Genomic DNA, 144,179 nt, shown 5'->3' with positions numbered 1-144,179 from the left:
TACTTAATTATATCTTAAAAAATAGTTTGGTTGGAGACCAGCTTAGGCTACATAGCAGACTGTGTTTTCAAAATAAACAGCTTCAAGCCCAGGTCCAGATGGATTTACCCCTGAATCCTGTAAGACATTTAAAGACAAACCAACACCAATACTCCTCAAACTTTTCTGTGAAATTGAAACAGGGAACAATTCCAAACTTATTCTGTGAAGCCAATATCACACTCATCCCCAAACCAGGTAAGGAACCAACATAAAAAGAGAGCTACACAAAGGACATAGCTAGCAAGATCAATAGAAAGCCCACGGATTGGGAGAAGATCTTTACTAGCCATACAACGGACAAGGGTCTTATATCTAAAATATACTTGGAACTCAAAAAATTAAATCCCCCAACAACAAATCCTCAAAGAAACAACTGCCCAATAAACAAGTGGGCGAAAGACTTAAAGAGAAACTTCGCTGAAGAAGAAAGGATGGCCAATAGACACATGAAGAAATGCTCAACCTCCCTAGCCATAAAAGAAATGCAAATCAAAACAACATTGAGATACCACCTCACCCCAGTTAGAATGGCAAAAATCAAGAACTCTAACAACAACAGATGCTGGAGGGGATGTGGACAGAAGGGAACCTTACTTCATTGTTGGTGAGAATGTAAACTTGTTCAACCACTTTGGAAAGCAGTATGGAGGTTCCTCAAAAGACTCCACATAGAACTCCACTATGACCCAGCAATCCCACTTTTGGGCATTTACCCAAATGTTTACAAACAAGACCACACTAAAGCTACCAGCACAACTATTGCAGCATTATTTACCATAGCTAAGATCTGGAACCAACCCAGATGCCCCCCAGTAGATGAATGGATCAAGAAAATGTGGTATATATACACAATGGAATTCTATGCCTCCATCAGAAAGAATGACATTGCCCCATTTGTTAGGAAATGGAAAGACTTGGAAAAAATTATATTAAGCGAAGTAAGCCAAGCCCAAAGAAACATAGGCCCCATGGTTTCCCTTATTTGCAATATCTAGTATATGTATGAGTCAAGTGGAAAAGGTCAGATAATGTGAAGTTAGGAAAATGAACCCTTAGATATGTATTTTAACGTTTCTTTCATGCATGTGTTTCTAACGCATTTATAAGATTATTTCTTTGTTGCTTTGTATGTCCCTCCCCCACAGTATAACCCCTGCTTTCACTATATTTGATGTCAATATAACTTGTGGAGGAGATGGGGAAAAACCAGTTGTTTAAGGATACAGGTGGACCTGTTGCAACAATGAGAAGTACAAGTTGTCATGTCCAAAACGAGCTTTACAACGTCGGTGGGGGGGAAGGGGGGAGAAGGATTGGGACGGGGGGGGGGGGGGGAGCTGGGAAGGGATGTGAAGGGTAAACAAAGGAGGAGGCTGCAATGCTTGGTAAGAAATGTACACATTATCCTGCCCATGTAATTGTAACCCCTCTGTACAGTATGTTCACAAATAAAATTTTTTAAAAAAAGAGCTACAGACCAATTTCTCTGATGAACACAGATGCAGAGTTCAATAAAATATTAGCAGTTGGGTGCCGATGGCTCACGCCTGTAATCCTAGCTACTCAGGAGGCTGAGATCTGAGAATCACGGTTCAAAGTCAGCCTGGGCAGGAAACTGTGAGACTCTTATCTCCAGTAAACCACTAGAAAACCAGAAGTGGTGCTGTTGCTCAAGTGGTAGAGCACTCACCTTGAGCTGAAGAGCACAGGGAAAGCACCCAGGCCCAGAGTTCAAGCCCCACGACTGACAAAAAAAAAAAACTTCGGAGAATCTAGAATAGATAAAGGCTATATATGATGCACCAACAGCCAACATCATACTGAACAGGGGAAACTAAAACTGCTTCCCCTAAAATCAGGAACCAGGCAAGGATGTCCACTCCTCTTCAATATAGTTCTAAAACTCCTAGTCAGAGCAGTAATGCAATATAAGGGCAAAAAGGATTCACATAGAGAAAGAAGAAAGCATACTATCCCTATTTGTAGATGACATGATCATATACATAAATGACCCAAAAATCTCCATCTCCAAGCTCCTAGAGCTGGTCAACCACTTTGGCAAAGTGCAGGATACAAAACCAACCCACAAAAATCAGTACCCTTCCTGTGTGCCAACAGTGTACAAGCAGAAAGGGAAAAACACGAAAACAACTCCATTTGTAATAGCCTCCAAAAAAATCTCGGAATTAACCTAACCAAAGATGTAAAAGATCTTTATAATAAAAACTGTAAAAATCTGAAGAAACCAAAGAGGATACTAGGAAATGGAAAGACCTTTCATGTTCATGGATAGATAGCATCAATATTGTGAAAATGACCATACTGCCAAAAATGATACACAGATTCAATGCAATCCCCTTCAAAATCCCCATGGCATTTTACAAAGAGAAGACAGCCCAAAAATTCATGTGGAACAACAAAAGACCTAGAATAGTCAAAGTAATTCTAGGCAAAGAAAAAAGTAATGTGAGAGGTATCACAATACAAGACCTCAAACTCCATCACAGAGTCATAATAAAAAAAAAAAAATTTTTTTTAGGGAGGGGTCCGGTCATGGGGCTTGAACTCTGGGCCTAGGCGCTGTCCCTCAGCTCTTCAGCTCAAGGCTAACGCTCTACCACTTGAGCCACAGCGCCACTTCCAGCTTTTTTCTTTTTGCTTATATGGTGCTGAGGAATCGAACCCAGAGCCTCAGGCATGCAAGGCTACTACTGAGCCACCTTCCCAGCCCCCTAAAAAAATTTTTTTTTAAAGCTTGAGAATGTGGCTTTGTGATAGAGTGCTTGCCTAACATGCATGAAGCCCTGAGTTCAATTCCTTGGTACCACATAAACAGAAAAAGCCAGAAGTGCTATGGCTCAAGTGGTAGAGTACTAACCTTGAGCAAAAGAAGCTCAGGAACAGTGGCCAGGCCCTGAGTTCAAGCCCCAGGACAGGCCAAAAAAAAAAAAAAAGCTTGGTATTGGTACAAAAATAGACCCAAAGATCAGTTAAATAGATTAGAAGACCCAGAAATAAAACCATACACTTACAGTTTACAGTTCCTGACATTTGATAAGGGAGCCAAAGACATACTGTTGGGGGGGGGTGGGGGGGTTGGGTAGGAGAGAACTAGCCTCTTCAATAATTGGTGCTGGAACAACCGGGCATCTATATGCAAAAATCTGAAAATGGATCCACGTTTGAGACCTCTCAGAAGAAGAGGTAAGAATGGCAAAGAAACATGAGGAAATCTCCTCATCCCTGCCCATAAACGAAATGCAAATCAAAACAACTGAAACTCCATCTCACCCCAGTAAGACTGGCCGAAATTGTGAATTTGAACAACAAATGTTGGCAGGGTTCTAGGGGAAAAGGAACCTTACTGCACTGATCATGGAAATGTAAACTAGTACAACCACTTTGGACAGCAGTCTGGAGGTTCCTCAAAAAAACTGAACATAGACTTTCCCTATGATCCATCCATATACAGATCAGTCCTGGGCATTGTTGACCCTGAACATCATGAGCCAGGATATGATAAGGACACCTGCACATCCATGCTCATTACCTCACTATTCACAACAACAGAAACAGCCCAGATGCTCCAGAGAAGATTAGTGGATCCAAAAATCAAGGTACCTATACACAGAGTAATTTTACACAGCCATTAGAATAAAATAATGTCATTATTAGGGAAATGGATGGAACTAGAACAAATCATATTAAATGAGGTAAGCCAAGCGCAGAGAGACAAATAACACATGTTCTCTCTGATATGCGGAAAGTAGATCTAGAATGCACTGGAATATGATAAATTATACAGGATTCTAAATACTTAACACAGTGAGACCAAAAGAAGATATTCTTAGTAGAGAAACACAAAGGTGTGCCTAAATGCCTCTTTTTTTTTTTTTTTGGTAAGTCATAGGGCTTGAACTATGGGCCTGCACACTGTCCCTCAGCTCTTCATCTCAAGGCAAGCCCTTTACTACCTGAGTCAGCACCACTTCCAGTTTTCTGGTGGTTATTGGAGATAAGAGTCTCACAGACTTTCCTGCCCAGTCTGGCTTTGAACAGTGATCCTCAGCCTGCTTAGTAGCTGGATTACAGGCGTGAGCCCCTGGTGCTTGGCTGCTTCATATTTATATAAAATAATACACATAACAACTCCAAGATATGGAAACAAGAGACTCCCCCTCCCTTTTTATTTTTTAGTTTTTATTCACAAATATAACTTCAGGAGGATGGGGGGGATAAAACTCGAGGGGAAAAGGGTTAAGTGCAGCAGTGAAACGCACTGAACGCTGATGAAAGCCAAGCATACAATTCATGGGTGGAGACGGGAGGGAGGGACTAGGAGAAAATGAGGGAACAGAACACAGTACAAAAGAAATGTACTTGTTACCTGCCTCGTGTTACTGTACTCCCTCTGTACATCACTTCTATAGTAACAATAAGATAAATTTTTAAACAGCTTCAAATTAGTTTGAATTCACCCTTTAGAAAGATAATGCACTATAAACAGGCTTTTTTTTCTGCTAGAATCTAACCTGAGCCACTTTGGGGGTTTCTTTTGTTGTTGTACTAGTTGGTTTTGGTAGTCCTGGAGGTTTTGAACTTAGAGCCTTGTGATTGCTATACTGGCATATTACCACTGAGCCATGCCACCAACCCTGTTTTTCAGTGGTTACATGAAGAATACCGTCTTGCGCCTTGCCTGGGAACGACTAAGCTGTGATCTAACTCACCTTCCATAGAGGTAGAGTCCCTCAGATTTTTCTGCCTGGGCTTCCAGTAGACTTTTCTGCTAGGATTACAAGCTTCTGAATCAGCTACTTATATTGCTTGGGATGACAGGTGTATACCACTACTCCCAGCTGTGGACCCTGGGCCTCTTTGCATGCTAAATATACATACTACCTCTAAGCTACCTCTAAGCTACATACTACCACAGTAAATTTTTTGTCCTTGAATTAAAGTGAATCAATAACTACAAGTACCTCCACATCTTTTTCTAGTATATATGTCACAAGTTTTCCTTTCCCATTTTATGGAGGGAAGGGGCTGGAAAGTGTCTCACTATATATATCCCAGACTAACCTTGAACTTTCAACCATTCTCAGTGCTAGGATTTCAGGCATGCACCACCATGCCTAGCAAGTTTTGCTTTTTATTGCATAGCAGGATCAGATCCATTAACTGTCATTTATCTTTTTCTTAATACCATGTATGATTATATATGTATTTTAGGGGTATAGGGAACTATGGTTTGAATTTAGAGCCTTGCATTAGCTAAACAAGTGCTCTACCCTAGTGCAGTACCAGCTTTTAGTTAACTTACATTTGTTTAGGGCATTTATAATTCAGTTCCTGCTGAGACAGAAAAATGTTCCATTGCTTGGTTTTTGTCAAACTAATAAGTATTTCAAACTGCTATTTTAGTGGTGAAGGCCGAGATACGATAGCATTTTCTAAATTAGTATCCTTTCTAAGTAGCCACTCTTGAAGGGGAAGTGTGTCCCCCTGTTTCACTGTGTATATTTTTCCTTAGTGATCTCATTCATTGCACCATTTCATTTATCACTTCTCTACCTGATTCCCAGATTCATCACCAAGCCCCGTCTCTGGTGTTACATTTCAGGTACTTCTCCGACATTTGCAGTTGGGACTCATGTGGACTGTGCATGTCGGGAGCTGAATAAAACCAGCTCCCTCTTCTAACACCCCTTTCTTTGCTCAGTGTACTATGAGCTGCCCACTCAAAACTCTGGTGTCATCATTGATTCCTTGAGCTCCCTGGGTCCCCAATCCAATCAGGCAGCAAACCTCATCCATTCTTCCTTAACAATGTCTCTTGCAGCTGCCCCCTTCCCATTTCTGCCACCATTCTGCTCATTTATACCTTATCAACTCACACAGGACCCTGCAACAGCCTAATTAATCTCACAGCCTCCTAATGGTTGCCACGCTTCCAGATTTTCCAATTCATCCTGCACATTCTCTTCAGATTTATCTTCCTGAAACACCTGTTTGATCAGTTCATTTCCCTGATAAATTCCTTAGCCTGACATTTAAAGCCCTCCACAATCTGGCCCCAGCCTGGCCTTCTGCACCCAAATCCCTGGCTCCAGCCAGTGAGCCCGCACTCCCTGAGAGCAGGGCTGCCTCCCACCCGTCTTCATCACTCTCTGGGGATACCCTCCCTTCGCATAGTTGGTCCAAACCCATCCCCACTCCCACCCCTGCTGTGAGACTCGCTGATTAAACCTTCTGTTTGGACTTGGTCCTGCCAGCTGGTGGGCATTCTGCCCCAGGACAATGAGACCTGTGCTCTTTGGGCACTCAGCAGCACAGTGAATAGATTTGGAAATCTATTCACTTTGAGTTTCTAACTGTGGTTCTATCCTGTCTTATCCTCACATAAGAACTGAATGTTCTATGCCAGGCTGTGGAGTGCTGCTGTTGAGGAATATTTGGTGCCAGGGAGAGGGGTCTGGGAAAGGGGTGCCTTCTTCTCCAAGTGCACCTTGGGCCAGCCAAGCCCACTGGCTTACTTTCTATGGTGAGTCCAGGCCTGAGGACACAGCCTTCCCAGGCCTGCACAGCTGCAGCAGACGCTGCTCGAAAAGTAAACCATCTGGGAAGATGAAGCAACTGACCCTGTCTGCTCTGGGGCCTTCCTATGGGAGCTGCAGGGAGACCACGTATTGTCCTGGATACAAGGATCGGTGTGAACACCCATGAGAGGCCAGTGCCTCAGCACTGGTCAGGACACGGCATTGAGCACAGCAGGCTATCTGGAGGCTTCCATGGGTAGGACCCGTGGGTATCTCCTCTGCCCACTTGGGATGCCCGGGCCTGCACTGCTTACATTAACGAATGACTGTTGCCTGGGCCACTGTGACACTGCCACAAGCCACTGTGTGTGTGTGTCAGGGCTTATCTGTAGGTCAGCAGGATTATGGGGCAGCAACTCTGAGCCACATCTCTCACAGGACCCCGACGCTCACTGTACTAACCTAGGTAGGATGTGACAGTGACAGATTCCACAGAGGGTGGGAAGGGTAAAAAGAGGCCTAACACTGCAGGATGGGGGTTCCGGATACACCACCAAGCCTAGCTGTGACCCAGGAGATCCTTCATAGCAGCTCCCATGCAAACAATTGCAATCACTGCTGTGAAACTGAAAGCTAGAAAAGTGAATCAATTCTGCCTCCAAATCAAGGTGAACACTTCAAAATCATTCTGCCTAGAAAAGCTACTAGTCTGCACCAGCTGACCGACCTCGGTCAGTCACTAGGTGGGGAGGGGCAGTCAGTTTTCCACATAGGATTTTTTTGAGACAGAGTTTCATTATATAGTCTAAAGTAGCCTCATAAATTCACAGTCCTCCCATTGCAGCCTCCCAAGTGCTGGAATTAGATTACATGGGATTTTGTTTTTACTTCTTTTTTTTTTTTTTTTTTCTGTAGGTCATAGGGCTAGAAGCCAGGATCTGGGTGCTGTCCCTGAGGTCTTTTGCTCAAGGCTAGCTATCACTCTACCACTTTGAGCCATAGCTCCACTTCCAGTTTTCTGATAGTTAATTGAAGATAAGCGTCTCATGGACTTTCCTGCCCAAGCTGGCACAATCCTCAGAACTTAGCCTCCTGAGTAGCTAGGAATTATAGACGTGAGGCAGTCCTGAGGCTTGAACTCTGGGCCTGGGCGCTGTCCCTGAGCTGCTTTTGCTCAAGGTGAGTGCTCTACCACTTGAAATGTAGCACCATTTCTGGCTTTTTTGAGTAGTTTATTGAAGGTAAGAGTTTCGTGGAGCTTCCTGCCTAGGCTGGCATTGAACCACAATCCTCAGATCTTAGCTTCCTGAGTAGTTAGGATTACAGGCATAAGCCACTGGTGCCCAGCTAGATTCTGATTTTCTTAGATTCTGATTTTGATGGAACTCAGAAGTATGACCTCTGGAGAGGATAGCCTTCATCTCAGCAATCTTTTTCTGGCATTTTCTTTGGCTTCCTTTATCAGCTTGAGCAAAAGGTTAACATATTCTGCCTCCTCTCATTTTCTTAGTGCATTGTTTATTGCAAACAACATGCCCGTGTTGGTGCTTTGATCCTGGATTTCTTCCTTTCTTTGTTCAAGGGCTTCCTGACAACATATTGGTAGATATCATCTTCTTTAGAAGGACTGAAAAGGTTGCTAGCTTTTTGGGGTCCCAGAGGATGAGGTACAGGAGTATCTGTCAGTCCAGAAAACTTCTCTCTCACCAAGTTGAAACACTTACATTGGCATCTACAATGCATTCTCTCTTCAGTTCTCCTTAGTCTATAGGAGAAATGCTTCTTAATAGCAGGTAAACTCCATTGGTCAAGTTCTTGTCTTAACTCCGTGGGTCAAGGACCCTCTGTTCCATGGGAAAATTTTATCTTTTCTGCCACAAGTCAGACCACACAACCCTTGGATTCTTCACCCAGAGCATCAGCAGCAATTTCTGTGGCCATGTGCTTCTGATAAAAAGAAAAGAGTAGAGAATTTCTGTTCATCATCCACTTCAATCAGTTCCTGACAGCCAGAATGTGGGAGGGAAATGCTCAGCTCATCTTTTTTTTTTTTTGTCTCTTCTTCTTCCTCTTCTTCTTCTTCTTTCTTTCCTCCTCCTCCTCCTCCTCCTCCTCCTCCTCCTCCTCCTCCTCCTCCTCCTCCTCCTCCTCCTCCTCCTCCTCCTCCTCCTCCTCCTCCTCCTCCTCCTCCTCCTCCTCCTCCTCCTCCTCCTCCTCCTCCTCCTCCTCCTCCTCCTCCTCCTCCTCCTCCTCCTCCTCCTCCTCCTCCTCCTCCTCCTCCTCCTCCTCCTCCTCCTCCTCCTCCTCCTCCTCCTCCTCCTCCTCCTCCTCCTCCTCCTCCTCCTCTTCTCCTGGGGCTTGAACTCAGAGCCTAGGCATTGTCCCTGAAGTTCTTTGGCTCAAAGCAAGCACTCCACTAAGCCACATTTTCAGCCTGCTCAGCTCATCTTCATGTAGCTACTTGCCCAGAAGCCACCATGAAAAGAGTTTCACAAGGGAGATCTGATTGCAAGATCCAGATATTCCTTCACACCTCAGCGGTAGTGGGGGCAACTGAAAGTGGTGCTTTTGGGGGCAGAAAATAGCCCCAAAGCCTTTCTCATGCCAGATTGGTATAAAGTAAAAAATGATCCTTTGGTTTTGAAAGGCAACTATCTCATTTTTTAAAAATTGTGTTTATTTTTTTAAATGAGCTCGAAGTAGTTGTACAAGGGGTTCCTATTCAACATGTCAGGTTATGAGTACAATGCATCTTGATCAATGTCACCACTGTCTTGGGTCATGCTGGAATACAGATGCTGGCCTTGACAGCTCATACCCCACTCCAGCCACCTAACCCAGCTGCCCTTCTGCTTCCCTGCTCAGACCTGCTATCATAGGTGAGGACAGCATGGCCCTTGTGTGCTGCAGGCTGCGATTTCTGGTATAGCAAGAAAACATGGCCTCTTTCCTTTCCCACCTCCAAACTAGAAGGAAAAAATAACAACCCTGAATCAGACTCTGCTTTCATGAATTGCATCCATAGGAGGAGAATCAGAAGGTGGTGATCTGCTCTGTTGGGGGCAAAACTTGTTTTTTCAAGAGCAGCAGCCAGGCGTGACTCTTCCTCAAACACATGGTGTGTAGACTGAAATCAGGCAGCTCTGTGATGGTTTTGGCCCAGAATACAGTCACCAGCTTACTGAGCTCCAGCTCCAAAGAAAGACTCCTTGTGTTTCTCACAGGAGGGGCAGTATTTGTGGGCAGCCGTGGCTGGAGAAGTCCTGCTAACTCATCAGAGACTTGGCAGAAGGAAGACTTGGGGCAGAAACCATCAAACTCCAAGCCTGGTAATTTAAGATGGAGTCACATGGCTTCTATCTCAGACTAGCTGGCCACCCTTAAATTCAGCACATGTTGCTGCCAGTTCAACGTTCTGCATGAGTTGAACTGCATGAATTCTTTAAACTCTTTTTCTTTTTAATGCTGTTTTGGAAATTGCTGGAACTAAGGACCTTAAAGTAGTGATTAGGCTTCCATTTAGGCCAAGTGGCTTGAATCAAACTTGGATGCAAATCTATATCCTACATTATGGTGTCTCTTAAATAAGACACTAGATAGCCACTGTGTGGCCAGAGAAATTGTTTCTAGTTAAGTTCTACTTTCCCCTCCCTTCACTTCTTCATGTGCTCATTCTCTCCCTCCCTGTCAGTACTCTTTGTTGGGGAGGGGTCTGCAAGTGTTGCTGGTGGGCCTCCCCAGTGGGTGCATGGTTGAGCACTGCTAGGATGGCCGCCCAGGAAAAAGGACTCGTTTCCAAATGCAGCTTCTATTAGACTATGTGTGGGTCCTTGAAGACTCAGAACAAGTACGAGAGGTGCTCAGTAAATGCTTGCTGAGTTCGTCGTAAGACTAAGTAAACAGAATTCACTAGAAAAGTCGCCCTTTTACTTTTCTTACACTGGAATGTGCAGGGAATATGGCTTCCATGTGAACCAAAAATGCTGTCTGATCCCTAGATTTGATTCCCCAGCACTCAAAAAAACAAAAGCAAGCCAGGTGCCAGTGGCTCAGACTTGTAATCCTAGCTACTCAGGAGACTGAGATCTGAGGATTGTGGTTCAAAGCCAGCCCGGGCAGGAAAGCCCATGGAGACTCTTATCTCCAATTAACCACTCAGAAAACCAGAAGTGGTGCTGTGATTCAAGTGCTAGAGTGCTATCCTTGAGCTGAAGAGCTGAGGGACAGCGCCCCGGCCCAGAGTTCAAGTCCCAGGCCCGGAAAAAAAAAAAAAAGCCATGTTTCCTCAAGGTACTGACTGCTTAGAAGTGGAGATGAGATGGGATGTGGAGAGACAAATGCTCCTGGACACAAGCTCCAAGCTCATGAGGCTGTAGGCACCTGCCACACTCCTCTACCACTGGTAGCTCTGCAAACTGAACAGCCCCGTAGGAATGCAGTAGGGGAATACATGTATGCCCAGTCAATCCAGTTTCATAATAACCTCAAAACAAGAAGAACCAGTCACTATTTCTCCCTGGACCAGGAATTCAGCCAGCTAGAAAGGGGATGTTGCCTCCCTGCTCTACAATACCTGGGGCTAGAAGACAAGCATTCTAAAGCTCATGTGTCCAGTGTCTGGCAGTGGATGCCAGCAATTGACAAAGGTCCTAAATGTAGATATCCACAAAGTACCCTCACCGGTCTCCTCATGTGGCTTGGGCTTCCTCACAGCATCAAGGCTGCATTCAAAGAGCAAGTATTGAGAGAGAAGCCTTGGAAGTTCCAAGTTATTTCTTCACTGCATTTTTTTTCCAGTCCTGGACCTTGAACTTAGGGCTTGGGTATTGTCCTTGATTTCCTTTTGCTCAGTGCTAGCCCTCTACCACTTGAGCCACTATGCCACTTTTGGTTTTTCTGTGACTAATTAGAGATAAGAATCTCACGGACTTTCCTGCCCGGATTGGCTTCAAACTGCAATCCTCAGATCTCAACCTCCTTTGTAGCTAGGATGACAGGTGTGAGCCGCCGGGGCCCAGTTTTCTTCACTGCATCTTCAATTAAAGCAGCTGCAAAAACTTGTCAGTTTTAAAGGAAGGGAACATAGACACCCCACAACTCAATGGAGGATTGTCCTACATCATATCATGCAAGTAGCATGGAACATATATAAATTGGTGTGGTCACCTTCATAAAATATAATCTGCCATAACATGCAATGCCAAAAATATTAATAGTCTTTGACTGACTGATACCAGGAAAATTTATTCTAGAAACACATTCAACAGAAAACTATATTTATGCCTAAAAGTGTTCATTGTGTGCATTTATTCATTAACTATCCAACAGATGTTGATTAAAGTATTCTGCTAGGTGCTAGAAATTTAAAGACTTGATTCCCTCCTTTCCCTCAAATAGTACCTAGTGTATAATAACTATGAACGAAGCCATTCTAATGGCCAGGCAAAGGCTGTGATAAATTACAGTACATCAAACTCCATGAGATACAACCTTGAAACGCCATGATGAGATGCTAATGGTCTTTTATTTTGACCTCTTTTTAAAACTCCCACAACTTTGAAAAGATTATGTAGAATAATGAGAGAAATGTTGGAGAGATGTGAAAACAAATCAAAGTTGTATGTCTACTGTGATTACAATTATGTAAAAATATGCATGCATATCGCCAAGGACTGAAAGAGAATATTCGAATGTGAGCTCAGTTGTGGAAGTAGAAATATGGATTGGGTGATTGCTTTTCTGCGTTCAACTTTTTTTTTTTGAAGCACTTTTCAATGTTATATTGCTTTCAGAATTAGAAGTTGAAGGAGTGGTGCAAATAAAATATGATTGGCAAAGGCAGAGAAAGCTGTCCTGAGTGAGAAGCTGGTGGGAGAGACTTCAGGGGGCGTGGTGGCTTTTGAACATCAGTGAGAAGAAGGTTATAGTCAGGGTCAAGATGGAAACATGTCTTTAGAAAACTGGAGCAGCCCAATGGAGCTTCCTCAGTGGCGAGACAGACTGGAAACAAAAGGAATGCCGAAGGTGCTGGCCTATAAGATATCATTCAGAAAGATCTTGACACTTGTTGAGCACAGAATTATCTGAAAGCAGTGCTTCTGGAAGATGACTATGACCGCAGCCCTGGAGATGGATAGATGGAGGCAGGGAGGCCCTTTGACCTCCAGCGGCATCAAAATGGATGGGAAGCATTTGTGGAAGAAGAGTAGTCACACTGAGGAACCCATGGCCCACAATTCAAGGTTTTAGTCTCCATGACTAGGACAATGGTGGTCAAATAACAAGGAAAACAGTGAGGAAGAGGAACTGGTGTGGCAATAGTCATGTGTAAAGGGTCCCACACACCCCTCCCAGAGGACCACACAGAGGCAGGCAGGCACAGGAGAAAGATTATTATAAGGCTTATTAGAGGAGCCATATTTCCCCCAAGAGGGAGCATATGACATCAGCACCATCGAGGCAGCAGGAGGGGTCCGAGGATCGGAAGTGAGGTAGATGGGAGCCCAGGTGGATCTGAGCAGAGAGAGGGAGGGGCCAGCTGTATGGTGGGAAGGCCAGGGATGGGAGGGGCTCAGGTCTGGGTGGAGCTGAGGACCAAAGGTGGGCATAATACTAACAATGTGGAGATATCCATGTGGAGATACTTACATGCATTGGGCTGACCATGTGGATGGGAGCACCCTTCTGAACTTTAGGTAACATCCTTCCTTTACACAGAACATCTTGAAGTCCCTCCCCCCGCTCCCGCTTTCAAAGGGAATTCTTGCCCCTCAGCTACTTTTGCATCCTCATTAAGATCTCTAGAGGAAGAGGAAGGGAGAGAGGGAGGAAGGTGCTGTTTATATTTATGACCTAACACATACAAAAATCGTCAATGTTCCCTAGTTGCTTCGCTTTCAGGGAAGTTGGTTTTTCTCCTTTTTTGCCGTCTTGTCATGACTCAGGAGAGCTTGGAGTAAGTAGTCTTGGAGATCAAACCGTTAGACAGTCTCATTTTGCAGATGGTTTAGAAGCCCAGAGGACCTGCAGCCCTTCATCCCTGCTGGGCAGTGCCACAGAGGCCTGTCAGGAGCCAGCCTGGCTGTGCGGCAGAGGGCGGCCATTTCCCCCTCTTCTTCCCTTTCATGGTGAGGCTGGCTCCAATCTAGGTTATGGGCCTTATGTGACACACCTGGGCACTCTCACTACTTACCTGGGTTAGACGGTTCTTCTAACTTCTAGTCACAGTAGCAATAAGAGGTGCTTTGTGCTTGCTTCCTTTAGGGGAATCATAGGAAGGCCCCATGGTAGCCTGAGAAGGGAAAAGCTTGATCACTGCCCTCTGATACTCACTGCCCACCAACACCTGGAGGGCCTGCCCTGTGGGCTGATGTGGCTGGAGAGGCTCCAGGCCTGCCAGACACAAGACTCCCTGGATGGCATCACATAGGGGGCACACAGTCCCCGTCCTGGAGGACGGGGCAGGCCGGATGTGGAGGTTGCACAGAGAGGCTGTGGCAAGGGTAGATGAATGTGCCAGGGGAAGGCGGTGAGGTGCCAGATGGGCATGCTGTCCTCCGGTGGCTGTACGAGAATCCAGGCGGAGGAGAGTGAGTGATCAGCAAGCAGCGAGTGAATCACGTATCCAGTCCCCTGGGCAGCTGCATGGTCCACAGGCCCTCCTGGGTGCGGCTCCACGCCAGGCTGCACAGCTGGTGCTGGCAAAGGGGCCAGGGCTCCTGTGGGGCCTCTGGAGGATGGGCTTGAATCCAGAGCCACCTGGTATCTCTGCCTCTGGGCTTCGCTTCCCCTCATGGCTTCTAAGCAGGTCTTGATTTTGAAGGCCATACTGTTCACGTGTCCCTGCCCCACCCCCAGTCCACCATCCCCCAGCAGACTGGGACTAATGGATACTGGAGAGCCATGAATTGGGGGGAGGGGTGGAAGGAGGGAAGCAGAAACAGCAAGCACTCAGGGTTCCCCTCAGTTTCTGGGACAGCTCTGTGGAAGAACAAAGCCTAGGCTCGGCCACTGTCTCATGGAGATTCTGATAGGGCAGAAACCAGGCGGCAGGGCAGGCCAGCCTCTCACTCTGAAGAGAGAAAGTTGGCTCTGTCTGGTAACTCAGTCTGAGGTGCTTGACTTGTGGTAGCACCAGCTGGTGAAGCCATGGTGGTCACTTATGTTTGCCCCTCTTCTGCCAGGGCAGCTGGGGTAGGGAGCAGGATTTTCAGGTGCTCAGGAAGCTGAAGATCACCCTTATTCTCTGCTGGCCCCCAGAGAGGGCAAGTCTTGCTCAGTCTCTGTCCTATAGCCTGCCTACTGTGGGAGGAACCTAACTGCCAACACCTTTCTGTCCTCTGCAGACACTGCGTCAGCCAGAAAATTTATTGAACTCTTCATCTGTCCAGGACCCTGGCTACTTTCCCCTTTGCTTGATCAGTTTCCTTCCCTGTGTCCATTTTTCTCCCTCTGCAAAATGAGATCAATAAATCTCCAGGTGGAAGTAAGAGGCCGGTTAGCAATTCTGGTGACACAACAATAGCCAAGGGCCTTTGCTACTCTGCACAGGGCCGCGGGCAGCAGGAGGCAGTTGCTCTCTAATGGCCAAAATGTGCAGAGTGAGCTACTGTCAGGACACCTGGCCTGCTCACTGCCTCACTGCGTGGGCAGCAAACTTGGCCTGTCCCAGTTCCTGTCACAGACTCATCCCTGGAGTGAATGGACTACCTGTGTATTGGGGGCAAACAGGTGTAGTGCATTGGGGTTAAGTATATTTGTGTGATACATGTGATGTGTGTGCTATAAGGTATAGAGGGCGCAGGTGGAATGGTATATAGAGTGGGCTGTGTGTCTGGTGGGGGTGGGTCTGGTGTCTGTGTGGTATATGTGTGGTTTGTAGGGAAATGGTATGGTGTGTGCAGTGTAGGGGGACAGTGTGGGTGTGGTGGGTGTGGTCAGTGGGGTTGTGTGGTGTGCAGGGGGATGGTATAGTGTAGAGGTGGGGGTGAATGTGGCTGTGGCGTGGGACCTGAGGCACGAGGTGTGTGCAGGTGTCTGTGTGGAGCGTCAAGCCGTGGGAATCTCCATCTATGTGACCGCTGGGTGACTGTAATGGGGAAAGGCCTCAGGTGCATTACATGGTATGTCTGGTAGCCTGAAGGGTGCAATTTGGGGGCTCACCTGGAATTTCTAAGCCAGCTGCTCTATGGTGGGATCTTATCACCTGATTTTTTTTACAGTGTCCCAACACAGAGGGCTTTTTGACATCAGGCTGTAGCCCTAACGATGCCAGCCGAATTCATAGGACGTCCTTACCACTTGTTGATTGGCACCTGCAAGCTGAGGCTCACAACGCCTGGCAGCAAACACCTCCCCATCACTGTTGTCCTTGCAAGGTGATGCCCTGAGCCTTCATTGCCACCTCCGATCACTCCCTGGCACTCTACCCTTCAAAGCTCATGACTGTGTACTCCGAAGTAGCCAGTGTTTGTTCTTAGGCCATTTTGCAGGCAGATGTTTCCCAACCACCTTATAACACCTCTGACAGTAGGTTCCTATTTGTTTTTGTTTCATTTTTGCTCTCTGGCCTCTAATATTTGTTTGTTTTGTTTTTGTTTCTTCTTGTTTTGGTGCTTAGGAATCATATTTAGAGCCTCCTGTGTGCTTTGCAAAATATTCTGCCACTGAGTTACACCCCTAGACTCAATTTGGGATTCTCAGCCCATGCTAAAACTGCTTGCTGAAAGAAAATGGTGGTACAAAACTGGAGGTGTGGTTCAAGTGGCAGAGCAACAGCCTGAGCTAAAAAGCCAACCAAGGGCACAAGGTCCTGAATTCAAACCCCAGTATCTCCTCTCCCTCTCCTTGCTGGAGGATGAGGATCAGATTCTTCTGTGTCCAGCCAGAGCAGAAGAGGAGATAGCTTAGGCCAGTGGCATGTGGCTGCTGTAGGCAGAGCACCCATCTTCCCATCTGCTAGGTTGGATGTTCAGAGGTTTCTGAGCCTCATCAGTGTCCAGCCCTTCCAGCTCCCACCCTGCTGCTTCCTCCTCTGGCTCCACAGAAACAAAAAACACCTTCTGCAGGGAGATGCCCTGGCACCACACCCACTATTAGTCGCCAAGCAGCAGCTACAGGGAAGGAGACAGCAGCTCTTGGGTAGAGCTAATAGTCTCAGGAACTTCTAGATCAAGAAGCTTGAGGGCCTTTAACCTCCTTCTACCTCCAGAGTCAAGTTTTCATTGAAGCCTTTAAAGTGCAAACACACTCTGCAGACAAGCACCTTGGGCAATGTGTCCCAGGGCACCTCACGGATGGTGTTACTATCCTTTCCCAATCATGACCTCATTACAAGAATTCCAAAAGGGCCATCTTGGGACTGTGGGTTTAACACAGTGGTAGAGCACTTGCCTAGCAAGTGCAAGGCCATGAGTCCAAACTCCAGCACCTCCAACTAAAAATCATTAAAGTTTAAAGTTTTTTTTAAAAGAAAAAAGCACATAGAAATGTAAGAACTTCACCATGACAAGAAGCCACCAGCTGGTCCTTACAGTGACCTGGCCACAGAGAATAGGAGGAAATGGAGGCACCATCTAGGCCAGCCATCCCTCCCAGTGAAAGGCCATAGCTTGGAAATACTTGAAGTTGGGGCTGGTAAGGTGGCTCAGTGGTAGAGTGTTTGCCTTGCATGTATGAGGCCCTGGGTTCAATTCCTCAGCACCACATGAGCCAGAGTAGCACTGTGGCTCAAATGGTAGAGGGCTTGCCTTGAGCTGAAGAGCTGAGGGCCAGTGCCCAAGCCCAGAGTTCAGGCTCCATGACCAACAAAAAACAAAAAGAAAACAAGAAATACTGGAAGTCAGCCAGGTGCTGGTGGCTCATGCCTATAATCCTAGCTACTCAAGAGGCTGAGATCTGAGGATCACAGTTTGAAGCCAGCCCAGGCAGGAAAGTTTGTGAGATTCTTTATATATATATATATATATATATATATATAATTTCTTGCATTTTATTTTATTTTTATTTTTTTGGGTCCGGTCATGGGGCCTGAACTCTGGGCCTGGGCACTGTCCCTCAGCTCTTCAGCTTGAGGCTAGCGCTCTACCACTTGAGCCACAGCACCACTTCTGGCTTTTTTCTTTTTGCTTATGTGGTGCTGAGGAATCGAACTCAGGGCCTCATGCTTGCAAGACAAGCGCTCTACCACTGAGCCACCTTCCCAGCCCGTTTGTGAAATTCTTATCTCCAATTAATAACAGAAAAAGCCAGAAGTGGAGCTGTGGTTTGAATAGTAGAGCTCTAGCCTTGAGCAAAAGGTGGTCAGGGGCAGTGCCTAGGCCCTGAGTTCAAGCCCCAGGACTTGCAAATAAATACGGGAAACCATGAAATCATTTTTGGATCAAGTTTACAAAACATTGTATCTAAAATATCATTGACTGCATCCACTGGTCCCACCTCAAGTCAGCTCCTCTGCTTCCTATTCCAGGCTTAGAATTCCAGTATGGCTTCAGGAAGGATGGAGGTTCAAGACCTCTCAGAAGGCTCTTGGTAAAGACACATAGGAGAGTCTAAAAGCAGAAGTCAATGATGTTGGTACACAAGATTGAAGTTCTTCCTCCTCTTTCCCAAAGCCAAAGTCCTCAACAACCACATCTAGCACTTACCTCTCCTCTGCCCAGATCTACATTGCTATGTGGAAAGAGGGAAAATTTGGAATATAAAGCTGTGAAGGAAAGATAGAGAAGAGGAAATGCCAGCGAGTACCTATCTAGAAAAGCTCTGGTAGTGAGAGATTGGCCTTCTCTTTCTCAAGGAGCCATGGAAAGAAAGCCAGAGTATCTATATCCACAGAAGGGGATCTCCCAACCCTCCTAAGCAATGGTAATAGACTAACCCTTCCCCATTGGTGTATTTCTTGGGGGCATGATGGAAATGAGCTCTGATCTCAGAAGTGCTGTGAGGAGGCAGCTTGGACTGTCATGGAAGAGGCAGTCTAGGGACAAACTCCCTACTGAAGGATATATTTGCAGTCTTAAGCCAGTTGGCTGGTTCCACTTTTACCTCACTTCCCTCCTCAGACTTGTCTTCACAGACTATGGCAGCCTGAAAAGATGGAAGATCCTCTGATTCTATTCCACCACCACTGCTGGACCAGTACCACAAGAAGGCATCCCCTGCAGGGCCTGGGATTCCCAGCCATCAGTGCCCTTTCGAAAGGAACTGACTGTTGCCCTCTCAGGGCGTACTTCAGACCATACAGGCTGGGAGGACAGTCTGAGGTGTGGAGAAATGGAGGCATGGAGGAGCCTTCTCCTTGAAGGTGAGATGGGACCCTGGGAAGGGCAAGGGCTCCCGGCGCCTGGGTGTGTGTAGGTGGCCAGAGCCACAGCTTCTCCCAGGCTGCTAATATGTGTTGCTCACTGACCACATGCCCTCAAGCCTGGCACTTTTCTGGTCGCCCTGCTTTTAATTCTTGTGCTGGAGACTCATAACCTCTTGAGAGTAGAGCAAGTTGGGGCCCAGAAAATCCCATTGTAACAGAACCTTATATTGTTCAAAACCAGAGAGCCTTTCCTGCAGAGGCCCAGGTCACTAAAACAGCCATCTAGGCCTGGGCACATGTATCAGAACCTTTTTGTCTGTCCTGTTCTACTCTGGGAAGGCTGTCCCCCAAGCAGAAGCTACCCCCTGGACACCCCGACCCCCATTGCTGCATGCTCAGACACGAACAGATCAATAACCGCAATAAAAAGTTTTAATTCTTCAAGAAAAAAATAGAAAAGACAGAGAATTTGTCATATTTTTATATTCTGCTCTAAGCCTATGTTAATCTTTTTTAATTGAAAAAGTACAGGTGTATAAAGAATACTATATCCTAGTCTTTTTTAAAAGTACAGGGGTGTAAAGAATACCATATCCAAGTCTTGACTTGGTCCCTACACTTTCACTTTCCTGGGGCTGCAGTAATAAAGTGCCACCAATTGGATGGTTAAAAATGATTCTCCTGGTTCTGAGGCTGGAAGCCCCAAAACAAAGTGCTGGTAGGGTTGGATCCTGGTTCTTTTCCTGTTTTGTTTTGTTGCCAATGCTGGGGCTTCAACTCTGAGCCTCTTGTTCTCAGTTCTTGCTGGGTTTTTTCACTCTAGGGTGGTATTCTACTACTTGAGCCATACCTCCATTCCTGGCTTTTTGCTGGTTCCTTGGAGATAGAGTCTCTCAGATTTGTCTGCCCCATTGGCTGCAAACACAGATTCTCACATCTCAGCCTCTTGAGCAGCTAGGATTACAGACATTACAAAACGCCTGACTGGTTCTTTGTGAGGGCTGTGAGTATACTCTGTTTCCTGGATCTCTCCTGGATTCTAGCAGCTTGCTGGCAGTCCAGTGTTCCCTGCTTTCACCGTTATGTGGTTCTCCCAGTATAGGTATGCATGTGAGTGTCCAAATTCTTACCCTCTACTCCTTTTTTAATTCCTGCAGTGCTGAGGATAATGCATATTAGGCATTATCCTTTTGGTTAAAGGATCCTTTTGGTTAAAGCGTTTCTATACAACAGTCCCAAAAGTCCACTCATTACAAGGACACTAGTCAGATTAGATTAGGGCTTACCCTAATAATCTCATTGTAATTTGATTAGCCCTGTACAGACCCTAGAGTTCCAGACAAAGTCAGATTCTGAAGTTTTTTAGAACTCAATGTATTTTTTTTATTTTACTTTTTAAATTTTTTGGTTTTTTGTTGTTGTTTATTTAGTACCAGGAATCGAATCCAGGGCCTCATGCATGTGAGGCAAGCACACTACCACTAAACCATATTCCAGCCCTCCCCCCCACCCCCCCCACCCCCCACCCCCGCCTTTTTGAGATGAGGAACTACATCTTTCCACACATAACAGCAGTTGGGGACACAGCCTGACCCTAAATCATGGCAGTTGACTCCACACTGTGAAGAGCATGTTTATAACTAGCCCAGTGGGCACTGACTGCATTGCATCTTGAGGCACTCAGGTAATTTCATAAACAGACTGAAGTTCACATCTGGATCTCCCATCATAGCAACCTGTCAGCATATATGCACAGCTTGCTTAAGACACATTCTTCAGGTGTCACAAGACAATTCAACATGTAGCTCAGCAGGCACAAACAAACCTGTAGCACTCACATCTCAAGGCTGTCCCTGAGATGTGGTACTCTGTGCAGTAGCTTTCTCTTATCTTGTCCACAGTGCACCCAAGCCAGCCTCTCCAGCGCCAGCCTCTCCACCACTGTAATTCCAGCATGAGTTCTCCCCAAATCTACTGCCCAAAAGATACTTACGCCTGACACAGCCATTTGTATTCCTTCTAGAAGCTCTTTATTGCATTGCTGACTTTAAGAAAGCTAATTAATTATTTTAGACTTCACTATTAAATTGACATCGTGATTAATCTGATAATCCTTTTTATGAAATTACCTTTGAAATGCTAACTTTTCATCTTTTGAAACTCAGTGTAAATTACTCTGAAGATTACACTGTACCAGCTTTTGGCTCTGTAAATCTTAATGGCAGGGTTTTTTTTTTTTTTTTTGGCCAAAAGCAATAAAAGCCATCCTGAATTTATCAGGTCGATCAGGAAAGAGGCAGGCAGGCAGGAAATTGAAGGTGACTCACACTGCAAGTGGGAGCTCTCAACTGATGGAAACGTTACAACCTGCTGCCACTGGTTAGATACAGCAGGGACATTAGTAATTTCATAAAGCAGAGGAGACTTGCAGAATAGGATGCACACTTAAAAGTTCTGTGTCTGGGAGAAGAGCCAGCATGGCTCTGAGAGGTGGTCTCTTCCCTTCCTCCCCTTCCCATTCCCCTGAGTCTGATCCACAGGGTAGGTTTTATCTGGCACACCCTACTCTGGCTTAGAGCTTAAAGAGCCTCCATTCCCACCAACCCTGTACAATCCACAAAGTACTTGGCATGGGCAAGAGGCAGGGAGCACACGTGAACTAGTGTTGCCCACCCTGCTATAGCCAAATGGGCAGAGCGGTCATTCCAACTATGATATAGTCAAGGTTGCCTAGAAGGGCTGACAGCCTGCCTAGAGCAATCAAGCCTGAAAGAAGTAGCACCAGCATCCTTTTGGTTAAAGCTACTTTCTTCCATTTTCTATTTAGTACTGTGACCAGAAGTCTCATGTCCCTTCGCAGAAGAAGATATTGTTTCACTTGTTTGCCAGAGAATAGGTGAAGAACACAGATTTACTGAACCTGGGGTACCCTCCATCCACACCCCCCTCACATACATTAATAGGTATCAGGGAGCTGGGCAGAGGAGGGGATACAATCTAAAAACAAAACATCAAGAAAAGCCTTATTGGCTATACCCCCAGACCCTGGCTTTGCCTCATTGTGATAATATTTGAATAAAGAACTGGGGTGAGGGGTGACAGATGAGCATCCTAGGTAGAGGGAACTACAAGGACCAAAGCCCCAAGAGGAGAAAAGGTTGACTGTTTGGGGAACTGCAGAGAGGCTGCCGAGCCTGGACCATAGTGAGCAAAGTGGCAGAAATAGGGAAGTTTAGGATCTAAGGGCCAGGGAAAGAGCTGAGAAAATGTGGCATTTCTGGGTGTTTGGCTAAAGGCAAAGCAACAGGTCCATCATCCGTTGTCCTGAAGTTGTCTCCCAAGCAGATCATGAGCATCCCAGACCTCTTGTGGAGAAGCCTGGTGGCTAGACTACTAGGCCATGGAAGCCCCACCCTAAATGATTGGCTGCCTGACCTTGGGAAAAGAAGTTAAAGGCAACATCTGTCCAGCTGCCTGCGGAGTCTCCACTGCGGCCTCTGGGCTGAAGCCGTCCAGGTTCACACAGCTTTCTTGAGGCAGAAAGCTTAGCCACCCCCTGTCCCTATTTCCTCTTAGCCCTGGCTACACAGGAAAGAGCTAGTGACAAGCCCCCCTCTCCCCACAGTCTTCTGAGGAACCTGCTAGGAAGCCTTGAGGCCAGGAGAAGTTTCTGCCTCCTCAGGTTGCTTTCCAGAGGGCAGGCAGCGCTGAAGCCCAGCTGGGCAGGTGACTGTTCTTGTCCTTCAGGAGGGGCTACACCTCTGTGAGCCACACCGCCCCTCAGACTCCCCCCTTCCAGCAGCCAGGATCCCACACTGGGGTGTCAGCCTCCAGTCAGGGCCTCTGGGGGGCACCCCCTTCCCAGCACACTCCAGCTAAGGGGAGAGGGGGGTTCTCTTCCAGACGGTGCCTAGACTTGGGCTTGGGTCTACTTCTCAGCTGCTCCTTGGCTTAGCTGCTATAGAAGGGTCTTCTGGAAAGGGCAGGCTCTGGGAGCTCAGGTATGTTTTCAGCTTCTTCAGTTCATGGTTACATGTGTGGTATGACTCCATCAACTGCCCCCCCTCCCACCCCCGGCCCTGCCTCAGTGTCCCCAGGCCCACTCCACTGTGGCTGCGGGCTCCTGTCCTCCCAGCTGGAGGCCTCAGCGGGTTACAGATGAACCCCGCTCTGCGAATACCGCTGGGGTCTCCCTGTTGCTTTTCCAGTGAGTCTTTTTCTTCCCCTTCAAGTCACACTCGCACATCCCGGAGAACCATATCGACCGCCCTGCGGGTTGCCATGGAAACAGAAGGTTCTTTCCTCCTCCCTCCTCTGTTTACCTTGGTTGGGCACTGCGGCAAAAAGCAGCCTGTGGGGGGGGGGGGAGGATGAAAGGGAGGATCGGCAGGAGAGCTAGTCCGCTCTAAACCAGATCATTCCGGTTCAGAGCGGCTCCCCCCCTCCCCAGGCCCCCAAGCATCTGCAGCGCACTGCGGAGCTTGAAGCTCCGAGCCCGCCTCTGCCTCAGGTCCAAGCGGGCCTCTCTGCGTCCCTTCCTGCCAAGAAGGCTCGGGACTGGGACAGACTTGGGGGTGCGGCTCTGAGACTGCATTGCTGCTGTGCTCTGCAGGTTGTTGTTACACTGGGGGCCCAGATCGGGGTAGGGGGAGACATGGATGACAGCCAGTCCTTGTTCTGGTGCCAAGAGTCCTCAGCCTGCCTGGATCCCTGCTACATTTCCAAAAAAGGTCCCAGCCTTGGTGGTGGCTCTGGAACTGAAAGCTTCCCACTGCTCCCATGGGAGAATCCCAACCGTTCACCCAGCCCTTCTGAGTCCCGCCCTGCCTCTCCTTTCCGCACCCCCTGGCTCCCATCCTGAGCCCATAGTGAGGCCAGAGTCAGTACCCGTGGCCATGGCTGAAGACGCACTGAAGTGCTGCCTTCCCACCACAGCCATCTTACACATCTTCTGCCCTTCACCATGTCCATGTCCCTTTTACTTGGCATATGGGGACAAGTGGTGCATATAACCTGAGAATCCTGGACTTTGACCTACGGTCTAAAAATCCAAGTTCACGAGCAGCCAGCCTCGCTATTCATCCACTGCGGATCACACCTAGGTGCACAGTGCAGGGAGGGGAAGGAGTGGCGGCTGACATCTTGAATGATGCCCTGAGTTTGGCTGCTTAGGGGGAAATTGAGGTGGTAAATAAAAGGCAGCAGTGTCTCTGTGCCTGGCTGGGCTCTCTTTCTTCAGAATTGTACAGTAAGCTGGTGGAGAAGATTTGGGGCACCTTCTTAGGGGTCATGACAGAGTGTCTACAGATCCAAAAGCCAAACAGCTTTAGCTGGGAGGGCCAAGAAAGATAAATTGGTCTTCTCTGAGAAGACAGATTGAATGACAGCTGTGTTTGCTTCTTTACAGATGCCATTCGCAGTACTGCACCTGGCCTGATGTGGGATCCTGACATAGCAAGTGGCCAGAGCCAGCTGTCCCTGGCCTTCCCTAGTACCAGAGCTGGGCTGGGGTGCTTACTGTCCTTCCCCACTGAGCAGGCTTTGCCCCTTCCTTCCCACTCAGATGCTGAGTTCCACTCCCCTCTTCCACATCTCTTTCTAGAATTGCACCAACAGGTGGTCATTAGCCATGTATGGCCATATTTCAATGAATTTAATCAAGTTCAAAACTTGGTTCTTCAGTCATGCTAGCCTCCACTGACATGCTCAATAGCCACAATATGGCTAGTGGCTGCCACCCTGGTAGTAGTAGACCTAGAGTATTAGTATATTTGTGGAAAGCTCTATTGGTCTAGGATGGCTAGACCTTTCATCAGAAGGTGCAACCATCCAAACTAAGCCACGGGAACCCATTTCCTAGGCTAAGATGGAGCTAACTGCTTGTCTAAAGATCCAGTCCAATGTAAACAGTCTATTTCAAAACTCCCCCGGTCTACACAAAGCCATAAGATGGACTCCTCGTGCAAGGTAGGGCAGGAGGGGAAGGGGTGTCACACCTCTTTAGTGCAATTGGTTGAGGGGTTAAAATATGTTGTAGAATCTTGTGATTGGTTCCTATCTCTGCAGTACTATAGAAGGCACTCATGATTGGACGGAGGCACACTGGGCCACCTGTGAAGGGCACATGCATGCCATTTCCTCCCTACCCCCCTGCCAAGGGTTTCACGAGTCAGTTATGAGTCGGTTCTTCCCCTCTCCCTCCCCCCACCTCCTCCATGTTGGAGCCATCCAGGCCACCATCTTCTACCTAGCCTGGGAGTCCTAACTTCCCGCACATAAGGTCTAAAAGTTACAAGAGTCTACTTTTTAGGGGAGGGCTCACTTCTTGTTCCTGGTAAGTTTTCTGCTTTAAGTAATACATGACTGGGTAAAATTTTTCAAATAGTTGTTACACTGTAACAACTATTTGATCTTGGAAGGTGTGGTGGGTCAAAGTAGCCAATGCAAACTCTGAAAATAAGAGGCTTCTGGGCAATTCTGAAGGAGCAATCTTACCAGACTCGGACTTAACAGGCTTGGGTAGACATTGCTATAAGAAGGGTCAGAGAGGGTAATGTACAAAGAGGGAAGCATGTGAAAGACTGAGGCCAATGGTAAAAATTGGGGTTTCATCCCCAAAGGACCCCTGCACAAGGCTCAGCCCCTTGGATTGTATCATTTTCCCTTCAAATTCCCTATCATTCCTCCAACCCTTTCAAAAAGCCTAGGCACACCCACACAAACCTGTCCAGCGGTGTTCTGGGGAATGTGTGGTGGGCAGTGAGAGGGTGTGTGGCCTGTCCTCCAGCTGCTCCCTTGCTGATGTCCTTATGGAATCAGGAGTTCCAGGTGGTGAGCAGACAAGAGCCGACAGTGGGGTTGTTGGGGGGTGGATGATAGATTGTACAGAGAAACGCTGAATGGGGCAGGGAGAGCTAAAGGTGGTAGAGGGAGGTGAACCAACGTACACACAAATTACTTTCACACAATCACGGTGGCGTGAGCCAAATAGATTTGGATGAGATTTATTGATCCGATTGTTTTAGAAAACCAACAGCAAAACACTGACAAGGTACATAAATACAGATTGGACATTTCAGGGGAAATTCACTATATTTCCTACTTGCTTGTAGGAAACCAGGGGAGGTGGAAAAGCTGTCCTGATCATATGGCATGCACACCAGACTGCAAAAAGACTTCCACACTATTTAACAAGACTGTGGCAAATAGCTTTTAAGTAAGGCAAGCATTGTGTATGGCCCCGGCGTACTCTGCAGGAAAAGCAAAGCCCAAGCCCACCCTCAGAGGCTGTGTTCCAGAGAGAGGCTTTCTTGCCTAATTCTTCCAATGACGAATCGGTGGCAGGCGCCTTTACAGGAAGATGCCTGTGTTCTCATGCAATAGACTTTGCACAGGAAGTGGCTTTACAGAGAGTCAGTGTGCCTCCTTTGCATTTCTCATGCTAAACTAGTAACACAGCAATAGTAATGCTTGGTGCAACTGGCCTTTCATCTGAAAACTGCCTTTGACTTATCCTGTACGCTTACTAAACAGGGCCTTTAAGAAGCTTCTTAAAGTTTTAAGAACTTAAAAACATAACAATTACACTAAAAAGATACCACTTTTGAAGCACAACTTAGAACTTCTATTTATAACACAAGACAAGGGTGGCTTTCCGCCAAAGCTCACGATCTTAGAAGGAAAATGCTGTTAGGGGCAGGATTTGAAGCAACACGTGGAGGTTCCAGAACTCTATCTACCGAGCCTACCATAGGCCCTGCCAATACTCCTAGAGTTCTAAGGTATTTGGGGGAACCGAAGCAATTTACACTAATGTCAATCAGGTCTTGAAACTTATGGTCGTAAGACCACAAACCCTCATCTACCCTGGAACTCAATGCCAGAAAAATAAAATTGAACTAAAAAAGAAGAAAATGGCTTTGTGCTACATCAGAATGTTGGCAGGTAGAGAATTCAGTAACCTGTGCCACTTTCTAAACATCTATAAGACCACATAAAAACAAACTGGTATTACAGGATTGAAAGACCAACACAGAGAAGATAGTCCAATCTTTCCTATATATGTCAGGCTATAGGGCTGGAGAAGGTAACTCCAAAGGAAACAAAGAAGCCAGGATGTATCAAGAACCAGAGAAATGTGTTCCACTGATGAGATTTCCCATGTCTGCCATATACCACTTTCTCTTCCCCAGGGGCTAAGCATTCTTTGGTGGTTCAGAAGAGACAGCCTAGAACTCAAGCAGGAGATCCTGCTGAAGATAAGATCTAGACTCAGGGTTTCTACCTGTGACTCCTCATCTCAGTGCTCAACAGCAGTCTGATTCCCCAACAGAGCTCATATGGCTGGCTTAGGTGTTGGCTGACTGCTAGCACCCCTGTGAATCACCTTTTCTAACTACTCAACCCATTGAAAAGGAGGTACTTGTGGGCAAGGGACAGGGAGGGAAAAGAAATACAAATGAAGGAACTGTTTGATAGGAAAGTTGAAACACTGATTATCTCTAGATTTAATTATCTGTGCTTTACTCTTACTATTCTGGGTAACCAAAGGTCACTCTGTGTACCTTTTTGCTTAGAAATGCTAATATGTTTATGATTATACTTTTAAATCTAACTATGTAGTGGACATAAATGGTATAGAGAAAAGTTTTACAGCAAACCACTGAGGTCTGAAGAAAGAAGATTCTATCAGTAGAAAGGGGTTTGACACCCCCTCCCCAAAACAATAGTTAAAATTTCAATGTATTCTGCATCAGTTTGTAGTTTTCCATGATGTGGAAATGCTTCATTAAGTAAAGAAAAACATCATTTTTTATCATTTAATTATTATAAGGTAGTACATTCCCAGATAAACTGATAGTACTAAATTTTAGGTTTTAATTCTCCACTTACAAGTGGACTCCCTTATTCCTGGGCAAGACATTCAAACAGGAGATAATACAAAGGTGACTGGGAATAAAAAAATCTCAACTCTAACAAACCCAAGGAACAATCTATGAACTGAACTGGAGTAAGGAAATATGTACTTGGAAACCCAGTTTCACCAGTATTTGGCATCTAATCACATCAGAAATTCTTGGCATAATTTTACTCTAATGTAATGAACTGGCTTCCTCAAGACAGATAAAAAAAAAAAGTTGTGTAGCTGCTTTCCAGCCACACTCTCTACATAATCAGTATATATCCATTTGTGTTTCTATATATTGCACTTCACTTTCCGAGACTGCAGGAAGATGGCTGGGAGTACCTGAAAGAGTCGGGCAGCAGACTTAACTGGCCCATCTCAGGTAACTGTGTCAGGAATTCCAGGTACTGGTTACAAATACACCAAATGCCCAATAACGCTTCTATAAAACCCAGTCATCTTCCTGCAGGTCTTCATACACACGGGCTCATTTGGCATCCGAGCATGTGCATATGAGTGGATCTCTAGCACTCAGAGCTGGTCACACACTACATTATTTTCACTAGTATTATAGCAAAAGAAGACACTTTAGACCAAAGACGTACTTTTAAGACACACAAGGTATTTGATGTCAGGCCTCCAATATCTATCTCAAAAAAGACTACCCTCAGAAGGCTTAAAAAGGATACTAGCAAGTGTGACCTGAATCAGACCCCCCTCTCTCCAGCTTTCTGGTGAAGCAGAACCAGAGACCTGTTTGTATCCCAAGGACCATGGAAATCTAAACACGAGGCCAAGCCTTCAGTCTTTGGTCCCCATAAAAACAACAAAAATCCTTTTCCCACCCTAGACAGGCTAACTTTAGTTTGGGGTCTAATTCCACTATATATCTAGAGAGCAGGCTGGAGTCACACACACTACAAAGCTCTGTTCTGAACTAAAGGAGCTGCTCTGACTTGTTCTGGAGAAAGGCCTCTAGGGAGCAAACCTGGCAGTGGGTGGTAAGAGGTTAAATGTCCTGTGGATTGGGAATGGTAGCAGGTGGGGGTTCCCCAGAGGAGCTGCTCCTTTTCCAGCCTCTCTCACTCCCCTCCCTCCCCAGAAAGGCTTAAAGTCATATATGACTGCTTAACACAAGACTGCATGGATGGGATACAGTAAGGCTGGAGGTCAGAAGTGTCTAGGGGCCATGGGGCCCTCTTCCCCAGAACTCAATGCTAGATGATAACTTTTTAGCCATAACAGAGAGATTATTTTAAATCCACATGTAAGCTAAAGAGATCCCTTCTGGGGTAAATAATAATAATAATGAATGACTTTAAAAGCTAGGTGAAAAAGAGGCACTTAAAGGAAAGATGTGTCCCAAATGTCCTGCTCTGAGGGGACTGCAGGAGGGTCAGCAAATACCCCCCTGCATGACTCCAGCACCTTGAGTACACTGATGGTGTCCAAATGCTCATCGCAAGTGACACACTCAACTCCTCTAGCAGCCTGATTGCAAAAGCAAGTAAAACTTCAGTCATTTGTCTTTTCAAAATTAACAAAATAAACCAGAGCTAAAATCTCCTATTAAAAAAAAAAGTGAATACACTCAGTTTCATTCCTTCCTCATGCTAGTCTTTAAGTGATACTTGGTTCTTCAACAAGGGATGACCTGTGGCTTTTCCCTCAAGACCTTTTATCCAATTACTAGATAATTACAGCACCATGCACATGAAAACAGACCAAAAAAACCACAAAAACCTAAAAAACAAAAACAGGCAACAAGCTAAGGGGAGAAATCTAGGACTGACTGCTTAAGAAAATGGCAGGAACGCAGTCTGGAGATGAGAAAGGAAGTAAGTGCTGAAGAGGAAATGGCCAGTGTGACAAATGAAAGCCTGTGGCCAAGCAGAGGCCAAGTTAACAAGTGACAGGAACAGGCTTTCTACCATCTTCTCCTGTCCCATGGCATCAACACCGCTTTTTCTCCATGAAGTCAATGAGACAGCAATAATCACAGAATTCCAAAACTGCCAAAAAAGAACTTTGATGATTTTTAAGTTCCTCCATTTGAAATATTCTTGGTGCCATAATTTCTAAGAACAACCACAAAGAGCAGGACCATGACATATGCATTAAGTCTTCTAACAAACTGATTCTAACTACTATTGGCACCATAAGAAAAGAAGTCACTAGTCAGGAGTTGCTAAGCTGCCTAACTTCCCCCTGAAGCCAAAGGATAGGGTTAGGTATCTAGGCTGCAAGATGTCAATCATGGCTGCCACTAATCAGACACATTTTGGAAATACCAATTAAATATCCAGGATTATGAATAATCTGCAAGATTCTTAAAGTCAGACTTTCTATCCTCCAAACTACTTGTTACTATTGCCAGATTTTTAAATTTTTAAGTTGTTTTCATTGATGAAGAATGGCTAACATGGTTAATACGTTCAGAATTCTCTTTTTTAAAACTTATTTATCTTATCTTGATTCCTTATATTAAGGTACTTCCAGACTTTCCCTCGACTCCATCAAGAAAGGGGAAGTAAGTATGTGGGTATGTGATGGGCAGGAGGGAGAACAAAGCAGAATGCACATGGGAAAGCAAGATGTCCATAAACTTAAAAACCAATTTATGGAAAGGCATCTGATGTATTTTCTGAATAAGGCCTTGATCAGGGTAACCAATCCTCTTTGTAGCACATTCTACACTGCCCATAAATAAAGGAGTCTCTTTAAATTAACATTTCCAGTACCAATGAACAGTCCAGAACTCCTCATTTCAAGCGCTCGATGAGTCCCTGTGTTAGTCCGAGGTGCAGAAGCTGTGTTCGGGAGAGATTTGCTAGGCTGGGGAAGGCGGCGAGCAGCCTCTCCCAGGCTAGTTCCAGCAGGCTAGGTACCACCAGCCAGATCTTAAACAGTGACCCAGTCCGTTTGTTTTCATGGATGTTCACCACTCCTCCATGAATGTACATGCAGCCAGCCTAGGGACAAATTCAAATGTGAGAGAAATAGACATACAGTTGAAGACTCAGCAAGGAAGAACAAAGCACAATAGACTGAATCAAGATGAGATGAAACAAAAAGAATTTCAGACTACAAGTGTGACTCAGTGTGTGGCTGAGCACTAACTACACAGCAGGCACAAGGTCCTGGATTCAATATCTAGCGCTGGAGGGGGGGGGGGGGGGGGGAAGAAAAAGAAAAAGAAAAAAATCCCACTGATCTCAACATAAGGCTTAAATAATGAACAAGTTTCTAAGGAAAGAAGCAAAGCTTTTGTTGTTTGTTTTGAAGCAGGTTTTTGTTATATTGCCCAGGATGGCCTCAAACTCATGAGCTTAGTTGATCTTTCCACCTCAAATCTCCCCAGTGCTGGAATTTTAGGCATGTAATATAATACTACATCTGGCTCTATAGATTTTGCTTTTGTGAATTATTTATTTCTATAATTTTCCAATTAATATGTTCAGACCACAGTTTATTGAACATGTCTGAAACCCAGAAACTGAAGCCACAGATAAGAGAATACACTGAACTTTAGAAACAGCCTTCTTTCTTACTGCCTTTCTACATTCTTTTGATGGTGGTGGTCATGGGGCCTGAACTAAGTAAGGGCCTCAGTGCTGTCTCTGAGCTTTTTTACTCAAGGCTAAAGCTGTACCACTAAGCCATAGCACCATTTCCTAGATTTTGTTTTGTTTTGTTTTGTTTTTAACTACAACATTTTTTTTTTCCCGATCATGGGGCTTGAACTCTGGGCCTGGGCTCTGTCCCTTAGCTCTTCAGCTCAAGGCAAGCACTCTACCACTTGAGCCACAGCACCACTTCCAGTTTTCTGGTGATTTATTGGAGATAAAAGTCTCACGGACTTTCCTGCCCAGGCTGGCTTTGAACCATGATCTTCAGATCTCAGTCTCCTGAGTAACTAGGACTATAGGCATTAGTCACTGGTGCCTGGCTTTAACTACAACTTCTGACTCTACTAAGTAACATTGAATTTAGATTACATTAAGTATCCAAAATGTGAAATACTTGGATTTCAAAGATGAGAATAAGGATCTGTAGTGCTTTTTTTTTTTTTTTTTGCCAGTCCTGAGACTTGAACTCAGGGCCTGGACATTGTCCCTGAGCTTCTTTTGCTCAAGCTAGTGCTCTACCACTTGAGCCAGTGCCACTTCCAGCTTTTTCTGTTTATGTGGTACTGAGGAATCAAACGCAGGGCTTCCTGCATGCAAGGCAAGCACTCTACCACTAAGCCACCTTCCCAGCCCCTGCTGTGGTATCTTTAATAATATTGCATTGGAGGGTAAATCTATCTGTCCTCCCAGGAAATGTGCTTGAATTGTCAGGGGCTAAAATGTCATATGTAATGTTTCTTTCACATTTGGATTACTCTTTAAAATGAGTGAGATGATATTTTCCTTCCCTCTTCTCAAAGGACTCATTTCAAAAGGAAAGTCTGAAAATACTTTTTTGGTTGTTAATACTGGGGATTAATTAAATTCAGGGCCTTATGCTTGCTAGGTAGCTGTACTAACACTTGAGTCATATACCCTAACCTACAAAACACATTCTTTTTTTTTTTTTTTTTTTTTTTGGGTCCGGTTGTGGGGCCTGAACTCTGGGCCTGGGCGCTGTCCCTCAGCTCTTCAGCTCAAGGCTAGTGCTCTACCACTTGAGCCACAGCGCCACTTCCGGCTTTTTTCTTTTTGCTTATATGGTGCTGAGGAATCGAACCCAGGGCCTCAGGCTTGCAAGGCAAGCGCTCTACCACTGAGCCACCTTCCCAGCCCACAAAACACATTCTTAATCTAAGGTTTGCCAATACCAGCATCCTTGTTTTTCTTGTTGTATATCTATAGTCTGCAACTACGGAAGGAAGACATGACAGTAAAAACTTACAGGTGTCACAGCTGCACAGTGGAAATAAACCGGTTCTGGCATGGTAGCAGGGAGTTTCACCCACTGAAAAGTCTGCAGATTCAACTTCCAGATGTCTCCCAGGATCACTTCTCCATTGTAGCCCCCACAGATAAATACGTCTGTCAAGAGAAGAAAAAACCTAGATCACACAAAGGATCTGGTGGTTTATTGGAGATAAGAGTCTCACGGACTGGGGGGTGGGGGGCAACAGCTAAGTGGACTTTCCTATAACAAAGAAGAACTCAGTTATGAGGTCTCTCAATAAAAATGGGACACTTCACTGGGACACAGCTTCTAAGGAGGCTTCATGATAGGATTCTCAAATTCAAGTACTTTTAGGTTCCTGGCACAGACAGTGAACAAGCAAAGAGCTTAGGGGAGGTCTGGGGAAAACAAAAAGGTATGCTCAAGCTCTAGACAGGCCAAGCGGCGATCTCTGCAAAGGGGTAGGCTCTGCAGCTCCCACCTTGTGACACCACGGAGGGATTAACGTGAACCACTGCTAGATCTTCCCATTTTTCCAGATAAGTTGAAAATCTTTATTTTTTTAATCAAACATTTTGCTTTTACATATTGATCAATAACTCCCCAAAATTCTTAACAAGCATAGGATCCAAACAGATCTCATCTACAGACCATCATTCTGCAAACTCTTCTTTTACCTAAGGGTCCTAGAAAAAGCACACTGCCTGTAGAGACAAATGTCTGCCTCTTGGACAAATTAGGAACACAAAAGAGGTTCTTCCTGGCTTTCTTCAAACAGAAGGAAACATTCTGAAGCTTCATCTGACCTGCATAGATCTTTGCGGGTAAACAACTTTCCCCAGAAGGAATGGAAACAACTTTCCCCAGAAAGAATGGTAGATATTATTTTTGGAAAATTAGTGAGTTGTAACTAATCAGTCAACTTAAACAAGGCTATGTGAACCTATGTGAAACTAAATGTCCAAACTAATGCTGAATTTGTGTGGTGCTTGTTCTAAAAGAAGCAAACAAATAAATGTCTAAATTAGGTCTAACTAAAGTTTAAGTCAATACTTAAACAAACTATAAAAACTTTCCTAGCTAGGATTCAAGGAAAACCTGAAAGCACAGTTCCATTCTCAGAAGGGCAAGGCCAGATAATGCCATTATGTACAAATCTTAACCAAAAAGCAATCCCTCTGTACTACAGATGGCAGAATAATCCTAGTTAAATCTGAACTAGTCTGCTAAAAAGATACAGGCTATCCAACTCATTAATACACTGCTACCTCGCAGAAAAAAAATTAAGGCAATATGTCAAACCATAAAAACTATAAAATAAGCTGTATGTTAAAAGACAGGAAGGTTATCCAGAGAAGAGACATTTATCACCATTAAAATAACTGCTGCTGCTTTCTGAAGCCATACAATCAAGTCCTTTGTTGTAACAGGGCCAAAGAATGAGCTCAGAGTTTGACATCAGATAGAGAAGAGAAAAAGCTTTATGAAAAGAAATTCAGATGGAATTCTTACAATTTTAATACAGTGTATACAGAAGTCTCTATTGTATCTGCAGTCACTTTATTAGTGTTACAAACCATAACCACAAGCATCCACCCAGATCAGCCACTGAAAGATCAGGTAGTACAATAAAAGCCAATTTATTGCCAATTGTTGAGCTCTCTTAAAACTGAGGGAGCCTAGACACAACAATAGCTTATATTATGAAAACTGCCAGGAGAGGCCTAACTTTTCAAATTTCCCTCTAAGTTTAAACTAAAAAATTAGATACTTCCCAAAGTTATGCACCTCTTTTGAGGAACTGTGATTAGGAAACCAGTCATTCTCAGCAGATACAACTACAGGAATGGAAATTGAAATGTTATTTAGAATACTTACCATTTTTTATTTGAACACAGCTGTGACATCTTCGAGCCGCAGGAAAACCTGTCAAGAACATAAACATAGAAATTCCATTATTCACAGAAAGACAAGGAACGACACTGACATGACATAATGAAAGCCATACTAGGGGTAACACAGAACAATGCCTTTGTTTCATTTAGTGAACATTGACTAGTCCTCCCAGTCAGCTTTATTGCAAAAGCCACATCAGAATCTCCTCACAGTAAAACAATGCTAAAGAGCCAGGAAAACAGGCTGGGAAGGTGGCTCAGTGGTAGAGTGCTTGCCTAGCACACATGAAGTCCTAGGTTCGATTCCTTAGTACCACATAAACAGAAAAAGCCAGAAGTGGTCTTGTGGCTCAAGTGGTAGAGCGCTAGCCTTGAGCAAAGCTCAGGGATAGTGCCCAGGCCCTGAGATCAAGCCCCAGGACTGGCCAAAAAAAAACAAAAAACAGGTAACAAACCCAGGTAGGGAATAGGGGTTACTAATGGGCCTTCTCAGGCCCGTGGGCCACAAACAGACAGCTGCTGATTTTCCTGCTTGTGCCACAGGATTCAGTATTCCATGTTAAAATTCTCCTTGCTCAATTGCTAAGAAAGAATAATAAATGAATTAAGGAACATGAGTAATTCTAATACTCAACTCAAAAAACATTTTCTTGTATCATTCAAGAAAATTACATTTTATCTCCCCAAACAAGTCAAAGTATAAAATATATTTGCAAAAGACAAATTCATCAATGTTTTTGATTTACCTATTTTTTCATGGGGCTTTGTTGCAATTTCCTCCCAGGCATTTGTCTCAAGGTTGTAAGCATGGATCTTGGGGGAAAAAAAAGAAACAAACACAGATAAGTAACTGTCATTTTCATTAGCCTGAAAATGGATTTTAAAAAATAGACTATAGTTTTTTAGAGTAATTTTAGAAAAACTGAGCAGAAGATGGAGCAATTTCACTTATAGGCGACTGGATTTTTAACAAACATATATTCAAACATATATTCTTGGTTGAAAGACCCTTCTTTTTTTGTGCTTTTCTCTGATCTTTCCTAATTCTAATGTAAACACTAAAGCAGGTAGTTGAAAATTAAGCACATATATGCTATCAATTTTTTTAATTCACAGAAAGAAACATCAAGGAAAAAGTTGGAATGAGAAGCAAAGCACAGGAGTATTGGTTTTCTTCTGTGTACTGCTAACATTTTCTACATGAACATGTATTATTTTGATAACAAGGAAAAAGCAAGTGTTGAGAAACGGGAATGTGGTTCTGATACAACTTCAAAAGACCATTAAGCTTCACGGGCAGACTTGGAGCTCTGTGGCCTGGGATTTCCCCTGGGATTCATAACCATGACATTTTAGAAATGCCACAGAGATAGATGAATGAAAGTCCTTCAGAGCTTAACTTTTTAAAGTTAAGTGATGTGCATACCTGAGCATACCTTTTTCCTTTCAGACACATCACTGACAAGGACAGGAATATGACATTCAGAGAATCTTAGTTCAAATCTAATTACTTGCTTCATTCAAACTACTACACATTCCTTCTAGTCACTTTCCTCATCTAGCAGAGGGGACACTTTTGTGTGTGTGTGTGTTCTGGTTCTGGGGCTTAACTCAAGGTCTGGGCACTATCCTTGAGCTCTTCTACTCCAAGGCAGGCTCTCTACCATTTGATCCACAACTCCACTTCCAGATTTTTGCTGGTTAATTGGAGATAAGAGTTTCATGGACTTTTCTGCCCAGAATAGCTTTGAACCACCAGCCTTGGCTTTCAGTCTTCTGAGTAGCAAAGATTATAGGAGTGAGCCACCAGCGCCCCCCACAATTTTCTTTTTATTTTTTATGGCAATGTATTTTAGGTTAGCCACCATTTAAAAAATGTTATTAATTGGTGTTATTCCAGTAACTAATGTTGACAATTTTTTATTAGCATTCCTTAGTTGTACAAACCAGTTTCATTGTAACATTTTCATACATGTATACAATGTAACCCAAAGGGGGAAATTTTGATAAAGTACTTTCAGCATGTGATAAATGCAACCGTCAACTGGAAAACCTATCAGGAGAACAAGGTTCCACCTTCTATCAGAAAGAACACGTGTTGATGACAAAGCTGATTCAAAGGCTTAAATACTTAAAGTACCAGAATTACCCTGCTCAATGTGGTACGTGTTTCTAATCTATCCTCCTCTCTCCTTCACTCTTTTTTTTCTTTAAATATACCTTGTTCAAGGAATAAGCTGTCCAGGAAGTACCACCTCCCAAGATGTAAATCCTCTGACCATCATGAGCAATTTCATGTCTGTATCTGAAAATATACAATAAAATATGTTTGTGTTTGGTTGTTTTTGTTGTTGTTGGTCGTGGGGCTTGAACTCTGGGCCTGAGTGCTGTCCCTCAGCTCTTCAGCTGAAGGCGAGCACTCTACCACTTGAGCCACAACACCACTTCTTACAATAAAATATATTTATAATTAAATGCAAAATTGTCTACCTAAGATTTAGCTATAAGATTGGATAATTTATAATAAATTATTAGATATAACCAGTGTTTAACACTAGTGGATTTGGTTAAATAAGTTACAAAATATACATAAAACTGACTGGTATACAATTAATAAAAATGCAGGCACAGGGCTGGAGGCATGGCTCAAGTGGTTCCCCTACCAAGAGCATGGTACTGAGTTCAAACCCCAGTCCCTTATATACACAAAAATAATCCAGGCACTGAGAATGGTTAATATATTGAGAATTTCCTTTCACAACAGTAATTGTAAAACAAAGAGCAGATAGGCTATAATCTCATTTAAACTTAAGAGATATACAAACATGCACAGAAAATGCCCGGAAGGATATACTGCAAAATGTTATTCTTGGTTATCCCTGAGTTTGGTTTTTCTTTTTCTTTTTTTTTTTTTTTGGGGGGGGGGGGCGGGGAGGGAGGTTGGTACCAATACTGGATCTTGAACTCAGGGCTTTGTGCACTCTACCACTTGAGCCACACCTCCATTTCCAAGATCTTATTCTTTTCTTTGTTTGCTTATTTGTATTTTCTAGATTTCCTATAATCTTTTATTTTTTTGTGATAACTGTATAAAGGAGAAGTTAAAAAAATGATTTACTCATACATAATTAGAAACCTTTAGACCGTGAGTTTTCTAATTAAGATACATATCTGGCACAAAACAATGCTACATAAAACTACAAACATAAGATGAAACACCAGTAATTGTTTTGGTAGCTAGATGCTGAAATTTTTTTTTCTTCTTGTTATATATAGCCCAAGCTGGCCTCTAACTTGTGATCCTTCCTGGATTATCAGCTCCCTGGCTGAAATAATTTATGTGTTCATAAAACGATTCAAAGATGGTAACAATATGAAAATGTTTTCAAAACTTAATTCTCTTTCCTTCTTTCCCTGAAAGTCCTAGTCCTGATAAATAAATGATATAAAACATCATTGTAGTAACAGCTCATTGTTCAAGTCCTCTCAGGGGCAATTCTGCAATAAGTAGTAGCTCACTAACTTACTACAAAAGATATATAGCAAAGGTGTTTCCTTAGCACCTACAGTTATTTTGCTAGAACACAACAGAAATTAGTAAGCAAAGTGAATAAAAACTAACTTTGGCTTCTAAACTGGAGGGTAAAAATTTTTAAGTTTTTCAGTAAGTTTAATTCTAAGAAAAAGCAACTATTACTAGGAAAGAAAAGTGAAAGATCCTAAGTTGCAGAAGGCAATTTGAAGCTGGGCACATGGTGTCCTGGTTTGAGGTCAGTCTGGGCAGATAAATTCATGAGAATCCTTTTTTTTTGGGGGGGGGGGGGCGGTTGTGGGGCCTGAACTCTGGGCCTGGACACTGTTCCTCAGCTCTTCAGCTCAAGGCTAGCACTCCTACCATTTGAGCCACAGCACCACTTCTGGCTTTTTTTTCTTTTTGCTTATGTGGTGCTGAGGAATCGAACCCAGCAGGGCCTCATGCATGCAAGGCAAGGGCTCTACCACTGAGCCACTTTCCCAGCCTCTGAGAATCCTCTTAACAAGCCAACCCCAGTAGGAAAGTCTGTAAGACTTTTTTTTTTTTTTTTTGGTCAGTCATAGGGCTTGAACTCTGGGCCTGGGCACTGTCCCTCAGCTCTTCAGCTCAAGGCGAGAGCTCTACCACTTCTGGTTTTCTGGTGGTTTATTGGTGATAAAGAGTCTCACAGCTTTTCATGCCTAGGCTGGCTTTGAACTGGGATCCTCAGATCTCAACCTCCTGAGTAGCTAGGATTACAGGCATGAGCCACCAGGCCCTGCTAGTGAGACTCTTATTTCCAATTAACACCAAAAAAAGCTGGAAGTGGAACTGTGGCTCAATCTAGCCTTGAGCTTTATAAAAAGTTCAGAGACAACACCTAGGCCCTGAGTTAAAGCCCCAGGACTAGCACAAAAAAAAATAATAAAAATTATAAGCAGAATAACATGAAAACTTCCCCCCAACCCCACCCCCACACAGTTCAGAGGAAAATACCATCTTCTCAGTAGATCTTTTCTTTACTACTGACCTGGGGCCTAACTCCCAACTAGCTCTTTTACCTAGCGCCCTTTGGTTTTCCTCATTACCACTATTCTGAAAGAGGCCAACTCTCAGCAAATATGCTTTAGATTCTAGCTCCTTACCTCTCCTCCGGCAGGTCACAAGACAGGTTGTTCGGTTTCAGTTGTGTCCACTCTCTGGTATTCAGATCTAACTTGTGCAGATCTGTGCTGTAAATGTAGCCAGTTGTCCCCCCAAAGACATAAAGGGAACCATTGATGATAGCCATGGCCTGAAGATAAAAAAGAATAACCTGTTAATAAGCTGTTGGTCACAGAATATAGACTTACCAGATTCCCCCAAATCATGTTTTATGAAACTTCTTTTTTCTATTTCCTTTTTTTTTTGGTACCTGTCCTGGGGGCTTGAACTCAGGGTCTGGGCACTGTGCCTGAGCTTTTGTGCTCAAGGCTAGTGCTCTACCATTTGGAGTCATAGCACCATTTCTACCTTTTTGGTAATTATTTGAATATAAGTTTCACAAATCTTCCTTCCTGGGCTGCCTCTGAACCACAATCCTTAGATCTCAACCTGAGTAGTTGGATTATATAGGTGTGAACCACCAATTGCTTCACTTTTTTTTTTTTTGTCAGTCTTAGGGCCTGTGCGCTGTCCCTCAGCTCTTCAGCTCAAGGCTAGTGCTCTATCACTCGAGCCATAGCACCACTTCTGGCTTTTTCTGCTTATGTGGTGCAGAAGAATCAAACCCAGGGCCTCATGTATCTATCTACCACTGAGACACCTTCCCAGCCCTTTTTTAAAAAAAAAAAAAACTCTAAAATATTAGTCTACAAGCTGAGAATGGTGTTTCACACCTATAATACCAGCACTCAGGAGGCTAAAAAAAATGGTGAATTTGAGACCTGTCACACAAAAACAAACAAACAATAAAATCAAGTGGTGTACTATCATAAACCTATAATCCTAACTACCAGGGAGGCCAAAGTGAAAGGATCACTTGGGGCCAAGAGGTAGAAAGCCAGCCCGATCAACATTACTAGACCTTGACTGTGAATAAAGAAACAAAGAATATCAAACCCTTAATCCACTAAATATTTTACATAATCTGAGGATTATTTTTAGAACTTGGTTATTACCCTTAGAAAGATAAAGAATTGTAAATTTTCTCTAGAAACACAAAGGGTTAGATCATAAACAAGAGCATTTCCATTCAAAGCTATTTCTTTGCCTAAGCAATCTAAGAAAGGAAAAAAAAAAAAGAAAAAAAAACCCTCTGAACTCTGAAGCAGCAGCAGTGATATGCAAATAAGTCACCAGAATCCTGTAAGCAGGAAATCCAGAGTTGGTGGTTTCATCAGACTCTCCAATGTAAATTTAGCTATTGTTATGGTCACTTCTTAGAATTTAAGTGCCTCCGGCGGTAGGATAAAGTGGTCTAGGAAATACCCTTTTCAAAATTAAAGCTCAGAGGTGCTTAGCAGTACCAGTGTCAAACAGTTGAGAAAGAAATCTACTTTTGGCTACTTTAAGCTTAGCTGTTACCCTCAAGAGTCTCTAATATAAGATGAGTAGCTAGCTCCCTTCTTTCTGGATTTAACTTTACAAACCTGAGGCTGAAGCACTGGAACCTAATTACCATATAATCTCAGACCCATGCATGTTTTTTACCCAAGTGCTGGGATCATCTACTACTTAGGTCAGCCAGCTCTTAATAGAATCCTGTCACTGTAAAAATGGCAGGACTAGGACTAAATTAGAACCTAGTCTCTCACTAGACATGGTTTACATGTGAGATTCTAATCTCAGGTTAGATCAGAAACAGTGGGAACAAGATGAAGGAAATGACAAGATCTACAAATTATAATTTCACACCAGAACTGGAAAATCCAATATTAATCATACTGAATTTATTCTCCATTTTTCTAAGAATGGTAGCACAATTGGCTCACACTGTACTCCTAGCTACTCAGGAGGCTGAGATATGAATCCAGCGAAGGAAGTAAAGTCAGTGACTCTTATCTTCAATTAATCACAGAAATAGCTGTAGATAGAACTGTGGTCAAGTGGTAGAGCACTAGACTTGAGCACAAAAGTTCAGGGGCAGCCAGGCACCCAGTGGCTCACACCTGTAATCCTAGCTACGCAGGAGGTTGAGATCTGAGGGTCATGGTTCAAAGCCAGCCCCAGGCAGAAAAGTCTGAGACTCTTATCTCCAATAAACCACCATAAGCGGTTCTGTGGCTCAAGTGGTAGAGCTCTGGCCTTGAGCTGAAGAGGGACAGCATACAGGCCCAGAGCCCCACGACCCAAAAAAAGTTAAGAGTTCAAGTCCCAGGATTCACACACACACACACACACACACACACACACACACATACACACACACACACACACAAAGATACACGGTGTATATATTTTTTTTTCTGAAGTCATTTCCAAACTATAAAAATATAAACAAATGCAAAACTGGCCACAGATTGGTACCTGTCCATATATACGACTGGGTTTCTTTCCCCGACAGCTGAGTAGAGCCCATCTCTTATATTTCACATTACAGACGTGTACATCATTGCCATTGCTCTCACCAAATGGGATGCCTGTACCACCAAACACTAACAGGTTGTTTCCATGCAGCACAACTGGGGGAAAAGAAGCACAAATTCAATTATGTACTGGCTATCTACAAAATGTTCCTCGGGGCTGGGAAGGTGGCTCAGTGGTAGAGCGCTTGCCTTGCATGCCTGAGGCCCTGGGTTCGATTCCTCAGCACCACATAAGCAAAAAGAAAAAAGCCGGAAGTGGCGCTGTGGCTCAAGTGGTAGAGTGCTAGCCTTGAGCTGAAGAGCTGAGGGACAGCGCCCAGGCCCAGAGTTCAGGCCCCACAACCAGACCCCAAAAAAAAACAAAACAAACAAACAAACAAAATGTTCCTGCATAAACCAGAATATCTGAAAAGCCCAGAAGTGTCTAATGTTCTCCAAAGCAGCCACTCACAGTTAACTACATAATTCTTCAGAAAAATGTGTTCACATTGTATGGGTTTTATCATATGAGGTATCATTAGGTACATAGAACATAGTATATATTTGTGGATAGAGCAGTGCCACAGCAGAAAGCAGAGTACAATGAGGCATCAGGATGACGAGATTAAAGGATCATTCTGTATTTGTCAGAAAACTGACTTCTACATTTTAAATTTATGTCATTTTAATCCACCACCAGATAGAAACACACCAATATCCTGTAGTAACACTGGTGTTCTTTATATCTTTTTTCTCTCTCAAATTAGTGCCTTTGTATTCATATTTTTTTAGTAGATTTTTGTTTTTTAACCAGTTCTTTAGGAAGTGGCGCTGTAGCTCAAGTGGTAGAGCGCTCACCTTGAGTTGAAGAGCTGAGGGACAACGCCCAGGCCCAGAGTTCAAGCCCCACGACCGACAAAAAAAAAACAAAAAAAAACTATATAGAGCACCAGTTCTTTAATTGATATAGTATAGTAATCAACAGCCTGTCTCTAGAACCAGTGTGGGTTCAATATGACCTCAGTAAATCTAGTTAACCTCCCTAACTGAACATTCACAACAACTCTACACAGTGGAATTATTACGTGTGTGTATGTGTGTGTGTGTGTGTGTGTGTGTGTGTGTGTGTGTGTGTGTGTGTTTGTGTGTGTGTTTCTGGGAACAAAACCCAGGGTCTTGGGCAGGCTAGGCAAGTACTCTGCCACTGAACTACACCCCTAGCCACCTTCTTCAGTTTTATAGATGATTAAAAAAAAGAGACGGGCCGGGCGCTGGTGGCTCACGCCTGTAATTCTAGCTACTCAGGAGGCTGAGATCTGAGGATCGCGGTTCAAAGCCAGCCCGGGCAGAAGAGACCGTGAAACTCCTATCTCCAATAAACCACCAGAAAATCGGAAGTGGCGCTGTAGCTCAAGTGGTAGAGTGCTCGCTTTGAGCTGAAGAGCTGAGAGACAGCGCCCAGGCCCAGAGTTCAAGCCCCACGACCGACAAAAAAAAAAAAAAGAGACGGGAAGTGATTTTAAAGGGTTCCCTAAAAAAATTCCTGCCAAGCTTGGATTCAATCCCAGGTAATAAGCTCCCAGAGCCTGTGCCCTTTTGTCATCACCCTAGGGCCTCTCCTAATCCTCTTCCACAAGTTCTTCACTTGTACAACGGCAATCATAGCATCATGTGGATTAAATAGACAATACGTATAACGTATTTCACTCAAGGGCTAGTCATTATCATTGTCATGACCCCATTTTTTGATCTTTAACTACAGTTTGTCTAGCATATAAACTAAAGTTTATATTAAAACCCTCCATTTTAGGGGCTGGGAAGGTGGCTCAGTGGTAGAGTGCTTGCCTTGCACGCATGAGGCCCTTGGTTCGATTCCTCAGCACCACATAAGCAGAAAAAAGCTGGAAGTGGCGCTGTGGCTCAAGAGCTGAGGGACAGTGCCCAGGCCCAGAGTTCAGGCCCCACGACTGGCAAAAAAATAAAAAATAAAAAAAATAAAACCCTCCATTTTATGTAAGTTAAAACTAAAAACTCATCTGGCAAGCCAACAGTAAGCAGACAGATTCAAATTCAAGACCTAAGTGATTCTGTATCACTATATTATATTATCACTGAAGTAAAATACCTATCTAATCATATGGTTTAATATGATTACAGCATTATATGTCACTAAGAAGAAACATGTAATATTGGATCTGACCTCTCAGGTAGTTCATAAAGTGGAAAGTCCAGGATTCCTTGAACTTACGTGACATAGACGCCAGCTCTCGGGGCATGTAGCCATCTGTGCCCATCTGATGCCAGACACCTGTTGCAAAATGATATCGCCAAAGCTCCCGGAAGAGAGGGTAGTCTTCATTATCTGGTCCTCCGGATTCATCATAGTCTGGGTTGTAACCTCCAAACACATAGAGGTTGGTATTATCTGCCACACAACGATGTCCACTGCGTGCAGGGGGAGGTCTATGGCCTAGAAAAGAAGAGGGCAGGTCTCCACAAGTGGCCCTGCATACTCTCAAACCACATTAATAACAACCATTTGAGCTTTAACAGGAAATCAAGGAGGATTCATAACATGGATTGCTTTTTATTTGCTTAGGATATCGCATGCACTCACACATACTACTTAAGATTATAAGAAACTAGTCCCATTTTTGTTTTACATGAATACTTTAAAATTTTAAGGACTGTGAAAAGATTTTTACCAAGGGAGCCAACATAGCATGACATAACCTCAAGAAAATGGCTAACAAATTGGAATTTTCAAGAAAAGGAAGAGGAGAGATTTAGTAATCCAAAAGCTAACAGGACAAGTTTTCTTATTTGTTTAGAGGAGAAAAAAAAATAGGCAAACCAAATTAAATGGTGAATATTAGAGAACTACATAAATATAATCACAAATGTGAATGAGTAATGTGTAAATAAAAACACACACAAAGTCTATAATTCTTCCACAATATGTAAGTGTACACTTAAAAAGCAAACTGGTTCTCCATGGGTCCTAGCAAAATTTTAAATTTAAATACCATTCCAAATATTTAGTAAGGAAGATCTTTATATTTATCTCTAAGAGCATGTATCATTCTACTAAAAGCATTAAGAAAAGCAATTTATGTAATTTAGATTTCAAAGCTTTGTAAAGTATCCTCCCCACCCAATCTGGTACTAGGAATTAAATCTAAGGTCTCACATGTGCTGAGCAGGCAAGCTGCCATTGAGCTAGATCCTAACCCCTTTCCGAAGCTTAAATGATATCAACTAGTTCATGAAAAATTATTTCATTATTTTAAAGTAAAAGAATAAAATAAAACCTTACATAACTTGTATTATCTTTATAATTTTTATTCTAGTCTGCACAAACCCTCATGTAGCTACAGAACCAACAGTCATCAATATACATGAGCTGGAGTAAGATGCTACTGTGGTTGCCTTGATACCCCAAGGACTGATCTACTTCCTCATTAGTACTGCATACTAGGATGATGTTAATATTTGTGACATTAGAAAGAGAAACATCTGTTCTACAAATAAACGTTCATGACCAAGCAAATAAGGTTTTATACTAAAATAAAAATCCCACTTTCTAGGATATGTTTTTAAAATAGAACTCAAAAGAAATTACACAAAGAATAGAGCAAATAAAAAATAAGCAACAATGAATCAATGAGTCATTCTGGTCCAGTTCTATGATCCTAAGAGTCTCTGATGGTTCCTCATTGCTCAAGGACAAGTTCTGCACCCAGTATTTCAAAGCCCTCCCGCTGACTTATCAATCACATTCACTACCGTCCATTCAGTCAGCCTCTCTGCTAGCAAGGCCTAGTCCTTCCTTTACACCCTCGCCTAGAGTTCCTACCCTCAGTTTCTAGTGGGAGAAATGCCTCCATGTTTAGACCATTCTCATTAATAAGGCTCTATGGCCCTTCTGGTTCAGTTACATACTACTCACTATTAGGATAGATGTACATAATCAGTAAAGATGATTGTTCTATAATTATGTAAATACAGGAATGAAGTATCAGGGAAACTTCTATCAGTGGGGCAAATTTACTACTGCACTGTGATTGACCTGAAATGAAGACTTCTGCCTCTTTCTATGACTCCAGAAACTCTGAAGAGCAATGTGGAAGAAGGAGCATGCACTAGGTTTAAATCTAAGTTCTCTGTAACTGCTACCTTGAGCAAGTCACTAGATTTCACTGGGTCTCAGTTTCCTCATCTGTACATGGGGATATTATTACTGTTTCTCACAGATTCACTACAACTATGTTAAACACATTCAATAGTTTATCTATTTTCCAGGAGACTGTAAGCTACTCGAGGGAAGAGGAATGATCTATACTCACCTTTCTATATATAACCAAGCCTAGAACACAGAAAACACTAGACAGGGTTGAAAATGAACTAATTTGTATTTCTCTACTTCATCAATTTGTTTTTCTTCTCTAAATAGATAATAAGCTCCTCAAGGGCAAAGACCATATATCACAACTATCCTGTACCATCCATAACACCTTAAACAGAGAAACAAAACAGGTCTAAAAGTTTTATTAACTTTAACCTTAGGTCAAAGTAAACAGTGACAGGGATAACCAAACATTGCTCTCTTCAGACTTTGATGTTATTATGTTTAAGAGTTGAAGGTGGATATAACTCAGTGGGAGACTGAGTTTGGTATGTGCAAGAGCCTGGGTTCAATCTCCAGCAATATGGGAAAGACAGAAAGAGAGGGAAGGAAGGAGGGAGGGAAATGGGCAGTAGGGATGAGAATGACCAAGGGTGAGATTCTGGATTATGAAATAATCTTTTTATTACTGTTATTATAAAGGTGATGTACAGAGGGGTTACAGTTATATAAGTCGGGTAATCAGTACATTTCTTTTTGGAACAGTGTTACCTCTTTCCTCATTTTCTCCCAGTTTTTCCTTCTCAACCTCCCTCCCCATGAAATGATCTTTTTAAGACACAAATGCTCATTAATTAATAAGATAAACCTACAGCAGGAGGATCACTAATTTGAGGCCAGTCTGGGCTATATATAGTAAAACCCAATTTCAAAAAAAAATCAAAACTTGGGGCTGGGAAGGTAGCTCAGCGGTAGAGTGCATGCCTTGCAAGCATGAGGCCCTGGGTTCGATTCCTCAGCACCACATAAACAGAAAAAGCCGGATGTGGCGGTGTGGCTCCAGTGGTAGAGTGCTAGCCTTGAGCTGAAGAGCTGAGGGACAAGCGCCCAGGCCGAGTTCAGGCCCCATGACTGGCAAAAAAAAAAAAAAAAATCAAAACAAAACATCAAAACAATAGGGAAACAAGCCAGGCTTAGTAACACATGCCAATCCCAACACCCAGGAAGCTGCATGACAGGAGTATCAAGAACCCAGCCTGAGCTATATAGTGAGATCCTATCTCAAATTAAAATAGAGTTGCTACCAGGTATGAACTCTAAAAAAAAAATCTCTATAGTGTTATTTGCTGCATTGCCTGGAGCCAGTATATTAATTTTAAGGCTATGTTAGAACAAATAAAAAGAAATGCAGTATGTTCTTAGATTTTCACTACAAGGCTCTATAGTAGGAAAAGTGCTCTAAGTTTTCCATCAACTATTTGTGTAGCAAAAACAACTGATTCACATAGGTACATACTGAGTCAATGAAAAGATAATTTAGTATAAAATTAATTCGCTTGTTCACTCATTAAGTAAAAAATATTACTGTTTGCCAGCCATGCACTATGTAGGAGCACCAGGTATGGAGTTACAACAAGACAATTACTATCTGTCCTCTGGAGCTTATATTCTACTTCCATCCTGTCAAACACAGTAGGCACTAGCCATAGATAGTTATTTGATACTTAAAATTTGGCTGGCCCAAACTGAGATGTGTCTAAACTGTAAAATAACAACTGGATTTAAAAATTTTAATAACCCAATAGAAATCTCAAATTACTACTTTTTAGATTATTTTAATATATCTATCAAATTACAGACATGATACTTTGTTGTAAAGTAATAAAATATCATTTATATAAATTTTATTTATACCTGTATTTATGTAAAACATGGATATAAATTCTTAAATATTAACTTTTGTTTTTTAACTTCTTTAATGTAGCTCCTAAAAAATTTTCAATTCTGTTGGGCACTGGTGGCTCATGCCTGTAAATGTAACTAGTCAAGAGGCTGAGATCTGAGGATTACAGTTCAAACCCAGCCCAGGCAGAAAAGTCCCCAAGAGACTCTTATCTCTAATTAACCACTCAAAAATCAAAAGTGGAGCTGTGGCTCAAAGTGTAGAGCACTAGCCTTAAGCAAAAGAACTCAGGGATAGCGTCCAGGTCCTGAGTTCAAGCCACATACTGACCAGAACAAAACAACACAAAAAACAACCTTTGAACTCAATGCTTCACACACTATTTTGATCAGACAGTGAGGGTCTAACCCAATTTCTAGCTAGTTAATAATCTCATGATCTACTCAAACTAAATGACTGGATAAAGAGAATCTGATTTTTGTTTGATAACTATTAAACAACCTAGTTGGGCAGCAGTGGCTCATATCTGTAATACTAGCTACTTAGGAGGCAGAGACTGGAGGATCATAGTTCAAGGCCAGCCTAGGCATTAAAGTTTGGAAGACTATCTCAATCAATGGCTGAGCCATGTGGTGGGGACAAGTGGGGAAAATTGGGAGAGAATGAAAGAAGGGGTGACACTATCCAAAAAGAAATATACTCATTACCTGACAGCAACCCTTCTATACATCACTTTTATAATAACAATAAACATTTTAAATGACCAAGTAAGTCCAAAGGGAGAAGCAGAATAGCTCAAGTTGTAATGCACCTGCTTAGCAAGCACAAGACTCTAAGTTCAAATGTGCCATCAAAACAAAAACATCAGCACAAAAATGGGTTGGAAGTGTGGCTCAGTGGTACAGCTTCTGGCAAGCAAAAGCACTGCCCCTCCCACACACACACACAAATATTCTCCCTTCTTTCTCTCTTCTCCCTCTCCCTCCCCTTATTTCCTTCTCTCCAGCCTGTCAGGAGTCTTACAGCTAGAAGTCAGTGGTAACTTTACTCCTCTTTCTCAGTCAGGAACTACAGATTTCTTTCTCATATTTATAGCCCAAGACTAATATATTAGGAACTCATTCCATTTTTAATAAATCATGGGAAATTGTCAGGGCAAAGGCTATAGAAACTAAGCATTAATTTTCATGATATAGAACATAGCACAGGCTCTCAACCTTGAAAAAATGAAATTGGGTTTCAGTTAAAGTAGCTCTCTGAATCCTTTCCCCAAATCTCCATGTACAAATCTCTTTCCTTATAATTACTTATGCTAACAAAATTGCCCACAGTATTGGTTTATCTAGTTCTGAACTCCCATTAGAAATTAGCAGTAAAAACAGAAAATTGAACCCATTAGAAGTAAACTTTTTTTATTAGCATCCATTAGCTGTACAAGGAGGACTTCATTGTGACATCTGCACACATGCACACAAAGTACTCCAATCAATCTCACTTACGACCTACCCCTTCCTAATACAATTTCAACAAGTTTCACTGCTCTATTTTCATACATGCCAACAATCTATTTCATCTATATTCATCCTCTTTCACCCTCAGTAGCTCATCCCCTTCATTAGTACCCCCTCAACAGAGCCTGTCTCTTTCCCCTTCTCTAACCTCCTATTAATCAACAGCTTTTATGGGATTCTTTATGATGTTTTCACCTATAATTGCAATGTATCTCAACCTGATTCATTAACTTTTTCCCTTCCCATTCTCCTAAGTAGCCCTTTAGTTAGACTCATGTTCTATGTTTAACCATGCATAAAATATGTATTCAGGAATATAGCCATGAATATGTATGTCTTTTAAGTCTAGCTTCTACATACAAGCTAAAATATTTTGTTCTTTGAGCTTGGTCTGTCTCACTCAATATGATATCCTCCAATTCCATCTACTTTACTGCAAATGATTTTATTTTCTTTCTAGCTACATAATACTCCGAGTGTGTGTGTGTGTGTGTGTGTGTAAATTTTTTTTTTCTTTCTGGCTACATAATACTCCAAGGGTGTGTGTGTGTGTGTGTGTGTGTGTGTGTGTGTGTGTGTGTGTAAATTTTTTTTTTATTTTCTTTCTGGCTACATAATACTCCAAGGTGTGTGTGTGTGTGTGTGTGTGTGTGTGTGTGTGTGTGTGTGTGTGTGTGTGTGTGTGTGTGTGTGTGTAAATTTTTTTTTATTTTCTTTCTGGCTACATAATACTCCAAGGGTGTGTGTGTGTGTGGTGTGTGTGTGTAATTTTTTTTTTTCTTTCTGGCTACATAATACTCCAAGGGGGTGTGTGTGGTGTGTGTGTGTGTGTGTGTGTGTGTAAATTTTTTTTTTGGTCAGTCGTGGGGCTTGAACTCTGGGCCTGGGCACTGTCCCTGGGCTCCTCAGCTCAAGGCAAGTGCTCTACCACTTGAGGCACAGCACCACTTGCAGTTTTCTGGTGGTTAACTGGAGATAAGAGTCTCAAGGATGGGCTGGGAAGGTGGCTCAGTGGTAGAGCGCTTGCCTTGCATGCTCAAGGCCCTGGGTTCGATTCCTCAGCACCACATAAGAAAAAAGCCGGAAGTGGCGCTGTGGCTCAAGTGGTAGAGCGTTAGCCTTGAGCTGAAGAGCTGAGGGACAGCGCCCAGGCCCAGAGTTCAGGCCCCACGACCGGACCCCCCCCTCCCCCAAAAAAAAGAGTCTCAAGGACTTTCCTGCCTGGGCTTGCTTTGAACTGTGATCCTCAGATCTCAGCCTCCTGAGTAGCTAGAATTACAGGCGTGAGCCACCGTTGCCCAGCTTGTGACATGTTCTTCATTCACTCCTCTGTGTTGGGTACCTCAGCTGACTTCATTGGCTGCATACTGTGAACAGTGTTGTAATAATAAACAAAGGAATGCAGGTACCTTTCTTTTATATTGATTTGCTCTCCTTAATATCCAGAAAGGTCCATATGGCTAGGAGATTATGTGCTTCTGATATCTGAGCCATTTTCTCTTTCAAGTTATAATACTTGCTCTTGATACCAAGCAGTAAGTAGGGAAATGGGTTTTAATTTCTATCCCAAAGACCAAAAGAAATTATCTGGGATAATGTGACAAATAATTAGACTCTTCTCAATGTTTTCATTATAAATAATATTGCTAAAAATTTATTCTACATATTCATATGTAAATGTATGAGTCTGAAAGACTTACTGAGTCAAAGGAACACACATTTAAAATGGATACAGATACAATAATGCTATAAAGCCACACTGTGCTCAAAAAAATCTGGGCCAGTTTTACTTCCAGATACGTATATGGAAGTGCCTATTTCTTCTTTCCCTCCTTTTCTTCTCTATGTCTCTTTTTCTTTCACTTTGTTTCCCAGAAACATGTATGGAAGTGCACCTCCCTACTTTTTCTTTTCTCTGGCTTTTTGGGATAGGCTCTCCATGTGTAACCCAGGTTGACCTTGAGCTAGCAATCTTTCAGCTTCAGCCTCCCAAGGGCTGGGATCTCAGGCATGAATCACCATGCCCTACTAACATGGCTCTTTTCTTCCTTCTCACTTTAATTTGTTCATTTGTGATCATCTGATGGGTACAAATTGGTGCCAGGTTAAACTACACTTCCCCAATTTTATGGATTCATGGGTCTATTGGCTCATTTGTATTTCTTTTATAATCTGCTTTATCATGACCTCACTTTTCACCTTACATACTTTCATATTAGCTGAATATTTTAGTAAATGGAGATTACATTTGTATATTTTAAAACAAAATAATTCTGAAAGGCCTTTAGCACTATTAATTTTAGTTATAGAAATATATGTATATGTACATATATATTCATATCCTTCCTTTATATTTTTTAGAAATCCTTTGACAATTACAGTAGCCTTAGTGATATCATTGTTTAGATGTAACTCTAAGTCTTACATACTGCTTCTTATACTCTACCTTTTTTTTTAGACTTGCCACTTACCTGGGAGTACCTCTTCAACTAAATTTCCCCAGAGGGATGTATGTTATAAACTTTTAGAGTTCTTTTTCTTTGACTCCCTTCTTAAACATTAGTGTGGCTGGGTACAGATCTTACACTCAAAATTATTTCTCCTCAGAAAACTGAAGCACTTACTTATCTTAAGGAACCCAGTGACAGCCTGCCCCTCAACCTTGAGTATTTCTATACAACTTGTGTTCTACATCTAGAATCATAAATAGTTCAGTAACATACATTCATATATAGCAGGAGCTAGACTATATTTTTTTCAGCAGTGGTTTCTCACCCAATATGATTCAAATTGTTTTTTTTGTTGTTGTTGTTGTTTTGGTTTTTTTTGGGTCCGGTTGTGGGGCCTGAACTCAGGGCCTGGGCGCTGTCCCTCAGCTCTTCAACTCAAGGCTAGCGCTCTACCACTTGAGCCACAGCACCACTTTTGGCTTTTTTTCTTTTTGCTTATGTGGTGCTGGGGAATCGAACCCAGGGCCTCAGGCATGCAAGGCAAGCGCTCTACCACTGAGCCACCTTCCCAGCCCCCTCAAATTGTTTTTGATCACCCTGAAAATTTTAACAATAGCAGCTAACATTACTTCAGCATTTGCTAAATGTAAAATACTCTCAAGTGTCTTGTGCACATTGTCTCTCTGAATGTTCATAATAATTCTATAAGGTACTATTACCACATCCTAATTTTACAAATAAGGAAACTGATTTTAAAAAGAAAAGAAGATCAAGCAACTTGGCCAAGATTACCCAACTGACAAATGGCAGAGCCTGGATTCAGACATCTCCCTTTTCTGTTTGTTGGGAGTTTTGTTTGGTAATACAACTGATTTATTTGTTGTCTTTTTGCCTGTTTTGTCATTTTTAGTGCTTTCTGAGAAGCAGTGAAAGTTAAATGAGTACTTCTAGTTCCTCACTTCATGATGGAAACCCACTGGTCTCAGAATACCACACTTTTTTTTTTTTTAAATAGGTCATGGGGCTTGACCTTGGGGCCTGGGCGCTATCCCTAAGCTCTTTTTGCTCAAGGCTAGCCCTCTACCACTTTGAGCCACAGCACCACTTCTGGTTTTCTGGTGGTTAATTGGAGATAAGAGTCTCACAGACTTTCTTACCCGGGCTGGCTTTGAACCACGATCCTCAGATCTCAGCCTTCTGAACAGCTACAGGCATGAGCCACCGGTGTCCGGCTCAAAACCACACTTTTAATTAGTAGAAATATCTTTTGAGAAGATACAGGTCCTAGTGAAGAAATCTAGCGACAAAAAAACAGGCCCTGTGAAACTGTTTTCAGTTATCAACAGTGGTAACATAAAGGACTCCCAAAACAAAAAGCTTCAAAGTGCTATTTCAAAAGTATAGATAAAGCCGGGCGCTGGTGGCTCACGTCTATAATCCTAGCTACTCAGGAGGCTGAGATCTGAGGATCGCGGTTCAAAGCCAGCCTGGGCAGGAGAGACCGTGAGACTCCTATCTCCAATAAACCACCAGAAAACCAGAAGTGGCGCTGTAGCTTAAGTGGTAGAGTGCTTGCCTTGAGCTGAAGAGCTGAGGGATAGCACCCAGGCCCAGAGTTCAAGCTCAAGCCCCACAACCAACAAAAAAAAAAGTATAGATAAGTTAACAGGAAAAAAAAAGAAAGAAAAATAAAGGGAAACACCAAACGAAACACTAAATAATAGCATTTTCACATTCTCTGTCAGAGTCACTAGAGAGAAGCTAAGAATGCCCTAAAATTTTAGACCCACGCTAGTCCAATAGCAGCCTTTTAATAATTCAATATAACACAAACACATGTAATGTTCCTACCACATGCACTGTGCTATGAAGTGAAAGGCACTATCCACTGTTCCTGCCCATGCGGAGCTCACAATCTAACAAGAAGCACAGACAAGAGAAAAAAGAAACATTGAATTCCACATGATAAGTGTTGATACAGGTAGGTACACAGAGGGTAATGCTCTCAGACCAGAGGGCACAAGCCTACCAAGGAAGTTTCCTTGGAAATAACTGCTAGGCTTAGTGTTAAAGAACCAAAGAGGTTTTTTCTGGAAATAACTGTTAGACTAAAGGTTAAATGATACCCTATTATTGCCTTGCAGATATTAAACCAAGTTTATTATCTAGTCTCTCTCTCTGTTCTCTCTCTCTGTCTCTGTCCTGTTTTCTCTCTCTGTTTTCTGTTCTCTCTCTCTCTCTCTCTCTCTCTCTCTGTGTGTCAGTTGTGGAGTTTGAACTATGGGCCTGGGTGCTGTCCCTGTGCTCCTCAGCTCAAGGCTACTGCTCTACCACTTGAGCCACAGCACCACGTCCAGTTTTCTGGTGGTTAACTAGAGGTAAGAGTCTCACAGATTTTCTTCCCCAGGCTTTGAACTACAATCCTCACATCTCAGCCTCCTGAGTAGCTAGGATTACAGACATGAGCCACTGGCACCCGGCTATTATCTAGTCTCTTAACACCTACCCATCTAACAGCTATGGTCCACACAGAAAACTGGAACACAATTTTTTTCTTCCCTCTCTATATTCAATTAGTAATCAAGTCTCCACTATTCAACATCCTTATATTTCAAACTCATGCTCTACTCTCTGAATCTACTATAGCTACCTTCATTTCAGGCTCCATCATCTTTCACCTTGGTATCTGTAACAATCTTGCAACCAGTCTTTCAATTAACTCTCTTCTCTAGCTTCAAAAGCAAATCTGATCATGAACACTCCCTTCAATGGTATCCTCTCCACCTGGCATCTCCAGCTTCTCAACTTCTCTTCCCCACTTGGCTTAACTTCCTATGGACTTCTAAGAGCACCATGCTGGGTTTGTTCACGTGCCTTTCCTAAAGGTACTTGGTCCCTGTGGTTTGAGATTCCAGCCCTCAACTTGTTAACCTCTAAGGTTATCTCTTACGGACAGTCATCCTGAGGTCTACTCCTCTCACTTTCCTCCCACCAAACTGAATTGGGAGCCTCTCCAGTGCGTCCCACACCCATTCTATCTCATCAGGATCCTTATCACAAAGAATTAGGCTCAAATATGCTGGAATTTTTTCTTTACCTGGACCTCTACAGCACAGTTCCTCGTCCGTATTTCAGGAAATACTGAGATAATGAAAGAATGAACAATGAACAAACCAAGATAGCCAAACCTAATAAAGTTGATGAGACAACCAAAGGAGATGATGGGGAGGACAGCACACAGGAGCAACACCCATTTTCATTGGGTGGGAAGAAAGAAGCTAGTGAAGGAAACAATGAACAACTAAAGAGGCAGAAGAAAACATCTAGGATCCTATACAGTACTTCATCCCAACAGTAGAGAAAATTTTAAGAAGGTATAGGTGGTCAATGGCTACATACATTCCAAACTGGCCAAAGGAGGTGAGAAGTAAGACGGGCATTAATTTGAAAAAGGTCTGTGGTGATCTCAACAATGCTACTGCTGACTGCAGTTGCACCACACTTTTCTCAGAATTGTCTATGACCAGCTTTCTTAGCCATTGTTTAAATTAGGGCTTATTAAGTAAGTAACCAATGGTATGAAACTTACCTGTGCAATCTTTTTTCCCCATGATTAGAAATTGAAAGATAAAGACTATACAAAAGAAAACAAAAACCCCACCTTCCAGATAAAACCACTTATTTCACTATTTCTTTGTTTTTTAAATGTTTATGGTTTGATATGATTATACTGTATTTTATAGCCTAATTATTTCTTAATTATGCTTATATTGAGTAAGAATAACTAATTATAAGTAAATTAACTAGTAAGTAATAAAGTTTAATTTATGCTTCCTTCAGACCAAGTTAACTTCTCATTATAAGTCAATAAATTAGCATTTTTAATTTATAAATTAGAATAAAAAATGGTATAGAATTAAGACATCCTGCTTGGCCACATGTGCACAATGGTTTTTCTGTCACATACTACCAAATTCCTCTCTTAATTTTTATCAATAACACTATTGATGCTATAAGTGGCACACTATCTTGTTTCTTGGTCTGCTTAGGCCTACTTTTAGTCTTTTCATTTTCTGGAGTTCGGCTCTAAAGAACTGGGCACTAGATATATAAATAACTATCACAGTTGCAGAATTTCCTAGGTTTTTGTATTAATCTCTTCAATTAAAATTAGATACATTAGCTTATAAATAATTTAATAAAGTTTAAGTTATAAAATTATATGCTTCACTGATGATTTGCTATTTTTAGAAAAGTAAACAGTTTTTAATCCTTTTCTGATATATGTATTTTTAATTCCAACATGGATTAAGTATTAATGGACAATATTAAAAGTAGAAGGAATCTGATCTTTCTATAAGGAAGAATCTGATCTTTCTAAAAAGAAAAAGATTTTTTTATTGTTGTTTTGATTTCTGGTGCCACTCCTGGGGCTTAACTTGGGGCCTGAACCTTGTCCCTTAGCTTTGTTGCTCAAAGCTAGTACTTTACCACTAAAGCCACTGCTCTACTTTGAGCTTTTTTTTTTTCTTTTTTAATTTGGTGGTTTGGAGATAAGGGTCTCATAAACTTTCTTGCCTAGGCTGGATTCAAATTGTAATCATCAAATACCAGCCTTCTGAATTAGTAGGATTACAAACTACCAAGCTACCAGCACCTGGCATTTTTATGTTTTTTGGTACATTTTGCCAAATTAGATCTGGAAAAGCTACATCAAAGCTCAATATTTGAGTTTTATTTTCCCTTACACTTGCCAACCCAGGGCTTTTTTTTTTTTTTTTTTTGCCAGTTCTGGGGCTTGAACTTAGGCTTGGGCACTGTCCCTGAGCTTCTTTTGCTCAAGGCTAGCACTCTAACACTTGAGCCACAGTGACACAGTCTTTTCTGTTTATGTGGTACTGAGGAATTGAACCCAGGACTTTATGCATGCTAGGCAAGCACTCTACCAGTAAGCCACATTTCCCAGCTCTGGGCATTCTTATTTTTGTTTTTTGTTAACCCAGTAGGTAAAGATTGCTTTTGATATAATTGTCACACAACATTAGTGTTTGACTCTCTTGGCATTTCTTCTTCATGAGTTAACTAGTCATATCCTTTTTAACTATTTTTCTAGTGGACATTTGCTTTTAGTCTATTGATTTATAAACACTCTTTATATATATATATATGGTACTGTATTAACCATTTGTAACAAATACCAGATTACTTTCCCTTTTAATGTATGGTTTGACACCTTGGGTTTTTATTTTATACTACTATACAGATAGTCTTTTATCTCTCCCTTATAATCATATCTGTAATACTATTTTTCCCACTCATAGTTTATAAACTACTCAAAGTTCTTTCTAATATATTTACAGTGAAATACCACTGATACTGGTGAGATGATTTATCTCTACCATTTAATAAACATTAAGAGATTCTAACTCCCCAAAATGTATCAGTACAATGCCAACAGTAAATACAAAACTTAGGTTTAAAACTAAATTCTAGACTTCCCTTATTCCAATTTCAGCTATTAAGACAAAGAACAACAAGAGTTTTGAGTTTAGAAAATTCATTCAAAATTCCCTTTACCCCATATGAAGCACAGATCTCTTGCTAGTTATCACCCACCTCTCAAAAACCTGTTAGGGATCCTTATGATGGGACAGGACTGAATGAAGCGCCTCCTAACTGGGTCCCATCGTATTTTCTTCTTACCTGTTACCACAATTATCAGCAATAAGTCAGACACATACAAACATAGCAAATAATACATAGTTACTGTATTATAAAGACAGAAAAACAGGAAACAAAACAATACTTGAGTACAGAAAGGAAGTGATGAAAAGTAGCATTTAACTCAGTTTTCAAAGTAAAAATTAAGTCAATATATAAGCAGTGGTGAAGGTTTTCAACTCTTATCCCCAAAGAATATGAATAACCATATAGACCTTTTCCCAGGATTCTGATTCAATAGTATATGTACTCAATAACCACCATTGCCATCTTGTGGCAAAACCACCAGGAGCTTTAGAAACTATTGGAAGCAATATTTAAGTCACCGAATATCCAAAAAGGAGCACTACCCAAAAGTAATTGGACATAACTGGCTCTTGGTCTCCTCAAGATTTGGTATCTTTCTTTTATTAGCTGTACAGCAATGGGCACCAGCCTATAAATATGAAATAAATTGAGCTTGTTATAAGTAAAATTATATAAGAACCAAACAAACATTCCTAGCTAGGCATTTTGATGGGTGAAGTGTTGGACATGCAATCTCTCTTTCGAGGAAACAAACCAGCTCCATAGGAACCCCCATCAGAACTTGGTTTTTTGTTTTTTGGGGGGGTCCAGTCGTGGGGCCTGAACTCTGGGCCTAGGTGCTGTCCCTCAGCTCTTCAGCTCAAGGCTAGCGCTCTACCACTTGAGCCACAGCACCACTTCCGGCATTTTTCTTTTTGCTTATGTGGTGCTGAGGAATCAAGCCCAGTGCCTCATGCATGCAAGGCAAGCGCTCTACCACTGAGCCACCTTCCCAGCCCTAGAACTTGTTTTTAATAGAAAAAAAAGCAAGGAATTTATGAAACAATTAAATAGGGTGATTTTTTTTTCTCTCTCCAAAGTTTTGATAATACCAAAGACAGCTCTTATTGATAATAAAATAATTAATGTTTTCTTTTATTCTTTTTTTTTTCTTTTTTTTTTGTTGTCGGTCATGAGGCTTGAACTCTGGGCCTAGGCGCTGTCCCTCAGCTCTTCAGCTCAAGGTTACCACTCTACCACTTGAGCCACAGTGCCACTTCTGATTTTCTGAGTGATTTATTGGGGATAAGAGTCTCACAGACTTTCCTGCCCGGGTTTGCTTTGAACTGTGATCCTCAGATCTCAGCCTCTTGCATACCTAGGATTACAGGCGTGAGCCACTGGCACCTGGCTGTTTTCATAGCATTTAAAGTTGATAATATGACATAATTATCATATAATTATCATAATATGTCCTGATAGACATATATGATGTCACAATTCTCTAAATACTCCTGAACTGATCTAGCACTAATCTTACTAATCACCTAATTTGCCTGAAGCCTTGTGCTAGAGCTTAGAGTTGGACGAGAAGGAAGTGACTGGCTCCTATCCATAAGAGCTTATGCTCTAATGAGCAAGGCAGATGTATAAACAAGTAATTACATTACAGTGAAATGACTGTTGGAACATGGGCTATAAAAACACTTTGAGGGGCTGGAAAGGTGGCTCAATGGTAGAGTCCTTGCCTTGCATGCATGCAGCCCTGGGTTCAACTCCTCAGCACTACCTAAGCAGAAAAAGCCAGAAGTGGTGTTGTGGCTCAAGTGGTAGAGCACTAGCCTACTACTGAGGGCCAGCGCCCAGGCCCAGAGTTCAGGCCCCACAACCGACCCAAAAAAAAAAAAAAAACACTGAAGAAGATTATTATATTTATAAGTGGGGACACTAAAGGAAAATTAAGTAATTGAAGGCCAGGGCCAAAAGTTAAACTTAGTCAAGGAATAAGGATCCTGTTTTCTGCCAAGGGCCAACTGGATATTCATATCATTCATTCAAGGGCCATAGAAAATGATCAATACAGGAAGGTGAGCCAACAGCAGCCAATAAGAAGCATATATGTCTGTCTTATCATGTACCAGAGGATTTCTCCAACCTTATTTAGTCTGTAGACCAAGAGGCTCCTTATGCCTGGATGCCTTCTTTCAGAAACCACACTTACCCTGTCTCAAGTTTCCTAGAAAATGACTGGTTCTTGTTTTGGGCAATTGGAAACATATTCAAATATTCATCAGCAAGACCTTGTTTGTCTACTAAAGAACTTTTACATTGGGATATACAAATTCTTTTTGTGTCTGGTGCCAGTCTGGGGCTTGAACTTAGGGCCTGGGTACTGTCCCTGAGCTGTTTTGCTCAAGGCTAGCACTACCACTTGAGCCATAGCTATACTTCCAGCTTTTTGGGTAATTAATTGGAGATAAGAGTCTCACTGACTTTTCCAGGCTAGTTTTGAAACATGATCCCCAGATCTCAACCTCCTGATTACAGGTATGAGCCATCAATGTCTGGTCACAAATTCTGCACAGTGAATTATGACATTACCTGAGCTTGTTTGCTTAATATCATGGAGAAAAGACACTTGTAGGTTAGAATTATTTTGCTTACAAAAAGGTTCATCTTTTAATCCTTTAAATATTTTAAGTTAGTAGATCCCAAATGTTGGTCTATTGTCCACTGCTAGGTTTAAGTAAAGATTACCAGACCTACACAAAACAAGAAAACTATAAACAAGGTAGTGAGTTTACCAAGAACAAAAATGTTCTCTTTAAAGACCTACCCTTTTCTCCACAGATTAGAACTTTTTTAGTGTTAAGAATTCTTCATTTTATGAAAAGATAATGTTAGAAAATGCTGTTAATTTTTTAATACCTTTCCTTAGAAAAACAGAACATTTGCAAGCCTATATGTCTGCCCTAAATATATGTATATATAGATCTAGATCTAATGTATAGTTATGTATAGATACATGTACAGATGTCTATATATCTAGACATATAGATCTAAATCTATATATACATATTTTTAAATATATGGATTTATGACATCCAAACTGCTGAAGAAACACTGCTCTCATGAATTAGTAAGATATGTGTTGATGACTCCTGAATATAGTATAAGGAAACCATATTGTCAAAAGATACATAGCATACATGTAAAAGAAACTTCCCTTACCCTCAGGCATATATTCTAATTTGGGAGACAAGACAGACACAGAAAAACAGTTAGATAGCAATACAAGACAGGATATAACAAGTGATTAGCTTAAAAAATTTGACATTTTTATGTATCAAAAGCATTAAAATGTACATACCCTTTGACCCAGCTATTCCACTTCTAGGAATCTATTCCTAAAGAAATGATCATAGATGTATGGAAAGATGGATGGACAAGGATACTAACTATGGTAGTAATATTTGTAATGGTAAAATAAATTAGGAACACTTCCAATGTCCAATGATAGGGAGACAGTTAAGTATGTTAAATAAACATACTTAAATATGTTCAGATCCTATAAAACTCTTAAAAGTATATTAACAGTGTTTATTAACATGACAAAATGGTTTACAATATCTTGTGAATGAACTAGTTACAAAATGATATTAAAGTATGATACAATTTTAGTAAAGAAAAATTTTATGTTCATGAGCATACAAGAAAAATACACATCAAATTTTAATTATGGTTAGTTATCTTTGGGTGGTTATTATGAATGATTGGTTTTTGTTTTTGTTTTTCCTTTTGTGTTGTTCTTTATATTCCAAGCTCTCTCATTGAGTAGGCATTACTTTTAGACTGGAAGAAAAACAATACCACATTAATTTTTTCTAAAGTATAATTTAAAAAATACTGGAAAGAAACATACCAAAATGTTAAAAGTGGTTATGACTGGTGTTGGAGTAATTACTCCTTCTATGTTAGCAAAAAATTGTATGTCATATTACTTTATGTGCCATATGAAATTTCAACTGTTTCAGAATAACAATGAGAGAATGACACTGGAAATTAGTGAACTAAGGATATACACAAAGCTCCTTTGGGGCTGGCTCAGTGATAGAGCTCTTGATCAACATGTACAAAGCCCTAGGTTTGATCTGCAGGGGAGAAGAGATCTTTTATGTTTTCTCAGATCTGTGTCAAACACCTTTGGCATGTTTCTCTCTCAGCAAATAACACCAGTATTACAGGCACAGATAGGCTAATGCTGACTCCACAGAGGTGACCTGAGGAAGTGGGGCACTGACTTCAGAACCCATGTGTTCTTCCTTTACCCAAAGAGGAGGAAACAAACAGAAAGCAGCAGCACAGTAGTGTAACAGTAACAAATAGAAACATATGCCTTTTTAATTTCACATAAATAAAATACATTCCTGCTCTGAACTTTTGGTTAAAGTTTATATATATATATATATATATATATATATATATATATATATACACACATATATACACACATATATATTTTTGGGGGTGGGGGTCAGTCATGGGCCTTGAACTTGAACTCTGGGCCTGGGTCCAGCTCAGCTCTTCAGCCCAAGGTGAGAGCTCTACAACATGAACTACAGCACCACTTCCGGTTTTCTGAGTGGTTTATTGGAGATAAGAGTTTCGCAGACTTTCCTGCCCGGGCTGGCTTTTGAACCATGATCCTCAGATCTCAGCCTCCTGAGTAGTTAGGATTACAGATATGAGCCACCAACACCTGGCCGAGTTTTTACATATATTTAAACTGCTGATTTTCATTAGTGATTGCTTCAAAGGCAATCTTTTTTTTTTGGAGGGGGGAGAGGGGTCAGTCTTGGGGCTTGAACTCTGGGCCTGGGTGCTGTCCCTTAGCTCTTCAGCTCAAGGCTAGCGCTCTACCACTTGGGCCACAGTGCTACTTTCAGTTTTCTGGTGGTTAATTGGAGATAAGAGTCTTACGGACTTTCCTGCCCGGGCTGGATTTGAACTGCGATCCTCAGATCTTAGCCTTTCTAAGGCAATCTTTAAAATGAAAAACATTGTTCTAATGATTTCACTCATTATTTGCTTTTATCTTTCTTCTTTTTCTGAAGTTTTTTCACCATAAAAATATATAACCATTCACTGAACCAAAACAAAAGCTGAGTAAACTCGCCTTCCCCAAAGTCTTGCAAATAATTCATTTTTTTAAAATTCATAATTGAAAGAAAACAAGAAATGTCCTTAGTAGATTAAAACTATGAGCAATCACTGAAAGAGGAAAAGTAATTAGAATTAGACTACAGGAAAAACTACACAGTTCTAAACAGCAGAATAAAAAAAGGATAGACCAAGTTTTGGTGGTGGCCTCGTTTACACTAAGGTAAAGTAAGCCCAGAGATGGAAGACAGCAGGAAGAATTGAAACCATTTACAAAATTTACAGCATGACTGCGTGGAGGGAGCACAGAAGTCACAGCAGATAGGACCCCTAACATCCCTTTTCCTTGTTTAGTCAAGTGGTATAGAATAGAGAGTTTTGCTACAATAGTAGTAAGAGTACAATGTAGTAAGAGGAATACTAACACTTAGACCATAGAAATTGATTAATACCCAGTGGGTATCAACACTCAGGCAGAATAAGGGACAGCTATACTACAGAGGACTAGCAACTGGTATACTTCATCTCACTATACAACTGTGACTTCTCATCCCTACACACAACCAGTGAGCCTAGTAACAAAAGCTAACTATATTTTACTTCCAAGTTCAGTCTGAACTCAGAAATTTCATAGTCCAGATCAGGTGTATACGTAGGTGTTGTTTTTTTTAAAGAATTTGTTTTCTGTGACACCAAGCTATGTTAGCATAGGATCAATTACATATCTGATTCAAATTAATTCAATCAATGGTTCGTTGATGAAAGCATATGGCAAGGAGCTACTCTGGGTAAAAAGGGAAACAACTCAAAGAAAAAGCATCATTCCACTCCAAAGATTATTTATAGTGTCATTTTCTTGTTAGTCATCACATGTCTCATTTCACTATCTAATCTTACAGACAATTCAATAATTGAATCTTAGATAAAAGTTTGGAGAAAATCTAGTGAGGTATAGTAAATATCAAAAAGATAAACATGAGATCAGGCTAGATACTCAATGAAGTCACTGAAGGACTCTGAGCTAGGAAATAGTACAACCACTGTCACACTTTAGGAAAACTATCTTGTTTCAAATATACAGGATAAATGAGGAAAAGAAGATTAAGAATGTAAAAAAAAAAAAAAAGTCCGGTGCTGGTAGCTCAAGCTTGTAATCCCAGCTACTTAGGAAGCTGAGATCTGAGGATCATGGTTCAAAGCTAGCTCAGGCAGGAAGGGCAGGAAAGTCCATGAGACTCTTATCTCCAATAAACCAACAGAAAACCATAAGTGGCACTGTGGCTCAAATAGTAGCATGTTAGCCTTGAGCTGAATTGCACCCAGGCCCAGAGTTCAAGTGGCATACCGATAAAAATAAAGAAATAAATAAGAAGAATGGGGAAAAATCCAGCATAAAGCAGTAAAGGACTGAACTACAGCAGCAATAGAAAGAACCGGAGGAACAAGGAGCACAGACGAGGGCAGCAGAGTGAACAGCATGGCTCACCTACAGGCCGAGCTTCTTAGAAGGTACAAGCAGAAGGGTCACAAGCTTGAGGACAGCTTATATAAAATTAGTGACCCTAACTCAAAAACAAAATATTTAAAAAGGACTGAGGGTATGACTTAAGTGATAGAATACTTAGCTAGCTTGTTAGAGGCACAGGGGTTCTATCCTCAAGACCACAAAAAGACAAGACAGGAACCAGTATACTATACCTGTAAACCTAGCTGCTCAAGACACTAAATCTAGAAGAATGAAGTTCAAGGCTAATCCCCAAGCAGAAACGTTCACTAGACTCCACAAAATAGTAAAAAAAACAGCTGGAAGCATAGCTCAAGTGGTAGAACACCAGTCTACCAAATATAAACCCGAGTTCAAATCCCTGCCAAAATCAAATGAAAACTTTTAACCCCCCCCCCAAAAAAACAAATATTACCTACCCCTCACAATGGGTTATGAGTAAATGTTTTTAACTACTAGTAGGTTTTAACCTACTAGCTGAGCATCTGTGGCTCATACCAGTAATCCTAGCTAGTAAGGAGGTAAGATCTGAGGACTGCTGTTTTAAGCCAGCCTGGGTAGGAAAGTCTCAGAAACTATCTCCAATTAAACAGCAAAAAAGCTGGACTACAAGTGTGACTCCAGTGCTAGACCACCAGCCATGAGCAAAAAGTCAAGCAAGAGCAAGAGGTCTTGAGTTCAAGCCCTGGTACTAACACAGAAAAAGTATCTATCTTATATTGCAATAAAACAAAGACAAGCTGGACAGGAAAGTTGAGTCAAAGAAAGAAAAAAGTTTTAGTATGAAGGTTTCTGTGACTTGAAGAAAACATTTAAAAAGACAGTAAAGAACAGGTTGACAATATCAACATGCATTGCAGAGATGTTTAGAAACAGCAGAAATCAAAAACAATCTAAATATTTAGCCATCACTAGGTGGCTGATAAAATCTGTAACATCCATAAAACATAAAATACTTGCAGCCATGAATAAGAATGAGGTAAATCAAAATGTGCTAACAAAGAACAAAATACAAATGTATTTTAAATAGAAAATATTTTAAAAAGGAAGATATGAAGGAATATCTTATCTTATACTCTAATTTGTTTTGATATACAGTATGTAGATTGTGAGACTATACTAGAAATTCTTAATAGATGATACTGTTGGAAAGAAGACAGGATCTCAAGTGAACAGAGACTTCTTGACGCTATTTGATTTTACCATGTCTGGAATGTTTTTCAGTTTAAAATTTTAATGAAAAATCTTCTAGGAGTGATCAGGATGAGTTCAATAATGGGAAGTCATAATATTTAAGTGAGCATAACCTTTAAGTGTTCTCCAAGTTTGTCTTGTACAGATAATGATACTAAGGGTTCAAACCCATTAGTCATTTTAAAAAGTGGGGAGTTGGCCTTAAACATAGTTTAGAAAGAGTATGGGCTATTAAAAATAAGGGTATGGGGCTGGGAAGGTGGCTCAATAGTAGAGCGCTTACCTTGCATGCATGAGGCCCTGGGTTCAATTCCTTAGCACCACACAAGCAGAAAATAAAAGTCGGAAGTGGCGCTGTGGCTCAAGTGGTAGAGTGCTAGCCTTGAGCTGAAGAGCTGAGGGATAGCGCCCAGGCCCAGAGTTTAGGCCCACGATCGGAACACCCCCCCCCCCCCCAAAAAAAATAAATAAATAAAAATAAGGGTATGTTTCTAAATTCTAATTTACTGTATTAGTTGGTGATCTGAAATTCTTAACATCTTTTCCCAGGCTGTAAATAGCTAACAGGCCCTAAAGTCAGCCCCCTAAATCATACAATGTTCAGTGATAATGTAGAGGGGTACCAATAGTAATAGAAGCTGTTGCTTTAGAGACCTTATCTTACTCAAACTCTCAGGCATGCCTGACAAGGTGATCTCCTGCCTTTAGACATTTTCTTCTTTTGGAATCCATGAAGCTACATAGCATGGCCTTCCTCCTAACTTACTCACTTTCTTGCTTCTCCTTACCTTCACAGCTTCAAGAGTCATAATCTTTTGCTCAATTAAAAAAAAATTCCAGGTGGTCTTACCCAGTCCCATAGTTGTAAATATCATCTGTATGCTACTAATTCTGAAATTTACACATTGAGACCCCGAATCTCCCTTGAGTTTCAGTTATACAAAACCTGTTTGCCCTGTATCCTCTATATGAAGGGTAAGGAGGCATCTCAAGCTTAACAAACCCAAAACAAGTCTTGACTTACTCCCACAATCTCATTCTTTCCAGTCTGTTCCATATCATAACACAATGACATCATCACCCATCTATTGATTAAGACAAAAACTCAACAATCATGATGACTCCTCTCATTCTTTCATCCTTCATAGAAAATCATGTTGATGTCAATTTAAAATATAGCTCACATTCAAGCACTTCTCACTATCAAATCATCGTGCCCTAGTCTAGGCCACCATCTCTTTTTAAAATACTGCCGGAGTCTGGGCTGAAAATGTGGCTTAGTGGTAGAGTGCTTGTCTTGCACGCATGAAGTCCTAGGTTCTATTTCTCAATACCACATAAACAGAAAAGGCCAGAAGAGGTGCCATGCCTGAAGTGCTAGCCTTGTGCAAAAGCAGCTTAGGGACAGTGCCCTGAGTTCAAGCCCCAGGACTGGTCCTTGCCCCCCCCCCCAAAATCAAAGAGAGAATACTGTCAGAGTCTTTTGAACGGCCTCCATGCTGCATTTCCCCATCTGTCATCAACACTTGCCCATCAGCAGCTAGAGGACCTCTGAAAACGGTAAATCTCACCATATCACTTCACTGACCACAATTATCCAATAGCTACCCTTTAAGAAAAGACCACATATTGTTTTAGACATGCTGAATGTGATCAGAGACCTAGAAAAGGCAAGAATATGGTCTTTAAAAGAGAGGTTTGGGCCAAAGTTACAAAGTGGCATGATTTATTAGTATATGGAAGAGAAATGAAAAGAAAATGAAGGGGAACTCAAATTCCTAAACATGAGTGGAAAAGCAAGAGCTACTAAAGAAGACTGAGGATAAGGCCAAACATGTAAGGAAAACAAGACCTGAAACTGAAGGGAAAAGATAGGGACTAATGAAGACTGATCATGTTGAATGGGGATTTTTAAATGCTCATGTGCTTTAGCAACTCTAGGCAATAATCTTAGCTGTAAAGGAAAAATCAGAAGAGAGAAAATTCAAGCAAGTTAAAAGGCTATAACAATGGAGAAAATGAGGATAAAGCGCTAAATAGAAAAGCTTTTAAAAAAGTAAATTTTTGGAAAGAGCAGATCGAATCATGACACAGATGGAAGGATAATACAACTGTTTCTGATAATATTCAACATAAGTTGTTCTTTGGGGGTTTTTGTGCCTTATCATGTGTTCAACACATGCCTTATCAAAGAGCTGCACCTCTACCCTCTAAACTGTACGTTAAAAGAGAACATGGAAGAGTGAGGGAAGGAGTGACATTGTTCAAAAATAAATGGACTGATTACCTGACTTATGTAACTGTAATCCCTCTGTACATCACCTTTATAATAACAAGAAAAAAGAAAAAAAGAACATGGATAAACATATTTTTAGGTGGGGGTTGAAAGAATGAACTATGTATAGAATCATGAAGCAGGGCTGGGGGTGTGACTCGAATAAGCAAACTTGTCTAGCTGATTTCTAAGAGTCAGAATTCAGACCTCAGTACAAAAAAACAAACCTAGCCAGACAAAAAAAAAAAAATTAATATTTTAAGTTTTTTTAAGTTCCTTCCTCTCAACTTACCTATCAAAAAGAATTAGACAATTGCAAATACTTCCATATAGATAAAATATAAGATTAAAGAAATAAGTGGAACTGTTAGAATAGCAGAAAGGGGTAAAGAAAAGAGTAGAGAAAAAAATCAGTGGGACTTGGTGTGAACATGGGGTAACTGGTGAGTAAAGGAAGGAATCTACTGTGATTCTACTTCTGACTTGACGATGCTAGAAGGAGCACAAGAGGAAGAACGGGTTTGACTGGAAGTGTGATCACATTATTTTGTATATGTGGTGGATTTAAGGTACTTGGTCAAGTGGTGGAAATGTCTAGTGGCCACTGGCAAACAAGCTAGGAAGAGAAATATGGGCTGGAGATGTTCTGGGCACTGTCAAGGATTATGGAGGGGCTAGGAATGTGGCTTGGTAGAGTGCTTACCTCCAATGAATAAAGGCCTGGGTTCCATTCCTCATTACCACATAAACAGAAAAAGCCAGAAGTGGTGTTGTGGCTCAAGTGGTAAAGTGATTTGAGCAAAAACAAGCTCAGGGACAGTGACCAGGCCCTGAGTTCAAGCCCCAGGACTGGCAAAAAAAAAAAAAAAAAAAGATTATGGATATCGCTCAAGGAAAATAGGAGTAAGGAAAATAAATAAAAAGGATATACTCTTAGATACCAATATAATGAGGCAGATAAAGGAAAACAAATGAGAAACCCAAGAGATAATAGGATAACTAAGAGCTCTTTATGAATGACTCTTAATTATTATGTGTTCCCAGTTCTAGCCTAGGAACTAGTTAAATTAAAACTATATAGAGCGGGGCACTGGTGGCTCATGCCTGTAATCTTAGCTACTGAGGAGGCTGAGATCTGAGGATCACGGTTCAAAGCCAGCTTGGGCAAGGAAAGTCAGTGAGACTCTTATCTCCAATAAGCCACCAGAAAACCGGAAGTGGCGCTGTGGCTCAAGCAGTAGAGTGCTCACCTTGAGCTGAAGAGCTGAGGGACAGCGCCTAGGCCCAGAGTTCAAGCCCCAAGAACGACAAAAAAGAAAAAGAAAAACTAGATTTATCAATTAGGAATTTATTACCTTAGCAAGAACACTTGTGCAGAAAGAGAGGTACAAAATGAGAGTGCAATAGGTTGAAAATAAAAAAGAGAAGAATGAAATAACGAAAGAAAGAGAAAAAGAAAGCACAAACTTAAACAACAAAGTTTATTTCCCCTAAAAAGCTTAGCTATGAAAGAGAATTATTTAGCCTTCAGCTAGAGGAAAAAGTCCTAAAAGTCATATGGTAAGGTGAAAAGAAAGCCTTTTCAACTATAAAACAACAAAATACAATTACTGAGTGCTAAGCACTTAAATATTGTAATTTTAAGATTTCTAAGTGCCTATATCTAGCCATACAATTATTTCTATAGTATTACATAAAACATAATCACTAATAAAGAACCTTTTAGTTCTTTAAAGATAAAAATGTCAAAATGTTGATATGGCTGTCATTAAGTAGAAGTTCCATGGATGATTCTCCCTGGTTTCAATTATTCTGTATTTTCCTGGTTTAGTAATGAATATTTATTCCTTTCACAGTAGGGTGGGAGATAATGAAAGACTAAAAACGTTATAAAAACTAGTAGTTCTTTAGGAGCAGAAAAGACTTCAAGAGATTCTAACTCAAGAAAGATGGCCAAGCCAGGTGCCAGTGGATCATGCCTGTAATACCAGCCACTCAGGAGGCTGAGATCTAAGGATCACAGTTTGAAGCCAACCTGGGCAGGAAAGTCCATGAAACTCTTATCTCTAATAAAACTACTCAGAAAAAGCTGGAAGTGGTACTGTAGCTGAAATGGTAGAGCTAATTAGCCTTCAGCACAAAGAGGGTCAGGGATAGCACTCAGGTCCTGAGTTCAAGCCCTAGGACCAGAAAAAAATATAAAAGGATGATTGCCAAGAGAAAGAAGTAAAATGTAACCAACTGAGCAGAAAAGAGAAAAATAAAATCAAGACAAATGAAATCACCATTGCACTAATACAAAGGAGACACAGACTTGGCTGAAAACCTAGAAAGGGACATGGACCACAGGACCAGGAAAAGCAAGCAAAGTATCAATGTACTCTGAAAAGCACAAAACACTGGTTAAAGTTAATTAATGACCTAAATAATTTAAAAATTACCTCATGCTGATGTTCATGGTTGGACCACTTAGCATTATAGAAAAAAAATTATCAAAATAGCAAAAACTGAGATACAAATTCAATACAATCCCAACCAGGATCTCAGTCCTTTTCTTTCTATAAACTAACAATATATTTCAAAATTTATCAAATTGCAAGGTAGTTAGAAGGGTCAAAACAGTCGAAAGAAGAAAGAAAGAGAAAGAAAGAAAGAAAGAAAGAAAGAAAGAAAGAAAGAAAGAAAGAAAGAAAGAAAGAAAGAAAGAAAGAAAGAAAGAAAGAAAGAAAGAAAGAAAGAAAGAAAGATGCCAGCCACCAGTGGCTCACACCTGTAATACTAGCTACTCAGAAGGCTGAGATCTGAGAATCGCAATTCAAAGCCAGCCAGCCCAGAAAAGTCCATGAGACTCTAATCTCCAATAAACCATCAAAAAACCAGCAGTGGTGATGTGACTAAAGTGGTAGAGCTCTAGCCTTGAGCTGAAGAGCTGAGGACAGTGCCCAGGCCCAGAGCTCAAGTCATGACCAACCAAAAAAAAAGTTAAAAAAAAAAAAAAAGAAAGAAAGAGAGAGAGAGAGAGAGAGAAAGAGAGGAAGACAGAGAGAGAAAAGAAAGAAAAGAAGGCCGGGCACTGGTGGCTCACGCCTGTAATCCTAGCTACTCAGGAGGCTGAGATCTGAGGATCCTGGTTCAAAGCCAGCCCGGGTAGGAAAGACTGTGATACTCCTATCTCTAATAAACCACAAGAAAACCAGAAGTGGTGCTGTAGCTCAAGTGGTAGGCGCTAGCCTTGAGCTGAAGAGCTGAGGGACAGTGCCCAAGCCCAGAGTTCAAGCCCCATGACCGACAAAAAAAAAAAAAAGAAAGAAAGAAAAGAAAAAAAAAAAAAGAATATGCTGGGTGCCAATGACTGAAATCCTAGCTACTCAGGAGGCTGAGATCAGAGGAACATGGTTCAAAGACAGCTCAGGTAGGAAAGTCCATGAGATTCTTATCTTCAATTAACTACCAAAAAGCCAGAATTGGAGCTGTAGCTCAAATGGTAGAGGACTAGTCTCGAGCAAAAAGTTCAGAGACAGCACCCAGGCACTGAGTTCAAGCCTCAGGAACAAACAAAAAAGAGTAGAAGAAAGAAGATATGAATAGGCCAAATGACCATAGTAGATATAATTGTCCAAGAACTACTTCCGCCAAGAAACACACAATGCCTAAATGATTTCATGGGAATTCAACCATTCAACCTTAACTCTACTCAATACCATTTAATCAGAAGGGAGAAAAAAAATGCACAGGAGAAAGCAAGCATTAAAATATGTTTATAAAAAATGACATAATCCAATAGAAACAACAATTTAAGACTACAAGGATTATGCAAATTTTCTTTCTAAATTTAGCATACCGAACTCAGCAACATATCTAAAAAACTATAATACATCATAAGGTCAAACAGGTTGATTCAGGAATGCAAGGATAATCTGGTAGCAGTAAATCTAGGGATATAATTCACCATAAGAGTAGATCAAAGAAGAAAAATTACATAAGAATTCCTACAGCCCCTGAAAGGCATTGGCAATTTTTATTTCCATTTATTAAAAAAAAAAAAAAGGGGGCTGGGAAGGTGGCTCAGTGGTACAGCACTTGCCTTGCATGCATGAGGCCCTGGGTTCGATTCCTCAGCACCACATATGCAAAATGAAAAATAGTCGGAAGTGTCGCTGTGGCTCAAGCGGTAGAGCGCTAGCCTTGAGCTGAGGAGCTGAGGGACAGCGCCCAGGCCCAGAGTTCAGGCCCCACGACCAGACGCCCAAAAAATAAAATAAAAGAAAAAGAAAAAAACTTTTAAATGGTAATAGGTCTTTTTTCCTCCCATTACTGGGGTTTTGAACTCAGAGCCTAATGCTTGCTAGGCAGACACTCTCATCACTTGAGTAATGACCTCACCAAGGCTAATATTTTAGCATGATAAAAATATATGCACTTCAATCAAAGCCATATATCCAATTAAAGAATAAGAAAAATAATATTTTTAAATAATAGACAAATTAATTTGACAACAAAAAATAGAACGGCTGGGTGCCAGTGGCTATGTCTGTTATCTTAGGCAGTCAAGAGGATGAGATCTGGGGATCACAGTTCAAAGCCAGTCCAGGCAGAAAAGTCCTTGTGAGACTCATCTCCAATTAACAACTCAAAAACTGGAAGTGGAAGTATGGCTCAAAGTTGTAGAGATTTAACCTTGAGCAAAAGATCCCAGGGACCGGGCCCAGGCTCTAATTTCAAGCCCCACAACCAACAAAAAAGGAAGAAAAAAAAAAAAAGAAAAAAGAAAAAGAGCCGGGCGCTGATGGCTCACGCCTGTAATCCTAGCTACTCAGGAGGCTGAGATCTGAGGATCTTGGTTCAAAGCCAGCCCAGGCAGGAGAGACTTGAGACTCCTATCTCCAATAAACCACCAGAAAACCGGAAGTGGCGCTGTAGCTCAATTGGTAGAGCGCTCGCCTTGAGCTGAAGAGCTGAGGGACAGCGCCCAGGCCCAGAGTTCAAGCCCCACGACCAACAAAAAAAAAAGAAAAAGGGAACAAAGTTTGGAAAAGATAAAATGGACTCCATTATTAAATATCGTTATTTGCTGGGAATGTGGCTTAGTGGTAGAGTGCATAGAGAGCTCTGGGTTTGATTTCTCAGTACCACATAAACAGAAAAGGCCAGAAGTGGTGCTGTGGCTCAAGTGGTAGAGTGCTAGCCTTGAGCAAAAGAAGCTTAGGGACAGTGCCCAGGACCTGAGTTCAAGCCTGGGGCTGGCAAAAAAAAAAAAAAATCATTATTTTTCTCTATAGCAGCAACTGTGAGAACTGGAAGCCCGGCTCAAATGGTTGAACACTTGCCTAGTAAGAAAAGGACAAGACTTTGGATTTAATCTTTAGTACAGCAAAAAACAAAAAATCAGGGCTGGGAAGGTGGCTCAGTGGTAGAGCACTTGCCTTGCATGCATGAGGCCCTGGGTTCGATTCCTCAGCACCACATAAACAAAAAGAAAAAAGCCAGAAGTGGCGCTGTGGCTCAAGTGGTAGAGCGCTACCCTTGAGCTGAAGAGCTGAGGGACAGCGCCCAGGCCCAGAGTTTAGGCCCCACGACTGGACCCAAAAAAAATAAAAAAATAAAAATCTGAGAACCTATTAGGGATATTAGCATTATAAAGGCATAAATTAAAACTCAGAAAACAATAATATTCTCATATTCCAACAAACCAAATAAAAGACATAACAGAAGTAGAAACTCCACTTATAATAGCAGAAAATGTACAAAAACAACTTTGCAATGTTACTGAAGAGGAAGGTGTGGTGTGGCGCCTACACTTTCAGTACTGGGAAGGCTGAAGCAAGAGGATCACTGAAGTCTAGGGGTTCTACACCAATCTGGCCACATGGCAAGAACCCCACCTCCAAAAAAAAGTTATTGACTTGACAGTAAGAAATGAACATATATTCTATCCCTGAACACAGGAAATTAATATACAGCTGGATCTTGAACTTCAAAAATACATTGACTATTCCAAATAATGCTTTATTAATAAATATTTACAGGGTAGCTGGGCATGGAAGGAGTACACACCTGTAGTCCTAAGACTGACAGCAAACAAGCCCATGTAACATAGTGAGACCTTATCTTGAATATGTAACATCACCACCAACCACAAAACATGTTGGTGGGTGTAAGATTAGTTAATTCTAAGCTTTATTACCTAACTCTAGCTAATAAGGAAAACTTCTCCGAACTCTGAGAAGAATGAACAAGCACAATAACCAAAACCAAAACAGGGGGGAAGGACCATTCATATATGAGAGAAGGGGTAACAATGTCCAAAAAGAAATGTACTCTCTACCTGACTTATGTAATGGTAACCCTTTGTATATCACCTTTATAATCATACAAAAATTAAATTCAAAAATAGGTAAAGTGATCAGCAAAACAAAGTAATTTTCCATTAGTAATAAATTATACAAAGCAACTGTGGCTAAGACTTTAGTAAGACTTCAACTCAGTAGGAAAAAGCTGAACTGCTCAGTAAATCTTTACCGTGATGGCTGGGGAGCCACCTGGGGAAAAGTAGACATGAGTCCCAATATCAACACTGCAATTCTATGAATAAATGCATTTAGCATAAAAATAAAAGTATCAAGAAAAAAATCACAAGAATATTCATTATAACTAGAAATCATATTGGATTAAGGAAGAGTTTTCTTATGATAAAATCTTTAGAATCTGAACAGGATATAAATTTAACTGCATTTTTTTTTCATTTCTGCTGGGAAAAAATGTATATATAATGTCAAAATACGTGAAAAAACTGGAAATATCTGCAATCATATGTCAAAGACTAAGAAATAATTTCGTTGAAACCTGAGTTCCTATAAACCACAATATTAACATCTCAAAGAACATTAATAAAGAAAACAAATACGGTTCATTTATTTGTTAAAGAGATGCTTACGAAAAATGTTCCTATTAAACAGGCAATTTTAAAAAGGGTTTAAAAACCTACTCCATTCATTACCAAGAGAATGAACAAGCAGCTAGCAAGCACTCTGACACCGTCTGCAGGACAGAAACGGGAACAACCTCCACGGAAGACAATTGGACAGTTAATCAAAGTTTAAACAGTACACATCCTTTGACCCAGCAATTGCACTTCTAGGAATTATCTTAAGATCCTAGATACTTTTGTGTGCAAATTTCTACATGTACCATTGATTGTAATAAGACTATAAACATTTTAAAAGCTCATTCAAACAACACACGCGTACACTGCTTTCCATTCTAGGGAAGGCAGGCAATTAGCTCAAGTAAAACATGAAAGTAAAACCTGCTTTTTACCATATGTTCTTTTGTATCATTTGAATTTTACACTTTACTTATTAGACTGACTTTAGTATTATTTTTTTACCCAGCTTTACCAATTGTATATTTTTCCTCCTCTCTGTATTTCAGTTCCTGTGCTAGAATTGATGTTTAACTGTCTGCTGGGCACATTTCATTTAATCACATTCACATGGTAACTTGCATCTCATTACCCTGTGTCTTGCTCTTGAGCTTTATCTCTGCAGACTATTCTATAAAAGCACACTTTCCCTGTTCTTTACTGGGTGCAGAGAAACCACCAATCATTCAGATTAAGAAGCTATGAATTCTACAGCCTATAAGGCAACCACATAATCCATACTAAGTTTCAGAGATGATCAGAAAGGCAAGAAGGTTTCACAAAGTATCATTTGCACTGGGACAATAGATGCAGTCTAATCTACTACCTGCATGTTTAAGAATTTTTATCTGTCCAGAGTCAATGGAGTCACAGGAGAAGGAATCATAGCAATCAATCAAATCCACTACACACTAATATGATCTACGTGTAATGCCAGTGTATTTAGAATTTTTAAGTGCATGTGTGTATGTAAGGTACATATATACATAAATGTATAAATGCATATGTACTTGATATTTACATCTAAAGACTATCAGATGATGAATATCAAGGAGTCACACACAAATGTTAAGTATGCCCAAGGAGACTCACATGATACCAGGACTGAGTACAGAGGTAGAAGAGATCAAGTAGGGAAGGTCAGAGAAGGCTCCCATGGGATGGGGGGGTGGGAGGTGATGAGCTCCAACAGACGAGAAGAAATAAGAAAATGGAATGAGGAATAAGAAAATTCCTGGATGATGAATTAATATGTGCAATGGGCTCTGTGGTAAGAGGGAGACACAGAGATTTTTTTTTTAATTATAAAGCAAGAGAATATAATGGAAGAATAACCTGAAGGTGAACAGAGGTAGACTATATGGTATCATTTACATCATGCTAAGTATTCTTGACTTATTTTATGAGCAATGAAAAGCTAAGAAAGGCTAGGCACAGTGGTTTACACCTATAATGTCACCACATGGGATGCAAAAGCCGTAGGATCAAGAGTTTAAGGCAAGACTGAGCTACATAATGAGACCAGCTCTGAAAATACACATACACACACGTACACACACATATGCCAGGAATTATAAATAGGGATGAGAACAGATTTGTAGATGCGAAAGATTTGTGTGTTATATGAATTGAAGGCAAGAGTAGCAGCTACTATAGGAGATTTAAGTGAGAGATGACAGCAGTACGGACTAGAGCTACAAAGGAAATAAAATAAAGAAAACCTGGTGATTGATTACATCTGAAGAACAAGGACGTGGAAAACTGCAAAGGAGGAGAACACCCAAATTTCAGGCTGCGTAACTAAGGCTAATGATGCCATCACTGCGGGAAAGGGAAAATATGTCAGGAAGACTTGGATGATTCATTTTGTTTCATGGGAAGCTAAAGATGCAAAAAGGATGAGAAAGGGATCTTCCAGTACATGGAAGTCTTTAGAGAAGGAATAAAAATGAGAAATGAGATTAGAGGTCAAAGACATAAAGTTAGACCTTAAAAATATATGCTGCCACATACAACAGATGTAGACATTCTTCTTCATCACCTCAATTTTTTTTAAATATCTCAGAATAGAGCAGTATGGGGTAGTACTTACAATGCAACACCTGGGGAAATAATTAGCATGAAAGAATTTCAAAGTGCACTATTTAAATATCAGCTATTTTCCCAAATTTCGAAAATAAAAGATGTCTACACAAAGAAGGAGGAATGAAGCATCCGCAGGGGAAAGGGAAGCAGAAAGAGAAAACATGCCTCCACTACATGAATTTTCAGTTTAGACACGTTTTATCTTTAGCACTGGACAAATGGCTATTACTGGCCTTGTGTGCTAAGGGAATGCAGAAATTGTCCACACCTAAAGCCAGTATCTGAAATCATGGCTTCTACTGCCCTCATATGGTAACAGTGAGGAATTGTGCCTATCAGCTTCAAGGAACCTGGGTATGTGCCCACAAGAAGCCCATGGTGTAATAATTAATCCATGACCAAAGACCCAGACTGCAGTGGCAGAGGGCAAACTGTTTCTTTCTAAGAGGTTTATCTTTTAATCTCCTAAAGTGCAAAAATATAAGTGGTTGTTATTAATTTTAGATAAGATAAAAGATTTCTCCTTTTTTTCTTTCTCACATTAATGCACACATATTCCTCAATTCTAACCCACCCAGGCTGATACTGACATTTCAAATCCATTTCATGGTATGTTACGTATTTGACTATATACAAATAGTCATTTTAGTTTCAGAGGTAAATATAAATGGGTTGGTGCACATTTCCAGCATGCGTCAATAACCTCATGACAAATATTAGCAATTACCTTTGTGCAAAATTCCCTTTGTTATCTTTAAATTAAACAAAGAATTTTTTACTACTCAGAAGTATAAGTCACAGTAGTAAATACAATTCAAAAACCATCATTTTTCTGAAAACTTATCTGCTAGACAATCATATCCATGATATGATCAACTCAACGTCATTCACAAAAAAAAAATGGTGAATGACTAGCACATCATTCGTGACAATTTTCTTCATGAAAAAAATGAACTTGTCCAATATAATATTTGGCTTTCGGCGCAGTATTTAATTCTCTACCTTCTTTCTGCTACATTGAATATTCACTTTCAAATAGGCCTCTTTAAAATCATCTACATACATGCATCAGCTTGATTTGGTTTTGTCTTTTAAGGCATTTGAATTCAAAGATAGAAAACACCAGGCCAACACATGAATTTATTGCATTGGGGAAAAAAATTTTTTAATTCTCAATCTGTTGTTTTCTTATTGAAGACAACGCATAATTTTGTCTCTCAGCATATTCTTGATCTTTACCTTCCCCTCCCATTAAAATCTAAGACCACTATCCTTTCTATCTCTGGACATTCCAAAATATTAATAATCCAACTAGTTTTCCTTAATCCTCTTGGTTCTCTGGCTGAAACACTGCCTAAACCAACCACCTCTCCCCCTCCCCCCTTCTTTCTTCCGTCTCAGAATGCCTAACTCTCGCACACTCGGCTGGTTTTTTTCACCAAAATCCCGACTAGAAACGCTCTTCTGTCTTTTGTCCTTAATTGAGCACTTTTTGAAGTAATTTTCCACAGTTAGGCGCCAATGTCTCTCTTCCACCAGATCACACCGTAATCTTGTAGGGGAAAGAGATTGGGAATGGAGTAAGCAAGAAACGTTTGGGAATGTCAACGAGACAGGAGGCGCTCCCTTTGAAAGACAAACCCAAGTCCCGGTCCAGCCCGCGGAACACAACCGCCGCCGCCACAAAAAGACTTTTCTCGGGTTCCCTCTGACCGTCTCCAAGACAGTTTTCCAGTTCCCGCACTCCCGCTCCCGGAGCCATGTGGGGCTGGCCGGTCTTCCTCCCCGGGACAAGACCAGGTCGCGGACGCCTCCCCGCACGCCGCCGGGACCCGGGACCCGCGCCCACGACTCACCTGGCAGGTGCGGCCGCCCGGAGAGTTGCACGAAGCGGTTGAGTTGGCCAGAACCCCGAACCCCGCTGCCCCCACTGCCCCCGCCGGCCCCGCTACCTCCGCCGCCACCACCGGCCGCGCCTCCTCCCCGCCGGCGGTTCCGGTCCCAGCCCTGGGCGGCCGACATGACCCGCTAGCGATTGCCGCAGCCCGGTCCCGGCACAGCCCCTGACTCGGCGGCACCAGCCGAGCCTCCTTCCTGGGCTCCTCAAGAGACCGGAGAGACAGGGAAGCGGGGGGAGCGCCGGGTGTCACCAACGACCAATAACAAACCACTTTGGTGACAGACAGCCAATGGGTAGTCGTCTTCTTGGGAGGCGGAGGGAGGCGGAGAGAGACGTGGTAACCATAGCTATGGCTAAAAAAAAAAAAAAAAAAGTAGGGGCAGAGCCAGGCAGAAGTAGCCACGCCCAGATCGCATCTACCCCGCTGAACCAGCGAGATCAGGCTGGTCAATCAAACCCCAAGCAGGTGAAGCCACGCCTGCAGAAAGGCTCTCCGCCAAGGCCGGTACTCCCAAGCATGGTTGGGACTCAGGAAGTCTTCCTCATAAACACTGCAGTCAAAAGCAGGGTTTGCACCCGGGCTTGTATTTCAGGGCAACAAGGCTTTCTGCCAGCTTTGCAGATCCAGATCCTATTCCCCGACAGTGTACACACAAAGGGCTTGTCCCCGCCGAAGAGACAGGGGCGGGGTCAAAGCCTAAATATAAAAACAAAATCTTCCCGGGTTTCATCATTCGTCCTGTCTTTCAAGGGGGCACTAGCGGGACTCTTCCCCAATAAACCATGTTCAGAGCAGTTTTAAACCTGGTTAGCTAATATACAAAAATATTCAAACTTACCAGTAACAATAGACATACAATTTGAAACTCTAATGAAAAACCAGTTCTAGCTTATTACATCAGTAAAGACGAAAAAAAAAAAAAACACCCAGCTGTGTATGTATAGACTACTAAGAAGATTCAATAGATGGCTGGTGGCTAGGTAAACGGTTTTGTTCTATCAAAGCCATTTTGCTCGCAGAAAAAAAAAAATTTCTTAAGCAGCATACAATATATGCAACAGAAAGTGCAGAATTAAATAACAGGAACAGACGATTAGATTGAAGAGAATGCAGATGTGTAGATCAACATCTATTTTTCCAAAATTAAACAAAAATTGGCTTTGAGCTGGGGGAGGGGGCAGTGCAAAGTGGGAACATGAAGAGTATCCTCTGATGTTTATGAATGATAAGGGAACGGGAAGCAAACTTTTTTTCAAGGTTTTTGGATCTGATGGATTTTTTTTTCCTCCCGTGAGGTTTCAAAGAAGAGGACTCTCGATGTTGCCGAGGAAAAAAGGGAAGAAACTGCTTGGCTGCGGAAGATAAATACCTTTTGATCCTACCTTGCAAATTTCAAGCTGCCAATGGCCCCACAGAACCCCCATTTTTCCCTGCTTATTCACACATTTGAAACCTGAAAAAAAAACTGTTCTAAAATATGAAAAGCAAAGCTAAAAAGTAATTTTCCTAAATAATTTGTATTCCCAAAATTATATAACTGAATAACTAAATAGCAGAAGGAAATTTTTATAGGAACGTTCCAACTAATAAAGAATGACAGAATAACGCTATCTTGCAACCCATGAGTTAAGAGATTTATTCCGAGATATCAACCTCTCTCACTATGTACCTCCAGATAAGCATGCTTATGAAGTAGTATTGTGCAGGAGAGGGGGGAAATCAAGGCAGATGCCAGGGGTTCATGTCTATAATTCCAGCTCTTCAAGAGACTATGATTTGAGGATTGCAGTTCACGGCTACCTGGAAATGTCTGCAAGACTATCTTCAAGAAACCAGCAAGAATTCAGGACTGTAGGAATGACTCACATACCGTGCCAGCCATGAAGAAGCAAACTAATAGAGAAAATACACTGAATCTGAGCTTCATCAGACATCACTATCCAGGTTATAGGGAAGAGAAACACGTTAAACAATGCTACAGCAAAATCCACTACAGAAATTCTACATGACAACAAAATACATTGAAAGGAAAAAAAAAAAAGACATTTGGAGGGAGAAATATATACATTAAAGTGACTTATGTGATGTTTGCAAGCCTGTAATCTCAACCCTGAGAAAACTTAGGCATGAGGATCTCGAGTTTGAGGCAAACATAAGTTACTTAGACATTATTACCTGTTGACAGAAGTACACACAATCATCTATAAGTGATCTTACTAAGAATATATATCTGAATAAAATCAAGCCTTTAGGGCTGGGAAGGTGGCTCAGTGGTAGGGTGCTTGCTTTGCATGCATGAGGCCCTGGGTTTGATTCCTCAGTACCACATAAGCAGGAAAAAAAAAAGCCGGAAGTGGTGCTGTGGCTCAAGCGGTACAGTGCTAGCCCTTGAGCTGAAGAGCTGAGGGACAGCGCCCAGGCCCAGAGTTCAGGCCCACGTCCAGACTCAAAAAAAAAAAAAAAATCAAGCCTTTAGTTCTAACTACCAGTTTACAGAAAATAAAAGGGACAAAGAAGCAGAAAAAGGGTGTAGGAGAATAGTTTAGTGTAGAGTGTGTGCTTAGTGTGTTTGAGGCTGAAATCTGAGGATCACAGTTCAAAGCCAGCCAGGCAGCAAAGTCTGAAAGATTTTTCTCCAATTAAGCAGCAAAGGCTGGAAATAAAGGTACAGCCAGCCTTGTATAGAAAAAGCTAAGGGTAGCCGGGCACCAGTGGCTCACACCTGTAATCCTAGCTATTCAACAGGCTGAGATCTGAGAATTATGGTTCAAAGCCAGCACAGGCAGGAAAGCCCATGAGACTCTTACCGCCAGTAAACCACTCAGAAAACCCAAAGTGGCAGTATGGCTCAAGTGGTAGAGCACTAGCTTTGAGCTGAAGAGATGAAGGACAGCGTCCAGGCCCAGAGTTCAAGCCCCATGACCGACAAAAGAAAGAAAGAAAGAGAGAGAGAAAGAGGGGGCTGGGAAAGTGGCTCAGTGGTAGAGCGCTCGCCTTGCATGCTTAAAGCCCTGGGTTCGATTCCTCAGCACCACATAAGCAGAAAAAAAAAGCCAAAAGTGGCGCTGTGGCTCAAGTGGTAGAGTGCTAGCCTTGAGCTGAAGAGCTGAGGAACAGCACCCAGTCCAAGAGTTCAGTCCCCACGACTGGAACCCCCCCCCCCCCGCAACAAAAAAAAAGAGAGAGAAAGAGCTAAGGGTTAGTGCCCAGGCCCTAAGTACCAGGAAGGGGAGAGGAAGACATCAAGGAGAGATTAATATGTTAAAATTGGTGTGTTATAATCTGTAACCCACATAATATAGAAAACTGTATAAAACAAACTATTTCCTTTAACATTATTTTGCAAGGAAAAGAAAGAAGAAATGAGAACCAACAGATTAGATCTATAGTCTATTAAAACTTTGATACAGAAATATTAGTCAAATTCATTGTTTGGTGTTTGGGTATTGACTAGACAAGCCAACTCTGTATGTGTGTGTGTGTGTGTGTGTGTGTGTGTGTGTGTGTGTGTGTGTGTGCTGAGGACTTGAACTCAGGGCCTTGAGCTCTCTCACTTTCTCAGAGCAGATAATCTATCACTTAAGCCATACCTCTAGTCTGGCTTTTTGCTGGTTAATTGAAGATGAATCTCTCAAACTTTACTGCCCAGATTGGCTTTGAAATGTATCCTCAGATCTCAGCCTCCTGAAGCCAATTATTTTTTAAGAGAAATTTACTTGCATATTCAATTATATTGAGGAATCATTAATAGGCATTATGGATGTTTTGATTGAAAAAGAGTTCGGATTGGCAAAACACTGACATCTAGAATGTGCTTCAACATAATGGGAGTGAGGATAGCAGGGAAGATGGAGTAAGGGATGGAGACTAGGTAACAATGCAGATGAAACAGTGAGTTGCTATTTAATGTAAATGGATTGTGCTACTTGGCATTTGTTATGTAGTCTCTCTCTTCTTTTGTATATAATATATATATATATATATATGTATGTATATCTGAGTTTTTCCCTCATAAATGACTTTTTAATAAACTAGTTTGTAAGAACAGTTTAGATTGTGCTAATGTATACTATGGACTTTGGCTCATAATGATGTATCACCAATGGTTCATTGATTATAACAGATGAGCCACACATTGTGTGGGATAGTAATGAATGGAGAGGCTGTGTACAGGGGAGAGGAATGGTGGGTGCTATCCGTGTTATCCATTCAGTTTTGCTGAGAACTGAAAACTACTCTGAAAAATAAAGTCCTATGAGGAGGAGGAGGAAGAGGAGGAGGAGGAGGAGGAGGAGGAAAGGAGGAGGAGGAGGAGGAGGAGGAGGGGGAGGGAAGAAGGAGAAGGAGAACGAGAAGGAGAAGGAGGAGAAGAAGAAGGAGAAGGAGGAGAAGAAAAAGAGGAGGAGGAGGAAGGAGGGGAGGGGGAGGAGGAGGGAGAGGGAAGAGGGAGAGAGGGAGAGGGGGAGGAGAAGGGGGAGGAGGAGGAGAATGGAGAGCAACCTGTCAAGGGACTGGTGCAAAAGTAACACAAAGATCTTGAAAAATCTTGTCTATATATATTCAAGTTGGATAGCCCTCTGGATGACAGGATAGACTACAGCACCCTAAAATACCGGTCTCATCCTACCCAGGCAGGCATTTGATCAACGTAAGAGCAAAGAAGGATTGTATTTCCAGGTTAGCCCAGGCAAAAATACCAAGAAAATCCCTTCTCAACCAGTGGCTAGATGTAGTAGCACATGGATGTCATTCAGCAATGTCAAGGTAGAGATCATGAGATCTAAGTTCCAGGGCAGCCTAGGCAAAAAGCATAATCTTATCTTTAAAATGATAAAACAACAACAACAACAGACAAACACACAAAAACATCCAGGTAATGGTAGCTCATGCCTGTAATCCTAAATACTCAGGAGGCTGAGATCTGAGGATCATGGTTTAAAGCCAGCCTGGGCAGAAAAGTCCCTGAGAAATTCTTTTTTTTTTTTTTTTTTCTTTGGGGGGGGGGTCTGGTTGTGGGGCCTGAACTCTGGGCCTGGGCTCTGTCCCTCAGCTCTTCAGCTCAAGGCTAGCGCTCTACCACTTGAGCCACAGCGCCACTTCCGGCTTTTTTCTTTTTGTTTATGTGGTGCTGAGGAATTGAACCCAGGGCCTCATGCATACAAGGCAAGCACTCTACCACTGAGCCACCTTCCCAGCCCCCCTGAGAAATTCTTATCTCTAATTAATCACTCAAAAACCAGAAGTGGAGCTGTAGCTCAAAGTGGTAGAGTGCTAGCCTTGAACAAAAGAGCTCAGAGACAGCTCCCAGGCCCTGAGTTCAAGCCCACAACTGACAAAAAAATAAAAATTATAAAAAATACTAAAGCCAGGTACCAGTAGATCGTACTCTTAGTTACTCTGAGATCAGTCTGCAATCAGAAGGATTGCAGTTTGAGGACAGCCCCAAGTAAAGAATTCATGGAAGTCCCTTCTCAGTCAATAGTTGGGTATAATAGTGAACATCTGTCATCCCAGCTATGTGGGACACTGAGATGAGAATTGAGGTTTCCATCGAGCCTGGGGGAAAAAAGTCTTCAAGAGACTCCATTTCAATTGAAGAAGCTTGGCCTGGTGAGCCTGGATCTGTTGTAAAGGCTACCGTGGAAATCATAAAATAAGAATATTGAGATCAAGGCAGATACTCAGACAAAAAGCAAGTCTCTACCTCAGAAGAATAAGTTTGAATAAAGGGTTGGAGCTCAGTAGTGAAACACCTGATTAGCAAGCACAAGGCCAAGTTCAGAGCACTAAATAAATAATACAGTTGTATACATTTAGGGAAGTACCATGTGATAATTTGATACAGGTACATAATGTATAATAATCATATCATGGAAAACAGCAATCTCTTTTTAAATATTTGTCATTTCTTTTGGGGGGGGGCCTCCAGTCGTGGGGCCTGAACTCTGGGCCTGGGCGCTGTCCCTCAGCTCTTCAGCTCAAAGGCAAGTGCTCTAGCACTTGAGGCCACAGCGCCACTTCCGACTTTTTTTTTATGTGGTGCTGAGGAATCAAACCCAGGGCCTCATGCATGCAAGGCAAGCACTCTACCACTGAGCCACCTTCCCAGCCCATTTGTTATTTCTTTGTACTGAAATGCTTCAAACTCCTCCCTTCTAGCTCTTTATAAAATATATAAATTGTTGTGAACTCTAGTCATAGCAAGCACCAGTGGCTCACACCTGTAATCCTAGCTACTCAGAGGCTGAGATTTGAGGATCGAGGTTCAAAGCCAGCCTGGGCAGGAAAATAGATGAGATTCTTATCTCCAAATAGGCACCATAAAACTGGAAGTAGAGTTGTGACTCAAAGTGGTAGAGTGCTAGCCTTGAGCAGAAAAACTCAAGGACAACACTTAGAGCCTGAGTTCAAGCCCCATGACCAACATTGTGGTACCCATTATCCAACCTTCCTCTTCCCCCAGAATTTGCCTTTGAGGTTTAGATAAAAGACCTCAGGTTTTGCTATTAAAAGGTAAAGGAGAGCTGGAAATGAGGCTTAATGGTAGAGTGCTTGCCTAACATGCATGAAGCTCTGGATTTGATTCCTAAGTACCACATAAACAGAAAAAGCCAGATGTGTCACTGTGACTCAAGTGAACAAAAGAAGCTCATAAAAAGTCTTCAGGCCCTGAGGTCAAGCCCCAGGACTGGCAAAAACAAACTGAAACAACAACAAAAAAAGTGCTAAGAAGACAAGGAGATTAGACAGAATCCCAATGGAGAGACATATTAATAATCATGTATCCAAAGATCACTAGCTAGTGAACTGAATGGAGGACTTGTATTGGGACGTGTCCAATGCCATTGATGATGGCACCCCCAAGGCTGCAGCCTCAAGGGAAAAGGTTCTGTTTCCAAGTGTCTTCCACCTTCCATACTAATCAGGTGATACAATAAATGTTGGACAGCAACATAATTAAAGATTGGAATTCCTATTTAGACTATTATTTAAGTACAATATCACTAAGTCATATGATTTCACAGCCATTACTTATAGTATTTCATAACTAAAAAATGAAAAAAGTCAATTTAATAAGTTCCATTTTTTCTACTGGGCATTATGAAAATGATATCATATGATAAAACAATTTATTACTTTAGCTGTCATAGGCCAATGATAAAAGGAGAAAGGCTGCTGAGTAGCATGTGAATATACTCTCATACCAAATGAAACCTGCATTACATCACAGCAGACAATCTGGCATGATTCATAGTGGTTGGTTCTAATATTTCAAGTCCAATAAAAACTAGATGCTTGATTAATGTCAGTCAACTTTTAATGAGGTGAATGAGACAGTTGTTTTCCCTTCTTTCCTTTAACAATCTTAATAGAAAGTGCCAGACCAGTTTTTCAATATCTGTAATAATTGAACTTGAAGTCTAGATATTATTTCCTGTTCCCAGGTCCAGCAATAATTGGTTTAGATACTTATGTAATGCAGATTGCAGTAACACTAACTTAACTACAATGGGAACAAGACAGCTTATGAAGATACCAAGTCACATCTCATTAAGTTGACATTACAGGAACACTGTATGGGCACATTTTTGTGGATTATTAAGCCCAATTATCCTGAATAAAGAAAGCCTTGGAATTATACTAATTTTGTATTTTTGGTGTGACAAGCATATCTGGACAGTTACATTCTGCATGTATTAATTTTAAAACTAAAATATACAAGAGATTAAATAAAGACTCTAAACTGGGGATATAGTTTTCTACTTTTTCCATATGTATACATATACATATATAGTTTGTGTGTGTGTGTGTGTGTGTGTGTACTCCCACACACGCACATGTGTATTGGTCCTAGGGCTTGAACTCAGGGCCTGGGTGCTGACCCTGAGCTTTTTTGCTCAAGGCTAGTGCTCAATCACTTGAGCCACAGTCCCACTTTTGGCTTTTTGGTGGTTAATTGGAGATAAGAGTCTCATGGTCTTTTCTGTCTAAGCTGTCCTTGAACAGTGATCTTCAGATCTCAACCTCTCAAGATACTAGGATTACAGATGTGAGCCACTTGCACCTAGTTACCACGATTATATTTTAGCAAAGCAATACCAGTTAATATTTCTGTTGTTAATATAAGTTGTCTGGACTTTATGGCTAGTTAATTTTAAATTTATCCTGATTTTCTATGTAAGTGCTGCAAGCGTAAAGAACTTATAAATAATTTATAAATACAAGTAACATTAGCCAGGCACCGGTGGCTCAGCCCTGTAATCCTAGCTACTCAGAAGGCTCAGATCTGAGGATCACAGTTCAAAGCCAGTCCGGGCAGGAAAAATCCGTGAGCTCTTATCTCCAATAAACCACAAAACCGGAAGTGGCACTGTGGCTCAAGTGATAGAGCGCTCACTGAAGAGCTGAAGGACAGCGCCCAGGCCCAGAGTTCAAGCCCCAAGACAGACCAAAAAAAAAAAAGCCAACAAGTCATGAAATTAAAAGCACAGTATGTGCTTTTGTCTCGCTATTTGTTATACGTTCCCAACATATTCAAAAGTACAAAGAATAATGTAATGAACTCCATAACTCCATCATCTAAATCCATCAGTAAAAAACATTGAGGTCAGACATGGGTGGCTCATGTCTGTAATCCTTGCTACACAGGAGGCTGAGACTCCAGTTCCAAGCCAGGGCAGGAAGCTCAGTGAGACTCTTATCTCCAATGAATCACCAAACAGCCAGAAGTGAAGCTGTGGCTCAAGTGGCACAGGCCGACTCCCGCCACGGGAGGCGGATCCTAGCCTGCCAGAACGGAAGTGCCTGAGCCTTCGAACCTTCGGGGAAGCAATTCTGCAACGGACCAAGATGGCGGCGCCCAGCGAGGAGACGCCGTTTGCCGCGGGAATTGAAAAGAATTGGGGTACAGTCGTTCGTTCCCCTGAAGGAACCCCCCAGAAAGTTCGGCAGCTAATAGACGAGGGGATTGCCCCGGAGGATGGGAGCGCAGAAGCGTGAGTTTTTCAGTCCTTGCCTGCGTCCGGCGCTGAACGATAGGCCTAAAGTGCGGGCGGGGGGGGGGGGGGGTGTCTTCTCTTCATCCGCGAGTTCGTCTGTGGAGATTAATTGTCCTTACACGCGGAGGGAGGCTGGGGTTACCAAGATTGGTCGATTGCAGGATGTTGTCAGAAGACTTCGGAAGGAAAAAAGGGCTACAGCTAACTGAATGAGCGCACCTGACACTCTTAGCTGGTGTTCTAAAGAACGTTTCTGTGGAACCCATTTGACACTCTGGTGGGGGAAGCTTAGGAACTTCTTTTCCAGAAAAAAAAAAAAGACTTTAAATGCATAAAAACAAATAACGAGATCAAATTAAACACGTTTATGTTGGAATGTAGTTCTCAAGAATTTATTCCTAGATGGGCTGGGAAGGTGGCTCAGTGGTAGAGCTCTTGCCTTGCTTGCCCGAGGCCGTGGGTTCGATTCCTCAACACCACATAAGCAAAAAGAAAAAAGCCAGAAGTGGCACTGTGGCTCAAGTGGTAGAGTGCTAGCCTTGAGCTGAAGAGCTGAGGGACAGTGCCCAGGTCCAGAGTTCAGGCCCCACTACAGGACCCCCCCCCCAAAAAAAAAAAAAAAAAAGAATTTATTCCTAGGGCCGGGAATGTGGCTTAGTGGTGGAGTGCCTAGCATGCATGAAGCCCTGGGTTCGATTCCTCAGTACCACATAAATAGAAAAAGCCGGAAGTGGCACTGTTGCTCCAGTGGTTGAGTGCTAGCCTTGAGCAAAAGAAGCTCAGGGACAGTGCTCCTAGGCCAGGATTACTGGCCTGAGTTCACGCTCCAGGACTGGCAAATAAATAAATACATAAATAAACCGGGCACTGGTGGCTCACGCCTGTAATCCTAGCAACTCAGGAGGCTGAGATCTGAGGATCGTGGTTCAAAGCCAACCCGGGCAGGAAAGTCTGTGAGACTCTGATCTCCAATAAAACCACTAGAAAACTGGAAGTGGCTCTGTGGCTCAAGTGGTAGAGTGCTTGCCTTGAGCTGAAGAGCTCAGGGACAGCACCCAAGCCCAGAGTTCAAGCCCCACAACCAACAAAAATAAATAAATATTCCTAGGCAGGGACACTTGTTGCTCAAGCCTGTAATGTTAGCTACTCAAGAGACAGAGATCAGGAGAATTAAGGGTTCAGAACCAGCCTGGCAAAAAATATTTCTAAACCTTCATCTCATCTGCAGTAGCTGGGTGAGGTGGTGCACACTTGTCATCTCAGCTGTTCGGAAACTGAGATCAAGAGGATCTCAATTACAGGCCAACCCTTGCAAAATGTTTGGGAGGAACCCTATCCCCAATCTCAACAGAAAAAGCAAATAACGGTGGCATGTGCCTTAAATCACAGTTACACCTGGAAGCTTTTTTTTTTTTTTTTGGGTCCAGTCGTGGGGCCTGAACTCTGGGCCTGGGCACTGTTCCTCAGCTCTTCAGCTCAAGGCTATCACTCTACCACTCGAGCCACAGCGCCACTTCTGGCTTTTTTTTTTTTTTTTTTTCTGCTTATGTGGTGCTGAGGAATTGAACCCAGGGCCTCAAGCATTGCAAGGCAAGCGCTCTACCACTGAGCCACCTTCCCAGCCCATGGAAGCTTAAATAGGATGGAGGTCCTTCCTGTCAAAAAAGTGCCTAAAGCATCTGGGCATCAGTGGCTAACTCATTCAGGAGGCTGAGCAGAAAATGGCGGTTGGAAGCACAGGAGATTTCGTGAGACTTTTATCTTTATTCACTAAAAAACTGAAAGTGGAGCTATGGCTCAAGTGGCAGAGCTCTAGCCTTGAGTACAAAAGTTCAGGGACAGGGCTGGGAAGGTGGCTCAGTGGTAGAGCGCTTGCCTTGCATGCTCAAGGCCCTGGGTTCGATTCCTCAGCACCACATAAGCAAAAAGAAAAAAGCCGGAAGTGGCGCTGTGGCTGAAGTGGTAGAGCACTAGCCTTGAGCTGAAGAACTGAGGGACAGTGCCCAGGCCCAGAGTTCAGGCCCCATGACCGGACCCAAAAAAAAAAAAAAAACACCAAAAGTTCAGGGACATGCTAGGCGCCAGTAGATCATGCCTGTAATCCTAGCCACTCAGGAGGCTGAGATCTGAGTGGTTCAAAAACAGCCTGGGCAGGAAAATCCATGAGGCGACTTTTTTTTTTTGGTTGGTCGTGGGCCTGAACTCTGGGCCTGGACACTGTCCCTGAGCTCTTCAGCTCAAGGCTAGTTTTCTACCACTTGAGCCACTATGCTACTTCCAGCTTATGTGTTGCTGAGGAATCAAACCCAAGGCCTCATGCATGCAAGGCAAGCACCCTACCACTGAGCTACCTTCCCAGCCAACACCCTACCCCCCATACTCTTATCTCCGTCAGAAAACCGGAAGTGGTGCTGTGGTTCAAGTGATAGAGCGCTATCCTTGAGCTGAAGAGCTCAGGGACAGCACCCAGGCTCAGAGTTCAAGTCTCACAACCAACAACAACAACAAAAAAGGTTCAGGGACAGTGCTTCGGCCCAGAGTTCAAGCCCGAGGGCCAGCCACCCCACCCCCCACTCATCCCCAAAAAAGTACCTAAAGCAAAATGGGCTGAAAGTGAAATGTGGACTAGAGGTAGAGTGCCTATTAAACAAGGGCAAATTCCAATGCTGTATAAATATAGTTGGTGATTGATGATATGATGTTGATATTGATGATACAATGGTACAATGAAAGATTATCCACCATTTTACTTTATTTTAGGAAGGACACATCTCCCAAAGGTCAGCCAGTTAATGGATCGCCTGAAGCAGAGCAACCACCATTGGAATCCACCAGCAAAGAAGCCTTCTTTAACAGAGTTGAAACGTTTTCCATATCCTTTTTCAGTGAACCTAAACAGTTCCACTTGCTCCTGGAATTATCATTCCTCTAGAATACTACACTACTTACTCTGCTATTTTATTTTATTTGGTGCTTGTACTAGAGCTTAAACTCAGGACCTCAGGCTCTCAAGAAAAACAGATGGCACTTTTCCTCTTGAGCCACACTTCAGTCCATATTTTTTTTTCCTGTAGATTTTTCTCTATATATAGAGAGATAGGTAATAATAACTATTATTATAGAGATAATTGTTATTATTAAGGTATTGTACAGAACAGTTACCATTTCATAAGTAAGGTAATGAGTAGGTATCTTTTTAGACCACTACTGTCTCTGTCCACAAGTTGCATAGTTCATTTTCCACAGTGTCTATCGAGTACCATGTCTGCATTTGTTCATCCTCCCTTGCTCTATTTCTGCACCTCCCTTTTGCCCTCCCCTCAAAAGACAGATAAAACAATAAACATAACCCCCCCAAAACAAAAACTATCAGGGCTGGGCTGGAAAGTTGGCTCAGTGGTAGAGCGCTTGCCTTGCATGCATGAGGCCCTGGGTTCCTCAGCACCACATAAGCAAAAAGAAAAAAGCGGGAAGTGGCGCTGTGGCTCAAGTGGTAGAGCGCTAGCCTTGAGCTGAAGAGCTGAGGGACAGCGCCCAGGCCCAGAGTTCACGCCCCACAACTGGACCCAAAAAAAAAAAAAAAAACTATCAGGGCTGGGAATGTGGCTTAATGGTAGAATGCTTGCCTAACATGCATAAAGCCCTGGGTTAGATTCCTCAGTACCACTTAATCAGAAAAAGCCAGAAGTGGTGCTGTGGTTGAAGTAGTAGAGTACTAGCCTTGAGCAAAAAGTAGCTCAGGGGACAGCACCCAGGCCCTAAATTCAAGCCCCAGGACTGGCAAAAAAAAAAAAAAAAAAAAAATCTATCAACACAACCACCACCACCACCAATAGCAACGAACAACAACAAAAACCCATGTTTCTGTATCCTGGAATTCGTATTTTAAATGATCAGTGGCATTATGCCTGGCTAATTGGAGGTAAGACATTTTTGCCCAGGTTGACGTCCAGCCTTGATCCTCTATCTCAGCCTCTTGAGTAGCTAGTATTACTGATATGAGCCACTGATGTATGGCTTATTCTGATGTTTCAAACTGAAATCGTGGGCTGGAAAGGTGGCTCAGTGGTAGAGTGCTTGCCTTGTATGCATGAGGCCCTGTGTTTGATTCCTCAGCACCATATAAGCAGAAAAAGCTGGAAGTGGCACTGTGGCTCAAGTGGTAGAGCACTAGCCTTGAGCTGAAGAGCTGAGGGACAGCACCCAGACCCAGAGTTCAAGACCCATGACCAAAAAAAAAAAAAAATCAAACTGAAATCATCTTGGTAAGAGCTTTTTTTTTTGTCAGCCCCCAGCCCAGCTTTTTATTATTATTATCATCATCATCATTATTATTATTATAAAGGTGTTGTACAGAGGGGTAACAGTTTTACAAGTCAGGTAATGAGCACATTTCTTTTTGGAGAATGTCACCCCTTCTCTCTCTCTCTTCCCCAGTTTGTCCCATCTGTCTCCATCCACAAGTTATATAGTTCATTTTATTTTATTTTTTGCCAGTCCTGGGGATTGAACTCAGGGCTTGGGCACTGTCCCTGAGCTTCTTTTGCTTAAGGCTAACATTCTACCCCTTGAATCTCAGTGCCACTTCCCAGCTTTTTCTGTATATGTGGTACTGAGGAATTGAACCCAGGGCTTCATGCTTGCTAGGCAAGCACTCTACCACTAAGCCACATTCCCAGCCTTATAGTTTATTTCCTTATAGTGTCTAGTGAATCCCACTGCTGCATTTGCCTACCCTTTGTCCCTCCATTTCTGTGCTTCCCTTTACTCTCCCATAGACAAATAAATGGACAAACAAGACAAAGAACAAAAATAGCAACAAAGAGAAAATCTCCTGCTTCCATTACCTAGAGTTCTTTTCAATAAATATTATTTTGTGTGATAAAATGAACATAGGCATTGCACCTTTGTGTTTCTCTCCTAAGGGTGTCTTCCTTTGGTTGTATGAATGCCTAGAGTCCTGTATAATTTATCATGTCCCAGTGTATTTTAGATCTAGCTTTGCATATGAAAGAAAACTTGCACTGTTTGTTTTTCTGAGCTTGGCTTACCTCACTTCAGCTCAACTTTTTTCTGGTTAATTGGATATGAAATTGTGTGGACTTTTCTGCCCAGGCTAGCTTTAGTCCTCCAGGTCTCAACCTCTTCAGTACGTAGGATTATAGCCAAGAGCTACTGGCACTTTAACATTTATATATACATTCTACTTTTTAGCCTTCATTCCTTCTTTTGCTGATTTTAGAATACTTTTCAAATTTCTGGGGTTGGAGGCATGGCTCAGTAGAGCGCTAGCCAGTGAGCAAAAGCATCAGGTACAGAGTTCCAGTGTTGGTCTCAGCCCCACCCCAAAATGAAAAGAAGTTTTTTGTTGTTGTTGTTTGTTTTTTATAACTATAAAACTTCTTGCAGCAGGGCACCAGTAGCTCACGCCTTTAATCCTAGCTACTCAGGAGGTTGAGATCTGAAGCTCATGGTTCAAAGCCAACCAGGGCAGGAAAGTGAGACTCTTATCTCCAGTTAACCACCAGAAAACTGGAAGTGGCACTGTAGCTCAAGTGGTAGAATGCTCGCCTTGAGCTGAAGAGTTCAGGGACAGCACCCAGGCCCAGAGTTCAAACCCCATGACTGACAGAAAGAAAAAAAAAATAACTTTCTTGCATTGTCTTTAATGAGTATTGTTTCTCTTTTTTTATGTGTGTGTCCCTATCCTGGGGCTTGAACTCAGAGCCTGGGTGCTGTCCTGAGCTATTTTGCTGAAGGCTAGCAGTGTAGCACCTGAACCACAGCTCCACTTCTGGCTTTTTTTCGTAGTCATTTAGAGAGTCATTGTTTGTTTAGAGTCATTTGTGTGTTTGTTTTTTGGTCGGTCATGGGGCTTGAACTCTGGGCCCTGTGCTCTTCAGCTCAAGGCGAGCACTCTACCACTTGAGCCACAGCGCCACTTCCAGTTTTCTAGTGGTTTATTGGAGATAAGAGTCTCACAGACTTTCCTGCCCAGGCTGGCTTTGAACCGCGATCCTCAGATCTCAGCCTCCTGAGTAGCTAGGATTACAGGCGTGAGCCACCAGCACCTGGCTGGAGTTAAGAGTCTTTCATGAACTTTTTTGCTTGGGCTGATTTTGAATGGTGATCCTTAGATCTCAGCCTTCTGAGTAGCTAAGAATATAGGTGTGAGCCACCCGCACCTGGCTCTCTTTTTGTTTTTTGGTTTAAGTAGTAGGGAATGAGTCAAGGGCCTTATGCATACTAGACAAGTGTTCTACCCAAAAGCTATAGTCCCAGGCCAAGCATCAGTAAATGTTTAAGGATTCTTTCCTAAGAGCATGCTTGTAGATACTTTCAACTATATAAAAAACATTACCCACCTATTAATAAATGATAAACTTGGGAGAATAATGAAAAAATTTGTTGTAGCAATTACAGGTTTGAAATCAGGGCCTTGTGCTTGCAAGACAGGTATTCAGCCACCTAGCTACACTTTCAGCCCTTTGTGCTTTAGTTATTTTTTCAAATAAAGTCTTCCTTTTTATCTAATCTATCTTACATTGTAGTCCTGTTTATGCTTCTTGCGTAGCTGGTATGACAGGTACACATTATAGCACCCAGCTTTTTTATTGGTTGAGATGGGGGGAGGTCTCAAAAACTTGTCTTGAATTACAGTAACTCCCCCCCTTAGCTTTCTGATTTGCTACATTTACAAGCATGAAACACTATATCTGGCTATGAAAATTAGTGCTTTCCTTTTTTTCCTCTTAAAAAATGTTTTGGTATCATGAATCTGATATACAGAGGTTACACTTTTATAAGTCAGGTAATGAGTACATTTCTTTTTGGAAAGTGTCACCCCTTCCTTCACTTTATCCTAGTTTTTCCCTCCTATCCTACCCACAAGTTATATACAGTTCATTTTGAACATAGTGTCTAGTGAGTACCACTGCTTTGTTTGTTACTCTTTGTCCCTCCATTTCTGTTCTTTCCTCCTACCCTCACAAAGACAAATGTTTTTTTTTTTCCCCTTTTTGTGCTGGTCTTGGGGCTTGAACTCCGGGCCGTGTGCGATCCCTTATCTTTTTTGCTTAAGACTAGCCTCTACCACTTGAGCTAAAACTCCACTTCTGGCTTCTTAGTGGTTAATTGGAGATAAGAGTCTCATGGACTTTTCTGCCCAGGTTGGCTTTGAACTTTGATCCTCAGTAGCTAAGATTATAGGCATGAGCTACCCGTGTTTATCTGATAATTTTTACTTTTTGGAACTAATGGATGTGGTGCCATAGGAGAATATAGATCAGTGGTAACAGTCATATCTGTATTTTTTACGTTGACCGTCCTTTATTGCTTAGGCAATTCTTCCTGCTTTCACTAGTGTTTTAAAGTTCCTATAATTTCAGATTGAATGAAAGTGAATAGCCTCTGTGTTCCATTCTACAATCAGTAATAAAATGTAGTTTTGTTGTTGGTTTTTTATGAGTTTTTATATGTTGTCCAGGGTGGTCTTATCTTCATGGGCTCAAGTAATCCTCCTGTCTCAGCCTCACAAATAAGTAGAACTACTCATATGCTATAAAGTAAACATTTGAATCATATGAAATACAGAGAACTAGCCAGGTACTGGTGGCTCATGTCTATAATCCTAGCTACTCAAAGGCTGAAGTTGGAAGCCAGCTTGGCCAAACAAATGAAGGAGACTCTTATCTCCATATAACTTGCAAAAAGAAAGCCTGAACTGGCTGGCTGCCAGTGGCTCACACCTGTAATCCTAGGAGGCTAAAATCTGAGAATCATAGTTTGAAGCCAGCTGGGGCAGAAAAGAGCCCGGGAGACTCTCATCTCCAGTTAACCAGTGGCACTGTGGCTCAAAGAGGTAGAGCACTAGCCTTGAGCAAAATAGCTCAGGGATAGAGCCCGGCCCTGAGTTGAAGCCCCATGACCAACAAAATTTTTAAAAAAATAGCCTGAACTAGGGGCATGGCTCAATGTAGAGTGCCAGCCAGGAGCAAAAGCTAAGTGAGAGAGTGAAAGACTTAAGATCTATCCCCGCAGGGCACTGGTTGGTGGCTCACACCCATAATCCTAGCTACTCAGGAGGCTGTGATCTGAGGATCACAGTTCAAAGCCAGCCCGGGCAGGAAAGTCTGTGAGACTCTTATCACCAATAAAACCACCAGAAAACTGGAAGTGGCTCTGTGGTTCAATTGGTAGGTGCTTGCTTTGAGCTGAAGAGCTCAGTAACAGTGCCCAGGCCCAGAGTTCAAGCCCATGACCGACAAAAAAAAAAAAAAAAAATCTATCTCCTGAACTGGCACACAAAAACAGTAATATATATGTATATAAATGCAGACACATTCGTGTGTGTGTGTGTGTGTGTGTGTGTAGAACGCTTCCTAAAGGCAAAAGTTAATGTATTACTCTGCTTGATGCTCAAATGACCTTCATCATTTTGCAAAGTATGTACTTTGAAATTGGTCTGTAATTTTTCTTTCCTTTTTTGCCAGTCCTAGGGATTGAACTCAGGGCCTGGGCACCGTCCCTAAGCTTCTTTTGCTCAAGGCTAGCACTCTACCATTTGAGCCACAGCACCACTTCCGGCTTTTTCTGTTTCTGTGGTACTAAGGAATGGAACCCAGGGCTTCTTGCATGCGAGGCAAACACTCTACCACTATGCCACATTCCCAGTCCGGTCTATAATTTTTCTTACTGCTTACCTCATAACTTTGTTTATTAAAGTTTTAATTCTGTTTTAGTCACTGTTATGTACTTGTATTCTTGCTTTTCTTAACATAAATACTCTTTGAAATGGGCAGGGAAGCCCCCTGAACTATCTCCACTTGTCTGTGCGAAATATGGCTGGGTCACAGTTGAATGTGACATGCTCAAATGTTCCAGCTGCCAAGCTTTTCTCTGTGCCAGTTTACAGCCAGCTTTTGACTTTGACAGATGTAAGTATAAAGTAGAGATTACATTTTCCTCCACAATCAAAGACTCAGTAGTTTTAGAACTGGCAATATGGGACACACCTGAAATACTAACATTCAGGACACTGAAGCAGGATGGAGGATTTAAGTAAGACTAGCCGAGGCTATATACTTCCAGGCAGCTCCTAAGTTGGCTTGATAAATTGACTTTATATATTCTAAGTAATTGATAGTGAAATTTTTTTTTTTTTTTTGTCGGTCGTGGGGCTTGAACTCTGGGCCTGGGCGCTGTCCCTCAGCTCTTCAGCTCAAGGCGAGCGCTCTACCACTTGAGCTACAGCGCCACTTCCGGTTTTCTGGTGGTTTATTGGAGATAGGAGTCTCACGGTCTCTCCTGCCTGGGCTGGCTTTGAACCGTGATCCTCAGATCTCAGCCTCCTGAGTAGCTAGGATTACAGGCGTGAGCCACCAGCGCCCGGCTGGAATGTTTATTTTTTAAATAAGTTTTTTATTGTGAAAATACTGTACAGAGTTACAATTACATGAACAGAGTAATGAGTATATTTCATATCTAGCATTGTTGCCCCCTTCTTTGTTTTCCCCTACCATCCTATCCCTCCCACCTCCTCAACTACACTCCCCCCCTCCCACCTGAATTGTAAAGTTCGTTTTTTGGGGGTTTTTTTGGGGTCTGGTCGTAGGGCCTGAACTCTGGGCCTGGGTGCTGTCCCTCAGCTCTTCAGCTCAAGGCTAGCGCTCTACTACTTGAGCCACAGCACCACTTCCAGCTTTTTTCTTTTTGCTTATGTGGTGCTGAGGAATTGAACCCAGGGCCTCATGCATGCAAGGCAAGCGCTCTACCACTGAGCCACCTTCCCAGCCCTAAAGTTCGATTTTTGACATAGCATCTTGTACTTCTCATTGTTGCAATGGATCAATCTGTGGAATGTTTATTTTTAATTTATAATTTTGGACAAAGAAACAGGACTTTTAGGAGGCTCACACTTTGAAATGTCCCAATAATTTATGTAATGTTTGTGTTGATCTTAGGATCTCAGTTTAACTTACTTTGTGAACAATTTTGAGATCATATTGCTACTGCTTTTTATATTTTTTAATTCTCTCGTTTTATCTGTAGTTGCATTTGTAGTCTTTTAGCTCTTTGGCTTTGGCTTTTGAATCTGTGTAGTGTTTTTTAAGTCATGTTACCTGTGTGGATTTCAGATAAGGAACGCTGTGCTGAACTGAGAAAATCATTGTATACTGCTCATGAAAAGTTCTGTTTCTGGCCAGACAGCCCCTCTCCAGGTACTTGACAACTTCCACTTATCAACTCTCCTAGATCTCTCCTCTAATATTGTTCATTACTTTATTTAAAAAAACCTAGTCTTTGAAGTTTGTTTTTCCTCAATTTGTACTTTTCAAGAACTTGTATTCATTTACATTTTCATTTTATGTTTTAACTTTATCAAGTGCTTGTGTTGTACAGTAGGCTTCACAGTGTGGAGCTTGTCCTATTGAATCCTCACAAGAGCCCTGGGAGGCAGCTGTCATCAATTAGTTGTTTGGGGTGAGGAAATTAAGAACTAAAGGATTGCCACGTCTATAATTTTCTCTGGTTCCAAATTCTGCTTCTACCCATTGAGCACTTCCTATTTTACCTTGGTTCCTGTAAAGAGAAGGTTCACTAGTTGCACTAATGATGGCTATGGAAGACTCCCAGCACTGAGGTAAGACATCACCCCAGCCCAAGGCTGCCTCAGCCAGGTACCAGGAAGGGCCAAGTCCATGCTTCAGGTTTCTTCCCAGTACCACGGGGTGTCAGGACACAATTTCCATTAAAATAGGAAACACTGGTGTGTATGCTGAGGACTTCTGAATAAAAAAGCCCTCAACCTAGTAAGCCCCTGTGATATTAAAATATTTTGTTGGTCGTGCAGACATATTTCTGCTGAGACCTTCAACAGCAGAGCCCTCTGGTGGAGAAATCTCACCAAGTACAAAATTCTTCTTTCATGTTACAAAGCAACAATGTTCATCCATATCTTCTTATATACCTTAATCAAGGATTGGTGCAGGTTAGATATGATTTTTATTTCAAGTTGGAGAGCTCAAGTTAATTCCAGGGTCAGTAATAGTGAGGAATGCCCTATGAGTGACCACTAAGAGGAGAAAAAATATGGTTGAAGATGACCTCTGATGAAATTGTTTAAGTGAAAGTGATCATATGACAAGGATTTCCTACCGATAGCCTATGTTTCTCACAGCTCAGTCTTGTGTGCATTTGAATCTATCCCTGTTCAGTACTTAGTGCAAGTGACTCTAGGCTCTGTCACTGGTCCTCAGCTCTTTTTTTTTTTTTTTTTGGAGGAGGGGGTTCCAGTCGTGGGGCCTGAACTCTGGGCCTGGGCACTGTCCCTCAGCTCTTCAGCTCAAGACTAGCGCTGTACCACTTGAGCCACAGCACCACTTCCGGCTTTTTTCTTTTTGCTTATGTGGTGCTGAGGAATGGAACCCAGGGTCTCATGCATGCAAGACAAGCGCTCTACCACTGAGCCACCTTCCCAGCCCAGGTCCTCAGTTCTTGTTGCTATGTGCTTTTCTTTCTTGACCCCATTCACAGCTTTTGCTTCCTTGGGGATATCTAATTTCTCTCCAGACCTCACTTTTGAGGTTGATTCATACCTTTTGTTTTGTTTTATCTCTATCAAGGGTTGAACTTAAGATCTCGTTTGCTCATTCAGTTAGTGCTCTACCACTTGAGCCATGCCTCTAGTATCATTTTTTGCTAGTTAATTGGAGACAAAAATCTCCAACCCCTTTCTTCCCCCCCACAGACCCTGGGGTTTAAACTCAGGGCGTAGGCACTGTCCCTAAGTTTCTTTGTACTCAAGGCTAGTGCTCTACGACTTGAGCCTCAGCGCCACTTCCAGCTTTTTCTAAGTAGTTTATTGGAGATAAGGGTCTCGCAGACTTTTCTGCCTGGGCTGGCTTCAAACCACAATCCTCAGATCCTAAGTAGCTAGGATTACAGGCATGAGCCACCAGTACCTGGCGCGCGTGTGTGTGTGTGTGTGTGTGTGTGTGTGTGTGTGTGTGTGTGTGTGTGTGTGTGTGTGTGTGTGTGTGTGTGTGTGTGTGTGTGTGTGTGTGTGTGTGTGTGTGTGTGTGTGTGTGTGTGTGTGTGTGTGTGTGTGTGGCTATTTTTTATTTTGTGTGTGTGTGTGTGTGATAGTTTTAGGCCTTAAATTCAGGACCTGAGGTGCTGTCTCTGAGCTTTTGTGCTCTACCACTTGGGCCACAGCTCCACTTCCTGTCATGGACTTTCCTGCCCAGTCTGGCTTTGAACCATGATCCTCAGATCTCAGCTTCCTCAGTAGCTAGGATTACAAGCGTGAGCCATTGGCACCTGCTTGGCTTTGCTTTTTTGAGATAAGATCTCAACTTGCAGCCTGAGCTGGCCTCCAACCTGTAATCCTGCCTCTGCCTCCCAACCTTTTTCATGCCCAGCTTTTTCTTGATTTTTTTTAATGTCTGTGTCTTTAATGTCTTCCCCTTTTATTGTTTTGCTAGTACTGAGGTTTTTATTTTACATTTACATTTTTATTGTTATTATTAAGGTGTTGTACACAGGAGTTGCCATTTTATAAGTCAGGTAATGAGTACATTTCTTTTTGGACAATGTAGTACTGAGGTTTTTTTTGGTGTGTGTCGGGGGGAGGTGTTTTTTTGCTTTTGCCAGTCCTGGAGCTTGAACTCAGGACCTGGGCACTGTCCCTGACGTCTTTTGCTCAAGGCTAGCACTCTTCCACTTGAGCCACAGCACCACTTCTGGCTTTTCTGTTTATGTAGTGCTCAGGAATGGAACCCAGGGCTTCATGCTTGCTAGGTAAGCACTCTACCACTAAGCCACATTCCAGCCCTAGTACTGAGTTTTGAACTCAAGGCCTTGTGCTTGCTCAGCTTGCTTGTTTGATTGGCATTCTACTATTTGAGCTACACTTCTAGTCAAGCCTTTTGCTGATTTTGTGGAGATGCAGTCATGAGGACTTTCTACCTGGTCTGGCTTCAAACCTCAGTCCTTTAGATCTCAGCCTCCTAAGTAAATATACAGGCTTGAAGCCAGGCACTTCACTGGGACAGTGCCCAGGCACTTAGTTTAGGCCCCAAGACTGGCACAAAACAAAAAAAGAAACAGAGGCATGAGCCATTGGCTCCTGCCTTTTCATTTTCTTTTTTGTAGTGCTGGAGATTGAACCCAGATTTTCACATATGCTAAGTAAAAGGAACATATTTAGTGAAATGGTTCATGTTTTTAAATTGATAGCAAGTATTTTTATGTAAGTTGTTACAGTCACCCCTTGTTAGCCATGAGGGATTAGTTGCAAGATTCTCTATTAATCTGTAGATCTTTTAAGTTAAATTACATAAAATTATATTACATAGAACATTATATTATTTATATATCACTCTCCCTTCTCCTTCCCAAAACAATTTCAGCAGGTTTCATTGTTCAGTTTTCAAAGTTACAAACAATCTATTTTCACCATATTCATCATCTTTCATCCTCCTTGTTAGCCCATCCCCCTTCTGCTAGTACCAACCCCTCATACACACAGAACCTTTTTCTCTCTCCTGGCCCCCACATCCCTATTGATAACAACTTTCACTAAGCTTTGCATATGTACTTGGAATGTATTATAAAATTACTCTTTTTTTTTTCCTTCTCCCTTCCCTTTTCCTCCTAAGTAGTCCCTGAGATTCAGTTCTGTGTTTATGTTATTTTACTTTTTTGCCAGTCCTGTGGCTTGAACTCAGGGCATGGGCACTGTCCCTGAGCTTCTTTTGCTCAAGGCTGGCACTCTGCATCTCAGTGCCACTTCTGGCTTTTTCTATTTATGTGGTACTGAGGAATTAAACCCAGGACTTCATGCTTGCTAGGCAAGCACTCTACCACTAAGCCACCTTCTTAGCCATATTCTGTGTTTATATAAGTAGTTATGTATAGGGGACTATATGTATGTTTGTTCAGTCTATGAGTATGTATGTCTTTTAGGACTAGCTTCCACAAATGAACAAAAACATATATTATCTGTTTTGTTGTTTGTTTTAGCTTAATTTGTCTTGCTCAATATGATGTAATATATTACATTCCAATTCATCCATTTTCCTATACATGACACAATGCCATTTCTCTTTATGGCTTTTATATATTACATAAATATATTTATGTATTCGCCATTTTCTTCATTCATGTGTTGTTGGGCACCTTTGTTGTTTGTTTTTGTGCTGGTCCTGGGCTTTAACTCAGCTTGAACTGAGCTTTTTTTTTTTTTTTTTTTTTTTTTTTTTGGGGTCCGGTAGTGGGGCCTGAATTCTGGGCCTGGGCGCTGTCCCTCAGCTCAAGGCTAGCGCTCTACCACTTGAGCCACACAGCGCCACTTCCGGCTTTTTTCTTATGTGGTGCTGAGGAATCGAACCCAGGGCCTCGAGCATGCAAGGCAAGTGCTCTACCACTGAGCCAACTTCCCAGCCCCTGAACTGAGCTTCTTTGGCTAAAGGCTAGTGCTTTCTCACTTGAGCCACAGAACTACTTCCCAGCCGTGTCTAAGTAGTTTATTGGAGAAGACTCTAGGATTTCCCACCTGGGCTGGCTTCAAACTGTGATCTTTACATCTCAATCTCCTGAGTAGCTAGGATTACAGGCATGAGACACCATTGCCTGGCTCATGTTGTTTGGTTTTTGTGAACAGAGCACAATAATTTCTTAATATTGTCTAATATCACCTCCATTTCACATTTCTCTGATTGTTCTATTTATGTTTACTTGTTAACACCAGTGTAATTTTCTTATTTTGTCCATAGATCGATTTGGGACATTGCCATTGGATGAGCCTTCTGTCCTTGTTAATGAATTCCTAGATCGTTTTCAAAGCCTTTGTCACTTAGACCTTCAGCTTCCTTCCTTGAGGTCAGAGGACTTGAAGAACATGGTGAGTTTTTCTTGGCCTCCAGGTGTCACCAGTGTTTGTAGCAAAGCATTTCTTTTAATGCTAAGAGGAAGCAGAGTGTTAGGGAAAGAGGAGCAGCTATGGAGAGTTTGAGTTAATAAGTTCCATTTCAACATTTAGAATGGTTCTTTCAGTGGCATAAATTCAATTTTATCTTGCTTTGACTATTTGATAGAAAATATTGAAATGTGACTGCAAATGGTCTGTTTATGTATTTATTTATGCCTATACTGGAGCTAGAACTCAAAGCCTCATATTCTCACTTGGCTTTTTTGCTCAAGGCTAATGTTCTACCACTTGAGCCACAGATCTACTTCTGACTTTTGCTGGTTATTTGGAGGTAAGAGTCTCAGATTTTGGGGCTGGGAATGTGGCTGAGTGGTAGAGTATGTACTTAGCATGCATGAAGCCCTGAGTTGGATTCCTCAGTACCACATAAGGCCAGAAGTGGCGCTGTGGCTCAAGTGGTAGAGTGGCTAGCCTTGAACAAAAGAAGCTCAGGGTGAGTTCAAACCCCAGGACTGGCAAAAAAAAAAAAAGTGTCTCCCAGGATTTTTTTTGTTTTGTTTTGTTTTGTTTTTGTTTTTTGCCTGGCCTGGCTTCAAACCTCGATCCTTAGATCTCAGCCTCCTGAGTAGCTAGGATTATAGGAGAGAGCCACCAGCATACAGCTTGCAAATGGTTTATTACATACCATTTTCCCAATTACTAGGGGACCAGAAAACTCCCTTTTCCTGGGAATAGATGCATTGAAATGTTCTGGCCTATCTGTTCTTTGAAGTTGAATGTTACTGACCCATATTATCAGCCTGTAAGTCCTCTGTGAAGATATGTGTATTTTAGGAAGTAAAAACTGATTTTTGTTTTTTGTCGGCGTGGGGCTTGAACTCTAGGCCTGGGCGCTGTCCCTCAGCTCTTCAGCTCAAGGCGAGCGCTCTACCACTTGAGCTACAGGGCCACTTCCAGTTTTCTGGTGGTTTATTGGAGATAGGAGTCTCACGGTCTCTCCTGCCCGGGCTGGCTTTGAACTGCGATCCTCAGATCTCAGCCTCCTGAGTAGCTAGGATTACAGGCGTGAGCTACCAGCGCCCGGCTAAAACTGATTATTTTGCTTCCTTGTTTTTTGTTTTTGTTTTTTTTGCCAGTTCTGGGCCTGGGCACTGTCTCTGAGCTTCTTTTGCTCAAGGCTAGCACTCTACCACTTGAGCCATAGCACCACTTCTGGCCTTTTCTGTTTATGTGGTACTGAGGAATCAAACCCAGGGCTTCATTCATGCTAGGCAAGCTTTCTACCAATAAGCCACATTCCCAGACTTTCCTTCATTAACATTATGCTGGAGATTTTAGCAGTCAACTATTAACTTCTGGTGTCTGTTGTAAATATCACACTGTCCCTGGTCAAGGCAACTCCCATCTCCCATAGTTCTTTATTATGCTTAGCACAAAAATCAAGGCTAGCAAACTCTGTTTTGTCAGAAAGTAAATTCAGTGTCAGACTAAGACATAAATAGAACTATTTTCAGGGCAGGGAATGTGGCTTAGTGGTAGAGTGCTTGCCCAGAATGCATGATGAAGCCCTGAGTTCAATTCCTCAGTACCATCTAAACAGAAAAAGCCAGAAGTGCTGTGGCTCAAGTGTTAGTTGCTAGCCTTGAGCAAAAAGAAGCTCAGGGACAATGCCCAGGCTGTGAGTTCAAGTACTAGAACTGGCCAAAAAAACAACAATAACTATTTTTGTTGTTTGGGTTTGAATTTTATAAGTTTTAGATTTTTAGAAAGAACTACAATTGGGGGCTGGGAAGGTGGCTCAGTGGTAGAGCGCTTGCCTTGCATGCATGAGGCCCTGGGTTCGATTCCTCAGCACCACATAAGCAAAAAGAAAAAAGCCAGAAGTGGCGCTATGGCTCAAGTGGTAGAGCCCTAGCCTTGAGCTGAAGAGCTGAGGGACAGCGCCCAGACCCTGAGTTCAGGCCCCACGACCGGACCCCCCCCCAAAAAAGAACTACAATTGGTAAGTTGAAAAAAATTAGTTTGGTAATTCCTGGAAAACCACCCCCATTTCTGGGTCAGCAGGTCAGCAGTTTGAAAGCTGCTATGTGACCCCTTAGCCCAGTCCTAGAATAAGTCTTCTCTGTGGAAATGCTGCCTTCATATTTGCCCTCTCTACTCTGGATTCTGCCTTTTACCATCTACCTGCATTATCTTGAATACATTTTCTTTTTATGGTGATTAAAACTTCAAGTTTTTTTTTAACCTTCATTCTCTTCAGTGCTTGACAGAAGACAAGATCAGTCATCTGCTACATTTGCTTGAAGATGAACTTGACCCTGTAACTGAGGAGAGGAAAACAGCAAGCAAATTAGGTTCAGACATCCAAGTCCAAGTCACTGCCTGTGTTCTCTCTCTGTGTGGCTGGGCATGGAGGTTAGTCAGCTACTTCTGTCTGAGAGTATAAACCATGACAATAATACATACCTATATATTCTAGTCACTGGTCATATTTGGAAATCAGATGGTGTTTTCTGTGAGAAAAGAAACAAAGCAAACATTAGTGGTAGGAGGAGGGGAGAATCCAAATTTGGGAAGGCATGGTGTTTGCACCTAAGTTTCCTGTCTTGTATTCCCAGTTCCCACCTGGGAACTTGTGTTCCCATAAACAGTGAAGCTCTTCTCTAAGAATAGAAAGAAAATGAAAGGAAGGAAAATAAGCTCAATTGATGAGAAGTAGCAAAGGAGTCCCCAGCCTGGAGTCCCCGACATGCCCCTGGTTGGTGTTTCCATCCCAGCTGCCAGTTTGGCTACCCTCTCTCTGAGGTGAAGGCTGTCAGAACTGACCTTGGTTAACCCCAGACATGCTTTCTGCAGTAGATTAACAAAGGGATTTAAGAAGACAGAACAGCTTTATGAAAGAAACTTCAAAATAGCCTTGGGGATCTTAGAATCAATATATAACCTCCCGTTACACACACAGGGTAAATGCATACAGGGGCATACAAGATCACTGTGACATTGACTGAAGTATAGTACATGTAGCTGTGAAACTCCATGGAGCTCTAATAGTTACAGGTAGTTTAACAAAATGAATATTAGGAAACTGAAACATAGTTTCAGTTAATGGGGGAGTAATGGGTAGGTGGTGGATAAATAGGCAAGGACAAATACAGTCTTAATTAATACTCAGTGTACATAAGAGAAAAAGTAAGTGGTTGATAGGCCTCCAGGGAAAGGGGTAGGAGAGATGGCAAAGAATGATGGAAGGGGTGACTGATCAAAATTCATTGGACAGAAGGAGAAATGTCAAATTGTAACCCTCTCATACAACCCTTTGACGGTTAAAAAACCATAGCCCCTCCAAAAAAATAGCTTTGGGAGAGAGCACACCAAAATATGTAGAAAATATGTGGGTGGCGACAGAGCTGAGGTTCTGCAATGAAGGGACAGGGCTCTAGGGGGACATGGGTCCCGCCAGCTAGACCAGTTGAGATTGGTTTGGTGAGATAAAACATATAAGTCATTGCACATGGAACTGGCCCCTTAGGAAACACACACTTTCTTTGCTGCTTCTTCCTAGTTCTTCTTTGGAACCCATGCAGCTCTCCCTGATGACATGCTCACAGTGTATGCGGAAGGTGGGACTCTGGGGCTTCCAGCAGATCGAGTCGTCTGTGACTGACCTGGATGCGTCCTTTGGCTTCTCCAGCTCCCCTGTTTCAGGCACCGAGGGTCGGCCAGATCGCTTCCCTCTAGTGCCTGAATCTCCTAGGAGGATGATGACCCGGAGCCAGGATGCCACGTTTTTCCCAGGTTCAGATCAGGTATTAACATAGCTTAACAGCATTCTTGCTAAAAGTGTTGGTGGTAGAAAACTGGAAATTGACAAATAGCCTTCACCTCTTTTTTTTTTTTTTCTTTTTTTCCCCAAACTTAAGGTCTTACACTTACTAGCTAGGAAGGCATTCTACTATGTGAGCCACACCCGCCTCCTTTCTTGGCTCTAGTTATTTTTTAGGTAGGGTCTCAAGTATTTCCCTAGGTCCAGCTTCACACCATGATCCTCCTAACCTTCAGCCTGTGTAGCTAGAACCTCAGATATAAACCATGCCCAGCTTATTAATTGAGATTAACTTTTTGCCCAAGCCAGCCTTTAAACACAATCTCCTAATCTCCAGTTCCTGAGTAGTTGAATTACTGATGTGAGTCATCATATCCATGTTTTGTTTTGTTAATTTTTGTGGTACTGGGAATTGAGCTTAGGGCCTTACTCATGCTACCCTACTTGAGCTATGCCCCTAGTCCTTTTGCTTTTTTTTTTTTCTTGCCGGTTGTGGGGCCTGAACTCTGGGCCTGGGCGCTGTCCCTCAGCTCTTCAGCTCAAGGCTAGAGCTCTACCACTTGAGCCACAGCGCCACTTCCAGCTTTTTTCTGCCTATGTGGTGCTGAGGAATCGAACCCAGGACCTCATACATGCAAGGCAAGCACTCTACCACTGAGCCACCATCCCAGCCCTTTATTTTGTTTTTGAGATAGGGTTTTACTTCTTTTGCCTGTCTGGCTAGCTGGGAGTACAAGTGTGTGCCACCACATCCAACAGCAGGCTTCTTCATCATGTTTCTCTTCACTAGTGGAAAAATTAAATGTGTTTTAGAAATTTAGCATCAAAATAGAATAGTCTAGCTTATTGCTGGTGGCTCATGCCTATAATCCTAGCTACTCAGGAAGCTGAGATCTGAGAATCACAGTTTAAAGCCAGCCCAGGCAGGAAAGTCCATGAAACTCATTTCTGATTAACTACAAGAAAACTGGAAGTGGCACTGTGGCTCAAGTGGTAGAGCACTAGCCTTGAGCTGAAGAGCTCAGGGACAGTGCCCAGGCCCAGGGTTCAAGTCCCATGACCGACAAAAAGAAAAAAAAAGAAAAAAAAAAGTCTGTGAAGATGGTGGGTATGGAGGCAATTCAGAAGCTAAGTTTTGGCTAGGAATGTGGCTTAGTGGTAGAGGGTTTGGTAGCATGCATAGTCCTGGGTTGGATTCCTCTGTACCACATACACAGAAAAAGCTGGAAGAGTGCTGTGACTCAAGTGGTAGAGTGCTATCCCTGAGCAAAAGAACCTCAGGGACAGTGTCCAGGCTCTGAATTCAAGGGCCTGGCCAAAAAAAAAAAAGCTGAGTTTTTATCATTTAAACTATAAAATACTAGCCTTTACCTGCTTTTGAAAGAAATTGCAATCTTAACCATCAACATCACTTATGTACTCCCCTTTTTCTTTCAGACTGAAAAGAGCCCAGGTCTCATTGTCTCTAGAACCCGAAGTTGGGACTCTTCTAGTCCGGTTGAGCGGCCTGAGCCAGAGGCAGCCAGCCCTACCACCAGAAGCCGCCCAGTGACTCGAAGCATGGGAACAGGAGACAGCACTGGCCTTGACGTACCGTCGAGCCCTCTCCGGAAAGCCAAACGGGCTCGCCTTTGCTCTTCCAGCAGCTCGGTGAGTCCACTCATGCAGTAGCCTTCACTGGGCATAACAGCAGGCCAGGCCTTCATGTGAGCACGGAGAAAAAGGTATGAGCCCTACCTGCTTCTATGGCCAAAAATATACTGTGTACTTAAAGATAGGACAGATGGCTGGCCAAGGAGAAAGCAATTTTTTTTTTTTTTGCCAGACCTAAGGCTTAAACTCAGGGCCTGGGCACTGTCCCTGAGTTTCTTTTCCTCTACCACTTGAGCCACACGGCCACTTATGGCTTTTTCTGAGGAATTGAACCCAGGGCTTCATGCATGTGAGGCAAACACTCTACCACTAAGCCATATTCCCAGCCCAGCATTAAAGATTTTATCGTCTATTCCTCTGGGTTAGAGTCTGGAGAAAGAGTAAATATTTCAAACTAATAGGACAACAGTGAGGGAGGAGACAAACTTACTAAAGTCCAGTTTTTTGTTTTTTGTGGGGTTTTTTGTATTTTTTTTTTTTTGTAAAGGTGATTACAGAGGGATTACAGTTAATAGTCAGGTAATGAGTACATTTCTTTTTGAATAGTGTCATTCCCTCATTTTCTCCCAGTTTTTTTCTCTCCCAACTCTTGTCCCGTCCCCCACCCAAGTTATATAGTTCATTTCTAGTGTCTAGTGAGTATCTGCTGAATTAGTTTACCCTTTGTCCCACAGTTTCCATGCTTCCATTTCCGCTCCCCAAATCAGATAAACATGTACAAGACAAAGGGTTCAGAAATCAAAAACAGAGACAAAAGGAGAAAAACAGAAAAAAAAGAGGCGTGGGGGGTGGGGGTGGGGGGCGATGAAAGAAGCCAGTGGCTCTTGCCTGTTATCCTAACTACTGAGGAGGCTAAAATCTGAAGGATCACAGTTTGAAGCTAGCCTAGGCAGCAAAGTCTGTGAAACTCTTATCTCTAAAATAACCAGCAAAAATCTGAGCCTGGAGCCTTAGTTCAAGTTGTAGAGCACCAGTTAAGCAAGCCAAGCAAGTACTGAGTTCTAACACTGATATTGCAAAAGAAAGGAAAGCAGAAAAGGAAGGAAAATGGGAGGGAGGATGAAAGAAAGGGAGGAAATGGGAAGAAAATAAGAATATTCTCAGGAATGTGAAAGCACAGTCATGAGATTGAGAACAGTCTCAGCTATATAGCAAGACTCTGTCTCAAATAAAAATAAAGCTAGGCACTAGTGGCTCATAGCTAATCCTACCTACTCAGGAGGTTGAATTCAGAGGATCCCCGTTCAAATTCAGCCCAGGTAGTGGAGCTTGAGCTCAGGCCCTGGGCACTGTCCCTGAGCTTTTTTGCTCAAGGTTAATGCTCTACCACTTTGAGCCACATCTCCACTCCAGCTTTGTGGTAGTTAATTGGAGATAAGAGTCTCATACATGGGCTGGGAAGGTGGCTCAGTGGTAGAGCGCTTGCCTTGCATGCATGAGGCCCTGGGTTCGATTCCTCAGCACCACATAAGCAAAAAAGAATAAAAGCCAGAAGTGGCGCTGTGGCTCAAGTGGTAGAGCACTAGCCTTGAGCTGAAGAGCTGAGGGACAGCGCCCAGGCCCAGAGTTCAGGCCCCACAACCGGACCCAAAAAAAAAAAAAGAGTCTCATACACTTTCCTGCTCAGGCTGGCTTTGAACCACAATCCTTAGATCTCAGCTTCCTGAGTAGCTAGAATTACAGGCATGAGCCACCAGTGCCAGACTTATGAGACTCTCTCATCTGCAATAAACTACCCAAAAAAGGCCAGAAGTGGAGCTCTAGCTTAAGTGGTAGACTTAAGCAGAAGAAGCTCAGGGACAGTGTACATGGTCTGAGTTGAAGCCCTGGGACTGGCAAAAAAATAAAATTTGTGAGGATAAGAGGGGCCCAGAAAAAGAGGGACAAAGGTGAACAAATGCAGCAGAACTATCACTAGACACTGTGTTATGAGCTATACAACTTGTGGGTGAGTATAGGAGGGAAAAACAAGAGAGAGTAAAAGAAGTATGACATTCTCTAAAAAGAAATTTATTCATTACCTGACTTATGTAACTGTAACTCCTCTGTATGTCACCTTCATAATGACAAGCAAAATTAAATAAATAAGGAGAACATAAGACAGCCATTGGTGGCCCACTCCTGTAATCCTAGCTATTCACGAGTCTAGCTTTATAAGGATTATGGTTTGAAGTCCAAGAGACTTTTTTTTTTTTTTTTTTGGTCATAGGACTTGAACTCTGGGCTTGGGCGCTATCCCTCAGCTCTTCAGCTCAAGGTGAATGCTCTACCGCTTGAGCCACAGCGCCACTTCCGTTTTCTAGGTTTCCCTAGTGGTTTATTGGAGATAAGAGTCTCACGGACTTTCCTGTCTGGGCTGGCTTTGAACCGTGTTTCTCAGATTTCAGCCTCCTGAATAGCTAGGATTATAGGCATGAGCCACCAACGCCCGGCTTCCAAGAGATGCTTATCTCCAATTAACCACCAAAAATCAGAACTGTAGCTCAAGTGGTAGAGCATCAGCCTTAAGTGAAAAATCTGAAGGACAGCACTCAGGCCCTGAATTCAGGCCCCAGTACTGGCACAAAGAAGAACATAAAACTAGAAATACATATCTAAAATCCTAGCTCTTCAGAAGGCTGAGCTCTGAGGATCATGGTTCAAAGCCAGCTGGGGCAGGAAAGTCCATGAGACTGTTATCTCCAGTTAACCACTAGAAAACTGGAAGTAGTGCAGTGGCTTAAAGTAGTAGAGCATTAGTCTTGAGCTGAAGAGCTCAGGGACAATGCTCAGGTCTAGAGTTCAAGCCCCATGACTGACAAAACAAAACAAACAAACAAACAAAAAAAAACCTAGAAATACAAGCAGTTGGAAGATTTTGCAACAATTGATTTTCTGAATAGACCTAGCATCTGTCCTTCATTAACCCTGTCTATGTCTCTTCCTCTGTCCTCAGGACACATCTTCCCGAAGTTTCTTCGATCCCACCTCTCAACATCGAGACTGGTGCCCTTGGGTGAATATCACATTCAGTAAAGAAATCAGAGAGCAAGGTGAAACAGAAGTGGATGCTAGCATTCCATCAGAGCCAGGCTGGAGGGCAGTGCTTTCCATCCTATTGGACTACAAACAGTCTAAGCAGCCAGCTGAACCAGACTCCATGGTGAGCCAAGGTTCCCCTGCATATGTGTGGCCCTTGTTGTCCATGAGATGGGCACAGAGGCTTGTCTTGTACTTCGTCCCTACCTGCCTGCAACTTTGCTAAGTTGTTGCACTCATGCTGTTTATATTTCAGAGAAAGCATAAGAGTGGGTCAGTCTTTCTGCAGTTTAGCATATGACATTCCATTATATTCTGCTAAATTCTTTGTGCTCCCAACTTAAATGACTATAAGAAGGAAAGGAATGCAGAAAAGGAATTAATTGGATCAGCAGGATACAGAGCAGCTACTTTATCAGTTGACATCTCTGCATTTTGGAGCTCAGATGGGTCCATTCCCCGTATAAGACATACCACCTTACTCTAGTCCATAGCCTGCGCATATGTGCCTGGGCATGTGTGCCAGTCCATCCTTAGCTAGTCTTATTAGACTGCTGTGGTCATGTAACAGAGAAAACATTTTGGCTCTGGGTCAGGAGTGAAGCTCACAGACATAAAAGAGTCACCACTGTGGAATCCTTGTTCCTCTGCAGCCTGGTTCCACATTTGTCTTGTAGCCTACTGTAAATATAAGTTACTGACCTCCACACCCTCCCAAGTAAATAATAAGTAAACAACGCCTGGCCAATCTCATTCCATGGTCTTGTAGGACCACAGGCTTCCACCAGAGGGAGCTGAAATGCTAGTAAAAGCTCAGTTGTAAAATGCCGTCAGTAAATATCACATGAAGGTTTATGTTTTTGTTTTGATTTTTGTTTTTTTGTTTTCTTGGTCATGGGGGTTGAACTTTGGATCTGGGTCCTGTCCCTCAGCTCAAGACGAGCGCTCTACCACTTGAGCCATAGCACCACTTCTGGTTTTCTGGTAGTTAATTGGAGATGAGAGTCTCATGGACTTAACTGCCTAGGCTGGCTTTGAATCATGATCCTCAGATCTCAGCCCCCTGAGTAGCTTAGGATTATAGGTGAGAGCCAGTGGTTTCCAAGGTTTTAATGGAAAAATAATCTGCATTTCTTTTCAACTTAAAAAATCCTTTTGGAACATAGTTCTTTAAAGACAAATATTTGACCTGCCACTCTACTTGAGGGATTAAATCTACCTTTGCTTACAAATTCTTTCTGCCTAAGTCTTCAGAAGATAAATGTTTGTCAGTTTTTATTAAGACTCCCCTTTAGTACTGTCATATTTAAAAACACACACACACACAAAACATTGAGCACTGATAGCTCTTACTGTTATCCTCGCTTCTTAGGAGGCTGAGATCTGAAGATTGTGATTCCAAGGCAGGAAAGTTCATGAGACTTGTATCGCCAGTTAGCCAGCAAAAAGCCAAAAGTAGAGCTAAGGCTCAAGTGGTAGAGTGCTAGCTTTGAGCAAAAACATGCTCAGAGACAGCACCCTAGTTCAAGCCCCAGGACTAACACCTGTGTGTGCACGTGTGTGCACGCACCCACGCGCGCGCGCCCGCGCGCGCACACACACACACACACACACACACGGCTTTTGTATGTGTGGTGATAGGGGTAATGGTGGTGTTGTGGTAGAAAGAGTTACTGCATGTCATATTAGCTCTGGATTCTGGAACTTTTCAGGTTCATTATCAAAGTGGGTTATTGACCTCACTGCTATGGATGATACAAAGCCTTAATGGGGCTGTGAGGAAGGATCTTGATGTTAGAAAAAGTTTTATTTGTTTCCAAGTTACTTTCAGCTTTGTCACTAAATCAAATTCCCCTGAGTCCCAACTCAAACGTTTCCATCCTGAGACTTTCTTTTTTTAGCCAGCCCTGGAGCTTAAATTCAGGGCCTGGGTGCTGTCCTGAGCCTCTTTGTGCTCAAGGCTAGCACTCTACAGCTTGAGCCACAACACTACTTCTGACTTTTTTTTTTGTCGGTCCTGGGGCCTGAACTCTGGGCCTGAGCACTGTCCCTCAGCTCTTCAGCTCAAGGCTAGCGCTCTACCACTTGAGCCATAGTGCCATTTCCTGCTTTTTCTGCTTATGTGGTGCTGAGGGCCTCATGCATGCAGGGCAAGCACTCTTCCACTGAGCAGCCTTCCTAGCCCATACTTCTGGCTTTTTTGAGTAGTTTATAGGAGATAAGAGTCTCCTGGGGACTTTTCTGCCCAGGCTGGCTTCAAACCATGATCCTCAGATCTCAGCCTCCTGATTAGCTAGGATTACAGGCATGAGCCACTGGTGCCCAGCTCCTGGGACTTTATTTTATTGAAATCCTTATCTACTAGAGGATAAGGGGACAGTGGAAATGCTATCTAATGTTAGAAACTAGTCATGGCTGGGCTGGGAAGGTGGCTCAGTGGTAGAGTGCTTGCCTAGCATGCATGAGGCCCTGGCTTTGATTCCTCAGTACCACATAAGCAGAAAAGACCAGAAGTGGTGCTGTGGCTCAGGTGGTAGAGCGCTAGCCTTGAGCTGACGAGCTGAGGGACAGCACCCAGGCTGGGTTCAGGCCCTACGCCCGACCAAAAAAAAGGAAGAAACTAGTCATGGCTTCTGGATGTGTCCTAAATGTCCTTTGTCCTCTCCCTGAGGCTCTGGTTGCATGAGAAATCTGTGCTCTATTGTTACTCTCAGAGGCTGAGAAGACCGTGTTCTGACTTACTAAGAACTTCTATTTCTAATAAATTGCTTTGTCTCCCCATAACACCATTTCTCAGAACAGTTCCTAAGTATAATCAAGTGGCAATGATAGTCTTCCTATTTTTAGCTCTGTTGGCTAAAACTTGAGCTGAGAAAGCCAAGGTCATAGTTGACTCTTAGGAGTCATTCAACTTTGTTTTATTTCTTAGCTTTGGATGATACTGTTAACCTCATCCAGGTGCCACATAAATGTGAATCCATGTTCACAAGAAATAATATACCAGGACAATTTAAGTATTATGAAGTGTGTGTGTGTGTGTGTGTGTGTGTGTGTGTGTGTGTGTGTGTTGGTCATGGGGCTTAAACTCTGAGCCTGGGCATTATCCCTCAGCACTTTTTTTTTTTGTCGGTCGTGGGGCTTGAACTCTGGGCTTGGGCACTATGCCTCAGCTCTTCAGCTCAAGGCTAGTGCTCTACACTTTGAGCCACAGCGCCTTTTCCAGTTCTCTGGTGGTTAATTGGAAATGAGTCTCATGGACTTTCCTGCCTGGGCTGGCCCTGAACCGTGGTCCTCAGATCTCAACCTCCTAGGTAGGATTATAGGCATATAGCTTACCTCAGCTAGCATTGTGGATTTAAACAAAACAAAAATAAATAAACATATGGGTAAGTTTAGTAGCTCAAACCTATCATCCCAGATACTCAAGAGGCAGAGATTGGGATGATAAATTCAGGGCCAGGCTGGGAATGTGGCTCAGTGGTAGTGTACTTGCCTAGCATGCATGAAGCCCTGGATTCCATTCTTTAGTACCACATAAAGAGAAAAAGGCATAAGTGGCACTGTGGCTCAAATGGTAGAGTTCTAGTCTTGAGCAAAAGAAGCTCAGGGACATTGCCCAGGCCCTGAGTTCAAACCTCAGAACTGGCAAAAAGAATAGAACAGAATATATGTTGCACTAATAGGTGGTCAGAAGGGTCAGGACACATACAAATAGGAAGGAGGCTGTGAGACTTGTTTTGGAAGTATCAGTCTCACAATAGAACACAGACTTTCTTAATTATTTGGCTTCAGTTGTCCATTATGCATAGTATAAAATAAAATGAGCTTCTGAGGAGGCTGAGATATGAGGATCACAGTTCAAAGCCAGCCTGGGCAGGAAAGTCTATAAAACTTTTTTTTTTCCTCTGGGCCTGGACACTGTCCCTCAGCTCTTCAACTCAAGGCTAGTGGTTTACCACTTGAGCCACAGTGCCACCTCTGGCTTTTTCTGTTTATGTGGTACTGAGGAATTGAACCCAGGGTCTCATGCATTCAAGGCAAGCACTTTACCACTGAGCCACCTTCCTAGCCGTATGAAACTCTTATCTCCAATTAACCACCAGAAAACCAGAAGTGGAGCTGTGGTTCAAGTAGTAGAGTACTAGCCTTGAGCAAAACAAGCTGAGGTACAGTACCTAGGCCCCAGGATTAACACAATAAATATAGTTTTGGGGACTGGGAAGGTGGGTCAGTGGTAGAGCGCTTGCCTTGCATGGCTGAGGTCCTGGGTTCGATTCCTCAGCACCACATAAGCAAAAAGAAAAAAAGCCGAAAGTGGTGCTGTGGCTCAAGTGGTAGAGCGCTAGCCTTGAGCTGAAGAGCTGAGGGACAGCGCCCAGGCCCAGAGTTCAGGCCCCACAACCCGACCCAAAATAAATAAATAAAATAAAATAAATATATATATATATAGTTTTTTTTTCAATCTAGGTAAATCTAGATCATTGTAGGAGAAATGATCTGACCAATTTCTAAAGCTATTGCCTAGCTTTTTGTTTCTACAAAAGAATTTTATCCTAATATACTTTTCTACCTATAGAGTCTCTCAGAGAAATCAAGGAAAGTGTTCCGAATATTCCGGCAGTTGGAATCATTATCCTCATCCTGAAGATATACCAACCCTTGCAGGAGAAATGGATAAGAGAGACACTGAAACAGAGTCAGAATTCCTGTTTGGTCAGCCCATGCTGTTTTTCTCCATCCTGGCTTAACCACCAGAAGCCCCTGCATTCACAAAGACAGTGGATGTCAGTAGTTGTCTGCACAAGTGAAAGGCAAGTCGCTCCACAGGCATGTGGACAGGGAAGGTAAGCAAGCTGTATTCTGTGGAAAGACTGGCTTTAGAAAAGCAGATGGAAGACCCACATGGTAACATCCAGTCTACACTGTAGTGCGGCAGTGTTATAAGGACTCTTATATCCCAGGAATATGAGTGTATTAATAAAAGGTTTCTTACAGTTCTTACTGCTAGAGTATTGTTTTCCCTTAGTCTAGGGGATTGCACACTTCAGAGGAACAGTAAACAAAGTTGAATTTTGGGTTTTCCAAGTAGCTGCAAACATGAAGACTTACTTGTAATTCTGGTTAAATAGGTATAGTCTTTTTTTTAAGCCTCAGTAGGTTTTTTGTATTGGTTTGATTTGATTTGTTTGATTTTTGGCGATAAGGGTCTCAGGGACTTTTCTTTCCAAGTTGGTTTCAAACTCTGATCCTCAGATCTCAGGCCCTTTAGTGGCTAGAGTTACAGGCATGAAGCCGGGCGCCGGCGGCTCACGCCTGTAATCCTAACTACTCAGAAGGCTGAGATCTGAGGATCACAGTTCAAAGCCAGCCCGGGCAGGAAAGTTCATGAGACTCTTATCTCTAATAAACCACTAGAAAACCGGAAGTGGTGCTGTGGCTCAAGCGGTAGAACTCTCACCTTGAGCTGAAGAGCATAAGGACAGCGCCCAAGCCCAGAGTTCAAGCCCCACGACCGGACCAAAAATAAAAAGAATTACAGGCATGAGCCCCTGGTGCCACCTCAGTCAGTCTTATTTTTTTAAAGGGTAAATTACATTGCTCTCTGCCCCAGATCAAGCTTGATCCAGTAGACCTGGCTGCGCAGAGGTTGTTTCCACATTCTTTTCCTGATTTTTTTTTTTTTTTTTTTGCCGGTCATGGGGCCTGAACTCTGGGCCTGGGCACTGTTCCTCAGCTCTTCAGCTCAAGACTAGCGCTCTACCACTGGAGCCACAGCGCCACTTCCGGCTTTTTCTGCTTATGTGGTGCTGAGGAATCGAACCCAGGGCCTCATGCTTGCAAGGCATGCATTCTACCGCTGAGCTACCTTCCCAGCCCTGCCTGGTTTTTTTTTAACTTGCATAAATTAGTTGCACAAGGGGCTTTTATTATGACATTTCCACACATGCATATGACGTACCCCATCAGCCTCACCACCAATATTCCTCTCCCTTATTCCACTCAGAACAATTTCAACAGGTTTTATTATTCTGTCTGTATAAATGCATGTAAAATACTTTGACCCTAATTCAGCTTCCTTCACCCTCTTCCTTGGGCCTTCCCCACTCCTGATGATACCCATCCCCCAATACAGCCTGTTTCACTGTCCTGTCATTTTTTTTCATGTATATTAATTGTACAAAGGGGTTTCATGGTCATTTACATGTACATATGTTATGGTTCAGTCAGATTGACCTCTGTTGCACTCTCACCAACTGGAAGTATCTTTCAGTCACTGTGATTCTTTGATTTTTTTCTTCTCCTAACTCAAAAACCCGAGTCATCTCTCCTAATAGAAAGGTTCGGTAAAAACGCCTCATGGTATACTAGTATCTAGAAGGGGATCTTTCCTGGCTCTTTTTAGACATTAGCTAGCTTTCCTAGACTGAGCAAATGGAGCATTTTCTTGCTCTGGGACAATGGCAGCTACCTCCAAGTACCCCCTCCACTCTCAAATCCCTTCACCCCATCCCACTTAGCAGCAAAACAGCTGCATGTATAGCTTGCCCAACAACAAAAGTGCAGACATTTCCTCCTCCTCAGCTTTCCTCTCTATTTTTAGCCGTGTTGCTATTCTGGATTCTCTGTGGCTTTATATAGCCATCATCTGGCCAGCCAAAACCATGCCCTAAGACAAAAATGCTGGACATAGGCCCTTCAATGAGGGACCCATCTTTCCATCTTTAGCCTGTGGTCTCTCCTTCCTCACTGCCCTTCTTACAGTTATGGCCATTGCTTCTCTCCACACTGCCCCTCTCATTCGGTTGACTGTTATGTAGCTGAAACCAGTAGAGGGAAAGGGGTCATGTAAAGGTCTCTGGGTTATTTATCAGAAGACTTAATGCACTGTAAACTATTACAGTGCCAACTTTCTGTGCTCACTTCTGTCCAGCCATTTAGCACTATCCAGGTAGCAAATGTGTGGGAACAGACTGTTCTCACCGTGGGGCAGCAGCAACCCTCAGGAGGTTGGAGGTAAGAACTTGACATGGGGTGCAAAGAAGGAACTCAAGACACCCCTCCAAGGAAGGAAACCAGGATTGCAAAGGCTGAAAGTCTTTTTCAAGCCAGGAACCAGTGGCTCACACTTATCCTTGATACTCAGGAGACTTAGATCTGCAGATTGTGGTTTGAGGCCAGCTTGGGCAGAAAAGTTTATTGGACTCCATCACTAATCAACAGAAAGCCAGACTGGGGTCATGCGCAAGTGGTAGGGCAGGACCCAGGACTGGCACAAAAAATAAAAACTGAAAGTTTCTTTTATCTTTACAGTAAAACGAACTGTAGAATCTGTAACCTAGCAAAGATTTCTCATAACTTGATACTCTCTTCTTCCCCAGTATTTCAATTTTACACTTTGTTTCTTTTGTTGTTTCTGTATCTTTGATAGAAGATAGTTGAGAAACAATAGCAACAGAATAATAATAAAGTTTTCTGTTGTTTTTTTAAGCTAGTACTGGGGCTTGACCTCAGGGCCTGGGTGTAATCCCTTTTCACTTAAAACTGGCATTACCACTTGAGCTACAGCTTCACTTCTGGCTTTTGGGTGGTTAATTGAAAATAAGAGTCTTACAGACTTACCTACCTGTGTTGGCTTCTAACTATGATCCTCAAATCTCAGCCTCCTGAGTAGCTATGATTCAGGCATGAGCTACGAGTACCCAGTATGATCACCCTTAAATTCCTCCTTTATGAATATAAGAAAACATGTGAAACTAGAGGTGAGATCTCTTTTGTAATGTTAGAGGAAATGTGACTGGAGCTGGGAAGGTGGCTCAGTGGTAGAGCGCTTGCCTTGCATGCCTGAGGCCCTGGGTTCGATTCCTCAGCACCACATAAGCAAAAAGAAAAAAGCCGGAAGTGGCGCTGTGACTCAAGTGGTAGAGCGCTAGCCTTGAGCTGAAGAGCTGAGGGACAGTGCCCAGGCCCAGAGTTCAGGCCCCACGACCAGACACCCCCCCCCCCCAAAAAAAAAAAAAAGAAAACTAGAGAGCTCATTAAAAACACTGGTGCCTGGGCCCCATTTTAAACCCATTAAATCAGAGCCTCTAGGGTGCGGCCCAGCAACTGAATTTTTTTTTTAAAAAACAAGATTCCAGGTGATTCTGATTCACAGCAAAAAAAAAAAAAAAAAGGAAATGTGACTTTCTAGATGTCAAGTGGCTAGAAAATCTCCTTTCCTGAGGAATATGTCATCTCTCAACTCTTCAAAAATCTGGAGACTAAGTCCACAGTAGGTTACTTGAAAGTAAAAGGACCAGTAGGCTGGGCGCAGGTGGTTCTTACCTGCAGTGCTACCTTCTCAGAAGGCTGAGATCAATGCCAGCCTGGGCAGGAAAGTCCATGAGACTCTAGCCTCCAGCCAAAAGAAGCTCAGGGACAGCTAGCTCCCAGTCCCAGAGTTCAAACCCCCAGGACCAGGGGAGAAGGGGTGAGAGGATCCAGTAGTATTGCTAGCAGTACCTGCCAGAGCCACTAGGTGCCGCCAGTGTCCCATACTTATTTCCCGTGGATTGCAGAAGCAAGACAAACATTGCCCCTGGACTTGCCTACCTGATCACCAGCAAATCAACAGTGGTGAGCAGAACAGCACTCCCTTTTTCAAATGGCTTCTCATTTTAGCATCATTCTTACTTTGTCTTTTTTTTTTTTTGCCAGTACTGGAACTTGAACTCAAGGCTTTACACTGTTGCTTGGCTTTTTCTGCTCCAGGCTGTGGCTCTACCACTTGAGCTGAGCTAAGTGCTACTTTCAACTTTTTCCTGGTTAATTGGAGAGAAGAGTCTATTATAATTTGTCTGCCTGGGCTGTCTTTGAACTTTGATTCTCATTGCTCAGCCTCCTGAGATAGATGTGAGCCACCTGTGCCCTGCTTGACTTATTTTGTTGCAGGTCTTGCTTCCTAGCCCAGCTTCAATTCACCTGCTCAAGGCTTAGGCTGCCTGGTTTGCATTGTCAATTAGACCAGTTACCTGGAAAAACAAAAAAACATACAAAAACAAAAAGCATTAAGGGATCAGTGAGGATGGGGAGAAATGGAGAGAATGGATATTTATTAAAGAGCCAGGGATGGAAACTAACCTTCCTAAAAGATCAGGGTTAAGACCCAGCATCTTGGAATAGAGGTACAAATTGCAAGGTTAAAAACCTGGCTGACTGGGAAGGCAGCTGAAAAAGGAAACCAGGGGAGATAAGCCATTGGCAGCCACCTCTGCAGGCAGAACAGTGCTGAGGCAGCCATCCCAAGGTGTCGTCTTTGTGTCCCGCCACCACACAGCGCTCAGACTGGGTCACTCCAAGGCCAATCCACAAAATGAGGCATGCCAATTATGAAGCTTGGATTGCATGTTCATGGGGCCACAGGCCAGAGCGGCGTGTCATTCCAGTACAGTGCCGTACAGACGCAGCCAGTGACCCCTCTGCTTGTGAGCATTCCACAGGCTGTGACTAATGCTAATTAACCCTGACTCACAGCAGCCCTTAGACACAAAGAGGTCATTATCTTTACTGGATCAAGTGGGGAAACTGAGGACTAGAGTGGGGAAGCATCTTTGTTCCATTAGTCAGTGGCATCTGGAGCTGTTTTTTAGCATTCCACCCTAACGTCCAGGAAGCTGCCTTGATAGTCAGGAGAGTAAATGTTTCCAATAGGGATGACCAGATGAAAGAGAGGGACCTGAGCTCAAGGCCTTCTCCAAGCTAGTAGAGCTAGAGCTGTAGAAATAGAAACACAGTTGCAAAGACAATGGCCAAATTCCCCTGAGTTCAGAGATGAGGAAGCAGAAGGCCTGAGCAGGGGAGTGATAGCCAAGGCCACATGGTAAGAGTGGCCTAGCCAGGGCTAGGGTCCTGAGACTCCATACTCCAGCTCCCCTTCCTGCTCTTGGTCACCATGATGCAGAAAAGAAGCAGTGTCTGAGAGAGCAAAGCTGGGTCTAGATAGATATGTTTGTCTGGCTTCAGTTCTGGGTTCGCTGTGTGGCAGCCATGTGTTTCAGAACTAGCTACTCAGAGCCTCAGCTTCATCTGTAATCTGAGGACAATACCAGTAGCTATATCATAGGGATGTTTAGAGATTAAATAGATATCATCATGCTTACAGCAGCATCTAGAACACAGTAGTGCTGTTTGGCAATCCTAAGCTATTCGGCTATCCAGCTACCCTGTTGACCCGTCATCTCTCAGGCCAAACGGTCTCCAGGTTGTGGGAGCAACTGTAACAATAGGCCTGGAATAAGGAAAAAGATATCCCATTGTAAGGTAGGTTAAGTAAGTAGGTTTCATTAGGTAGCCGATGAAGAGAACACCAGGAGCTATTCAGGCAGGAAAAGTTTACTTACCAAACTGCTGCCCCCCCAACCATGCATGGTGGAGAGGCATGGCCAAAAGGGAAGACCCACACTCCCACACTCCCTACACCCCTACCCCCCCCCCCACTTATCTAGGCCTGGGACAGGAAGAGGTGTGGCCAGGTGGGGAAAAGGTGTGGCCACACTGGTTTGTGACCTCTGGGCCTGGGACCCTCCTAAGGTCACATGGGAGGCATGTGACCAGAGGTGGCCCAAGAGGTGACCTAGCAGTAGGGCTTGGTGACTGCTTCCAGGTGTGCCAGTTACTTAGGTAACACAGATACTGGGAGGAAACTTAGCCAAGAGGTAGGGAGGTATCTGCACAGGGCGTGCGTGGCCCGGGGAAGGCCTTACACCCATAATTTCCTAAGTGGTTGTCCTTGTCCTACATAGGGCTCCTTCAGTCCAACAGCCTCTGTGCCTTCATCAGCTCATGCAGGTGCTGGTGGTTCACCTCCAAGCCCAGCTTTAGAAGCATCTGGAAGCCCTGAGGTAACAAAACACAGCAAGATAACCACATTCCTGCCAGTCTCTTCCAGCCCTGGCCCTCAGCCTGGCAAAGTCACCCTGAGGGGTTGGTAGTATGGAACAAAGACAACAGGAGAGCTAATTACAGGATCGCCCTGGTGGGTTGAGAACACTGGCTTGTTTGTCCAACACAGTTTACCTGAGTCATCTATCCTGGAGCCTGCAGCCACCTGGACCTGGAGCTGGACCAGCAGGCTGCCAGGGCAGGGAGTCTGTGTTGAACCTGGCAGATGCCAGCACTTCCTGCTTGTTCTCCCCTGAGCCAGTTGAGGCAGTTTAGCTCCACAGATGGAGCTCCAGACTGAGCACAGAACCTGACCGAGAACTGATGACAGCCAAAGACCCCAAGGGCCTTCCTGCAGAAAGCAGATGAATGTCAGTGCTTCCGGATCTTTAGCAAATCACCTCACAGATTATAGAGTTGCAAGTGAGAAGTGGAGAGTGGAAAGGGCAGTGGCTCCCTGTCATCTCTAGCATACTCCCAGGCCACCAGTCCCCTCCTTCTATCCGCTGGACCTCAGGTGACTCCTGGCACAATTGCCAAGTCTTAACTCTATCCAGGCCCAATTTGCAGTCAACTGTGATCTGGGCTTACCTACCACAAGCTCAATTCAGGGGTTTTCCAAAGTAAAAAGAGAAGAAAATAGATGCTGGATTTCTCCCAAGTTCTAAGAATCACAGTAGTTAGAAAATACTTTCTCGAGAAGGTATTAAAAAAAAAAATCCAGGGGCTGGGAAGGTGGCTCAGTGGTAGAGTGCTTGCCTTGCATGCCTGAGGCCCTGGGTTCGATTCCTCAGCACCACATAAGAAAAAAGCTGGAAGTGGCGCTGTGGCTCAAGTGGTAGAGTGCTAGCCTTGAGCTGAAGAGCTGAGGGACAGCGCCCCGGCCCAGAGTTCAGGCCTCACGACCGGACCAAAAAAAAAAAAAAAATCCAGCTGAGAGCCAGTGGCTCACTTCTGTAATCCTAGCTACTCAGGAGGCTGAGATCTGAGGATCATGGTTCAAAACCAGCCCAGGCCGGAAAGTCTGTGAGACTCTTATCTCTAATAAACCACTCAGAAAACTGGAAGTGGTGCTGTGGCCCAAGTGGTAGAGCACTCGCCTTGAGCTGAAGAGCTCTGGGATAGTGCTCAGGCCCAGAGTTCAAGCCCCACAACTGACCTCCCTCCCCCCCCCCCCAAAAAGAAATTCCCTGCTGCTTCAGACTTACTGATTAGGGAAGCAAGAACTTGGCCAAAGGGGAAAGGTGGGGCACCCTGGGCAGGGGGGGGGGGGGGGGTGGAGGGGGTGGGCGGGGAATCTGGGAGCAAAACCTTTACACTCTGGGGGGATTTCCACAGAGAGCCCATTTCAGAGGGCCTGAGCAGGCTCCAGTGGGATACTTGTAGGTGATACAGAGCCACAAGAAGCAAAGAAGCAGTGTTGCAAGGCAGTGAGCTCAAAGGAAGGAGATTAGAAGGCCACAGGCAATGTAAGAAAAACTGAGAGGCCTGGGGGGTGGGGGAGGGATGCATAAGGCAGGCCCCACCTCCCCTGAGTCACATGTGGTACTTCTTCCCTCCCATCTCCTCTTGGCAGCTACCACATCATTAGGGAGGTGGGTGGCACCCTTTGCATCAGCCTTCCTTATTGCCACCCATACATAGCCCCTCATGCTTTCTAGTTGGTCATGAAGTGGGTGAGCCTGAGGGAAGGAAGGGCCAAGAAGATGGAGGGAAACCTAGTTCTGGCCTGGCTGAGTAAAACATGACCTCAGTGTCATAATGACTGGTGTTCAGGTTAACCTGCTAACCTGGGGTGCCACCCCACCCTAGCCTTCAAAATGGCCTCATTCAGGGTACTGTGATTCTTGGGGGGAGGGGAGCAATCAGCCTTCAGTCAGGGTGGCACCAATGTTCGTCATCTGCTAAACAGGACCTCATAATGTGACTCCCAGGACAGAACTTGGGCCTGTGACTCAAGAAGACTTTCATCACCATATATTTTGAGAGGAAAATTAGGACATAGAGACTAAATTCATAAAGACAATATAATCGTTTGAATGTTCTGATTGGGCCTGGGAGTGTACTCCTATAATCCCAGCACTCAAGAGGCTGAGGCAAGAAGATCAAAAGTTCTAGGACAGTGTAGAATACATAGCAAATTCAAACCCAGCCTGAACCCTGTCTCAAAAATAAACCAGGGCCGGGCGCTGGTGGCTCACGCCTGTAATCCTAGCTACTCAGGAGGCTGAGATCTGAGGATCACGGTTCAAAGCCAGCCCGGGCAGGAAAGACTGTGAGACTCCTATCTCCAATAAACCACCAGAAAACCAGAAGTGGCGCTGTAGCTCAAGTGGTAGAGTGCTTGCCTTGAGCTGAAGAGCTGAAGGACAGCGCCCAGGCCCAGAGTTCAAGCCCCACGACCGACTAAAAAAAAATAAACCAGGGCTGGGAATGTGGCTTAGAGGTAGAATGCTTGCCTAGCATGCATGAAGCCCTGGGTTCAGTTCCTCAGTATCACATAAACAGAAAAAGCTGGAAGTGGTGCTGTGGCTCAAGTGGCAGAGTGCTAGCCTTGAGCAAAAAAAAAAAAAAGAAGAAAAAGAAGAAGTTTAGAGACAGTGCCCAAGCTCTGAGTTTAATCCCTAGGATGGAAATAAATAAGTAAATAAGTAAAACAAAAATGAGGCTGTCTATAGCCAGTAGTTCACACCTGTAATCCTAGATACTTAGGAAGCTGAGATCTGAGGATAGAGATTCCAAGCCACCAGAAAACTGTTAGACTCTTACCTCTAACTACCAAAAACCAGAGGTAGACATATGGCCTCATGTCAGCCTTAAACAGAAAAAGTCAAGCAAGAAAATGAGCCCTGAGTTCCAGGGTGCCCAAGTACTCATACCAAAAAGGGAAAAATAAGAGTGCCCAGCTGAGTGTGCACACCTACATTCCTAGCCACTTGGGAGATGAAGAGAAGATCACCTTGAATCTAAGAGACCAGTCTGAGCCACAAAGTAAGACTGTGTGTCAGAAAAAGTATGGGAGGAGGACTGTCCTAGAAAACTTGTCAGGTGGTCAGTATGCAGGAGATAACATAGTATGGGGGAGGCCTGCCTGGCTGCCCAGCTTTGGCTGTCATCCTGGTGACTTGGAGAAAAACAGTCGCGCTTTCATTCTCTGTATCTGTCCAAAAGTTACTCATGAGTATCTGAGAATGTTCAGAACAACTTATTGATGTTCAGAACATCTTAAAAACTTTTGGGGGGCTGGGAAGGTGGCTCAGTGGTAGAGCGCTTGCCTTGCATGCAATAGGGCCTGGGTTAGATTCCTCAGCACCACAAAAGCAGAAAAAACTGGAGGTAGCGCTGTGGCTCAAGTGGTAGAGCGCTAGCTTTGAGTTGAGGAGCTGAGGGACAGCGCCCAGGCCCAGAGTTCAGGCCCTAGGACCAACAAAAAAAAAAAAAAATTGGAAAAAGTAGGAAACTATCACACTATCACACATGCATACCCAGCCCCTAAAAAGTATGACAGGTTACATGAGGACTTGATTTGGGGATGGAAAGTTTTACCAAAGACATTAACCATGACTAGCAAATGAGTCAAGATCAGGGCAAGAAGCCAGGCATGGGCAGCTGTAATCCAGCCCTCTTAGCCTTCAGGAGGCTGAGGCAGGAATAGCATAAGTTTGAGGCTAGCCTGAGCCACAGAAAACATTTTTTTTTCCATTCGTGGGGCTTGAATTCTTGGCCTGAGTGCTGTCCCAGAGCTCTTTTGCTCAAGACTAGTGCTGTACCACTTGAGCCTCAGCACTACTTCTGGTTTTCTGGTGGTTTATTAGAGATAAGAGTCTCATGGACTTCCTGCCTGGGCTGGCTTTGCACCATGATCCTAAGATCTCAGCCTCCTGAGTAGCTAGGATTATAGGTGTAAGCCACTGGCACCAGGCTCCAATTTTTTTCTTTTTTTGGCCAGTCATGGAGCTTGAACTCAGGGCCTGGGCATTGTCCTTGAGCTCCTTTTGCTCAAGGCTAGCACTCTACCACTTGAGCCACAGTGCCACTTCCAGCTTTTTCTGTGTATGTGGTACTGAGGAATCGAACCCAGGGCTTCATGTATGCTAGGCAAGCCATCTCCCTAGCCCCTCCAAAAAAAAATTTTTTTAAAGGTTGGGGATGTAGTTTAGTGGCAGAGTGCCTGCCTAGCATGTATAAGGCTCTGGATATGATCCCCCAAAACAAAACCAGGAAAATAACAGGTGACAGAGAAGACATGAAAAATCAAGGTCCTGGGAAAAAAAAAGATCTAAGGAATCAAGAGGGCTGTAGTAGAAGAAAGCAGAGACTTGGGTACCCAAGTGGAGGAAGTCCTTTCCCTTGTTAGGTCACCACTGCTAGGTCACCAAGCTCTCTGTCTCTGGCTTTGACTCCATTTGCTAGCCTCTCATCCCTAAGCTACTTGAAGGAGTCTACATGGCCATGCTTATATGTGTGATAATGCTATACCTAATCAGTGCCCACCTTTGTGGGTGTGCCTCAAAGCGTTAGTGCATCATCCCCATCCACCTCCATTGGTGAACACTCAGACTTGGCCAGCTGGAACTGAGATTGAGGATTGGAAAAGGGAGGGAACACCTTTCTTCTCAGACCTTGGAGTAGGACACATCCAACATTTCCTCTGTCTCAGAAGAAGTTGTTCCTTTTTTGGGGGGGGGGGTCCGGTTGTGGGGCCTGAACTCTGGGCCTGGGCACTGTCCCTCAGCACTTCAGCTCAGGGCTAGCGCTCTACCACTTGAGCCACAGCGCCACTTCCGGCTTTTTTCTTTTTTCTTATGTGGTGCTGAGGAATCGAACCCAGGGCCTCAGGCATGCAAGGCAAGCGCTCTACCACTGAGCTACTTCCCAGCCCGGAAGTTGTTCCTCTTATGTACAAGATCAGTTTTAATGCTTCCTCTACCTCCAAACAAAAGTACCAGGTGTCTGAAAGAAAAGTTGATACTGGAACAACCTTCCATAGAAAAGCTGATTTTGATTATTTATTCCCTGGGGCTCATTGAAAATCTCAAGGCTGAGTTTTTCTTTGGAGCTTAACATTACCAGTGTGCAGGAATGAGGAAGAGGAATGGAGCAAGGAAGAAGTTCAGTCGGGTAAGATGACCTTTGATCTCTTGCCATCTCTAGGCTGCTTTAGTAACTCTGAGCTCCATGTTTCTTTCTGTGACTGTACCCTCAATACTCATACAGTCCCTGGCACAAGAAAGTGCTCAGAAATATTTGTGTTATATGTGAAGGACCATTCTGGTCCTTTGAAGAACCTACTTTGAATGGATGAGAATGTAATTCAGTAGTAGAACACATACTAACCAGGTGCAAAGAGGCCCTGGGTTTGATTCCCAATACCAAAAAGTAAAAAAAGAAGGAAGGAAGGAAGGAAGGAAGGAAGGAAGCAAGGAAGGAAGGAAGGAGGGAAGGTGGGAGGGAGAGACAGAAAGAAAGGAAAAGGGGCTGGGAAGGTGGCTCAGTGGTAGAGCGCTTGCCTTGCATGCATGAGGCCCTGGGTTCAATTCCTCAGCACCACATAAGCAAAAAGAAAAAGCTGGAAGTGGCGCTGTGGCTCAAGTGGTAGAGCATTAGCCTTGAGCTGAAGAGCTGAGGGACAGTGCCCAGGCCCCACGACAGGACCCCCCCCCCCCCCAAAAAAAAAAAAGAAAGAAAGAAAGGAAAAGAAGGAAGGGAAGGAAGGAAGGTGGGAAGAAGGAAGCAAAGAATGAAGGAAGGAAAGAAAGAAGGAACAAAGGAAAAGAAAGACCTTGCTTTGAAAGAGGTGTAGAAGCAGGGTATGATAGTATATCCCTATAATCGCAGCACTATGAAGGCTGAAGCAAGTGGATGAGAACCATCTCATTTTTATTTTTTGCCAGTCCTGGGATTTAAACTCAGGGTCTAGGCACTATCCCTGAGCTTCTTTTTGCTTAAGGCTAGCACTCTGCTACTTGACCCACAATGCCACTTCTGGCTTTTTCTATATATGTGGTGCTGAGGAATCCAACCCAGGGCTTCATGCATGCAAGGCAAGCACTCTGCCACTAAGACACATTCCTAGTCCAACAATTTTTTTTTCTTTTTTTTGTTGGTAGTGGGGCTTAAACTCTGGGCCTGGGCACTGTCCCTCAGTTCTTGAGCTCTAGGCTAGTGTTCTATCACTTGAGCCACAGTGCCACTTCCAGTTTTCTGGTGGTTTATTGGAGATGAGTTTCTCAGACTTTCCTATCCTGGCTGGCTTTGAACTGTGATCCTCAGATCTCAGCCTCCTGAGTAGCTAGGATTATAGGCTTGAGCCACAGGCCCTCAGTTCCCAACAATCTTTTATAACCATAGCCCAGTTATCAAATCTAGAGTTTAGTCTTTTTTTTTTTTTTGTGGGGCCTGAACTCTGGGCCTGGGCGCTGTCCCTCAGCTCTTCAGCTCAAGGCTAGTGCTCTACCACTTGAGCCACAGTGCCACTTCCGGCTTTTTCCTTTTTGCTTATGTAGTGCTGAGGAATCCAACCCAGGGCCTCAGGCATGCAAGGCAAGCGCTCTACCACTGAGCCAACTTCCCAACCCCAAGTTTAATCTTTTTTAATCTATAGTCTATATTCTAATTTTATCAGAGTGTGTGTGTGTGTGTGTGTGTGTGTGTGTGTGTGTGTGTGTGTGTGTGTGTGTGTGTGCCAGTCTTGAGACTTGAACTCAGGGTGTGGGCACTGTCCCTGAGCTTTTTTACTCAAGGCTAATGCGCTATCACTTGAGCCACAGCTCCACTCTTGGCTTTTTGGTAGTTGATTGGAACTAAGAGTCTCATGGACTTAACTGCACAGGCTGGCTTTGAACAGTAATCCTAAAATCTCAGGCTCTGACTAGCTAGAAGTATAGGTGTGAGCCACTGACATCTGGCATGACACATGGTACTTTTTAATGTACTGTTTGTTTAGATCACTTAGCTAAGGTATTGTTTGGGCTCTCTTCTGTATGGCTGTTATCTCTCCTTTGTAATTAATAAGTCATTTGTGATGAGATAGTTTGAGGCTACATAAAAGCCCCATTCTTGCCAATCCTCTCTACCCCCATCAGCATCCATTGACCATCCGCTATAAATCATATTTTACTAGGATGACTAGAATTGCCTATAGGCCAGAGCCTTTGAACCAACTGGCAACCGGTGGCTACACGTATAATCGTAGCTACTCAGGAGGCTGAGATCTGTGGATCATGGTTTGAAGCCAGCTAGAGCAAGAAAATCTGTGAAGCTTTTATACTACTCAGAAAAAGCTGGAAGTGTCACCATGGCTGAAGTGATAGAGTGCTAGCCTTGAGCACAAAGAGGTTCAGGGACAGCACCCAGTCCCTGAGTTCAATCTCTAGGACCGGCAAAAAAAAAAGTTTGTTATGAAAAAATACAATCTTGGGCTGGGAAGGTGGCTCAGTGGTAGAGCGCTTGCCTTGCATGCATGAGGCCCTGGGTTCGATTCCTCAGCACCACATAAGCAAAAAGAAAAAAGCCGGAGTGGCGCTGTGGCTCAAGTGGTAGAGTGCTAGTCTTGAGCTGAAGAGCTGAGGGACAGCGCCCAGGCCCAGAGTTCAGGCCCCACGACCGGACCCAAAAAAAAAAAAAAAATAATACAATCTTGGGCTGGGAAGGTGGCTCAGTGGTAGAGTGCTTGCCTCACATGCATGAGGCCCCTGGGTTTGGTTCTTCAACAATATGTAAACAGAAAAAGCTGGAAGTGGCGCTGTGGCTCAAGTGGTAAAGCACTAGCCTTGAGTTGAAGAGCTGAGGGACAGCGCCCAGGCCCCATGACCGACAAAAAGAAAATAAAGAAAGAAAAAAATGCAATCATATCTTTTCCTTTCTTTTCTTTTTGAAACAGGGTCTTGCTCTATAGTCCAAGCTGACTTCAAACTTTCAATCCCCCTACCTCAGCCCTCCAAGTGCTGGGATTGTAGGCATACACTACCATGCCAGACCAACTTTGTCTTCTTAAGCTGAAGAGAAAAAGAGGCCTGGTGCTGGTGGCTCACATCTATAATACTAGCTACTCAGGAGACTAAGATCTTAAGGAGCAAGATTCCAAGCCAGCCTTGCATGAGACTTGCATCTCCAATTATTCAGCAAAAAGCTGGAAATAAGAGGTGTGGCTCAAGTGGTAGAGCATCAGCTTTGAGCACAATAACTAAGCAAGAACATAAGGCCTTGAATTCAAGCTCCAGTACCAGTGTGCACGCCTGCCCGCGTGCGCGCACACATACACACACACACACACACACACACACACACACACACAAATAATCATAATAAAAGAAGAAAGAATAAAATAATAAAAGATGAAAAGGGTATTTTTGCATCCTAAATAGGGATGGGAAGGGCTCAGCCCTTTACCTGAGTTCTATCTGGCTGAGGGCCCAGGGGCCGCCTGGAGCTGCGAGTGAAACTCTGGTGCTACCCTCTAACAATCTTTTCTTTGTTTTCTTCATTTTAAAAAAAAGTTCCTGCCGGGCGCTGGTGGCTCACGCCTGTAATCCTAGCTACTCAGGAGGCTGAGATCTGAGGATCACGGTTCAAAGCCAGCCCGGGCAGGAGAGACCATGAGACTCCTATCTCCAATAAACCACCACAAAACCGGAAGTGGCGCTGTAGCTCAAGTGGTAGAGCGCTCGCCTTGAGCTGAAGAGCTGAGGGACAACGCCCAGGCCCAGAGTTCAAGCCCCACGACCTACAAAAAAAAAAAAAGTTCCTTTCCTTTTTTTGTCAGTCATGGGGCTTGAACCCTGGGCCTGGGTGCCGTCCCTCAGCTTATCAGCTCAAGGCTAGCGCTCTACCACTTGAGCCACAGCGCCACTTCCGGCCTTTTCTGTTCATGTGGTGCTGAGGAATCGAACCCAGGGCTCATGTATGCGAAGCAAGCACTCTACCACTGAGCCACCTTCTCAGCCCTCCTTTTTTTTATTTTAATCTAGCAACTTGTCACCCAGCTCTTCCTATACATGACTAACAACTTTCTTTTTTTTTTTTTTTTTTTGTCAGTCGTGGGGCTTGAACTCTGGGCCTGGGCGCTGTCCCTCAGCTCTTCAGCTCAAGGCGAGCGCTCTACCACTTGAGCTACAGCGCCACTTCCGGTTTTGTGGTGGTTTATTGGAGATAGGAGTCTCATGGTCTCTCCTGCCCGGGCTGGCTTTGAACCGTGATCCTCAGATCTCAGCCTCCTGAGTAGCTAGGATTACAGGCGTGAGCCACCAGCGCCCGGCATGACTAACAACTTTCTATCCAAATGTCCTGTTGTCACCATAAGCTCAACAAAATGTCACCCTCTGTTTTCAGTCAGAGTTACCCAGAAGTCACCTAGAAGCCTCAGCTGTTTCGATGTTTGACTCTCCTCTCCCTCAGCACCATCTTGGGCTCCAGAGCCTACCATCTATCCCTGAGTGTCTCCCAGCAGGGAGGTTTCCTTCCCTACCCTGGCCAGGCCCTCTCCACTTCCTGTCCAGACTGCTGCCCAGGATGGCCCCTCCTCCACCCTTTGAACCACCTAATCCATCTTACACCCTGTTCTGCCAGATGGATCATTCCAGAATGCTGCTTTTTACCAAGCTACTACCATCCCCAAGTCCTTCCTCCTCCCTTCCTTTCCCTCCTCCCACTGTCGGATCCCATTAGGTAGCTCAGGCTGTCTTACAATTCAAGGTCCACCTGTGTTGGGATTATAGTTGTACACAACCACACTCAGTGTTTCTGGTCCTATTCCTGCTTTCTGAAGAGTCTGATTTACACATGAGTACCCCCAAACAAATCATCCTCAGTTGAGCCTCCATTCAATGCTTCATGCCCCTCCTGTGGCCCTCTATCTCAATATATCCCCACTGCAGGACTCAGCTCTACTGCCAAAATATCACTGCTTTTATACACAATGTACAGAACAGCCCTGATCACAAGAGCCAAAGGTGGAAAACCAGATGTCTACAAATGAATGGATGATCAAAATGTACATAAATCCCATAACGGGTACTTTAAAGCTTGAAATTCTGGTATGTGACATTGAAAACATATTTTGTGATGCAGTTCACTCACACACACTCACACACACACACACACACACAATCAGTGAGGCCAAGTGCTAATGGCTCACACCCATAATACTAGCTACTCAGACTGAGATCTGAAGATTGCAGTTCAGAGCCAGCCCAAGCAGGAAAGTCCATGTTTGTTTGTTCAACAAATATTTCTTTAGCACTGCTGTGGGCCAAGCTTGTGCTATATACTGGAGATACCACAGTGAGCAAAGTAGACATCTGCTCTCCAGAGAGGGGCAAAGATGACCCTCGACAGAATTCAGACTAGGGAATGCTCTCCTCTAAAAGTGACGAGAAACTGGGCGCTATTAGTTCATACCTGTAATTCTAGTTACTCAGGAGGCTGAGATCTGAGGATCCCAGTTCAAAGTCAGCCCCAGACAAATACAAGAGACTCTTAGCTCTAATTAACCAGCAAAAATCCAGTAGAATTATGGTTCAAGTGGTAGAAGCCTTGAATGGAAAAAAGCTAAGCAAGAGCATAAGGCCCTGAGTTCTAGTCCCAGTCCCAGCCATAAATAACACAAGAGAATGGGACCTAGTGCTGTATGTCTATATGCATAGCTCAGGTGGTAAAGCACTTGCTAGGCAAGTAGTCCTTGAGTTGAATCCCCAGTACCTTGATACATAAGAGAGAGAGAGAGAGAGAGAGAAAGAGAGAGAGAGAGAGAGAGATCCTGACTAACCCCTGTCACAGGCTGCCCTTGCTCAAAAGGTTTTATTTAATAGCTCTTCTGAAGTAACTTCAAGGGCCTCTGGCACAATCTTTTAAGTAACCTCAGAGGTGGCAAAGCTAGGAATGGTTTAGTTCAGATTTGACTTTTAGAAATAGCTAAAAGGCAGTAAGTCTGGCAAATAGTTTGTGAGATAAAGCTAGCAGGCTTTATCTAGTAGGCTAGTAGGCTGTAAGCCAGTAAGGAATGAATCATCAGCCTCTCTGAAGGCTGATTCTTGTCTTGCACAAAAACAATCTCTGGCCTGGCACTGGTGGCTCACATAACTACTCAGAGGCGCAGGAAAGTCTGTGAAACTCTTATCTCCAATAAACCACTAAAAAACTAGAAGTGGCATTGTGGCTCAAGCAGTACAGCACTCGCCTTGAGCTGAAGAGCGCAGGGACAGCGCCCAAGCCCAGAGTTCAAGCCCCACGATCGACCAAAAAAAAAAAAAAAAAAAAGGCTGAGATCTGAGAATCAAGGTTCAAAGCTAGCCCAGGTAGGAAAGTCCATGAGACTCTTCTCTCCAATTAACCACCAAAAACAAGAAGTGGAGCTGTTGAGGTGGGAAGGTGGCCCAGTGGTGGAGCACTTGCCTTGCTTGCATGAGGCCCTGGGTTCGATTCCTCAGCACCACATAAGCAGAAAAAGCTGGAAATGGTGCTGTGGCTCAAGTGGTAGAGCGCTAGCCTAGAGCTGAAGAGCTGAGGGACAGCGCCCAGGCCCAGAGTTCAGGCCCCATGACTGGCCAAAAAAAAAAGTGGAACTGTGAGACAAGTGATAGAGCACCAGCCTTGAAGCCAAGGGACTCCCCAAGCCCTGAATTCAAGCCCCAGTATGGACGCTCTCTCTCTCTCTCTCTCTCTCTCTCTCTCTCTCTCTCTCTCTCTCTCTCTCTCTCTCCTCTCTCTCTCTCTCTCTGTCACACACACATACACACACACACACCACACGACTCTGGAATTTGCAAATACAGCACTAGAGGCCCCTGGCACCACTGTGCAGCCTTCCAGGGACTGGCATAGAAGGCTCCAGAATACACACAGCAGAGTAGCCACACTCCATAATCCTGCAGTTCCTTTTAAGAGATTATGGTTCTATTTTCATCTCAAAAACAATCTCATTCCTTCCTCATGATGAGCAAGGGGCCTCAAGCAACATCTTTGTAGCCCCCAGTGTATGCCCCTCCATGGCTAAGATCAGTGTAGTACCACAGTGACCAGCCCATCTTAAGAGGCCAGGGACTAGATTCAGCTCTGCCTGTAAAATAGGAACAATAGCCTGGTGACTTTCTGGAAACCATTCTATTATGAAAATTCCGTACATTGAGACCTGCTGAGTGTAGAGAACAGAGCCTGCATACAAAAACACTTGGTGGTGAGGGGCTGGGAAGGTGGCTCAGTGGTAGAGCGCTTGCCTTGCATGCATGAGGCCCTGGGTTCGATTCCTCAGCACCACATAAGCAAAAAGAAAAAAAGCCGGAAGTGGCGCTGTGGCTCAAGTGGTAGAGCGCTAGCCTTGAGCTGAAGAGCTGAGGGACAGTGCCCAGGTCCAGAGTTCAGGCCCCACGACCGGACCCAAAAATAAAAATAAAATAAAAACACTTGGTGAATGATTTTCTAGCCATAGTTATGGTTTCTAGGAACAAGGACCATGGATGTGCTTCTGTTTGTCATGGTACCTGGCAGAGAGCTCAAAACATGTGACATGTACTAAATGAAAATAAAAATAAATAAATCCAGAACCAACACCGCGCGTATGCACACACACACACACACACACACACACACACACACACACACTAGTTCTGTGTCCCAATAATCACTTCTGCCCAAACTAATGAGAGCCCCTTGCCCATCACTCCTGGTGGGTACATTTCCTGTGATGGTGTCTGCTCTTCCTCCTGCCCCCCCCCCCCAATAGAAGACAAGAGGAGTGCCCGGCGCCGGCTCACACCTGTAATCCTAGCTACTCAGGAGGCTGAGATCTATGGATCACTGTTCAAAGCCAGCCCGGGCAGGAAACTCTGTAAGACTCTGATCTCCAATAAACCACCAGAAAACCAGAAGTGGTGCTGTAGCTCAAGCGGTAGAGTGCTCGCCTTGAGCTGAAGAGCACAGGGAAAGCACCCAAGCCCAGAGTTCAAGCCCCATGACTGACAAAATTAAAAAAAGAGACGAGGAGCCTTCAGATTGCTCTGCTTGGCAGACAGCAGGGTGGGGGTGAGAGGGGTGGGCCACAGAGGACGCTGTATTTTAAGTACTTGTTTCAGCTGTTCTGTTGAGACTGTTCTTTCAGGATTTGAAATAGAGGCTTCCTGGTGGCCAGAGCAAGCTAGCAAAGCTGACAGCAAAGCTAATAGAGGCCCAGCTAACACAACACAGTGCTGAATCTGGCAGCTTGCCTACTTGAGTGGCTTGTTTTGGGGTCAAATGGGAACTGCTTACATGTAGGAACTACTAGGGAGTAAAGCTGAAGACAGAGACACCTCAGAATCCTTGCCATTGCTGAGGAACCTTGGGAGCTCTATAATCAGCTAGCTTCTCCCTGGCTTGGTTCTATTTTTAGGCCCTGCGGTAGGTTGGATTATCTCTAGTTCTGAACATACTTCAAAGTCACCAACAGAACTTCCAGCAACTTGAGTTATGTGTGTCTCCTCAGAACTGACTGAAAAGCAGAAAACATAAAGGATAAGAGGGGGGCTGGGAAAGTGGCTCAGTGGTAGAGTGCTTGCCTTGCATGCATGAGGCCCTAGGTTCGATTCCTCAGCACCACATAAGCAGAAAAAGCCGGAAGTGGGGCTGAGGCTCAAGTGGTAGAGCGCTAGTCTACAGCTGAAGAGCTGAGGGACAGCGCCCAGGCCCAGAGTTCAGGCCCCACGACTGACAAACAAACAAAAAAAAAGATAAGAGGGAGTCAGTTGCTCCTGCCTATAATCCTATGTACTCTGGAGGCTGAGATCTAAGATCTGAAGTTCTCAGTTCTAAGCCAACCAGTGTAGGAAAATCTGTGAGAAGCTTATTTCCAGTGAACCACCAAAAAGCCAGAAGTGAAGCTATGGCTCAAGTGGTAGAATACCAGCCTTGAACAAAAAAGCTAAGGGACAAGCCCTGGGGCTTGGGTTCAAGCCCCACATACACACACAGAATGGCAGGAGGCCAACATCCAGGCCTGAGCCTGTGGTGAGTGCTGGCTCTTCATGCAGGATCTGGCTCTACCACTGAGCCTGCACAGAAAATTGCTCATAATCTTCCCAAGCTTCTGACCCTCCAGGGCAGGTTAAAGGCCTCCACATAGCCCCAGGACTGATAATGGCTGCAAATTTCCCTTCCCCAGGTCAGACTCCTTTTCCAGCAGGCCCTAGTCATGGGTTTAAGAAGCAAATGATTGTTGAAAATCAACTAGAGAGCTCATTAAAAACACAGGTGCCTGGGCCCCATTTTAAACCCATTAAATCAGAGACTCTAGGGTGGGGCCCAGCAACTGAATTGTTTTTTTATTTAAACAAGATTCCAGGTGATTCTGATTCACAGCAAGCTCTGCGTTGTATCTTAGTCAGTCACAAGCTCTTGGATCCTTGTTTCCTGGTTTGATTGAAACGAAACTGCAAACCATGGAGGATCAGATGGAAGTGTCGTTTGTGCCTCTCTATAAAGCAAAGATTCTGTCAAAACTATGCAGACACTTATTTGCCTTGGGACTGGCTGCTCTGGCTACTGAAGTCTGGTTTTATATTTTTATTTTATTTTTTGTTGGTCATGGGGCTTGAACTTGGGGCCTGGGTGTTGTCCCTGAGCAATTTTTGCTCAAGGTTAACACTCTTATCAGTTTGAGCCACAGTGCCACGTCCAGTTTTCTAGTGGTTAATTGGAGATAAGAGTCTTATAGACTTACCTGCCTGGACTGTCCTTGAACTGTGGCCCTCAGATCGCAGCCTCCAGAGTAGCTGGGAATACAGGTATGAGCCACCAGCTGCTTGTTTGTTGTTGTTTCCACTAGCTGGTTTTAAATACAAAACATAGCAGGTTTAGCTAGAGTAACAGAGTCAGAAGCGGTGACTAGACATTGTTTGTTTACCTAATGAGCATCTATTCTTAGACACGGGCTAGACATCAGAGACCGAGCAAGGTACAAGCCAGTCCGGGTCCTCACCCTCATGGACAGTCTGACAATCTGGTGATACAATCAGTAAATGAATCAGTAAGTAAATATTAAGATCACTTCAGAAAGTAATTGAGCCAGGATGTTCTAATCACAAGTAACAAAAAAAATTCCAATTTGGGGGCATGATGGTACATACCTGTAATTCCAGCATTTGGGAGACTTGAAGTAGGTAGATTACAAGTTTGAGGCCAGAATGGGCTATATAGCAAAAAGAAAGACAAGAAAAGAAAAGGAAAAAGGAAGGAAGGAAGGAAGACAAGTCAGACAGGGGTTGGTAGCTATTCAGGAGGCTAAGATCTGAGGATCACAGTGTGAAGCCAGCAAGGTCAGATGAATCCATGAAACTTACCTCTGATTAAACACCACAAAGCTGGAAATGGAGCTATGGCTCAAATGGTAGAGCCCTAGCCTTGAGCAAAAAAGCTCAGGAACAGTGCTCAGGCTCTGAGTTCAAATCATAGGACTGGCACGCACAAAAAAAGAAAGGTTGGAGGTGTAGCTCTGGTCATAGAGCAGCAGCCAATAGGTAAAAGCAAGTGTCAAATATTGAGTTTGAGTCCCAGTCTCAGACAAAGAAAAAAAAGAAATTCTAATTGAACTCGCTTAAGTTACAAGTGTGTGTGTGTGTGTGTGTGTGTGTGTGTGTGTGTGTGTGTGTGTGTGTGTGTGTGTTCCAGTACTGTACCACCTGAGCAACATCTCTACTTTAGGCTTTTTGATGGTTTATTATGTATGAGTCCTGATTTGTTTTTCTGAGCTGGCTTCGAACCTTGATTCTTAGAGCTCAGCCTCACCAGTAGCTAAGACTATATATTGTGCCACTGGCATGATTTTGACCCACTGTTACAGAATGAATTGTATTCCCTCAATATTAGACATTTAAGTCTTAGCTGCTGCAACACATCATGTGATTATACTTGAAGATAGACCCTATAAAGAAATAAGGGAGGGCTGGGAAGGTGGCTCAATGGTAGAGTGCTTGCCTTGCATGCCTGAGGCCCTGGGTTCGATTCCTCAGCACCACATAAACAAAAAGAAAAAAGGTGGAAGTGGCACTGTGGCTCAAGTGGTAGAGCTCTAGCCTTGAGCTGAAGAGCTGAGGGACAGCGCCCAGGCCCAGAGTTCAGGCCCCACAACCAGACCCACCCCCCCCCCCCCAAAAAAAAGAAGTAAGGGAAAATGAGGTCTTAAGGGGAGGCCTACTCCAATACAACTGGTTTCTTTTTATTTATTTATTTATTTATTTATTTTTGTCGGTGGTGGGGCTTGAACTCTGGGCCTGAGCACTGTCCCTCAGCTCTTCAGCTCAAGGCCAGCGCTCTACCACTTGAGCTACAGTGTCACTTCCGGCTTTCTAGTGGTTTATTAGAGATAAGAGTTTCACAGACTTCCTGCCCGAAATGGCTTTGAACCATGATCCTCAGATTTCAGCCTCCTGAGTAGCTAGGATTACAGGCGTGAGCCACCAGCACCTGGCTTGGTTTCTTTTTAAAACAGATTAGGCAGGTGCAGTGCCTCACGCCTGTAATCCCAACTACTCAGGCGTTAGAAATAGAAGGACCAGCACAAGACCCCATCTAAAAAATAACTAAAATGCAAAAAAGGGCTGGGGCATGGCTCAAGTTAAAATATTCCAGTATAAGGGCTGGGAATGTGGCTTAGTAGTAGAGTGTTTGCCTAGCATACATGAAGCCCTGAGTTCCATTCCTCAGTACCACATACACAGAAAAAAACAGAAGTGGCACTGTGGCTCAAGTGGTAAAACACTAGCCTTGTGAGGGACAGTGCCTTGAGTTCAAGCCCTGGCAACAACAACAACAACAACAAAAAACAGAAAAGGGGTAGGGAAGGTGGCTCAGTGGTAGAGCACTTGCCTTGCATGCCTGAGGCCCTGAGTTGGATTCCTCAGCACCACATAAGCAAAAAGGAAAAAGCCGAAAGTGGGTGCTATGGCTCAAGTGGTAGAGCGCTAGCCTTGAGCTGAAGAGCTCAGGGACAAGCGCCCAGGCCCAAAGTTCAGGCCCCACGACCGGACCAAAAAAAAAAAAAACCAAAGAAAAAAATGCATGGTAGCGTGCGCGCGCGCGCACACACACACACACACACACACACACACACACTCCCAGCATTTGAGAGGCTGAGGCTGGAGGATCCCCAAGGATAAGGAAGTAAGGAAGCTTGGGCTATGTAACAACCCTGTTTCTTAAAGGGGTGTGTGTGTGTGTGTGTGTGTGTATGTATGTGTGTATGTACATGTGCATCCACATGTATGACTACATCCTGTAGGATGCATTCTGCACAGTGGCAGTACTGTAAACATTAACCTAGGAGCTTGTGTATGTTGGCCAACTGTTATATTACTGAGCTACTATAGACAGAAATAAAGTTTAATTTAATTTATAAATTAGGCACTCCAGGCACCTGTGGCTCACGCCCATAACCTAGTTACTCGGGAGGACAAAAGCTGTAATATTGAGGTTCGAAGCCAGCCCACGCATAAAAGTCTGTGAGACTCCATCTCTAATTAACCAACAAAATGCTCTACTGGTAGACAGCCAGCCATGAGGTAGCAAGCCAAGCGAGAATAGAGGCCCTGGATTCCAGCTCCAATACTGACATACAAAAAGAAAATAGACCCAGTGAGAGATTAATAACTAATAATAAAATAGACCATTATAGCAATATACTTCATAAAAATATGTGCCTGTAGTCTCTCAGGGTACTGTTACCTTCTCTTTTTTTTAATTTTATTTTTGTTGGTCATGGGGCTTGAACTCAGGGCCTGGGCACTGTCCCTCAGCTCTTCAGCTCAAGGCTAGCACTCCACCACTTGAGCCACAGCACCATTTCCAATTTTTCTGGTGGTTTACTGGAGATAAGAGTCTCATGGCCTTTGAACCACAATCCTCAGCTCTCAACCTCCTGAGTAATTAGGATCAGGCATGAGCCACTGGCATCTGGCTCTGTTCCCTTCTTTTTTAAAGGAGTCTTTTTTTTCTTGCTTGTCCTGGGGCTTGAACTCTGGGCCTGGGAAGTATCCCTAAACTTCTTTTGCTCAAGGTTAGTCCTCCTTCTATCACTTGATAGTATCATTTGAGCCACAGCACAACTTCCAGCTTTTTCTTATCTCCAATGAGATAAAATCTCATGGACTTTCCTGCCTGCGGATTGGAACCGTGATCCTCAGATCTCAGTCTACTGAGTAGCTAGAATTATTTATTTATTTATCTATTTTTTGGGTCTGGTCATGGGGCCTGAACTCTGGGCCTGGGCGCTGTCCCTCAGCTCTTCAGCTCAAGGCTAGCACTCTACCACTTGAGCCACAGCGCCACTTCCAGCTTTTTTTTTTTTTCTGCTTATGTGGTGCTGAGGAATCGAACCCAGGGCCTCAAGCATGCAAAGCGAGCCTTCTACCACTGAGCCACCTTCCCAGCCCCGAGTAGCTAGAAGTATAAGTGTGATGAGCACACAGCTATATCTTCTTTTTGGAATATCCAAATTGCCAGGATCACTCTTCTTGTGCTTCCGAAAAATTATGAGGTAAAATAAGGAGAGGTAAAATGAGGAGATCTGATAGCTAGATGCCTGCTGAATGACCAGCAGTCAGGTAGCATATACAGCATGGATACTCTGGGCAAAGGGAAGGTCCTCACCCTGGGCTGTGGGAAGCAGGATGGGGCAAGATTCTATCATTGAACTCATAATGGTACACAATTTAAAACGTGTTTAGTTTGGAGATTTTCTGTTGAATTTTGTGCACGTATGCACCAGTCCTGGGGCTTGTCAGGACCAAGATGCTGTCCCTGAGCTTATTTTGCTTAAAGCTAGTGCTCTACCACTTGAACAGCACCACTTCTAGCTTGTTGTGAGTAGTTTATTGGAGGTCAGAGTCTCATAGACTTTTATGCCCAGGCTGGCTTTGAACTATGATCTTCAGGTCTCAGCCTCCTGAGTAGCTAGGATTACAGGTGTGAGCCAATCTGTTGAATATTTTTATTCAACCACAGTTGACCATAAGTAGGTAACTAAGACTGGCAAAAACAAATTGTGGAAGATAAATTTAGTCAAGCTGAACACATGTATATTTTGTAGCTCAACAATTCTAGTCCTACGTATGTATCAGTCATGGTGGTGTTGCTGTCAGGAATACAAAACTGGCAATGAATCAAATTCTATAAAAAACAATACCAATCAGGCACTGGTGTCTCATGCCTGTAATCCTAGTTTCTCAGGAGGCTGAGATCTGAGGATTGCCATTCAATGCTGGCCCAGGCAGAAAAGTCTTCATGAGACTCTTATCTCCAATTAACCACAGAAAAACTAGAAGTGACGCTGTGGCTCAATTGGTAGAATGCTAGTCTTGAGCACAAAGAGGCTCAGGGATGGCACCCAGGCCCTGAGTTTAAGCCCCACAACCAACAACAACAAAAAATAAACAGGGCGCCAGTGGCTCATGCCTGTAATCCTAGCTACTCAGGAGGCTGAGATCTGAAGATCGAGGTTCAAAACCAGCATGGGCAGGAAAGTCTGTGAGACTCCTTTTTTTTTGTCGGTCATGGGGCCTGAACTCTGGGCCTGAGCACTGTCCCTCAGCTCTTTAGCTCAAGGCTAGCGCCCTAACACTTGAGCCAAAGCGCCACTTCTAGCTTTTTCTGCTTATGTGGTGCTGAGGAATTGAACCCAGGGCCTCATGCATGCAAGGCAAGCACTCTACCACTGAGCCACCTTCCCAGCCCCATGTGAGACTCTTATGTCCAATAAACCACTAGAAAACTGGAAGTGGTGCTGTGGCTCATGTGGTAGAGTGCTAGCCTTAAGCTGAAGAACTGAGGGACACAGCACCCAGGCCCAGAGTTCAAGCCCATGACAATAATAATAATAAAAACCCAATAGACTGACTACATAACTTGTGCTATATTTATACAATGGGGTTACTCTGTATAAGTGAAACAAACAACTAATAGTTGTAGTTACCACTATGTTGTTGTCATTTTCATATAAAACTGGGGATTGAACTCTGAGTCCTATGCTTGCTAGACAAGCACTCTTTCACTGCACTATACTACTGTCTGGGTTGGTCGCCAACTCATCCACCTCCTGTTTCTATCTCCCAACTAGTTTGGATTACAGTTGTTCACCTCCATACTCTGCTCCCATCAGCATGATTGAACATTGAAAGATAATATTGAGTAATTAAAAACTAGCCAGTCCCAGGAGCTGGTGGCCCATGCCTATAATCCTAGCTACTCAGGAGGCTGAGATCTGAAGATCACAATTCAAAGCCAGCTCAAGCAGAAGTCGGTTGAGACCTCCCCCCACCCCCCACCAACCTCTTTTTGCCAGTCTGGGGCTTGAATGCTTGAACTCAGGGCCTGGGCACTGTCCCTAAGCTTCTTTTGCTCAAGGCTAGCACCCTACCACTTGAGCCACAGTGCCACTCCCAGGCTTTTCTGTTTATGTGGTACCTGAGGAATTGAACCCAGGGCTTCGTGAATGCTAGGCAAGCACTCTACCACTAAGCCATGTTTTCTTTTATTTTTTTTCTTTTTTTAAGTTTGAAATATTTAAGCCATCTCCTGCTATAAGCAAAGGGATGGAAAAATGGTTTGTCATTTGATACAAGTAGGAAGGTGAGCTTAAGGTCCCATGTACTTTTCTGGTCCTCGTACAGAGGAATGGGCCAAACCAAAGCTGTGGTCCCGGGTGCCTGGGTGATGGTCCAGGTTCTCTTTACTCATCTTCGTGGCCAGTGGGAAGAGGATTTGTATGAGGGTTGCCATCTCCCCAAGGAAAAGGCTTGGTCCTGATGCGAAGATGGGGGTAGGCGACGAACTCCTTGCCTGTTGTGCTCTTCGTGGCGAGATCTCAGGAAGACATTGAGCATGCTCACTCCCACCCCAGGCAGCGTGACGAAGTAGGAGAGGGCCTTCCACAAGCGAGCTGAGCCCTCCTCGCTGTGCGTGCCGCCGGACGCTCGACGTGGGCTGCCCAATCTGGGACGGGCCAAGCAGCCGAGAAGCTCGGGACACCAGCACCGCAGCTGCCACCATGTTGGTTCTCCACCCATTTTCTTTCTCTTTCTTTCTTTCTTTCTTTCTTTCTTTCTTTCTTTCTTTCTTTCTTTCTTTCTTTCTTTCTTTCTTTCTTTCTTTCTTCCTTCCTTCCTTCCTTCCTTCCTTCCTTCCTTCCTTCCTTCCTTCCTTCCTTTCTTTCCTTTTTTTGCCTTGGCTTGAACTCAGGGCTTGGCTGTCCCTGAGCTCTTTTGCTAAAGGCTTACACTCTACTACTTCGAGCCACAGCCCCACTTTTGGTTTTCTGGAGGTTAACTAGAGATAAGAGTCTCCAGGACTTTTCTGTCCAACCTGGCTTTGAACTGCAATCCTCAGATCTCAGCCTCCTGAGTAGCTAGGGTTACAGGTGTGAACCAACAGTGCTCAGCCTTTCTGGATAGTTTTTGTTGTTGTTGTTGTTGTTTTGGGTTTGTTTTTTTTTTTTGGTCAGTCGTGGGGCCTGAACTCTGGGTCTGGGCGCTGTCCCTCAGCTCTTCAGCTCAAGGCTAGTGCTCTATCACTTGAGCCACAGCGCCACTTCCAGCTTTTTCTGCTTATGTGGAGCTGATGAATTGAACCCGGGGCCTCATGCATGCGAGGCAAGCACTCTACCACTGAGCCACCTTCCCAGCCCCTCTGGCTAGTTTTTGTTTGTTTGTTTGCCAGTCTTGAGGCTTGAACTCAGGACCTGGGTGCTGTCCTTGAGCTTCTTTCACTCAAGGCTAGGGCTCTACCACTTGAGACACAGTGCCACTTCTGCCTTTTCTGTTTACGTGGTACTGAGGGATTAAACCCAGGGCATCAAACATGCTGGGCAAGCACTCTACCACTAAACCACATTCCCTGCCTTATATCACTTTTAAAATAAAAAATTTAAAGGTATTTTTTAAAAAAAAATTAGCCAGGGGCTGGGAAGGTGGCTCAGTGGTAGAGTGCTTGCCTTGCATGCCTGAGGCCCTGGGTTCGATTCCTCAGCACCACATAAGCAAAAAGAAAAAAGCCGGAAGTGGCGCTGTGACTCAAGTGGTAGAGCGCTAGCCTTGAGCTGAAGAGCTGAGGGACAGCGCCCAGGCACAGAGTACAGGCTCCACAACCGGACCCCCCCCCCAAAAAAAAAAAAAACTAGCCTGAAAAACACAATATGTCTTCACTAAAGTTAAAAAAAAACAATCAAATGTTATTTAGGAGACATGCATACGTAGGAAACTATAAAGTGGAGAATAGACATTCCCATGGAAGGGGATGGAAGAAGAAAAGGATGTACATAGCGGGGGATACCAGGGCTATCAAAGACCGCAGAATGGCGCCTCTCCAGCTGCGTAGAAGATGTATTGATGGTTGTCTTAGTTTGTTTTCTGCTGCTATAAGAAAATATCACAGGCTACCACACTCTGAGTAATTTATAAGGAACAGACTTTATTTCTTACTGTTCTAGAGGTCAGGGCTGGGGATGTAGCTCAAGTGACAGAGTGCTTGCTTAGCATCCGTGAGGTCCTAACTTCTGACATGCATAGCCTGTTCTAGATAAAGTCAAATAACTTCCTATTCCTGGCCAGAAAGTCAGATGAAGATATATCTGGTGTCTGCTGAAAGCCTTGCTGCTGTATCATCACTTGGTGGAAGGCAGAAGAGCAAAAGAGAGC

The 144,179-nt window shown here is 43.2% G+C and overlaps 2 protein-coding genes and 1 pseudogene across 4 annotated transcripts; 1 reads left to right on the top strand and 2 right to left on the bottom strand.

The window, feature by feature from the left end:
* Positions 1 to 25,873: 25,873 nt before the first annotated feature.
* Klhdc10 (kelch domain containing 10) lies at positions 25,874 to 78,399 on the bottom strand. Of its 2 annotated transcripts, XM_042695888.1 has the most exons (10): positions 78,138 to 78,399; positions 57,250 to 57,336; positions 43,892 to 44,113; positions 41,606 to 41,760; positions 39,244 to 39,392; positions 36,805 to 36,889; positions 35,331 to 35,397; positions 34,568 to 34,615; positions 32,684 to 32,823; positions 25,874 to 30,762 (listed from the first exon to the last, which is right to left on the bottom strand). In XM_042695888.1, exons 1-10 carry the CDS (start codon positions 78,301 to 78,303, stop codon positions 30,553 to 30,555), a joined length of 1,329 nt encoding a protein of 442 aa, XP_042551822.1. In that variant the 5' UTR covers positions 78,304 to 78,399; the 3' UTR covers positions 25,874 to 30,552. The 2 variants fall into 2 exon arrangements, with proteins under 2 accessions (XP_042551822.1, XP_042551823.1); XM_042695889.1 differs by lacking the exon at positions 57,250 to 57,336.
* An 8,627-nt stretch (positions 78,400 to 87,026) lies between these two features.
* Positions 87,027 to 115,608, top strand: Zc3hc1 (zinc finger C3HC-type containing 1). 2 transcript variants are annotated; one of them, XM_042695959.1, is made up of 10 exons: positions 87,027 to 87,178; positions 89,942 to 90,053; positions 95,967 to 96,117; positions 97,318 to 97,401; positions 101,959 to 102,086; positions 104,374 to 104,528; positions 105,676 to 105,919; positions 107,374 to 107,586; positions 110,525 to 110,660; positions 115,184 to 115,608. In XM_042695959.1, the coding sequence occupies exons 1-10, from the start codon at positions 87,033 to 87,035 to the stop codon at positions 115,453 to 115,455; spliced, it is 1,641 nt and encodes a 546-aa protein (XP_042551893.1). In that variant the 5' UTR covers positions 87,027 to 87,032; the 3' UTR covers positions 115,456 to 115,608. The 2 variants fall into 2 exon arrangements, with proteins under 2 accessions (XP_042551893.1, XP_042551894.1); XM_042695960.1 differs by having other exon boundaries at positions 110,525 to 110,731; positions 115,184 to 115,353.
* Positions 115,609 to 142,097: 26,489 nt separating this feature from the next.
* On the bottom strand, positions 142,098 to 142,536 carry LOC122121837 (annotated as a pseudogene).
* Positions 142,537 to 144,179: the final 1,643 nt, after the last annotated feature.

Source organism: Dipodomys spectabilis, unplaced genomic scaffold (assembly GCF_019054845.1).
Source record: "Dipodomys spectabilis isolate Male_0828 unplaced genomic scaffold, ASM1905484v1 ptg000197l, whole genome shotgun sequence".
NCBI lineage: Eukaryota > Metazoa > Chordata > Mammalia > Rodentia > Heteromyidae > Dipodomys > Dipodomys spectabilis.
This window is presented reverse-complemented; position numbering and strand designations above follow the sequence as displayed.

What these genes read in the sequence shown, in the direction of transcription:
- Klhdc10 (XM_042695888.1), bottom strand. Translation starts at nt 78,303, where the DNA reads ATGTCGGCCGCCCAGGGCTGGGACCGGAACCGCCGGCGGGGAGGAGGC. An exon ending in CGGGCGGCCGCACCTGCCAG is followed by an intron (nt 57,337 to 78,137) that starts GTGAGTCGTGGG and finishes TTGTGGTAACAG; the next exon opens with GTAAGAAGAAAATACGATGG. An exon ending in AAAGCCCCATGAAAAAATAG is followed by an intron (nt 34,616 to 35,330) that starts GTAAATCAAAAA and finishes TGTTCTTGACAG; the next exon opens with GTTTTCCTGCGGCTCGAAGA.
- Zc3hc1 (XM_042695959.1), top strand. Translation starts at nt 87,033, where the DNA reads ATGGCGGCGCCCAGCGAGGAGACGCCGTTTGCCGCGGGAATTGAAAAG. An exon ending in CTGTGTGGCTGGGCATGGAG is followed by an intron (nt 104,529 to 105,675) that starts GTTAGTCAGCTA and finishes GCTTCTTCCTAG; the next exon opens with TTCTTCTTTGGAACCCATGC. An exon ending in TAGCATTCCATCAGAGCCAG is followed by an intron (nt 110,661 to 115,183) that starts GCTGGAGGGCAG and finishes TTCTACCTATAG; the next exon opens with AGTCTCTCAGAGAAATCAAG.